This window comes from Lacerta agilis, chromosome 16, assembly GCF_009819535.1.
Source record: "Lacerta agilis isolate rLacAgi1 chromosome 16, rLacAgi1.pri, whole genome shotgun sequence".
In the NCBI taxonomy this organism is placed as follows: domain Eukaryota; kingdom Metazoa; phylum Chordata; class Lepidosauria; order Squamata; family Lacertidae; genus Lacerta; species Lacerta agilis.
The window spans coordinates 32,562,837-32,707,015 of record NC_046327.1 but is presented as its reverse complement, the minus strand read 5'-3'; the positions used below and the strand labels follow the sequence as shown (position 1 = coordinate 32,707,015).

General features: G+C 44.5%; 2 protein-coding genes across 2 annotated transcripts; both read right to left on the bottom strand.

Annotated features, from left to right (window-relative positions):
- Positions 1 to 57,427: 57,427 nt before the first annotated feature.
- Positions 57,428 to 70,043, bottom strand: TNFSF14 (TNF superfamily member 14). The gene is given in 5 exon segments (XM_033173627.1): positions 57,428 to 57,879; positions 60,663 to 60,707; positions 66,692 to 66,728; positions 69,701 to 69,961; positions 69,963 to 70,043. Coding segments are annotated over 5 exon segments (846 nt in total). The 3' UTR covers positions 57,428 to 57,457.
- Positions 70,044 to 77,382: 7,339 nt separating this feature from the next.
- On the bottom strand, positions 77,383 to 141,871 carry LOC117060850 (venom factor-like). The gene is made up of 40 exons (XM_033173416.1): positions 141,719 to 141,871; positions 137,108 to 137,300; positions 134,654 to 134,816; positions 133,835 to 133,905; positions 132,411 to 132,496; positions 131,708 to 131,790; positions 131,252 to 131,342; positions 128,098 to 128,200; positions 127,890 to 128,010; positions 127,185 to 127,300; positions 126,856 to 127,002; positions 124,136 to 124,348; positions 121,735 to 121,929; positions 119,722 to 119,883; positions 119,471 to 119,600; positions 118,867 to 118,938; positions 117,635 to 117,835; positions 116,871 to 116,982; positions 113,634 to 113,719; positions 113,349 to 113,488; positions 111,607 to 111,819; positions 108,488 to 108,554; positions 107,687 to 107,773; positions 106,220 to 106,423; positions 104,672 to 104,747; positions 101,910 to 102,072; positions 101,300 to 101,395; positions 98,524 to 98,674; positions 97,447 to 97,610; positions 95,776 to 95,934; positions 93,155 to 93,305; positions 91,079 to 91,133; positions 89,788 to 89,875; positions 88,581 to 88,670; positions 87,881 to 87,986; positions 86,218 to 86,307; positions 83,869 to 83,955; positions 82,537 to 82,620; positions 80,740 to 80,875; positions 77,383 to 77,670 (listed from the first exon to the last, which is right to left on the bottom strand). Exons 1-40 carry the CDS (start codon positions 141,787 to 141,789, stop codon positions 77,529 to 77,531), a joined length of 4,965 nt encoding a protein of 1,654 aa, XP_033029307.1. The 5' UTR covers positions 141,790 to 141,871; the 3' UTR covers positions 77,383 to 77,528.
- Between the last annotated feature and the right edge of the window lie 2,308 nt (positions 141,872 to 144,179).

The window sequence follows — 144,179 nt, the reverse complement described above, 5'->3', positions numbered from 1 at the left end:
GGGTGGACTGCGCATGTCCCCACATGCGCACTCCACCCGGGATGCACGCACGCCGTGATGTCACAGTGCATGCGTCGTGACGTCAGGGTACGCGCACACTAGGGAGCGGTGCCCCGCCCCCAGGGGGGTGCACCTGCATTTGCCGCCCTGGGCGGCAAAGTGGCTCCCTACGCCCCTGCCGCTTTATCACTACCCGAAGGAGTCTCAAAGCAGCTAACATTCTCCTTTCCCTTCCTCCCCCACAACAAACACTTTGTGAGGTGAGTGGGGCTGAGAGACTTCAAAGAAGTGTGACTAGCCCAAGGTCACCCAGCAGCTGCATGTGGAGGAGAGGAGATGCAAACCCAGTTCCCCAGATTATGAGTCTACCACTCTTAACTACTACACCACACACTGGCTCTCAGAGCTGAAAGCCGCTGCTAAAGAAGCAGAGCTGGTCTCGCAGGAAACAGGCGTAAGTGCAAGCCGTTGCTTAGAAACTGCTCTGTGCCTTCCCCACTGCAGGCACAACACATGCTGGTCTGGAACTCATTAGGTCCTTCTCCTCTTGGTTTGCTGAGAAAGTGGAATTGGCAGCCACTGAGGAAAGTAGAGAGAAGGGGAATGTCAAAAGGCAGTGATAGATGCCCCACCTCATAACTTGGCTTGGGACAGTTCCACAGCATGCCCATGGCTTTGTCGGGCAGGGTGGTTGCCAGACTCCCAAGGAGTTCTGTTATGTATTCAGTGGTCTGTGTTTGTGCTTCTTTGGATGAGACAGCCTCTGTCTCCGCCAGGGATGAGGAACCGGATGCCCTCCAGATCCGTGCTGGGCTACAACTCCCATCCTCTGTGACCATTGGCCATGCTGGCTGGAGTCGATGGGAGTTAAGAGGCCAACAACATCTGGAAGGACCCAGGATCCCTAATCCTGCATCTGGTCAGTAGTGGTGCAACCAGGAAGTGTTGAAGTGTGTGTGAGTATTGATAGCTACAGATAGGTAATAAGATATAGATGGATAAAATGAAAGAGCAATTGTAAAAATCTTTGTTTTAATTGTGCTTTGTTTAGTACGTCATAGAATCATAGAGTTGGAAGAGACCACAAGGGCCATCCAGTCCAACCCCCTGCCAAGCAGAAAACACCATCAACGCATTCCTGACAGATGGCTGTCAAGCCTCTGCTTGAAGACCTCCAAAGAAGGAGACTCCACCACACTCCTTGGCAGCAAATTCCACTGTCGAACAGCTCTTACTGTCAGGAAGTTCTTCCTAATGTTCTCTTCCAAATAGAGGACCAGTGTTATTGGCAATGCCAATGATCCGATCTAAGCTAGGCTTATTTTCTGGATTGGACCTCTTTGCACCCTCAGCCTTTCATCCAGTAAGAGACATAAATAGAAACACATTTCCATCAACATTTGCTCTTAGGTGAATCAAGGTGAGCATTACCCAAATCAGGAAAAAGTGTGGTATTCATTTAATATAAAGAATAGTTGTTAGTAAGTTAGGCCCATGGTTTTCAGAGTTTCTAGCTACCAATAACCCTTTCCTCGTGGTTTGCCTGATGCAGAACATGTACATTCTGAAACAACCTCTGGTGGGAAGAAAAGACAAGCAGTGATGGAGAAGTGGGCAACAGTTCAATGGTAGAGCACTTGAATCACACTCCTGTCGGGGTTTGGGTGCTGGAGCTCCTCGTGAACAAACTTGGACTGCTCATGCACGAGGTACCAGTAGCAGGGAAAGCGGCCAGCGTTCCGTGTGCTTGTGAGCACGGGCGCCGGCCAAGTCTCACAATCCGAAGGAAGCTGAGTAAGCCGGGTGATGACTCCGAAGGTGCATGAGTTCTTAATTGCCTTCTAACTAAAATATTGCCTCGAGAAATAGAGGATACCCTGAATCTGAATAGATAGATCAACTCAAGGAAATTAAAAAATTTACCTTAAACCTTTTACTCCCCCTTTCACCCCAAAGAAAGACAGACACCGGTTGTATCTTTAGTGGCTTCGGCAGAACCCGCGTAGGCTCGTCCCCTAAGCTAAGTTCTCCTAAGCTCAAAGTCCCTGCGCGCCCAATCTTCCGCGAGGCTAACTAAATAATACTAAAACCGAAATATCTTCCGCAAGCCTAGCCCTAGGCTAAACCTAAAAGAAACCTAACTAAAGCTAAACCGAATGATCTTCCGCGATCTAACTCTAACTAAAGGAAAAACCCATCCAACCCATCCAACCCGCTCCCAATACCCTTAAACTAAACTTGACTTCAACTAAAACCCAACTAAAACAAAAACGGAACGACGTGCCCAAGCGGGGAGCCTCAGCCTTTTATTAGGGAACAGATGTGACATCACGATCGATGCCTCAACCAATAAAACCACCGTTGCTGCCCTCCAAAAAGGCGGGAAGCAAGTTTAACGCTCATTAATAACTTTGAACATGACCGGGACTACAAAATAAAGGCGGATTAATCTCATTGGTGAACCAAACTATTCATTCTTACTTTCACTTTTGCTTTTGTGCGTAGTAATACCAAAAGTAGTTCCCGAAAACCTCATTAAACAAATAAATAAATGTGGATCCTATGGCGGATCCATGCAACGTATTCCGACACACTCCTTGGCAGCAAATTCCACTGTCGAACAGCTCTTACTGTCAGGAAGTTCTTCCTAATGTTTAGGTGGAATCTTCTTTCTTGTAGTTTGAATCCATTGCCCCATGTCCGCTTCTCTGGAGCAGCAGAAAACAACCTTTCTCCCTCCTCTATATGATATCCTTTTATATATTTGAACATGGCTATCATATCACCCCTTAACCTTCTCTTCTCCAGACTAAACATACCCAGCTCCCTAAGCTGTTCCTCATAAGGCATCATTTCCAGGCCTTTGACCATTTTGGTTGCCCTCCTCTGGACACGTTCCAGCTTGTCAGTATCCTTCTTGAACTGTGGTGCCCAGAACTGGACACAGTCCTCCAGGTGAGGTCTGACCAGAGCGGAATACAGTGGTGCTATTACTTCCCTTGATCTAGATGCTATACTCCTATTGGTGCAGCCCTGAATTGCATTGGCTTTTTTAGCTGCTGCATCACACTGTTGACTCATGCCAAGTTTATGGTCTACCAAGACTCCCAGATCCTTTTCACATGTACTGCTCTCAAGCCAGGTGTCACCCATCCTGTATTTGTGCCTTTCTTTCTTTCTTTTTTTTTGCCCAAGTGTAGTACTTTACATTTCTCCCTGTTAAAATTCATCTTGTTTGCTTTGGCCCAGTTCTCTAATCTGTTAAGGTCATTTTGAAGTCTGATCCTGTCCTCTGGGGTATTAGCCACCCCTCCCAATTTGGTGTCATCTGCAAATTTGATCAGGATGCCCTCAAGCCCATCATCCAAGTCATTGATGAAGATGTTGAATAAAACTGGGCCCAAGACAGAACCCTGTGGCACTCCACTAGTCACTTCTCTCCAGGATGAAGAGGAGCCATTGATGAGCACCCTTTGGGTTCGGTCAGTCAGCCAGTTACAAATCCACTGAATGGTAGCATTGTCTAGCCCGCATTTTACCAACTTCTTTACAAGAATATCATGGGGCACCTTGTCAAAGGCCTTGCTGAAATCAAGATAGGCTACACCCACAGCGTTCCCTTCATCTACCAGGCTTGAAATTCTGTCAAAAAATGAGATCAGATTGGTCTGACATGACTTGTTTTTCAGAAACCCATGCTGACTTTTAGTGATCACAGCCTTCCTTTCTAGGTGCTCACAGACCGTTTGCTTAATGATCTGCTCTAGAATCTTTCCTGGTATTGATGTCAGGCTGACTGAGCGGTAATTGTTTGGGTCCTCTCTTTCCCCCTTTTTTAAAATAGGGACAACATTTGCCCTCCTCCAGTCTGCTGGGACCTCGCCTGTTCTCCAGGAATTCTCAAAGAAGCCTACACAACACAACACAAAACACTGTTGCTGCAAGTAAGTGTTACGTTATTTGTTTTTTTATGTTATATTTTGGAAATGTACCTCCAATTTTCCCCCTTTAATTTTTTTTGGGGGGGCCCCCCAAGAGAGTGGGGCCCTAAACTATAGTTGTTTAGTTTATATGTAAATCCGACACTGAGAGTAACCAACATTTTACAAACAATGGGGCGGGGAGGGGGCGGAGAGAAGGAGCGAGAAAAGGAGAGAAACAAAATGCGAAAGAATCGTAGCATCGTAATCGTTGGGAGGAACCCTGAGGGTCCTCTCTAGTCCAACCCCCGACAACTAAACTAAACTAAACTAAACTAAACTAAACTAAACTAAACTAAACTAGTACCAAAAAGAAAAAAGTACCAAAAAGAAAAAACAGCACAAAGCTCTTTCACTCTTAATAGCTGAGGGAATTCCAGCAGGAACAGGTTTTCTCCCCGTCGCCTGCTGACAAGTTGTGCCTGCCCCTTTTCAGGGATGTCCCGTCCACAGCGCTGGGCGGAGCGGGCAGGCGCTTAAATAGAGCCGGGCGGGCAGGCGAGGGGATTGAGCGGCGGCTGGCGCGATGGATCTCTCCGGCGAGAGCGAGAGCAGTCGGCGCAGCGTGTGGCGCGCTTCCCTCGCCGTGCGGTGCGCTCTGCTGCTGGCCGTGTGCGCCCTGGTTGCCTCGCTGGCGGCGCTCGCCACGGTCCTGGCGGGTCGGGCGCAGGAGCCGCTGCGGGCGCTGCACTCGCCGACGCCACTGCCTTCTGGCTCTGAGAAATCGCAACATAGGAAGGTAACCTTAAGCTCATCTAGCCCAACCCCGTGCGATGCGGCCAGCGCCAAAACAAGCCTTTTCCCATTTCTGCTTCTCGGACGCCTCTAACGCCAGACTTCTCTTCTCTTTTTCAGAATTGTACTCGCCTCGTCTTTCAGATTGGCGACGATACCAGTAAGTATCCCTTCCCGGAACATGTGTGCTCACTTGGATTCCAGAAAGAAGGCCTTGTGGGATAGGGGTCACACACTGGGACTGTGTAGAAGGTGGTTCAAAATGCAGGGGCCAGGGATCTCTTTGGAGCGCATATAATAACCCCTGTTTTAGAACAGCTACGCTGGTTGCCAGTTTTGCTTCCAGGCTTCATGTATTCACATTAGTGTTTGAAGCCCTTAATTATTTGGGGCTCCAAACATCTGAAAGACTGCCTTCATTCCTACCAACCTTCTTAGCTATAAAGATCTGCAGAGGCAGATCTTGGTAGTTTTGCCACCCTCCGAAGTACAGAGAACCGCAGCCTGGGAGAGAGCTTTTTCTGTGGCAGCCCCTAAATGGTGGACTCCCACCACCCCACTGAGGGGTGCCTAGCACCTTCATCATACAGCACTGAATGTGCACATTGTACACTGCTGAATTTATACCATTCTGAAAACAAAACAAAAAATTCTTTCCAGTAGCACCTTAGAGACCAACTAAATTTGTTCTTGGTATGAGCTTTCATGTGCATGCACACTTCTTCAGATACACTGAAACAGAAGTCACCAGATCCTTAAATACAGTGAGGGAGTGGGGAGGGGTATTACTCAGAAGGGTGGTGGGAATGGGTGATCAGCTGATAGGTGTGGAAAACCTATTGAGGACTCTTAACGACTGCAATTAGTCTAAAAGGAAAAAGCAAAGGGTGAGATGGCTAAAGATAGCTTTGTTATGTATAATGAGATAAGAATCCAATGTCTTTGTTCAGACCAGGTCTCTCCATGGTTTTAAGTCCCACTCCCTCACTATATTTAAGGATCTGGTGACTTCTGTTTCAGTGTATCTGAAGAAGTGTGCATGCACACGAAAGCTCATACCAAGAACAAACTTAGTTGGTCTCTAAGGTGCTACTGGAAAGAATTTTTTGTTTTGTTTTGACTATGGCAGACCAACACAGCTACCCACCTGTAACTTATACCATTCTGGATACTGCATTCATGTAACTTGCCCAGGAAGCTTTGTACTGGTGTAATGGTTTATAAAGAATCTTATAAGTACAAGAAATAAGTCTTTTATGAGACTCCAAGGAAACTGGGGGGTGGCTCTGTTGGGGTCCTGCTGGGATGATGCAAAGGAACTGGTTGCTGTGGTGTGACAGATGTTCCCACTTGATTCCTCTCTTTCTACAGCACGCTTAAGGAACAGGCAACTGAACTGGTGGGATTGTAACGTTGACGGAACAATATGTAGCCCAATATTTGAATACAGTTCTTCAAGACTGGGAATTAAGTATGATGGCCTGTACAGCATCTATGCCCAGATGAATATTTCACACTGGTTTTCTAACATCAAAGAGAAGGTGGATATCAGCCTCATCATCCATGGCCATCGTGGTGGACACTCTTTCCGTATTCTGACCCTCCCGTTGAGTTACCCTGCTACAGCGCATACAAAGGAAACTGCAGTCACAGTTTTCATGGATGTCTTGTCTTATCAACTGAAAAAGAATGATAAACTTTCCGTGGAATTAATGGCAAGTAACTCATATGAGAGCTGGACCCTTAGTCCCAAGGGTAACTTTTTTGGTGTTTCCCAGGTTCCTGAGGAACCTATTTCAGAAGTAACTGGAATCAAATGCCGTTCTTCGGTGTGTGGAATGGAGAGGGATGCTCAAGAACTTTCAGACAACGCTTGAGACAATCCCTCTGGGTCAAAAATGACAGCTGTAATTGTGTGCAGGCTCATGCAGATTACAGGGTCTGGAGCGAACCAGGACCAGAACTTCAGTGGGAAACTTGACATTCAAGACTGTTCCAAGTGCTGCTGTGAAATGCATGGATCTGTGTGGCAACTGGGACAATGTGTGGATAATTGGCACATTTAGTGCCTTTGTTTCACTGTGGAGCAATCAATATGTGTGATTGGGAAGAAAAGTGGGCAAGCTTTGCTGCTAGTGCTGGTTTTGGGAATCTGCTCCTGAGAATGGAGTTGGACTTGCTGACCTTTGTAGATTCTGCACTAAGTAGCTAAAATCAAGTTGAATATGTGACAGATTTTGTTCAGGCAGCAATTCCGGAATAATATTATGCAACTCATGATATCTACACCAGCAGATGTGTGCCTGTCTTTCCCCCATCCTGACATTGCTGTCCAGAGTGACGTGTCTTTAGCTGTGGTTCCTGCATGGGGTTGGACTAGATGACCCTTGGGGGAACCCTTCCAGCTCTACAGTTCTGTGATTCTTCTCATTTGGAGGCTCCGACAGTCCTGGTTGCTTCTGGTGCTGGTCACTCAGTTTGTTGCATGCTGGCTTCTAGGATATCCCAAAGAAACCATTCCCTTTCCTTCTGCCTCAGACGGTATGGGTGGATCTCTGACAAGTTGCTCCTGAAAACACTATCAAAACCTTTATACATCCGTTTGATTGGGTGGCTGGCTCCACTCCCTCTGCTTAGTCTATGCCCAGCTTCCAAAGAGATGCTGAGGCTCACGAAGATAATTGCTGTCTGCATGTTAATGACTGCACTTTCTGTACCCAGCCCATTTTGCCCATTCCTTCCCAGTTATTTGCTTTCTCTTTCATCCTGCTAAACACCCAGAAAATATCTAGCACTAATTAATAGCCCAGATCCAGACTAGAAAATGGGTGGGGGGTGGGAAACATACCTAATTTATATTTTAACTTATTTATGTTTCTTGATATTGCGACAGTGTATTTTATTGACATATTTAATCTTTGTATTTTATTTTGAATTGTATTTAATATATGACAAAGTAGTTGCATACGCCAATATCGTAAGCATGCACCACCTGTAAGAGTGTATCTGGATATACCTCTGCAGTCTCGAGGGTCTGCTTTCCTGCCTTTCTATTTGCCCAATACTCTTTTCTCCAAAGCACCTCTGCTTACCAGTCTCCAGAGGCCACAAGCAACTAGATGTTTCAGGTAAGCAAGTACACAGAATTCCTCTCAAGCAGCTGAGCGGGCCGACAGAGGAGAGACAGATCATGCTGCCCCTCTTCTGCCAGTACCATGGTTTCTGTGCTACCATAGGCTATGGGAGGAGGGAGGAGAGTGGTTTTAGCTGGCTAGTTTAGAAAGAAAAATCACAACTATTGTGTGTGTGTGTGTGTGTTTTCAAGGATGAACATCCGCATCTCAGTTACATGAGTCAAATGTTCTGCCAGTTGTAATTCTGAGAAAACCCTGTTATTTTTTTTTTTTAAGGAAAATCTGTTGAAGGGATATGATCTGTCTAGATCCTTTATTAGGATCAAGGGTTGTAGCCTTGAGCAAAATGCACCAAGAATTTCGGGTCCCACAGCATCTAGAGGGACATAGGTTCCTCATTTCTCATTTCATCCTGTGAATTGCCCTGAGACCTGCAGGTATAGGGTGGTACACAAATTAAATAAATTAATAAAATTAACAAATTCCTGCACTTAACAGTCAGAGCCTGGCTTACATGCGGCATTTCATTTCTGCTGAGGTATGTTTGATGTTCCTGCTGTATATTTTGTTTTTTCAAAACAAAACAAAATAAAAAATTCCTTCCAGTAGCACCTTAGAGACCAACTAAGTTTGTTCTTGGTGTGAGCTTTCGTGTGCATGCACACTTCTTCAGATATTCTGTTTTTTGTTTTCCTTGAGCTGGTTCAAGTGTTTTTATTTCAGGTAGCTTTTTTTTTAAAGGGCCAGTTGGGCAGCCTTTTCTTTTCAATAGGATTTTCTTGCCTGTTTTAGTGCAATTCCTTTAAAAAAAAATTATTTAAAAAGAGGGCTATCTTTTTAATAGAAAAGTTAGCTGTGCCTTTTGTGAATACATAAATAAATGGTGAAGTTGAGAGCAGAGGTTCAAGGTGCTATTTTTAAAGCCCCTCATTTCTCTGAAACTGCATATCAAATAAACTCTGATTATTATTGTTATTGTTACCATTCAAATGTATATTAAGGAACACAGAGGAAAAGGTTGTATTTTTAAATTTTATTTATCCATTGGGTATTGAATAAATAAAAACTGGTTAATTTATCATTTTTGCCTATTTCTTTACATCTTTTATATTTTTCAAACATTGCTTAACATTTATTCATATCTTATACAATATTTTGGACTTCCATCAACCACGTCTAGAGATTTCCACTCTTCATAACTTAATCTTGTATTTCCATAATTTCACTATAACTTTAAATAATCTATAACAAATCATCATTTTCCTAAATTTCCTCTGTAATATTTCATATAGTCCTCCTTACACAATTTCTTGCAATCCTACTAGCGTAATCTGTTGTTTACACTTGTTATTCACCTTTTCTTTTCATCTTACATAGTTTTCTCAGTTTCATTGTTGTACCTATATATTTTCATTAATTTGGCTAGTATTTCATTCAGTAAATGACTGAATGACCATTTTGTGACAATACCTTTTGGACCAGTTGGTAATATTCAAAATTCCAGGTCACAAGTTTCCTGTAAAATCGCTAACACTAGATTTTGAACTAATGCTATTTCATAGCCACCCATTTCCCTTGGTATATCTAAAATATTAATGCAAATTTTTTTTGTGCCTGAGCAGTTCCACAATATGGCCACATTCTGACACAAGTATTCTGAAGACCACTGATTTCAATAATGCTTCTGAAGTTCATATGGTATTAAATCCAAAAGAAAAAACACACACAATGAGCAGGCGGTTTATTCTTCCCTCCCCCAAGCATACGGTGGAACTTATGTTCCATTAGCCCCATGGCCAGCTTTGATGGAAGCCAGTTCAGCAACATCTGGAGGGCCACTGGTTCCCCATCTCTGCACTAGAGGGACTATTCATGCACACATCGGCACAGATGTATGCATTCAAAGGGATGTAAGGCTCAGCAGAACTCTTCACCTTTTGCAAAATTTCACTGGGCCACTGCATGCTGTTTATGTCTAATAAGGCGGCACCAATCTCTTGAGTTCTCACACATGACATGAGTTCTCCCAAGTTGGGGAGGCTCATTTGACAACAGAAGAAATTTAGAAACCTGCGGAAGTTAAAATCTCATCAATTTAAAATCTCTGAATCAAATCCACGTGTAACTCGTTGGGAGATGTTGACATTTTTGTTTGTTACTGCTCATTTAGAAAAGGCTAACTGTCCATCGATTCACGCTGTGCGCAGGTGGGGTCCAAGAAATTGACACCAGAGGCAAGATGAGTCCTTCATCCTTTTACAACTCCTGGCATCCATTCATCTCCTGTAGGAGACGCAACAATCAGTCAAGGCAACGTCCCCAGACCAGCGGAAGCATCTGGGGAGACCTGTTGGGTTAGAGATGTTAATAATCACAATCTGAGATGCCAGCTTGCAAGGGCGATTTGGGCGCTTTGAAAATGTCCCTTGCGTGTATTCAGTTTTACAGAGTCCCTAATCTAAACCACTTTCCCCCTTACCAAGTGCTGACAGCAGCATTTCCTACACTCAACTCTTACTCAGTTTGATTACCCAAAACCATAGATCAAAACCTCAGTCTGTTTCACAATTAGTCTCTGCCCTCACCTCCTTCTTTTGCTTCACATATCATCTCAGTGCCAAGCTTAGGGCACTGGAAACCCTTGGGCAAGATGCCCAGAATGGGGACCCTTAAACTTTGAGATTACACAGGTGAGCAAATGAACAGCTGCTTCTCCTCCTGTTTGACAACCTTGCCAACTACACACTCCCTGGAGAAGGGAGAGTGAGGATGTGCTCACATTGCTGCCTTAGAGTACTGGTGAATTTGTTTTTGTATATATTTCACAGCGCTCCCCCCACCCCACCCCATCTGCTCAAATCCGCACGGCTTCATTAGTGTCAGATTCGGTCCTGTTAGTGTACACACCAGGAGGAACTGATGGGGTGAAGTTGTCTTCACCCTTTGCAAAGGTGTCCATACCTTGGCTAGAGATGAATTAAGGGGTGATATGCTAGCCATGTTCAAATATATAAAAGGATGTCATATAGAGGAGGGAGAAAGGTTGTTTTCTGCTGCTCCAGAGAAGCGGACACGGAGCAACGGATTCAAACTACAAGAAAGAAGATTCCACCTAAACATTAGGAAGAACTTCCTGACAGTAAGAGCTGCCAAGGAGTGTGGTGGAATCTCCTTCTTTGGAGGTCTTTAAGCGGAGGCTTGACAGCCACCTGCCAGGAATGCTTTGATGGTGTTTCCTGCTTGGCAGGGGGTTGGACTGCATGGCCCTTGTGGTCTCTTCCAACTCTATGATTCTATGATTCTATGAATTAGGAATGGCTTAAGGACTCCAGTTGATGTGAAGCTGGTTTAAGAAACAACACATCAAACAGTATTTCATAATGAGGTACAGTGTATGCATGCATTTTGGATAGCTCCCCGGGGGCATGGATTAAAAACCCCACACCAGAAATGCAGTGGGTACACAGTAAAAGGTAGTGTGAGCTCAGCCTGAGTCGGTGGCAGTGCCAGAAGAATTACCTCGCATTATCTAACAAAAATGAAACCCTCATCTAGTATTGTTTCTCATTACTCATCTGCTCTGTCATGTGTGGGCTGGATAAAGGATTAGACCTCAACCTATTTGCTGCAGCTGTAGCAGAATCTGCATCCTGCTAAGGCCTCAAATCAATACTTTGCTGCCAGTATTAAAGTCATGTTTGGCATAAACTGAATTTCTCATTGAACTTGGAAATAGATGAGAGCAGCTAGCAGATGCATGAGCTTTACCTGAAGAAGCAAGCAATTTCAGAGCAGCATCAGCACCCCTGTATTCCTGCCCTGATAGCACATTGCGGGGAAATGCTAAAATGAAAGAACCACAGAATTACCGGTAACAAAAATACAAGGCTGCTTCTATAAGTACTTACCTGGCTTTCTTAGATTCATTTAAAAAAAAAAAAAATTTATTGGTATTTCCACATAAACACAACAAATAAAGCCATACATTCTACATATAAAAACAATCGCAGCACACAATACAAATAACAATCGAATAAAAACTAATACATACCTCTCACCCTACAAAAACACAGGAACACACCAATCTACTTATTATAATCTTATTTCCAATCTTATTTGGAGGACTTCCTCCGTTTTCTCTTCTGCGTTCAATTCTAATTTACTTTAGTAACTTTGTAACTAATTTAACAATCATTCCCCATTATTCTTAATCTTCAAATAAAACATCTTATCTCTTACATCTTATTATCATCAAATAAAACATCACATTCCAAATCTTAACTTCTTATATCCTTTTTTTCTCTTAACTCAGTTAAACTGTTGCTAGGCTTTCTTAGATTCAATTCAATTCAATTCAACACCTTTATTGGCATATATAAGACAATAGAGTCATAAAAAGGCCATCCATATGCATTATATTTGCATTATATACAGTAAAAAGGGAATCCTCCTCAGCCTATTATGTAGACCAAACTGCCCCTGATTTAACTTCAAAGATCCTGGTCAGAAATTGTACCAAAGCTCTAGTGAGTGTTGGGGAGTCATCTCTCAAAAGGAACTGCACCTTGAGTTGTTTGTTAGGTGGGGCCTCAAGCCATAGAGAGGACATTATAAAATCAGCACGGAGGAAGTTAAAAAGAGGACAGTCCAGAATTATGTAGTCTAGAGAATCGGGTACATTCTGGTCACAGGTGCAGAGTCTGTTCTGGTAAGGAATGCCTCTGAGCCTTCCAGACAATACGGAGGACGCAAAGGCATTCAAACGGGCCAACATAAATACTCTACTACGGTGTAAAGGGGTCACTAAATTATAAAAATAATTGGGCATCGTTCCATGATGGGGTTGCAACCCTAAATGAGCAGGGGAGCATACCGGGGGCTGGAAGGGATGAAGTTTTTGAAATTCATTATCTAACAGCCTCTGCTTAATTAGTGCAAAAATGTGAGATTCTTAAAGACTTAATGCAAAGGAACCTTGACTGATGTTACAGGTAGGTAGCCGTGTTGGTCTGCCATAGTCAAAACAAAATAAAAAATAAAATAAAAAATCCTTCCAGTAGCACTTTAGAGACCAACTAAGGTGCTACTGGAAGGAATTTATTTTTAAATTATTTTGTCTTGACTGATGTGTTATGAATCAAGTGTTTGGAGCCGCTTTTGCGTTTATAAAGCCACCTGCTAGAAATAGCTATTTAAAAAAAAAAAAAGTGTGTGAAATGCTGCAATCTGTCACAGAAAATGGATGGTCAAGGTTGTATGTAGAGGAAGAAGAAGAAGAAGAGTTTGGATTTGATATCCCGCTTTATCACTACCCGAAGGAGTCTCAAAGCGGCTCACATTCTCCTTTCCCTTCCTCCCCCACAACAAACACTCTGTGAGGTGAGTGGGGCTGAGAGACTTCAGAGAAGTGTGACTAGCCCAAGGTCACCCAGCAGCTGCATGTGGAGGAGTGGGGATGCGAACCCGGTTCCCCAGATTACGAGTCCACCGCTCTTAACCACTACACCACACTGTAAGAGAGGTATGGCCAATATCATTATTCTAAGGACCACTCTATTCTCCAGAGTCCATTCAGTGGGGGCTAGGAAGTCTCAGTTCCCCCAAAGAATTTGGTGTCATTGGGCTACCGTTTTAGAGAACATATGTTCAGGCAAAGTGTTACACACAAACATATTACCGGTATGTCAAAAATCCAATAGAGAACAAGCACTGAAGTGTGAACATTGAAGAAGAATCTCTACACTGCAAAATCTTTTTGGTAGGAAGGCCAGAGGCTGGATAAAATGTGTTTGGGGGCTTCCTTCAGCCTGTCAGCCACCAGGTCGCAACAAATGTGCTATAAGGCCAAGACCCCCAGTACACTTGGCTGGTTTCATCCCTCAGTAAGATTATCCGGACATTTTGCTAATAAAGATAAAACAATGCATAGATAAAAATTATAATCAAGGCTGGATCTAGACACATCAGAAAAATGTTTCAGGAAAACGCGTTGTAAACTTCATAATGCGAAATCACATTGCTGAAAGACAAAACACTACAGCGCCACCTGGTTTTACTTAAAGCAGTTGGGGGGGCGTTTTGTTTTTTTTTAACTGATGTAGCTGAGTCCCAAGACAGACAGACAGAACAGATCAATGGGCATTTAAAAAAAGGATACTACCATCATAACAATCTATGGGGCGGGGGATATCTTAATGTCTCACATTGTGATCCTTGATGGCAAGCCCTATTGGACTCAGAGGAATTTACTTCTGAGTAAGCATTTACAGGAATGGGCTGCATATCTGAAAATGTGCACTCAGCAATATTTCTGAAGCATTTAACAGTAAAAGTATGGCATGGTTGCTTAATTGCCTTAGTATAATTCACAATAAATGCCTTTTGAAGGTTTGCCGCGTCAGTCATTACAGCAAGTCTGAGATGATCGCATGACGATTTGTTTCTTCATTTAGTGGCAACTGTTTGGAAAAAGCCGATGCGTTTGCTACTCTGCAGGTGCAAATTTGCACAGAGAGCGTGGAAGGATTGGGCCAGCGCTTCCATCCACTACAGTGGAAATTGATGCTTCAGTTTGCATCACTGCTGCCAACTCCCCGCTCACAAACAATAGGGAGGAAAGTCGGTGTAGCATAATGAAACTGAGAAAACCACATCCCTGTTGGGGATCATTTTGAAAAGCATCTTGGCTACCTTATCATTCAGCAGCTGCTGCTTTTTTCTCGTGCTCAGAAGCCTATTATTATTTCCTCTGCGTTGCTGCAGCCGGCAGTGATGCTTGGCTCGCATGTTAAAGGCCCTGAGCTGCCACCACACAGTGCAGCTCTCTGCCTAGCCACCGACTCTGTTTCCGTTCATCTCTGCATCTGTTTGTCCATTTGGAAAGTGAATTTCATTGTTTTTCCTTGCCGACCAAGGTGGAAGCTTGAGTCCGGTGTGTCCGTGGCTTGCATGATTGAAAGACGGAAATGAAAATTTAGAGTCTCCATTTTAAACATTCCAAGACTTACCCAGGGGGTGTCTTTATGATATATGGTTTATTTTCACATATAAAAAGGTAAAGGACCCCTGGACGGTTAAGTCCAGTCAAAGGCAACTATGGGGTGCAACGCTCATCTCGCTTTTCAGGCCGAGGGAGCCAGCGTTTGTCCACAGAAAGCTTTCCGGGCCACGTGGCCAGCATGACTAAACCGCTTCTGGTGCAACGGAACACCAGAAGGGAAACCAGAGTGCACAGAAACGCCGTTTACCTTCCCAGAAGCTGGGACAGAGCTACAGGAGCTCACTCTGTCGCGGGGATTCAAACCGCTGACCTTCTGATTGCCAAGCCCAAGAGGCTCAGTGGTTTAGACCACAGTGCCACCCGCGCCCCCCTGCATGATTGAAAACCGGAAATGAAAATTCAGAGTTTCCATTTTAAACATCCCAAGACTTACCCAGGATGTCTTTATGATATATGGTTTATTTCCACATATACAGTCATACCTCGTGTTGCGAACGCTTCGGGTTGCGTACTTTTAATGTTTTGTTGGAAGCCGCCCAGAGTGGCTGGGGAAACCCAGCCAGATGGGCAGGGTATAAATAAATTATTATTATTATTATTATTATTATTATTATTATTATTATTATTATTATTACTTTCGGGTTGCGTACTCCGCAAACCCGGAAGTAAAGATCGGCGCGCCGCACAGGCGCAGAGTGTTCTGCGCAGTTCGCGCATGAGCAAAATGGACGCTCGGGTTGCGTACTTTTCGGGGTGCGAACGGCACCCCGGAACGGATCAGGTACGTAACCCGAGGTACCACTGTATACCACCTGAGCCTACGACTGAGGGAGATCCCAGTATTAACACCCCAAGAGAGTTTTGCTTCTCCCATAGCCACAGCCTTGGATCCAGCAGAAATCAGGCATCGCTCTGCCTCCCAGCTGCCCAGTCTGCAGCCGCCAGCTTCCAGCTCACATAACTCAACTCTCAACTCTGGCCTTTGTCTTTCTAACTACCAGAGAGGGAGAGGGGGCTCACCCATTTGTAGTCTGCCACAGAGCCACTTCCTTTCTTACCTTAATGGCCCATACTTTGAGGGCCATTACCGCACTAAGAGACTCTTATTGCTGGAGGAGACTCTTGAGAGTCCCATGGACTGCAAGAAGATCAAACCTATCCATTCTCAAAGAAATCAGCCCTGAGTGCTCACTAGAAGGACAGATCCTGAAGTTGAGGCTCCAGTACTTTGGCCACCTCATGAGAAGAGAAGACTCCCTAGAAAAGACCCTGATGTTGGGAAAGATGGAGGGCACAAGGAGAAGGGGACGACAGAGGAGGAGATGGTTGGACAGTGTTCTTGAAGCTACCAACATGAGTCTGACCAAACTGCGAGAGGCAGTGAAGGATAGGGGTGCCTGGCGTGCTCTGGTCCATGGGGTCACGAAGAGTCGGACACGACTGAACGACTGAACAACAACAACAACAACAACCGCACTAAGAAGCTAGCCTGGCTGTTCCAGGCATTGATTCTGTGCTGCAGCCAGGAATTAGAAGGGAGCTCGGGCATGCAGGCTAACCCCCATCAAATTAAGAACAATATATTCAGCCACACACCCAATTCCTTGTCATGTCTCTGTAAATGCAGGAAAGGAAATGGAGAGAAGGGAAAAGGGAGAACCAAAAAACAAATATGCAATCTTTTAAGTTGTCAGTTATCAAATGCCCGGTGCCACAGCATGTTATCAAATGCTGTCAGATATTAAATAGAGTCCCAGAAGGCTGCTGCATACCAGTTGCATATAGAACCCCAAATACTGAAGTCAAATATCAGATACTCTGCAATATTTGGGAAATGGTCAGGGGGAAAAACCCCTTGAGTATATTTGACTTCAGAAAGCGTGTTCTCCTTCATAGAGAGCACGTGTTGCGGTTGGGGCCTAGCAAGACACCCTGCTAAAGTTGTGGGGAGGGATCTAATCTGTTAGCTAGAGTATTGATAGGGGCCGAGGCAGTTGTTGGGGAGATTAGTATGTTGCAAAATGTTGATGGACAGGTCAGGGGTATATATACTGGGCGTTCTTAGTAACTGCCCCTCTTTGCTGCGTGCATCGGATCTCCCACCCCCCCCCTTGGTATAGGCGTGCGCTTTGACCTTGCTATTGCCTGTCATGGGGTCGTCTGCTTTGACAGGGGCCTAGTAGGAATTTTCCCAATTGGCAGATTGGTTTTGGCCATTGGGCTTTCGCCTACTACATAGCAATTAGTCACAACTGTAAGGTTGGCGGTTAGGCATTGGTTATTTAATTGGATCGCGGGAGGGGAAGTGGTTGGCCGTGCCTGCCCCTCCATTGCTGCTGCTGCGCAGGGAATTCCGTTAAAGGAATCCAGGGGCTCTCCATGCTTGTCATCCCAGGTCATGGGTTTGGGCCACGCAAGGGCCCCTGGGAGCATTAAGGGAGAGGGAGGGTCTTGGTCGCCCCGTCCCCCAAATACTCTCCCCAAAGTGTTTTCCCTCTTGCTGTCTTCCACGAAGCGGTTGGAAGTCAGCCTGTCCCCTAGATGGGACATAGTCAAACCAATGCCTAAGCAACCACTCACATGGTGTAATTTAATAAAACGGTTGTGGCCAAATTTTTATGCCATTTAACCTTAACAAAATTTCTGTGTCTGGTGTGAGTTACTTGGGGGTGGACTTGAGGACCTCTACACGCAATTGAGAGAAGCGAATTTGGAAGTGACCTATTGGAAGCAAATCAATTTCCAGCTCCAATTTAGGTTTACCCCCTCGAGGTCAAACTAGATGTGATGGCAGCAGACACATTGGTCCTGCTTCTTGATAGGTCAATAGAGATGTCAATCTGTTGTGTGGCAGCTATGGGAAAAGGCCTATTTCATGCTAGGAACCATTTGGAAAGGAAGTGAAAGTGAAATCACTGATATCATAATGCCGTTGCACAAATCTATGATGCAACCACATGTGGATCGCCATGTACATTTCTGGTCACCTCACCTCAAAAAGGATATTGCAGAGTTAGCAAAGGTTTGGAAAAGGGGAACAAAAATGATGAAGGACTTTCCTATGAGGAAAGGTTACAGCACCTGGGGTTTTTTTAGATTAGAGGGAAAAAATAAGAAAAAGGTGATGTGATCGGAAGGTCGGCAGTTTGAATCTGCGTGATGGAGTGAGTTCCTGTTGCTCTGTCCCAGCTCCTGCCAACCTAGCAGTTCGAAAGCATACCAGTGCAAGTAGATAAATAGATACTGCTGCAGCTGGAAGGTAAATGGCGTTTCAGTGCACTCTGGTTTCTGTCACGGTGTCCTGTTGTGCCAGAAGCAGTTCAGTCATGCTGGCCACAGGACCTGGAAAGCTGTATGCGGACAAACACCGGTTCCCTCAACCTGAAAGCAAGATGAGTGCCGCAACACCATAGTCACCTTTGACTGGACTTAACCGTCCAGGGATCCTTTACCTTTACCTTTTCAGACAGAACTAGAAGTTTTTCTCCCTCTCTCATAACACCAGAGCTTGGTGTATACAAGGAAGTTGAAGGTTGGAAGATTCAGGCCAGACCAAAGAAAGAGTTTCTTCACAGAGTGCCTAGTGAAACTATGGAACTCACTGCTGCAGGAGGCACTGATGGACAGCAATTTGGTTGGCTTTAAAAGAAGATTAGACAAAATCATGGAGGACAAAGCTACTAGCCATGGTGACTGCCTTCACAGCCAGAGGTGCTAGATGTCTGAATTCCAGTTGCTGGAAACACAAGAGGGGAGACTGCTGTTGCCCTTGGGTCCTGTGTGCAGGCTTCCCAAGGGTGTCTGCTTGGTAACAGTGAGAATAAGAGGCTGCTGGACTAGATGGGCCATTGGTCTGATCCAGCAGAACTATCCACATGCCCTTATGAAAGGTGGGAATTACAAATGGTCGTCATAAATAATATTGCTACGGATTTGCTGCTGCCCTGACTTCCCTGGGTTGCAGGTGCCCAGATCCCCTCTAGATTATTGGGTGCCAGGGTTTGATAAGTGCTGTGAGCATTAAGATGATGGACATTGGGTCCTGCAGTGTAAAGAAAGAAGGCTCACCTTTTTCTGCACCAGGGCAGAGCCAGTGTGTGGTGTAGTGGTTAAGAGCGGTAGACTCGTAATCTGGGGAATCGGGTTCGCGTCTCCGCTCCTCCACATGCAGCTGCTGGGCGACCCTGGGCTAGTCACACTTCTCTGAAGTCTCTCAGCCCCACTCACCTCACAGAGTGTTTGTTGTGGAGGAGGAAGGGAAAGGAGAATGTTAGCCGCTTTGAGACTCCTTCGGGTAGTGATAAAGCGGGATATCAAATCCAAACTCTTCTTCTTCTTCTTCTTCTTCTTCTTCTTCTTCTTCTTCTTCTTCTTCTTCTTCTTCTTCTTCTTCTTCTTCAGAATATAAGCCGTTAAGGGGAACCAATGCTGGTGATGGCCAGTCCCCAACTCATCTGGGAAGCCATTCATAGGGCAAGCATGTGCAAGACAGGGAGGGTTGAGCTCCTCCTCCTCCAGATGTGTGTTGGTGGGCAAGGAAAGAAAAAGTTTAGGGTTTCAGCTTGGATGACAGTGGGCTGAACCAAAAACTCTAGTTTTTGCTGGTGTTTTCTATTTGGAGCTTATCTAGGGGGAGTCCCCCTACTTTCTGGTTTTAACCTGTTATAAAACAGTGTCATTATTTTGTCCCTATTTTGCCTTGCTGGGGATTTCACACACACACACACACACACACACACACACACACACACACACACACTTTTTTCAATGTGTTAATACGCACAGTCGTGCCCTGAAGTGTGTCAGGTTTCAGCCCCCTGTCTCTAAAAGTTAAGGCAGGCACACCTGCATAGTGGGCTGCTTCTGGACAAATAAATAGTCGTTCTTCTGCTGTAAGTTGCAAGTGGAATTGCAACGAACTTTCCACATGATCAGGGCTATTTCTGCAGGGCCACCTCGCTATATTTCGCCCAGGCTCTTGAGCGTGACAGAGCTGCTGTGGGTGGGGAAGGTCCCATTAATCTGAGCCACCCTTTGAAAAGAAAAGGGAGCTCAGATTAATGAGATCATTTTTAAAAAAATCATTTTTTGTGTGATTGCCTAACGCTACCCACAAAATGTGAAAAACAGAGGGTGGAGTCCATGTGACACTGTTTGTTAACTATTGTTCCGCCTGTACAAGCGTTTTGGCTTACCTGACTGAATGATCTCTTCTCCCACTGCAAACTTTTCTAGGGCTTCTCCAGGACAACCCCCAGCCCACCATTGATTAGCTGGGACTTGGGGGAAGAGAGGGAGGGAAATCTCTGGCCCCTACTGTTATGTAATAAATAATAATAATAATAAATTTTTATTTATACCCCGCCCTTCCCAGCCAAGAACCGGGCTCAGGACGGCTAACACTAATTAAAATCACAGTAAAAACATAAACACAATCAATTTAAAATAACAGATTAAAATACAAATTTAAAATTCAATATTAAAGCTGCAGTCTCATTTTCAAAATAACCCACCAATAAAAGAATAAAGCATAAATATTAAACAGAAACCAACCCAAAGGCCAGGTGGAAAGCTCCGTCTTGCAGGCCCTGCAGAAAGATGCCAAATCCCGCAGGGCTCTGGTCTCTTGTGATAGACTGTTCCACCAAGTCGGGGCCAATACTAAGAAGGCCCTGGCCCTAGTTGAGGCCAACCTAGCATCTTTGTTGCTCGGGACCTCCAAGAGATTATTATTTGAGGACCTTAAGGTCCTACACGGGACATACCATGTATTCAGTGGTCCCGTGTTTGCCTGAGCTTGAGTCTGGACTAAGAATTCTGAGCCTCTGTGTTCTGATTCAATACATGAGATCCAATCACAGAACATTTCAGGATTTGGGCCTCTGCCATTGGCCCTTAAACTCTGAGTCATGATTCGGAGCTTGGAAGTTTAGACAGCCAATCACGTTGGGAGTGGGAGTGGCCCAGGCCTGCAGAAATGTATACAGTGATACCTCTAGATGCGAACAGGATCAGTTCCGGAGGCCCGCTCACCTCCTGAGCAGTCCGCAACCTGCAGCGCCGCTTCTGCGCACGCATGATTCAGCGCTTCTGCGCATGCGCGTGACATCACTGTGTACATCTGCGCATGCGTGACCCACCAAACCCGGAAGTAATCCGTTCCGGTACTTCTGGGTTCGGCACGTTCGTAACCCGCGCCATTCGCATCCCACAGCGATCGTGACACAAGGTACGACTGTATAAGCAGTTGCTTTGTCCCTGTTGTCCAGTTCTGTTAGTTCAACAAAAGTTATTGCTGTTATCACTGTGTCTTCCCTCGTGAGAACCCACCGAAACTTCACCTACTAGCACAGCTCCTTAGTTAAATCCAGTCCGGAATGTTTAATGTTTGCTTTGGATCAGAACTGCAGGTTGCAACTTCATGTAGGAGCGGGGGGAAAGATTGGATAGTGCCTAAAAAGTGTTTTTGGTTTTGGTTTTTAAAAATCAGCATTTCACTTAAGCACTATTTTTATTTTGTCAAAATTTTAGTATTAGAAATACGCAGCCAGCAATGTGTTTTAGCACCAATGAAAACATCAATTTTCTTTTTTATGCCCGCCATAAAGGTTCTAGTGAATCTGTGCTGGGTCATGATAAGTTCATTCCCCGCTTTGTCACTGCCCATATCAAAACCATGCCTCTTCAAAAAGATGGACGTGAAGAACTAAGAGCATTTACATCTGTTGAGAATCGTACTGCTCCTCCATCCTTCTCTTACCTACAATTTTTTTAAAAAAATACAAATAAACAGCGGGAGATCATGGGAGGATTACAAATGGATGAAGATATCATATGGGCTATGGTGGTGGTGAGATTATGTGCAGGAGGTTTTTTTAGTGCCTTGTGTTTCTGTGGGGGGGGAAAATCCATTTCATCAATCCATTAGTAACAATGAATAGATGCTTATTGCAAATACAATATTAAGCAAGCTTGGCAGCTTTGTTGTCAAGAATAAACAAGCAGAATTTTTTTTTTTAAACAAAATTTTATTAGCATTTTCATAATATAACACAAACCCAACCCCACACCTACAAATACAAAAACAAATACAAATACACATAAAGTCAGGATTTTTCTTCTTGCTTATATACCTTAGACAAAAAAAAAATTTCTAGTTCTGAATCTTGACATTTGACTTCCCCCGCCTTTTCACCTTCGGTTTTAATTCAATATACTATTTCCTTAACAACTTTTTTCTATAAAAAGATTTAACTTTACTTAAAAAAAGAAAACATACTTATCTCAATCTTTGCATTATAACCTAAATCATAACCAAATATTCTTATAGCTAAACTTATTTCTTCTGTCCTTTATCATGCTGCTTTTAACTTAAAATTCAATATCTCCTTGCTTAATTAAAATAAACTTGTAATTAACAGACTTCACACTCCGATTTCGGATACCATGGCAGACCATTTAAATTATACATCTAGTACTTCAACCCACTCCCCCTCTATCCATTGTCTTTTCCTGTCTTTCTCCACAGCCAAATCTCCCTTTGTCTTCCTCTGAGTGTCCACAGATCCAGGCAACGTCCACAACAAACCCAGCATCGAGCCTCAGGGCATTCCTCATCTCCAATCTGGGCTCCTCCGATTTTTTTCCTCCTTCTTCTTGTAAAAATCTTAATTCCATGTCCCTTGCCCCCGAGCTGCCACCTCGGGGTCTGGATATTGTAAATTTTCTCGTTTCAAGTTCCTTTTCCTGTCGGGTTCGCCCAGCCATTTCAGACCATTCTCCAAGCGCCCCTCCCAGCTCTTTGCCAAGGCTTGATTCCATTGTGTAAAACTTTTGAAAGGCCTCCTCTGTGGAAAGTACATCCTTTTTATGAATAATTCCACTCAAGACCTGTAGTTTCCGATTAAGCAATTCCATCTGCAAGATAGTGAGCATTTCCTCATCCCTTAAATCAGAGTTCGATGCCAGCGCAATCACAAAGTCCAGCATTTTAAGAGAGAGGGTGAGTATCAGATTTCAGTTCCTGTCTCTTCCTTCCTTTGTTTCAATTTTTTCCCACGACAAACCAAGTCGCCGCCATTTCTCCGAAGCCGGAGTATAAAGACCAAAACTTCAGACGGAGATATTTTTTCCCCAGTTAACCCCCGAAAACTGAGTCAACAGACTCAGTTTTCAAATTCCAAGTACTTTCTATTGATTGTTGTAGCAGCAGTCACTTAAAGGGTTAATCTCTTTCCCCACTCGAAGGGAGGGAGGCGGGCTGCCTTTCTTCTTTCCCCCAGAGCGTTCCAGGAATACAAAGAGTCAATCAATTACTCACAGCCTCTGGGTTCTTATCAGCTCCTTAATGACAGGTAGAACTTAGACGCTCATCACAGGCTTTGCCGCCGCATTTCCATCCCGGTTGGGGCATGTCCCCTATAGCCCGGCTCCGTCGTCCCTTCACCCCCACTCCCCCTTTACAGGGGGCGCGGGGGAAGGGTTCGGAGCCACAACGGGCACAGCCGGGGAGCCCAGGGTACGGGACGCTCTTCCCGCACCCCAACCGGAGCCCCGCTATGCGGCTGCAGGGCTCCTGACCCCCGGGATGAACTGGGTGCTTCGCAGCCGAAGCAACCCACGACCACCCATAATGGCGTCCGCCGCCGGAAGCCATAAACAAGCAGAATAAGCATGCTAAATCAGATCATTGTCTCTAGAGCAGTGCTCTTCAACCTTGGGTCCCCAGATGTTGTTGGACTCCAATACCCATAATCCCCAGTCAGCTTAGCCAATGGTCAGGGATGATTGGAGTTGTAGTCCACCAACATCTGGGGACCCAAGGTTGAAGAACGCTGGTCTAGAGCACCAGGAAAATGTTCCAATGTAAATTGAAAACTTACTAGTGCATTATTTGCATTTTTAAAAAAATTGAGATTGTTTTCCAGTTCAAAATTTTCCAGGGGGAAAAGCTCCCAAACAGAATTACTCTATGTGGACTGAAAGATGCATAGCGTGGCAGTTCCATAAGAACTGACAGAAAAGATCAATGTATCACTTCTGCTCCGTCGCCCCCAAACTCAGATGGTGAATGCCAACAGGATTGTAGCCAAAATGGGGCTGCTGAAAAACTGGAGTGAGAGATCAGTGTGCTCAGATTGCCCAGTGCCTGTAGCACTCCATCATAATATCCAGGCAGAGATACCTTGCAAGGGAGGTAAGCAAATCTGGGGGGAAATCCTGCCTTGGTTAACACTGTGACCACCCATCTCCCTTTCTGGAAAGGTGTTGAGAACTATCCTCTAAAACAGGCATGTCCAACAGGTTGGTCGCGATCTACTGGTTGATCGTGGGGCACCCTTGGTCGATCCTGACTGATCTCTCAAAAACAAACAAACAAACAACACCTCAACAAGTTTGGCTTCTCCAAGAAAGCTCAATAACTTTGGTCAATCCAGTGGGGAGATCACTGCCAGTTTTTTCATAGTGGGAGTAGATCGCAGTCTCTCGGGAGTTGGACATGCCTGCTCCAAAACACGTGGATTTAAACTTTAGCAACCTGTCGCTCAAAAGTATAAATAAATTATTTTATTTATTTACTGTTATTTATTGAATTTATACGCCACCCTATACCCGGAGGTCTCAGGATGGTTCACAGGACACAATCAAAATATAAAACCACAAAATATATAATTAAAATAAAAACAACAACCCAATAACACCCCCCCAAAAAAACCCACATTTTAAAAGGGCATAGGAACCCCAGGAAACAATGGCTTCAGGTTATGTAATAAAGAAATGAAGAAAGATGAGCTCTTCATTTAACTAATTTGTTTAAATACTTGACAATCTGTTGTAAACTGGTTATTTTTCAGTACAGTACTTCACTGGAAACGGGTGGGGAATTGGCTTGGTATTTGCGGTGGGGGATTTCGGTAAAGATTTTCAATCATTCTGATGGGTTTTTTTTCCTTCCGAGACATTCCCAGATTCATAAGTGGCCAAATGCCAACAAGAACGACAACAACAACAACAGGATGAACTAATCTGATCAAAAACAGGTGCAGAGATAGGCGTGTTTTCCCCCCAGCGCAGTGATTCCGTTTGGCATATGTGCATATGTGCGCTTCTCTCGTCTACTTGATAGATGTATGGAAAGCATTTGGCAAACAAAACATATAACAAAACTCAAAACATCAAACATATGGAAGATAGTCAGTGCAAGGTTATAAACGATTCACAGACTGAATTAGAAGAAAACTTCTCCCAAGAGGTTTTCCTAAGCATGGCTCCCTGAGCAGTTTTCTGTTTAGCTGCCACTTTCCCCCAGAAAACCCGCTCTTTAGCACTGAATCAGAGCAAACATCAGCCCACTGAAAACCTAATTGATATCTGCTCCAATTCTGCACATGTTTTGGATTACCGTGAGTAACATCCGAAATGCCACCTTGGCCTCAAGCAAAATAGTGGCGACTAGAATGAAATGCATCCGGCATTCTGGCACTGTCAGTCAGAACTGGCCATGTGAGGACTGCAGGCTCGCTGCCTCTAAATGCCCACCACGGACTCCGTTATATGGCTTCAGCAGCCAGTTGGATTTTCTGGGGCCATCTTATGAGGAGTGAGAATAGCTCTGCTAAATCCCAGTTCCTGAGAGCTCGCTTCCCTGATGGCCCAACCCTTTGGTTTGCGTGGATGGGGCATTCACCAGGACAGAAGAGGCTTTGCTGTTTCTCCATCTAAATCTAGGATGCACTCAAGGGTTGTCTGTTGTGCATCCGAGTTCAGTCCATCCTGCCAGAAAGCCACTTAGGTTGTTGTTGTTGTTCAGTCGTTCAGTCGTGTCCGACTCTTCGTGACCCCATGGACCAGAGCACACCAGGCACCCCTATCCTCCACTGCCTCCTGCAGTTTGGCCAAACTCATGCTAGTCGCTTCAAGAACACTGTCCAACCATCTCATCCTCTGTCATCCCCTTCTCCTTGTGCCCTCCATCTTTCCCAACATCAGGGTCTTTTCCAGGGAGTCTTCTCTTCTCATGAGGTGGCCAAAGTACTGGAGCCTCAACTTCAGGATCTGTCCTTCCAGTGAGCACTCAGGGCTGATTTCTTTAAGGATGGATAAGTTTGATCTTCTTGCAGTCCATGGGACTCTCAAGAGTCTCCTCCAGCACCATAATTCAAAAGCATCAATTCTTCGGCGACCAGCCTTCTTTATGGTCCAGCTCTCACTTCCATACATTACTACTGGGAAAATCATAGCTTTAACTATACAGACCTTTGTCGGCAAGGTGATGTCTCTTAGGTACGAAGAGGCTAAATCCTTATTGTTATTATTATTTATTGAATTTATATAGCACCCTGTACCCAGAGGTCTCAGGGCGATTCACAGAAAAGATCACAATATATAAAATCAACATAAAAACAATAACACAACAACAGTAGCTTTGGTGTTCATCATTTGGCAGTGTGTATGTGTATCAGACTGGTCTGACTTGTCTCTTCTTTTCTGCTGCTCTGGTTTCCACCAGCAGGCAATATATTTAGTCTCTGGTCGCGTCGAAGAAGAGAAAGAGGATGTGGAGAGGCCAGCGACTTTCAACCGGTCCCTTCTTAGCATTAGACACCCACTGAGTTTAGGAAAAGAAAAAGCACTGAGGTTTTTCTTTCCCAGCACGTGGTGTGGTGCGAAATTATTATTATTGCATCACAGGTACACAGACTGGGGGAAAGAAAAAACGCCTACATTAATAATTATAAAGTAGTTTGTGGAGAAAGGAGAACAACAGTCTCTGAGAGAGATGAATTATTCTCCCGTAAAATTTCCTTAGCATTCAATGACAAAGAGAACAATATGGATATCAAACATTTGGGCATTTGAAGACCCTCATATATATTTTACAGAGGGCTAGCCACAGAGCAGGTGGCGCTGTGGGTTAAACCAAAGAGCCTAGGGCTTGCTGATCAGAAGGTTGGCTGTTTGAATCCCCACGACGGGGTGAGCTCCATTGCTCGGTCCCAGCTCCTGCCCACCTAGCAGTTCGAAAGCACATCAAAGTGCAAGTAGATAAATAGGTACCGCTCCGGCGGGAAGGTAAACGGCGTTTCCGTGCGCTGCTCTGGTTCACCAGAAACGGCTTTGTCATGCTGGCCACATGACCCGAAAGCTGTACGCCGGCTCCCTCGGCCAGTAAAGCAAGATGAGCGCCACAACCCCAGAGTCATCCGTGACTGGACCCAATGGTCAGGGCTCCGTTTACCTTTACCTAGCCATGCCAGCCTCATAAACATGCACACACTCACAAAGACAAGCATATTTATTGTAGCATGTGAAGCGAAAGGAAAGTCCAATGCTGTAAAGAAAAGTATTGCATAGGAACCTGGAATGTAAGAACCATGAACCTTGGTAAGCTGGATGTGGTAAAAAATGAGATGGCAAGAATAAACATTGACATCCTAGGCATCAGTGAACTAAAATGGACAGGAATGGGCGAATTCAGTTCGGATGACTATCATATCTACTACTGTGGGCAGGAATCCCGTAAAAGAAATGGAGTGGCCCTCATAGTCAACAAAAGAGTGGCGAAAGCTGTACTGGGATGCAACTTCAAAAATGATAGAATGATCTCGATACGAATCCAAGGCAGTCCTTTTAACATCACAGTAATCCAAGTTTATGCACCAACTACCAGTGCTGAAGAAACTGAAATTGATCAATTCTATGAAGACTTACAGCACCTTATAGAAATGACACCAAAGAAGGATGTTCTTCTCATTATAGGGGATTGGAATGCTAAAGTAGGAAGTCAAGAGATAAAAGGAACAACTGGCAAGTTTGGCCTTGGAGATCAAAATGAAGCAGGGCAAAGGCTAATAGAGTTCTGTCAAGAGAACAAGCTGGTCATCACAAACACTCTTTTCCAACAACACAAGAGACGACTCTACACATGGACATCACCAGATGGGCAACATCGAAATCAGATTGATTATATTCTCTGCAGCCAAAGATGGAGAAGCTCTATACACTCAGCAAAAACAAGACCTGGAGCTGACTGTGGCTCAGATCATCAGCTTCTTATAGCAAAATTCCAGCTTAAACTGAAGAAAGTAGGAAAAACCACTGGGCCAGTAAGATTCAATCTAAATCAAATTCCTTATGAATACACAGTTGAAGTGAAGAACAGGTTCAAGGATTTAGATTTGGTGGATAGAGTACCTGAAGAACTGTGGATGGAGGCTCGTAACATTATACAGGAGACAGCAACGAAAACTATCCCAATGAAAAAGAAATGCAAGAAAGCAAAGTGGCTGACCAATGAGGCCTTACAAATAGCGGGGGAGAGAAGACAAGCAAAATGCGAAGGAGATCGTGAAAGATACAGGAAATTGAATGCAGATTTCCAAAGAATAGCAAGGAGAGACAAGAGGGCCTTTCTAAACGAGCAATGCAAAGAAATAGAGGAAAATAACAGAATGGGAAAAACCAGAGATTTATTCAAGAAAATTGGAGATATGAAAGGAACATTTCATACAAAGATTACCACAATCAAGGACAAAAGTGGAAAGGACCTAACAGAAGCAGAAGACATCAAGAAGAGGTGGCAAGAATACACAGAGGAATTATACCAGAAAGATATGGAGGTCTCATACACCCCAGGAAATGTAGTTGCTGACCTTGAGCCAGACATCCTGTAGAGTGAAGTCAAATGGGCCTTAGAAAGCCTTGCTAACAACAAGGCCAGTGGAAGTGATGATATTCCAGCTGAACTATTTAAAATTTTAAAAGAGGATGCTGTTAAGGTGCTGCACTCAATATGCCAGCAAGTTTGGAAAACTCAGCAGTGGCCAGAGGATTGGAGAAGATCAGTCTACATCCCAATCCCAAAGAAGGGCAGTGCCAAAGAATGCTCCAACTACCGCACAATTGCACTCATTTCACACGCTAGCAAGGTTATGCTTAAAATTCTACAAGGCAGGCTTAAGCAGTATGTGGACCGAGAACTCCCAGAAGTGCAAGCTGGATTTCGAAGAGGCAGAGGAACCAGAGACCAAATTGCAAACATGCGCTGGATTATGGAGAAAGCCAGAGAGTTCCAGAAAAACATCTACTTCTGCTTCATTGATTATGCAAAAGCATTTGACTGTGTCGACCACAGCAAACTATGGCAAGTTCTTAAAGAAATGGGAGTGCCGGATCACCTCATTTGTCTCCTGAGAAATCTCTATGTGGGACAAGAAGCTACAGTTAGAACTGGATATGGAACAACTGATTGGTTCAAAATTGGGAAAGGAGTACGACAAGGCTGTATATTGTCTCCCTGCTTATTTAACTTATATGCAGAATACATCATGCGAAAGGCTGGACTGGATGAATCCCCAACTGGAATTAAGATTGCCGGAAAAAATATCAACAACCTCAGATATGCTGATGATACTACCTTGATGGCAGAAAGTGAGGAAGAATTGAAGAACCTTTTAATGAGGGTGAAAGAAGAGAGCGCAAAATATGGTCTGAAGCTCAACATCAAAAAAACTAAGATCATGGCCACTGGTCCCATCACCTCCTGGCAAATAGAAGGGGAAGAAATGGAGGCAGTGAGAGATTTCACTTTCTTGGGTTCCATGATCACTGCAGATGGTGACAGCAGTCATGAAATCAGAAGACGCCTGCTTCTTGGGAGAAAAGCAATGACAAACCTAGACAGCATCTTAAAAAGCAAAGACATCACCTTGCCGACAAAAGTCCGTATAGTTAAAGCTATGGTTTTCCCAGTAGTAATGTACGGAAGTGAGAGCTGGACCATAAAGAAGGCTGATCGCCGTAGAATTGATGCTTTTGAATTATGGTGCTGGAGGAGACTCTTGAGAGTCCCGTGGACTGCAAGAAGATCAAACCTATCCATTCTCAAAGAAATCAGCCCTGAGTACTCACTAGAAGGACAGATCCTGAAGTTGAGGCTCCAGTACTTTGGCCACCTCATGAGAAGAGAAGAATCCCTAGAAAAGACCCTGATGTTGGGAAAGATGGAGGGCACAAGGAGAAGGGGACGACAGAGGATGAGATGGTTGGACAGTGTTCTTGAAGCTACTAACATGAGTTTGGCCAAACTGCGAGAGGCAGTGAAGGATAGGCGTGCCTGGCGTACTCTGGTCCATGGGGTCACGAAGAGTCGGACACGACTGAACGACTGAACAACAACAACCCACTTCATCTGGTGCATAAATTGCTCTCCCCAGGTAGCAGGGGTGTGTGTGTTTGTGTGTGTGTGTGTGTGTGTGTGTATGTTTGAAGCACCACAAGTTTATTTTATGAATATTTGTATTTAAGCATTCGGGAGGAGTGATTTGTAAAATGAAACTTTCCTGTTATAGGAATTCTAAGATCTTACATATATAAAATAAATGTTCATAAATGTACAAGGCAAACACATACATAAGTATAAAAACCACGTGTCTGAAATAGTTGTTGTTGTTCAGTTGTTCAGTCGTGTCCGACTCTTAGTGACCCCATGGACCAGAGCACGCCAGGCACGCCTATCCTTCACTGCCTCTCGCAGTTTGGCCAAACTCATGTTAGTAGCTTCGAGAACACTGTCCAACCATCTCATCCTCTGTCGTCCCCTTCTCCTTGTGCCCTCCATCTTTCCCAACACCAGGGTCTTTTCTAGGGAGTCTTCTCTTCTCATGAGGTGGCCAAAGTACTGGAGCCTCAACTTCAGGATCTGTCCTTCCAGTGAGCACTCAGGGCTGATTTCCTTCAGAATGGATAGGTTTGATCTTCTTGCAGTCCATGGGACTCTCAAGAGTCTCCTCCAGCACCATAATTCAAAAGCATCAATTCTTCGGCGATTCTCCTGTCTGAAATAGTACAGGAGAACAATCCTAAAGCCATTTTGACTCTCCCAAATTGACCTCAAATATTTCTCTGCAAGGAGGAAGGAAATGGGAAAAGCTTTCCAATTGTCTGTGGACTGTAGGGGCTTACACCTCCCTTTTCAAATACAGTCTGGCAAGTATCTGTTAAGCTGAGCAAACTATCAATATGCGTAAGAGATTCAGGAACTAAGTATTTACCATCTCAAAGGAATGGCCAAGCTACCCAGATAAGGCAATCAGATAAGGCATAATCAGGTATCCTGGCGGACAGGAGAGAAGCAACACACAAAAATTTCTGCTGGGGACCACCTCTTTCTGTGATGTATGTATGATGTTTTGGAGAGGGGGGTCCTTGAGCTACAGGGTTGGCAAATTCAAATGTCTGTATAAGAGCTTGCACACCAAGTAGGGGACCCTGTTGCAACAGCTTTAATAAAGATCAGGCTTACTAGCTGCTTTGCTTCTCAATATTCTCTGGTTGGCCTCTGTTATTTTCTCCTACCGAAAGAGAACCTACCTAAGGAATCTATAAGGGCTCTTGGATACCCAATAAGGGATAAAGGAGCAGTTTATTTCCTTATAACACTGTTCTCCCATAACTGTTTAGATAGGGTTTTGGACCCAGTAAATGCAATTTCAGCCCGAGGGGAAATCCGTTTGCACTGGCGGAGGAAGAAGAGGGTGGGGGGGGGAGCGCACCGCCCCTGCACCAAGATCCTGGCGGGGTGCCATCGCGGCTACCCCCCCACCCCGCAGGCTGAGCGCCACGCCCTCAAGACGTGCGCCAGCCATGCCACCGCCTGCTCTCCGCCCCCGGTGCTGGAGCAAGGAGCTCCGCCACTGTCTGTTTGGAGTGGATTCCTTAGCCTCGGGTTACCTATCGGTGCCAAACTCCTATGGCTGCTGTTACAGGTAGGTAGCCGTGTTGGTTTGCCATAGTCAAAACAAAATAAAATATAAAATTCCTTCCAGTAGCACCTTAGAGACCAACTAAGTTTGTTCTTGGCATGAGCTTTCGTGTGCATGCACACTTCTTCAGATACACTGAAACGGAAGTCACCAGACCCTTAAATATAGTGAGGGAGTGGGGAGGGGTATTACTCAGAAGGGTGGTGGGAATGGGTGATCAGCTGATAGGTGTGGAAAACCTGTTGAGGACTGTTAACAACTGCAATTGGTCCTATGGCTGCTGTGCAGCTAAGAGCCCCTCTAGTGTCTCCTTGCAGAATTGCACTTAAAATAAACTGCTGGTTTCACATGAATCCCACCACAAATTATCAGTGTGGATGTTGTACTTACTGCTTATGATTTAGCTCTTGGGCAAGGCATGTTAGCCACAAGGAAGGAAGGAAAGGAGGAATTGGTTCCAATAGTGATGCTCACAATACATTGCACTAAACATGCAAACACATCTGTGCCACAATGTAAAAGTGAATCACTTTATGGCGGCTGTGCTACTTTTGTTTTGCAAATTCAATTCAGTGGTACCTTGGTTCTCAAATGCCTTGATACTCAAAGGCCTTGGTTTTTTCCCCCAGACGTTTAACGGTCCGTTGATACCTGCACTCACCACTTTATTACTTAACCGCTGCCACCAACCAGTTTGTCTGGTATTTACTTCACTCAGTTCAGTCAAGGAGAATATTGGAACAAAACTGTTTTATTTGAAGTTTAGTACATACGCATGTGGTTTCTGAATAAAGAGTACTTTCTTGGTTGTGTTCTTGTTAACAACAGTGCCCAACGATTTCTCCCACCCCTGTTCCTACTCCTTCCCTTGCCACCCTTCTACCAGGCACTCAATACCCACAACAAGCCCCTAGCTAAAGACCAACAACAAGCCTAAAGACTAAAGAACCAAAGACCCAACGACCAAAGAACTAAGAACCCAAGACCTAAAGAAGCCCTTTCCTTCCCCGGGAGGGGTTTATATAGCCCACATAACTCCGCCCCCCAAGGTTCTTACTGGTTATTCCCTTTTAACACCTTCTATGCCAATCCGAAGTTTGGGTGAACGCCACATACCTTCCCCCTTTAGAAAGTTTGATTCAGGAGGGTTCACTTTGCCAAGTGACCTCCTGATCAACTGTCAGTTGCAATACATGAACATACCTCCTTATTCATGGGTGTCCACCCCCCAAAACAACATATATACACTTTTACTAAGGTTTTCCAGTAGTTCACTCTTCTTCAATTTCCGGTCTCCTGGATAGGGCATCGGCGACGATGTTAAGGGAACCTTTTACGCTTTTGATGGTGAAATTAAAATCCTGTAGTAACAAAGCCCAGCGCATTAACTTACTGTTGCCTTTCATAGTTCGAAGCCAAATCAATGGAGAATGGTCTGTGCATAGGGTAAAGGCTCGGCCCCAGAGGTACGGTTTTAGTTTCTGCAGAGCCCATACTATTGCCAGGCACTCTTTCTCAATTGTAGATAAGTGCTTCTCCCTCGGTAACAGTTTCTTGCTGATGTAAGCGATAGGATGGTGGTTTCCTTCCGGCCCCGGCTGACATAAGACGGCCCCGATTCCTACGTTGGATGCATCCGTAAACACCGTAAACTCTTGCCTGTAGTCTGGTGCTGCCAAAATCGGTCCTGTTGTCAAAGCATTTTTCAAACTGTCAAAAGACTGCTGACAGTCCGGCGTCCACTTCACATGGTCAGGCTCTTTTTTTCGTGTTAGGTTGGATAATGGTGTGGCTATGTCACTAAAATTTGGGATAAATTTTCTGTAATATCCCACTAATCCCAGAAATGCTCGCACTTTTCTTTTCGAGGTTGGGGTAGGCCACGTAGAAATGGCTTCTACCTTTGAGGTTAATGGTTTTATTTCCCCACCTCCAATCATGTGACCTAAGTATGGAATTGTTATGCCTCCTATTTGACACTTACTGGCTTTAATAGTTAACCCAGCATCTTTGAGCCTCTGCAGCACTAATTTTAAGTGAGTTTTGTGTTCTTCCCATGTCATACTAAAGATAGCTATATCATCTAAATATGCCACTGTGAAGTCACTTAATCCTTTTAAGGTCTTGTCCATTAATCGTTGGAAAGTGGCAGGTGCGTTTTTCAAGCCAAAAGCCATGACCTGAAATTCATAAAGTCCTAAAGGACTCCTGAAGGCAGTTTTTTCTCTGTCCCGAGGGTTCATTTTTATTTGGTAGTACCCCTTTGTGAGATCTAGACTGGTGATGTAGTGGCAACGCCCGATGGTTTCAATTAAGTCATCCAACCGCGGCATTGGATAGGCATCAGCCTTTGTAATATAATTCAGTTTTCGAAAGTCCAGACAAAAACGAATTGTGCCATCTGGTTTATCTAAAAGTATGATGGGAGCTGCCCATGGACTTTCGGATGGTATAATTATACCTGCCTTTAACATTTCTTTCACCTCTTTACTAACTTTCTCTACATAATTCCCTGTGATTCTATATGGATTCAACGCAATAGGTTTAGCGTCCCCCGTGTCGATTCTGTGTTCTACCCCCTTAGCCAATCCCGGTCTATTACTAAATAATGGCGCAAATTCTTGTAAAATTTTGGTCACTTCCTCTTGTTGTGTCTGGTTTAATTTTTTGGCTAATTTGACTTCAGACACTCTGCTTTGAATTTCTCCCCCCTCCCAGCAGGGTATTTCTGGTTCGTGGGGGTCCTCTCTAAGTGCGTACAAAGTCCACCCCTCTGATTTAAAGTAGGGTTTAATCATATTGACATGTACCACCTTCCGTCCTTCCCCATGTTGAATTATATAATTGACTTCATTCATTTTTGCTATGATTTTGTAGGGTCCCTCCCATGTTAGCTGAAGTTTATTTCCTTTTACTGGTCTTAGCAATAGAACTTCGCTTCCAGGGTCAAATGTTCGGACCCTAGCCGTTTTATCATACCAAGCTTTCTGCTTGGTTTGTGCCTCTTTGAGATTCTCCCCGGCTAACTCTATTGATCTTTGAAGAGTGTTTTGAAGATTAAATAAGTATTCCACCACTGTATCTGGGTTTTGATCTGGTTGTCCCTCCCAGTTCATACGTAGTAAATCCAAAGGCCCTTTCACCTTTCTCCCTAATAATAATTCAAACGGGCTAAATCCAGTACTTGTCTGAGGAACATCTCTATAGGCATATAGCAAATGTTGGAGTTTCTCATCCCAATCATTTGGATTTTCAGCCACATATGCTTTGATCATACGCATAAGTGTTCCGTTAAATCTTTCTACCAGGCCATTGGTTTGAGGATGATAAGAACTGGAGGTCAAGTGTTTAATCCCACACACTTCCCAAAGGCGTTTCATTAACCTGGAAGTGAAAGTCGAACCTAAATCCGTCACCAGTTCCCTGGCGAATCCTAATCTACACATATAGCTAATTAAAGCATTTGCCACTGTTTCTGTTTCAATATTCCGTAATGGCACCGCCTCCGGATACCGTGTTGCAAAATCTAGAATTGTGAGGATAAACCTATGGCCCCGCCTGCTGGCTTTTGGTAATGGACCTATCAAGTCCACTGCTAGCCGTTGGAATGGGTGGGTGATAACTGGTAAAGGGCATAATTTGGCTTTGGTCTTATCCTGACCATGGCCCCGCCTCTGGCAAGTGTCACATGTCTGACAATATTGCTTAATCTGCTTCCCCATCCCGGGCCAGTAAAAATTTCGGGCAACCCTCTTTTTTGTGCTATTAATCCCCATGTGAGCGCCAAACACACTGCTGTGTGCGGTTTGCAAGATCTTGCCCCTATATTCAGTCGGAACCACCAATTGTTGCTGTATCTCACCTCCACCCCTTGCTGGGTTGATAAGAACTTCTCTATATAATAAGCCTTGGTCCAACTTAAATTGTTCTGGGCTCTCAGGAGTTAAGGTTTTATTTACCTCTGCCGCCTCAAAATAGGGTTTTAATTCTAAATCCTCCTTTTGTTTTTCCATAAAGCTTGAGGCTTGACTATTAGTCAGGGGAAATAAAGAAGCGTCTCTTGTTTCCATAGACACCCTTCCCCCCAGCTGCTCTCCTTCCTTAGTGGTTACAGCAACTGTATCACTTTGTTCAGGCCTGGGCAACAATAACTTCCCTTGTGCTCTGGTGACTATAAAAGCACTCCGCACATGTTCTACTAAATCCCAACCAATAAGAACTGCGGTGGGAATCTCTTCAGAGATCGCTACTTCCCACTGCCCTGACCAACTCTTATATCCAATTTTAACTTTTGCCATCGGTAGTACCTCAGGTTGTTTGGAAATTCCCTTTATTCTTATAGTCTTCCCGGGAATGATGGCCTCCGATTTTACTATATCGGGGTGAAGGATTGTGATTTGTGAGCCAGTATCCTTCAGCCCACGGTATTTGTTTCCCTCTACCCAAATGTTTTCCCCAGCACTTTGTAATAAGTGTTCATCATATAGGATGGTATAACAATGTAGCACCTTGGCCTCAGCTACCTCATTAGGCCCTTGCTCAACTGTATTCCAGTTGGTTGCCATGACAACCGAGTCAGTTGGGCCCTGCTCTACAGCCTGGACACAAAATGTCTTCTTTGTAGTTGTGGGACTTTTTATTTTCTCTTTTCCTTGCCAACATTCATCCCTCCGATGACCTTTTTTCCCACATTTCCAGCAAAAGATTTCAGGAGGATCTGTCTTGTTGGGTTTATTAACTTTTCCCTCAGCACTCCCTGATTGTAGGGATATCTTTTCATGGGGCCCCTTCTCTGAGGAGTAATTCCCCTTATTGGAGTCTGAGGTAAATTTTCCTCGATTTTGTTCAGTTTTATTTTTATGGTTCTCCCAATTCCTCCCCCCATATCTGGGTCCATCATACACATAGTCTCGGATTTCATTAATTTCATCTCCTAACCGTGCAGCTGCTGCAATGCTTGTGGGGTGTCTTTCTTTTATTAAGTATTTTAAATGACCATTGATGGATTCATAAAACTGTTCCAGTGCTATTACTTCTTTAATTTTTTCCACTGAGTCTGCACCTTCTTGTTCTATCCATTTATTAAGGAAATTTGAAATTTTGGCCCCCAATTGGGCAAAAGTCTCCCCACGCACTTTGGTCACACTCCTAAACTTCCTCCTCAATTGCTCTGAAGTGATCCCAAATCTGGTATAAACTAGCTGCTTGAATGCCTCAAAATCCTTAGCTTGCACCTCACTCATTTGTGAATAAATTTCCACTAAAGGACCACTAATTCTAGCCCTCAGAATTAACATTTTATCTTCCTCCTTAACTTGAAAGTCCCTACACGCCCGTTCGAACGAAATGATGAAAGCTTCTGGGCTATCTTTATCCTTATATTCTGGGAAACGTTTTAAATCTACTTTCACAGGTGTTTGCCCATTGGTGTTGTTACTGTTATTCTGATTTTCCCTTGCAGTCACATCCAATCTTCTCATTTCTAATTGAAACTGCATTTCTTTTTCCCTCATTCGCTCCTCTTTCTCTGCTTTTAATTTAATTTCCATCTCTCTCAATTTATATTCCTGCTCTAGTTTCCACTTTTCAAAACTCTCAGAGATTTTAGGACTCTCTCCCGCAGGTGTGGTTTCAATAGAGCCTGGTTCCCCTTGCAGGTCCCCATTTTCCTCTTCAGCACTTTCTATAGGTGATTCCCTCACCGGGTTCTTAGTCTTTTTGGGTGGCATTTTCTTAAAAATAGGAGTTCAAACAGTCTATTAAAGAAAAGAACGTTTTTCTCTGTCTGTTTTCTGGGCTAGGTTCTCCAAGACTATGGTCTCAAAGTCACGCCTAAGGTTCTTTCTCTAACCTTTTCCAGCGTACTTTGCCCCGACCACAACTTAAACCTTTCTGCCAGAATAACTTTTGAGATCACCAGTTCTTAATTCTTTCTCAGCCTCACGGTGATCAAGAGTCTCCACAATTACACCCTAGGACGGGATAATATCCTTTCCAGATTTATCCTCTCCCCCTTCCAGGTGTATTGCTCCTCTCTTTCCAGTCACTGGACTTTTTGATCCCACCGCTGAGCCACCACTTGTGGCGGTTCGCTCAACCTGCACAGGTCCCCCAGACGTTTAACGGTCCGTTGATACCTGCACTCACCACTTTATTACTTAACCGCTGCCACCAACCAGTTTGTCTGGTATTTACTTCACTCAGTTCAGTCAAGGAGAATATTGGAACAAAACTGTTTTATTTGAAGTTTAGTACATACGCATGTGGTTTCTGAATAAAGAGTACTTTCTTGGTTGTGTTCTTGTTAACAACAGTGCCCAACGATTTCTCCCACCCCTGTTCCTACTCCTTCCCTTGCCACCCTTCTACCAGGCACTCAATACCCACAACAAGCCCCTAGCTAAAGACCAACAACAAGCCTAAAGACTAAAGAACCAAAGACCCAACGACCAAAGAACTAAGAACCCAAGACCTAAAGAAGCCCTTTCCTTCCCCGGGAGGGGTTTATATAGCCCACATAACTCCGCCCCCCAAGGTTCTTACTGGTTATTCCCTTTTAACACCTTCTATGCCAATCCGAAGTTTGGGTGAACGCCACACCTTGGTTCTCAAATGCCTTGATACTCAAAGGCCTTGGTTTTTCAAACACCGAAAACCCGGAAGTAAGTGTTCCGGTTTTCGAATGTTTTTCGGAAGCTGAACGTCCAATGCGGCTGTCACCAATTGTTTCTGGGGTGCCTGCACCAATCAGAAGCTGTGCCTTGGTTTTCAAACATTTCAGAAGTCAAACAGACTTCCAGAATGGATTAAGTTTGGTGCTTTTGTTTTTGCTATTTATTTTGCATTTCTGTTTTGAGGCTTTTTCAGTTAATTTGTGTTTGTGACTGTGCGGAACCCAGTTCAGCTACTGATTGATTGACTGTGTGACTGTGGAAATGGATAAAAGCCCCCCATCCAAACAATGACTATCATCAGTGCAGGTAAGAAAAAATAAAAATTTAAATTTTTAATCATCTACAATGCTGTCTTATTTATTTTATAGTACAGTACATTGATTATTGCTTTCATTTTATGAATCAGTGGTCTCGTTAGATAGTAAAATTCATGTTAAATTGCTCCTTTAAGGGTTGTTTTTAAAAGTCTGGAATGGACTAATCCGTTTTGCATTACTTTCTTGGTTTTGGAATGCTTTGGTTTTGGAACAGACTTCCGGAACTGATTAAGTTTGAGAACCAAGGTACCACTGTATTTAGCTTCGAGTTGGAGAAAACCTGAACCCACCTGGATCATTTTGTGGAGACCACAGTGTAGGCCTACCGAGCCATCACGTAAGGGTTAAAGCCACCTAACTGCCACTTTGCCACTTCGTAATCTGGGGAACCGGGTTCGCGTCTCCGCTCTTCCACATGCAGCTGCTGGGTGACCTTGGGCTAGTCACACTTCTTTGAAGACTCTCAGCCCCACTCACCTCACAAAGTGTTTGTTGTGGGGGAGGAAGGGAAAGGAGAATGTTGGCCGCTTTGAGACTCCTTCGGGTAGTGAAAAGCGGGATATCAAATCCAAACTCTTCTTCTTCTTCTAAGTGGCATTCGCTGCTTTTGAGTGGACAGCAAAAAGTCTCAGACTGGCCCTATGTGAGGGGTGGCAGAATGGGGACAGGTAGTGTTAGCTGACAAACTGACCCCATCCGCCCAAAATGCTGATGTTGACCACGGCATGCCTGAGGACACAGCCTTTGGTCATAACATGTTAAACATGGGGCTGCCTTTAAAAAGTGACCAGGAACTCCAACAGACCCTCCAAATGTCCTGATTTTCCAGGGACAGTCCCAGATTTACAGAAGCAGTCCTAGTTTCTGACTTGAACCCAGAATGACCCGCTTTTCCTTAGGTAAAGGTAAAGGACCCCTGACAGTTAAGTCCAGTCGCAAACGACTCTGGGGTTGCGGCGCTCATCTCGCTTTACAGGCCGAGGGAGCCGGCGTTTGTCCGCTCCACAGACAGTTTTCCGGGTCACATGGCTAGCATGACTAAGCCGCTTCCGGTGCAACAGAACACTGACACCAGAACAGCGCACGGGAACACCGCTTACTTTTCCGCCCGAGTGGTACTTATTTATGTATTTGCACTGGTGCGCTTTCGAACTGCTAGGTTGGCAGGAACTGGGACCGAGCAACGGGAGCTCACCCCGTCGCAGAGATTCGAACTGCTGACTTTCTGATTGGCAAGCCCAAGGCTCAGTGGTTTAGACCACAGTACCACCCGCATCCCTATTTTCATCAGAGAAATGTTGGAGGGTATGGAGTTATCCGACCCTCGAGCCATCGGAAGGCAGCCCTGTATAGGGAAGTTTTCTAATGTTTAATGTTTTATTTATTTTTTTAGAATATGTTGAAATCCACCCAGAGTGGCTGGGGCAACCCAGTTAGATGGGCAGGGTATAAATAGTAAAATAATAATAATAATAATAGAATAGGACATCCCTATTTTCATCAGAGAAATGTTGGAGGGTATGCTCAAGTACATTCAAAATGCAGTGACCAGACTGCTAAGCAACAGGGTGGATAAAAATCAATGATTTTTTAATAAATAAATAAATAAATAAAAATTAGGATTTTTTTTTTATTTAAATCGGATTTTTTTTATTTAAATCGGATTTTTTAAAATAAAATGCTTTTTGGTGAAAATATATTACCATCCAAAGGTTATTCAATCATGAAATAAAGATTAGTTTTTTAATTATGTAGAATAAGGCTGTATATGTTTAATTTTTTTGGTAAATAAATTCCATTAATCCATTCACAATGTCATTTATGCTCTTCCAGAGGTTTTTGTGTGATTATTGGGCAGTTTCTTTGCCTACAAGATATTATCAGAGATTCTTGGTTTACTTTTGCAGTTCTCAAAACTGAATTTGACTCAGCAGAGATCACATGCCTCTTCTTCACAGCAAAAATGTTATAACATGAACAGAGTTGAGAAAAAGACCTTAATCCTATTGTTCTACAAACCTATGAATACAGAATCAACCCCTTCAGAGTTTCAAGAAGTTCAGTGAATAGAATAGAAACAATATTTTTCTGATTGTTTGGAGTGGAATGGATCTAATAAATCTATTTAAATTGTTATTATTAAGGTAATGATTATTTTTCTCCTTCCTAAGTACAACAGAAAAGTTGTCCAAGTATGAATGATTAACCTATTAAACTGGGGATAAAAAAACTAATATGAAAAGTTCTTATTCTAAAAATCTTCATCTACTTGCATATTAAAGTTATACCAGCAAGAATTAGTCTTTATGTAGAAAACTGTGATTTAAATCAAGCCTTACTGACTAGTGATTTAAATCGTGATTTAAATCAATTTGATTTAAATCAAATATACCCTGCTAAGCAATAAGGTAAAAGGTAAAAAAAATATGTAAAAGCAATAACCCTCCTGGGTCAGTTCCATCTTGTTCAACCTCCTCTTGCCCACAGCTCCCACCCTGATGCTTCCAGGAAGTCCTCAAATAGAGCATTAAGGCAATAGCTTACCCCGTCCCCCAGATACTTCTCCCCAACAGATGTTACCGTTATTTAATGGCTTACTGCCATTGATGCTGGAGATTTCATACAGTTCTCGGGACACTTAGCCATGAGTCATGGATCCAGGAATCTGTCTAATCCGCTTTTAAAGGCATCTAAGCTGATGGCCCTCCTTCATGGATCAATGCCTTGTCGTGACGAAGGGGCTTGAATAACTCAGGGAAGGTATGAGCTATGCCATGCAGGGCCACCCAAGATGGACAGGTCATAGCGGAGAGTTTAGACTAAATGTCATCCACCAAGAATGGTTGATTAAATTGGTGGAATTCATGAATTTGGCTAAGATGACGGCAGCAATTCGAAATATATCAAAACAAAGATCTAAGGCTGAGTGGAAATATGTGGAAGATTATCTGAAAAAAGAAGTTATAAAGAACGGATTTGGTGATTTGCTTAGATTGAGATATATGTGGGGTGATTTATATTAAAATGTGAGCTATTTATTTAGTTATATATTTTTCAATTATTGTATAAGGTATAGCAAGTTTTGTTTTATTGTTAAAGGAAGTGATATACAGACAATTGGAAGTCAATTTTTAATTGTTATTTATAATTTTTTGCTTTTTTCCGTGTGTTTTGTTTTTTCATATGTTATTTTTTTGTGGATTACTATGTCTAGATTATATGCCTTTTGGGTTTTTTTGTTCTTTTGTTTCTATTGGTTGATTTGATATGGTTGTATTTTATAAGTTTGAAATTAAATAAAGCTATTTTTAAAAAAATATGTCATCCACCTGGAGGAGGAACCGGCAAGCCACTCCAGTATCCCTGCCAAGAAAACTCCATGGACAAAGACAACAGCCTGGCGTGCTCTGGCCCATGGGGTCACGAAGAGTCGGACATGACTGAACGACTGAACAACAACAACCAAGCTGATGGCCACCACTGTATCATGCAGGAGTGAACCCCACAAATTATCTGCTATTTGAAGAAACACTTTTGTTTGTCTGTGGTAAGTCAGCTGCCAGTCAATGATGTCGATGGCCATGTGTTCTGCTCTCAGTACTGAAGACCTTTCGTTGTTGTTGTTCCAGGATGATTTCAATCGAATACAATCGTACCTTGGAAGTCGAACAGAATCCATTCTGTTATGTATGCGATGACAGCGGCAAGAACGTTGTATGCCCAGGGATGGAAAGAAGAAAGAACCCCATTGAAAGAAGAATGGATATTGAAACTGATGGATTATGCCGAAATGGTGAAATTGACCGGGAAGTTTAAAAACCAAGGGGACAATAAATTTTTAAAAGGATGGATTAGCTTTATAGAATATATGAAAGAGCACTGCAAACATCTAAAAACGTTAGCATGATAGCACTTGTAATATAATTTGACAAAGGATATTAAAAAGGAAATTTAATAGTTTGGATTAAGGTATTTAGATGCAGAAAATAGAAGAAATAATTATTGGAAACCGGGGAGAGGGGTGGGGTGGGGAGTCCGGGGGTTGGAAGGACCCCCATAAAGATACTGAGATTGTTTGTGGACTAATGCAAATGATAATGTATGTAAAAACTTTTAAAATAAAATTTATTTAAAAAGAACAGGATCCATTCTGGAAGTCCCTTCGACTTCCAAAATGTTCGGGAACCAAAGCATGGCTTCTGGTTGGCTGCAGGAAGTTCCTACAGCCAATTGGAAGCCCCATTGGACGTTTGGCTTCCAAAAATAGTTCGCAAAAAGAAACACTTCTGGGGGTGCGGAGTTCGGGAGCCAAAACGTTCGACTTGCAAGGCATTCGGGATCCAAGGTACGACTGTACTTGTTTTATGGTTTTATTCGATTTTTACCTTTTCTGCTAACCCAGCTCCCCGATGACAATGGGAAAACAGGGAGAAAAAGGGAGACTGAAAAGGAGGCAGGAGAGAAATTGTCGCCATTAGTGTGGATGAAGAGGATGTCAGGGACTGGCTGGATGAGGAAGAGCAGTGGGCGCTGCCTTCCCAAGAACACACCTCCCCCAAGGGAGGACACAGAAGGCGACCGCTTAGAACCTGGATTCTGGTGGTGGGACACTGAGGAGCAGTCTGGGGAAGGAACGAGTTGGGAGGTGCTAGAAGCAGAGGGATTGAGTGACTGAGGAGGGTCCAAAGAAGGAGGACTTTCCAGCACTGGTGAACGAAGCCGCTTGGCCACCCGGAGCGGCAAACCCAGGGGTACCCCCCGGAATGGGGCGTTGCTCCATAGCACGCTGTCCCGCCAAGGGGCAGGGTTCTTTTGGAGTCTGGATCCAGTGAACACACCAATGGAAGAAGAACAAATATGCTTTTATTTCTAGATACAATCAACAGCAGACAAATGTAGCATACCTGATAAAAGCCCAAGCACAATCTCCCCTTCTGCCGCCCGGGGCCCCAAAGGAGCGGCGAGAGAGACCCCTCACGCCAGGAAACCCACAGCACCCGGTACCTGGCGAAGCCCAATCGGTCCCCTCCATTCCTTCGTCTATATAGTTAACTTAATAGGTTTGATTGATTCCACCTGGCTATCAGGTACCATTCCCGACTGGTCAGGCACCTGGGTGTGGCTTGGCTAAGATAATTGGCAGCTGAAGGTGTTCACAACTAATTGTATCTTCCTCACCAGCAACTTATTACAGCTGGACATCTTCCTTTCGGCAGGTACCATAGATGCATTACTTTGCTAATTTCAAGACTGAGGATGGAAAAGGGAGGAGGATATGCAACCTGACTCCTCGTGATTACAAAGATCTTCCGCGAGTTTCCACTACACGCGCATGCACAGCGCCACTCCGTATGACACATGCGTTGTATGGAGCAGCACTGCGCATGCGCGCTACGGAGTGGCTCCCCGGCAAACCCCGCGAGCAAGCCTGATGGAGCCTCTCTCTCTCTTTTTTTTAAAGAATTTATTGGTTTTTCCATAACAAACAACACTCCAACACCTTCACCAACATTAACCCCAACACTTACCCACCACTATGACTAAACACATACAAATACACCAACGATTCTTCTTCTTGTTCGAAAAATAAATAAATTCTTGTTCGAATCATCATTATTGACTTCCCCTGCTTTCTCTCCTTCGGCTCCTATTCCAAATTTTACTTTAATAACTTCATATCTCTGAAATTAAATTCATTTAAAAATTCAAAACTAAACATTCTTCTTAAAATCTTGTTTTTTAGTTTACAATAATATTTCACTTCTTATCTTGGATAAAATCAAATCATATTGTAACTTAATATAACTAATAACGAAACTTCATATCTTAACATATTATTCTTCATCTCTAAACATATTGTTATCATATCTTAACATATTATTCTTCATATCTTAACATATTATTCTAAAATCAAATCATATCCAACATCTTCTTTCCCTTAAACTGCTGCTAATAAAAGAAAAACAAAATATCCCTTTTATAGTCCAAAAACTTAAAAGAAACTTGACACACCGGCTTCAGGATACCAATACAGTTCATCCTATCCCACTTCTAACCATTTTCCCTTTCCATCTTACGTCGGAACCACTCCTCAAATTGTCCTCTTTTCTTATGCATCCACAGATCCAGACACAGTTCACAGCAATCCTTGCATAGAGCATCAGGGTACCCAGTTCTTCACCTTCCGGCTTCTCCATTTCGACATTCCATTCTTCTTTTATTTGTAAACTTAATAGTTTTTTCGCCATTACTTCCAAGCTCTCACCCCAGAAGTTGGATATATATAACCTCCTCGTCCTGGGTCTGCCACCCTCACAGGACTTTTCTTGTTCTTCTCGGAGATGCCAAGCCATTTTACTCTGTTCTTCCATAATCCCCTTCAGCTCTTTGCCAAGGCTCTCTTCAATTGCAGCCATATCCTGAAAAGTCTCCTCTGTGGGTAGTACTTTTCCTGCCATATCCCGGTTCAACAACACCAGTTTCTGGTTAAGCAGTTCCAACCTCAAAAAATAATCCTTTGTTCATCAATCCAGAGTCCAAGACCAGCTCAAAAACGAAACCCAGCATGGCTGAAGTGGGCATAGGTGTCAGATTTCAATGTTTTTCTAACTTAGTGCCAGTACATTTCCACTTAATCTCAAACCTTCGCAGCCATTTTTCCTGGAGCCAGGGCGCAAGGACTGTAATTTCAAAAAGATATATTCTCCACCGTTTTACCCCCTAAAGGGAGATCTAAACAGTCTCACTTGTCAAAAATCAAAACATTGAAACCATCACTGTAACAGCAGTCTGTCAAAACAGTTATTTTCTTTCCACCGAGGGGAGGGAAACAGGCTTCCTTTCCGTAATGCTTCCCGGGTCGTTAAATGTCAAAAATAAGTCCAATCCGATACTCACGACCACCGGGCTTCCTTTTTTTAACTTCTGCAGGGAGAACGATGTCGCTCACCGCGAGCGGCGGCCGCCGCTTCGCCGTCCCGGTTGGGGCGTTTCCCCTATAGCCCGGCTCCGTAGTCCCTTCACCCCCACTCCCCCCTTACAGGGGGAATGGGGGAAGGGTTTGGAGCCATAATGGGCCCGCCGGGGAGCCCGAGGCGCGGGACGCTCTTCCCGCACCTCACCGGAGCCCCGCTTTGCGGTAGCGGGACTCCAACCCCCGGGACGGCCTGGGTCGCCTCGCTGCCGAGGCAACCCATGACCGCCCGCGATGGCGTCGCCGCCGGAAGTCCTGATGGAGCCTCTCAAGGCTGCTTCCTAGTATTTTAAACTTGTTTGCTGGAGGACTTTCAAAAGTCAATCTCAAGACCAGAATCATCATCGTGGCAACTGTAGATCTCTGGCTTACCTGCTGTGAACTCAGGACTAGTTCCATGATTTCTATAATATCCTCACCTGCTCTGCTAGGAGACAACAGGCCCAGCTTTGTGACAGGAAAGTACCACTTCAGATTGCCGGCGGAAGCTCACATGAGGAAATGTTCCTCCAGAGGAAAGAAGTTCACTGCAAATAGAAAACCAGCTTGTCAGGAAAAAGCTTAGGCTAAAACTGCACTGTCTCTGATACACACATTCTTTTGCAGGGGGGGGGGTGGTGGCAGGGATATTACTTATTTTTTTATTTGGAAGGAACATTAAGTTATATGAACCTGCACCTGTAGCATCAAACAATATAGCCCAGATTCAACTTGATCATCTCATTTATTTCATTTTATTTGGTCACGGGAATGATTCGCAGGAATATTCTGGTGACCCCCCCCAAAAAAAAAACACCTCATGAGGAACGTGACTGACCCATCTTTGCTTAGTGGAACTTCCCAGCTGCTATAAATCAAGAAAAGAATCCATCTTTAGCAAATCCCATGACAAAGAAGAGGAACAAAGTTTTCTGTGCTCAAACCGCACCGTTTCTTTTTCTTTCCTAAACTCAGTGGGTGTATGATGGTGAAAGGAGACGGACTGAAAGTTAGTGGTTTCCCCCACATCCTCTTGCTCTTCTTTGCTGTGACCACTAAAGACGAAATCTATCACCTGCTGGTGGAAACTGGAGCAGCAGCCCCCAAATTCGGAGAGGGAAACTTGTCTCGCATTGCAAAGGATTCCAGGATGCAGTCTTGGTTTCGGTGACTAGTTTCTGCCCTGGCTTGCTGTCCGCTGCAAACTATGAGCTGTAATGGCTGAAGAGATCTTTCACGATGGTTTGTTCTGCTCAGGCTAGCAGGGATGTGAGCCCCAGGACCTACTGGTGGCTTTTATACCCTTGCTCCCCCTCCAGTCTAAGCTCCAGGTGAAGAACGGACCCTTAGCATTACGATGCCTGTTGTTTGGACCTCCAGCTCCAAATCCTTGGACTCAGCTGTCTCCGCTGGGAGAAGCAGTTCAGCAGCAATAGCAGAAATGTCCTCCACCTCTGCTCTCTAAGTAGAATCCATATTGGAAAGATCTATCTTTCTCTAACAGTGAACTCGGTTGCTGTGTACTGGCAGGACTGTAACCAAACAGGAGCCTGTGAAACAAGAAGTTGCTGTCAGTAGGCTCAGAAGAAGCTCAGTATTTACAGGAGTACAGTGGTACCTCGGGTTATGAACTTAATTCGTTCCGGAAGTCCGTTCTTGACCCAAAGCCGTTCTAAACCTGAGGCACGCTTTCGCTAATGGGGCCTCCTGCTGCCGCTGCGCCACCGGCACGTGATTTCCATTCTCATCACTACTTCTGGGTTAGCGGAGTTTGTAACCCGAAGCGTTTGTAACCCGAGGTGTTTGTAACCCGAGGTACCACTGTACCAAGAAATGGTTAGAAGAAGAAGAAAAACTAAGGGGGCAAACTCTCTCCCCAAAAAACACTGCTTAGGGAAGACTGAGGGTTTACCCACATTTCCTCTTGCCCCCCTGCTTTTCCGCATAGAAAATAGCTCTTTAGCACTCAATCGGAGCAAACAGCAATCAGTTTTCCCGCAGATTGCTGTTTGTTCCGATTTAAAGCTAAAGAGCAGGCTTTTCCTGGGGAAATTGCTCAGACCTGTGCAAGGCACAGGACAAGTGGAAGTATGGGCAAGCCCTGGGTGTGCTAAGTAGCAACAGAATACTGGATCTGCGCTGGACAGGAAACAAAGCAAGAAAGAAGGGAATAGAGTGAGAGCCAGTGTGGTGTAGTGGTTAAGAGCGGTAGACTTGTAATCTGGGGAACCGGGTTGGTGTCTCCATTCCTCCACATGCAGCTGCTGGGTGACCTTGGGCTAGTCACACTTCTCTGAAGTCTCTCAGCCCTACTCACCTCACAGAGTGTTTGTTGTGGGGGAGGAAGGGAAAGGAGAATGTTAGCCGCTTTGAGACTCCTTCGGGTAGTGAAAAGCGGGATATCAAATCCAAATCCAATAGAGTGACTTTGCAGGCGGCATAGCTAGCTAGCATGAACCTTTCACAGGAGCACTCAGCTAGGAAAACTGATCATTTGCTGAACGTCATGCATAATCTTCAGTCCCTGCAAGTCAGTTTGAGATTCCTCTTTGAGATAATCTAGTTTAGGTTAGTTAGAGAGTAATGTGTTCATGTGGCACATGGCTGCTGTTTGTATGTGCATGCGCAGTTGTGAACAGTACAGTGGGGTTCTGCAACTCGCATGGCCAGACCTCGCCACCCTCACCCCCCACCTTCCAGTAAGCAGCATCCATGTGACTGACTGAGGGCCAGGTGAGCAGTAGCACCTGCCTCCCCCCATGTGCTGCATGTTTGTGAGTGACCACTGCCTTCTCTGGACAACTCCTCCTTTGGTTTTGACTCCAACCATGTGGCTCCTGGATGGTTAGCTGCAGGGAAATGTTGTCCTTGATCTGAAAAAAAATGGTTCTCCAGCCTTGTATGGAGAGGAGACAGTGCCTGAATGTCTTTGTTGTTGTTGTTGTTGTTGTTGTTGTTGTTGTTGTTGTTGTTGTTGTTGTTGAGTCATTTAGCCATGTCCGACTCTTCGTGACCCCATGGACCAGAGCACGCCAGGCACCCCTATCCTCCACTGCCTCCTGCAGTTTGGCCAAACTCATGCCAGTCGCTTCGAGAACACTGTCCAACCATCTCATCCTCTGTTGTCCCCTTCTCCTTGTGCCCTCAGTCTTTCCCAACATCAGGGTCTTTTCCAGGGAGTCTTCTCTTCTCATGAGGTGGCCAAAGTCTTGGAGCCTCAGCTTCAGGATCTGTCCTTCCAGTGAGCACTCAGGGCCGATTTCCTTCCGAATGGATAGGTTTGATCTTGCAGTCCATGGGACTCTCAAGAGTCTCCTCCAGCACCATAATTCAAAAGCATCAATTCTTCATCGATCAGCCTTCTTTATGGTCCAGCTCTCACTTCCATACATCACTAATGGGAACACCATAGCTTTAACTATATGGACCTTTGTCGGCAAGGTGATGTCTCTGCTTTTTAAGATGCTGTCTAGGTTTGTCATCGCTTTTCTCCCAAGAAGCATTTGTGGATATTTTGTGGGAAAGGGACAGGGGTAAATTTGGCCATGGTGAAACCCTGATATGGGTTGCCATATCTCCAATAGCTGTTGTGCTGTTTTTGTTTTTTGTTTTTGTTTTGCCACAAGTTGCTGAGTATTGAGTTGAGGTTTTTTTTGGGGGGGGAACCAAAGTTGTGGAGCTTTTTTAGTAAAAACTACAAGAATTTTTGAGTTCTGGAGCTTTTTCTACAGCGCAATTTAGCCCCAGTTTTCGCCATTTCCGCCATTTCCGGATGACCCTTTGGATCCCTTCCAACTCTATGATTCCAATATTTTTAGGCCATAAGCAATCCTGTGCATGTCTACTCAGAAGTTGGTCTTGCGGAATTCAGTTGGACTTGCTCCCATGCATGCAGGTAAATGTGTTTAGGGTTGCGGCCTTAACTTACAACCCCTAAGCAAATTTCCTTGGAAGTGGGTCCCATGGAGTTAAAGGGGGCTTGCCGATCAGAAGGTCGGCGGTTCGAATCCCTGCGACGGGGTGAGCTCCCGTTGCTCAGTCCCAACTCCTGCCAACCTAGCAGTTCAAGAGCATGTCAAAGTGCAAGTAGATAAATAGGTACCACTCTGGCAGGAAGGTAAATGGTGTTTCCATGCGCTGCTCTGGTTTCGCCAGAAGCAGCTTAGTCATGCTGGCCACATGACCTGGAAAAACTGTTGCAGACGAATGTCGGCTCCCTCAGCCAGTAAAGCGAGATGAGTGACGCAACCCCAGAGTCGTTCGCGACCGGACTTAACTGTCAGGGGGTCCAGATAAGGATTTCATCCCTGGTCACTTTCCAGGATAACTGAAAATGTTCATGAATAGCACCCCTTGTTTAACTCAACCCTGGTTGTCACTCTGAGTTAAGTTGGTGTCAGGCACACTTATGGTTTGTGGCTGTTCCTGCTGCATGCGACTCTGAGCAAACATCATGCAAACTCTGACCTACATTCAGGTTTGCTAATAGCACCGTTTGCAGTGGGCAATGACAAAAACTCACTCCTCTCTGAAATGCTCAGGTTCCCAAACCTCCAAATGAATCAAGCGTAAAGTAATACACGCAGGAAAGGGCAGCAAAGTCTCAGAGACAACTTAATTTTGACCCGGCATGCTGCAGCTGGGATAAGGGCAAATTCCATGCTAGGGACCATGCTCTATTCTGCCTTGGTCAGACCCCATCTGGAAGACTGTGTCCTGCTCTGTGCACCATAGTTTAAGAAGGATATTGACAAGCTCAAACATGTGCAGAGGAGGGCGACCAAGATGATCAAGGGCCTGGAAACCAAGCCTTATGAGGAATAGTTGAAGGAGCTGGGTATGTTTAGCCTGAAAAAGAGGAGACTGAGAGAAGATATTGTTACAAAAGTTGGACAGGGCACCCCTTCTCACAATCTGTCATACTGTGGCCAGTTTCCAGGGGGTTCTAGGTGCTTACCCACGGTCTGTGTTCCTTTGAGAATCAAGACACAGTGGAGATTGTTGTAGCTTTAAGAAATACAAATTATTCACATATTTACACCTGAGTTTGGATTAAAAACATTATTTATGATTTTCTATTTTATACATTTCAATAATTTCACAATCATCTTAACATTTCAAAACTCGACTTCCTTCCCCCTCTTTCTGCAGTTCCTTAAATTTATTTTTTTATATTTTCTGCATATTCAAAATTAACTTTACTTAAACATTCATTCATCTACTTTAAATGCATACTCTTTTTTTGGGCAAATAACATTCTTTCCACTGTAGTCGCATACATGAATAAATTTCTATATAGTTTAGGTAGTTCTGTCCCTATAATTCCCAAAAGGAAAACTCCCCCCCCCCAATGTTATTTTAAACATCTTTTCCAATTCATTATATATCATTTCCCAGTAAGCTCTGAGGTTGGATTGAGGGAACTGCGGCATGGTCATCTAAGGGGTTTATTCCCCACAGCAGTGTAGTGTTGGAGTCCAAGGCATTGCTCCCAAACTGTCTTCAGCCAGCCTGTCTTCCCCCTATTTTCCTGCCACCTCATACCCAGTTACCATTTCAGGGATTATGCTCAGGAGGGCTGCACTGCGGAGGAATGTTGGGAGCCACCCCCTCCTCCTCATCCCGAATCTTCCCAGGAGCAGGAGGACAGCATAGATTTGGAACAGTGGTTTGCAAAGGGGCATAGTTCAGAAGGCAGAAGCTGGGAAATACTGAATGGGGAACAGCTAGCAGAAGAAACACCAGAAGAGAGAGAGAGTTTACAGATTCACAGTCTCTTGATAGTATTCACACACACCCTTCTCCAAAGTCTCTGGATAGTATTCACACACCCCTTCTCCACTCTGGGTGGCTTCCAACATATATAAAAACATAAGAAAACATTAAACATTAAAAAACCTTCCTTATACAGAATTGCCTTCTGCCAGCTCAGGGGTCAGATAACTCCATACCTTCCAGCATTCCTCCGATGAAAATAGGGACATCCTAAGGAAAAGCAGGATCAAATCAGAAACCGGGATGGCTTCTCTAAATCAGGGACATCCCTGGAAAATAGGGACAGTTGGAGGGTCTGTGAACTATCTAGTCTGTAGGACTGACAATCTAATTTTGACTCAAAATAGACAAGATTTTGTGGGAAGTTTTCTTGGGGGGAAGGTTGTCCTCTTGCCCTTAATATGAAAAAATACGATATGCAGCTGTTAACGCTTCAAGGGAGCAGGCAGAGCAGCTGCTGTATATAGATTTGGTAGGAATCGGAAAGGAAGAATAAATGAGCATGGAGGACTGATGGGGACTTTTCTATCTCTCTCTAAATTACACAAAGATTAGAAAATTGCTTCAGAAACCTCTTTCCCCAACACATGGATGCACATGGTAGTAATTAGTGCTTCATTCCCCTAATATATATATATATTCTCAGCAGGCTGATGATGTGGGGATTACTTGGCCATCAAAGTAAACTTTGTGGGTTTACTCAGAGCTAGGGTTGCCAGGTGTCCACTATTTGAGTGGACAGTCCACTTTTTTCACATTGTGTTCACTATTCCCCCCCCCTCAAAATAGTGGACTTTTTTATTCAAAAGCTTTATGATGAAATGGTATTTTAATACATGTTAAAATGTTTGTAAGAAAATATATAATTTAATTTAATTTAACCCCCCCCCCGCACTTGTCCACTATTTTTTGGAAGCAGACCTGGCAACCCTATTGAGGATTGGAGAAAACTGGTAAATTATTTGAAGAAAAATACACAATTAAGTACGTTAGTAGGATTACAGAAGGCTTTGTAGTAAAGAATAAATATTATTGTATGATGAAATAAGCAATGATTATGTTAGTTATGCATATCAAAGCAATAATATATGGAATAAATATAAAAACAAAGAGGGAAATTTTTGGAAACCATATGGAAGGCTTGAGGGAAGTCCTGGCCTAGAGAGGTCAAAATGCAGAATGTTCAATAAGCAATGAATTGTAAATATATTGTATGTTTTGTAAAACTGAATAAAAAAGACTATGAATTTTTTAAAAAAATTTAATTTAACCCCCCCCCCCCGCTTGTCCACTATTTTTTGGAAGCAGACCTGCCAACCCTACTCAGAGCTCTTGGATGAGGCCTCTGGCTCTGATATGACAAGGGGAGATTGACATTGACAAAAGGGAGTGAAAACAGCCTGTGATATGGAGGAGAATTGGGCTGCAGGTGAAAAAAATAAACAAGATTAGGAGAGCTTTCCCAAATGAGTAAAATATATACGAAAGTGAGAAAAGCATCTCTGTTACCACTGGAAACAAAAATTGAGACTTTAACAACCTAGATCTCAGATTTTTCTCAGATGGCGAATGAGGCCCTAAATGTAAGCCCAAGTGATCAGTCAGAGAGACAACTCCTGCAAATGGCAGCTGATGTTCTGGAACTGAGATGGGAAGATTTTCCTGAGAATTCCCACTTGAGAAGTCTTCTGGAGAAAGTAGAGGGAGAGGCTACGTCCCAATTCATTGCAGGTTGGTTAGCCACTTTGAATTTAGGCGTCTCCTCACCGCTGTAGGGCTCATAGGGTCTTGGGTTCAACAGGCAACATAGGAGATGCTCCCAGGGATAGAGTGCTTAAGTCTGAATGCTACCAACAAAAAGAACTGATTTTTAAGGCATCACACAACTGGCAGGAGCTAAAATATGGCAAAACTACTCTGCATGTTTTCCAAGATATTTGTCCGGAGACTCTGGGTAAAGGGTGTGCTTGATGCCTATACAGCAGCAGTGAAGGCAGTTGGATTCCCTTACTAGTGAGGATTCCCATTTAAATGAATAGGGCAGGATAATGGCAAATCTGAGACAGCAAGTGACAACAGGCAGCCACATCAGCTGCCCCCATGGATCCTGCTGCTCAAGGTGGTCGCTTCACCTTGCCTCACCCAGACCTGCTTGTGAACCTGCACCAATATCGACTACTAAGAACTGTCAATCTCTTCTTCTTCCAGGGGTCTCTGCAGCGTCACAGTAAGTCATGCTACAGCTGAGGTTGCCTTCTACCACATGTCTCCATGCTTCTGGTGGTGCTGCTTCAGTGCTACAGATGCCTAATTTCAGCACAGCTTCCAAGAATGCAAGCAGCTCTTCACCTACCCGGCAGCCCCCGCTTGAAGCATCTCCAGCCGAGTGTTACAGTCCACAGGAAATCCTCTTCGTGATGCTAACAAGCCCCCTCCAGTGCGGTTTGGCTGAAAGGAAGCCTGCACGAGGCACAGCATGAGCTGGGGTGTTAGCATCTGAGGTATCTAGAGCTTTCTGTGCCGCAGAGTTTCGTACGACTCCTCAAGTGACCCAAATGCTCCTTTCTCCTTTCTATACAACCCGTAGTTTTACAGATGCCCCACAAAGCCCTTACTGTTTATTGAGTGTCAATAACAATGCAATACAGACAGCAGTAAGCCACACACCCCTTTGCCCTCCTCGCTGACTCAACTAGTACAGCATGCAAGCTTCCTTTGGGCATTGAGTCTGGGCAAGTGAGGGCAAAAAGTGTTTAGCTAGCCATGCCCCCACTGCGTTGGCAAATTGGGAGGATGCAGAAGTAGGGATGATAAAATGGAAATGTCGGATGAAAATGAATGTTGTTGTTGTTGTTGTTGATGATGATGATGTTAATTGAATTTATATACCACCCTATACCTGGGGGTCTCAGGGCGGTTCACAGAAAAGATCACAATATATAGAAACAATAACCCAATAACACCCCCACCCCAAAAGAGCCACATTTTAAAAGGGTATAGTATGTCAATCAGGTCAACCAAAGCCCTGGCTAAAAAGGAACGTTTTTGCTGGACACCTAAAGGTGTATAATGAAGGCACCAGGCGAACTTCCCTGGGGAGAGCATTCCACAGACGGGGAGCCACTGCAGAGAAGGTCCCGTTCTTGTGTTCCCACCCTATGCACCTCTCGAGTAATGCAAGGAATGGAAGCCGCTGTCTGAACAGTTTGCTGTTTCTCTTGGAATATGAGGCATTCGGGCAGCTCTCTGCTCACCTGTAGCTGCTGCAAGCATCGTAGCCGGGCTTCAATCACCTCGCATGCAACGGCAAGTGTGGTGCTGCCCTCTGGCAACTGTGACAAACAGACAGTCTTCTTTCTGACTTTGAAGACGCAGAAGTGGGCAGAGCTCCCCCCCCCATATTTGCGCAGCGGTCCCTGCCGCCTCCCTAATTCCACAGATGGGAGAAGGTTGGGGGTTATCTGCAGGGCCGTCTGAAGCATATCCGGCGCCGTGGTTCAAAGATCCCCCCGGCATCCCCCCAGCAACTCCAAAACAAGGGAGGGGGCAGTCAAGCAGGAAAACATGCTGGCGGAATACTCTCCCGCATCGGGGCGCCCGAGAAGGCAGCCCGGGAAGGCTGTGTGCCGCCTTTCGCCAGGAATCAGGAGGAGGACAACGACCAACAGCAGGGCCGTCTTTAGCAGATGCAGAGGCTAGGGAAGGAAGCTGTGTGCAGCTTCCATCCTAAGCCTCTGCGGGGATCGCTCTCCTCCTGCGGAAGCTTGGGAAGGAAGCTGCACGCTCGCCAGCCATATAGTTGGCGGGGCGCAGCCGGCGGGCGTGCAGGGAAAGGGGAGGCTGCCAGCAAAGCGGTGCAGCTCCCCCACTCGTTAGGGCGCCCCTGAGAGGCCGGCACCCTGGCGCAATGCACCACTAACACCAATGGGAAAGACGGCTCTGGTTATCTGGCAACTGTGCAGCCAAGGTTCCCAGAGAAAATGGCCAAGCAGGGCTGAAATGACAATCCTCCCCCCCCCCCCTAACATGATTGCTTTTTCAAGAGCAGAAAAGGCAAGAGGAGTGTGTGCTTTATGGCACTGCTTGTAATAATAATAATAATAATAATAATAATAATAATAATAATAATAATAATAATAATAATTTTATTTGTATCCCACCCTCCCCGGCTGAGGCCGGGCTCAGAGCAGCTAACATCATAAAAACAACACAATATGCATAAAAACAGACATCAATTAATTAAAATACATCTTAAAATTAATTTGAGCAAGATAAAATCTCAATTATCAGTTTGGAATTGAGGAGTGGTTAATACTTGCCAGGACCAACTATTTCCACTGATCGTACAAGGACCTGTGAGCGGGTTGGGGGCCTCCTTCGGGCTTGTTTTATGCAAAGGAAAGTAAGTAAAACTGCATCCTGCCCAAAGGCCTGGCGGAACAGCTCCGTCTTGCAGGACCTGCGGAAAGATGTCAAGTCCCACACTCAGGGGGACCCAACTCAGGGCATCCACTCCCTGCCCACCTTTCTCTTGGAAAAATCCAGTGTGGTCTGGGTGGAGACATGCTCAAGGGGAAAGAGGATGGGGCACTAGCTACATCTGGGGAGCTTTGCCAGCAATGAAGACACGCTAAAAACACACACACACACACACACCAGGGCACGGACTTTGAGGCTCCAGCGCAGGAACTCATTTTGCCAGCAGTTCTTCAGACTTCCACCTATAAGATTCAGTAGAAGCAGTTCCCCTAACCTGCTCTGCTACAGGAGTCAGGCAAGGCCTCTCCCCAAGGACGGATTTAGGTTTGATGAGGCCCTAGGCTACTGAAGGTAATGGGGCCCTTTATATGTCCAGCTGTCCTTTGTCAACAACAAAGGGTTGCTGTTTTTTGTGTCGAATATATGCTATATGGTCATTTATGGACCTGATAGGTACCTAAAGCCATTTGCACATAACAAAATAGGTATTTTATCAAAGTAATTGTTGAACTGAAATACATTTTATTTGTTTTTTATCTTATATTTTGGATATTTTTCCCTTTTGATTTTTTGGGGGTGCCCCACGAGAGTGGCGCCCTAGGCTATAGCTTGTTTAGCTTATATGTAAATCCGGCACTGCCTCTCCCAGTTGGAGACAAACCAACCACCCAGACTAAGCTGCAGTTGGGTGTTACTTGTTGCCGATACAACACTCAAAACGTGCTCCATCACCGCATGCAGCTGTCCACCCTGGACCCTCCTTTCCACGGAACTTTTTTCTCCCCGACCTTGCCTATCTTTTCATCACCTGACAGGGCTTGTAAATCCCTCTTGTTTTGAACCAGAACCCTTGTTCTACCTTCCTACCCCGTGAGCCATCTTCCATTCGCTGCCTTGTGGGAAGATTTCCAGGAGAGAGGGAGGAAGGCAGGTGGAGTCAATGCTTAGCACCTGTTCCTATTCCAGTTGTATTACAGGCCATGTACCACCAGTGGTCCTGTGGGAGCGATTCCAAGAGAGAGGGGGAGGCAGGCAGGGAAGTCATGGGGGTCTCTGTGTCGGCTTAAATGTGCCCCTCTGACAAAACCCGTCCTGTAGGAAGGATCCCAATGGCTTGGTATGTTTTTGATATTGTCCGTTGCTACTTTAGGTAAAGGTAAAGGGACCACTGACCATTAGATCCAGTCATGTCCGACTCTGGGGTTGCGGTGCTCATCGCGCGTTACTGGCCGAGGGAGCCGGCATACAGCTTCCGGGTCACGTGGCCAGCATGACTAAGCCGCTTCTGGTGAACCAGAGCAGCGCATGGAACGCCGTTTACATTCCCGCTGGAGCAGTACCTATTTATCTACTTGACGTGCTTTCGAACTGCTAGGTGGGCAGGAGCTGGGACCGAGCAACGGGAGCTCACCCCGTCGCGGGGATTCGAACCGCCGACCTTCTGATCAGCAAGCCCTAGGCTCTGTGGTTTAACCCACAGCGCCACCCGCGTCCCCCATTGCTACTTTATTATGGCATTTATGGAAGTTTCCGCCTAATCAGAATAGCTATGATATAATAGCAATAACGACAACAACGACAATCGGGTACCGGCAATTTTACACATTACATTCCACCTCTCCAGATGCAAATCCTTCCAACGCAGCTCTCAGATCATGAAGGCTCCAAAATATGACCTTGAATCGTCCTTGACCCACACCAGCTGTGGCTGAGACACCTTGATGAACACCTCATTCTTTTCCTCCAGCTGCACCATTCCAGCAAGGAAGCTGTTATGCCTCCAATCTTTGCTGTTCTTCCAGTTGCAGTAAGGAATGCTGTTGGTTAACAGCACCATGGCATCAGGATACTGAGAAGTCCTCTTGTAAACGGTGTGAGTGACAAACTGGCTGTTCTGTTGCATGTCTGGGCAGTTTGAATGCCCCAAGTAGAGCTTGGAATAGATGTAATAGTGTCCAGGTTTTGTGCAAATCAGGGAACCACCACTGTAGTTCATGTCCTGTAGGAAGGCCAAGCCATTCGTGGGTTCCCACTGCAGAGATCCGTTTGGAGCCACAGTGACGGAGGAACCTGCAAAACACAGCACCCTGTATCTTCATTTGTGGTGGAGGTCGGGGTAAAAAAAAACAGATCCTGTCCCTTTCAACAGTGAAATGATAATGGGATCAAACTAGGCCTGGGGGAGAACTTCATTCGGTTCATGTTTTAATGCAAACCTATCAAGTCCACACTTTCCAAGCCAAGAAGCGAAGCAAACACAGCTCTCCTTCAAAATTTACCCAGATTTTACAATGCAGCTCTCCAGAGTAAACACAAGATGCATATTTTTGCGAAGAGGGCACACAAGAATGCATACAGGTGAAACTCAAAAAATTAGAATATCGTGGAAAAGTCCATTTATGTAAGCAATTGTTTTCATTAGCCAATGAAGTTTAATATACAGTATGAGATAGACTCATGACATGCAAAGCGAGATATGTCAAGCCTTTATTTGTTATAATTGCAATGATTATGGTGTCCAGCTGATGAAAACCCCAAAGTTGAAATTGTTAATTTGGGGTTCTCATCAGCTGTACGCCATAATCATCACAAATATAACAAATAAAGGCTTGACATATCTCGCTTTGCACGTCATGAGTCTATGTCATATATTAGTTTCACCTTTTAAGTTGAATTACTGAAAGAAATGAACCTTTCCTCAATATTCTAATTTTTCAAGTTTCACCTGTATATTGTTGAAAATAACATACAACAGTGCATTCTCCGGGGGGGGGGGGTGCTTGCAAAAATGCATATACTAGACAAAATTTCATGGAAAAATGCATACGTGAAGAGAAATGCACATGAGGATGTTACAAATTCTCATGGGGACATTTATTTTAAAATTGCAGAAATTTTCTGCCATGGGGCAGAGCAGACCCAATGTAAGACTAGACAAATGCAAAACCGAGAGAAACTGAAAGGGGCAGTCTCACCCACCCCTAAATCAAACCTAAAAATTATGGTTGGAATACTCATCCACCCCGCCTCCCTGGATACCTTCTAGCTGGGGGGGCCAAGGTTTAAGAAAGAGTAGGACCATGATACAGTCCAGGTTCCCTTCTACACACCTGGCTGCCTTGCAGGCCATGAAGTCCTGAGCTGCCTTGGAATCATGATCCATGCAGGGGCGTAGCAAGGGGGGGCGTAGGGGGTGGTCCGCCCCATGTTCCATAATGGAGGGGGTGACAAATTATCAAGGAACAATTACTGCCATATTAGGGCGGTTCATTAAAAACTTTTTTTTTGAAAATGCCTGCTCCAAAGGTCTTATTTTACTATACTAGGGATTATATAGCTATATATGACATTTCATGCATATCGGTTAATAGCTTGACCCTCCTCCACCAAAATAGCTGTTTACTTGGCTGTTTTCCTATGTCGTGAAGGCTGAAATTTCAGTTCAGTGGAGCACTTACTGTTCCCAACCCTAACTCTCTGGAAAGCCATAAAATTAGACTTCAATTTGATTTTGAGATGTTTTTAGGAGGTAATTTAATTATTGTTTGATTTTATGCTAATGTTATATATCTGATATTAGCCACACTGAGCCTGACTTCGGCCAGGGAGGGTGGGATATAAAGAAAAGTTTATTATTATTATTATTATTATTATTATTATTATTATTATTATTATTATTAGTTATTATTCCTTTGTAAGAAAATATGAAATAACATAAAACCATTTTTTGCAGGGGGGAAATCAATGGGGGGGGGGACAAGAAATTTTTCATACCGGGTACCACCTGACCTTCCTACGCCTCTGGGGGGGTGACATTTTTTTTATATTATTTTTTTGCCCCTGGGTACCAATTTACCTTGCTACGCCCCTGGATCCATGGCACTGACATGGAAATCTCCAGGAGAATCTCAATGCCATGTCCGTCAGCTCAGGCAGGAAGACTGCTGGGCAGCGAGGTGGGCAGTACATTAACAGGATCCCTAATCTGCCCCGCTTGCCCAAAGCTGATGGTTATTCTCCCACTGCCTTGCTGGCCATTGGTTCTGCCATTGAGAGCCAGTGTGGTGTAGTGGTTAAGAGCGGTAGACTCGTAATCTGGGGAACCGGGTTCGCGTCTCCCCTCCTCCACATGCAGCTGCTGGGTGACCTTGGGCTAGTCACACTTCTCTGAAGTCTCTCAGCCCCACTCACCTCACAGAGTGTTTGTTGTGGGGGAGGAAGGGAAAGGAGAAGGTTAGCCGCTTTGAGACTCCTTCGGGTAGTGATAAAGCGGGATATCAAATCCAAATTCTTCTTCTTCTGATCATAGCTGTCAACCTTTTTTTATTGCATTGGGAAACAGCCATAACTGTCAATCTTCCCTTTTTTGCAGTGGGAAACGGCACTGGAATAAAGGAATTTCCCACAAAAAAAGGGAAAGTTGACAGCTATGGTTCTGATCCACCATCTTGTATGCAGTGCTAGACATCCGAGCTGAGTGATGGTGGATGGCAATTGGTGGCAGCAATGGCAACACTAGGTTGAAGGGAGCAGCAGTGGAAGCCCATTGGTGACAGGGCTCCAGGTTGAGGACCCAGTGGCACCATGGTGAAGGCCCACTCAAGCCTGCCAGTGCTCCTGGTTCTATTAGGCAAATTATAACCCTTCTCATTTGTGCTCACTAGTCTGTACCCACCTCACAGGCCTGACTATGGGCTCCAGGTGGCCTGGCCCAGCTGCAAGGTTATCTACTCTAAACCATTACACCCTGCACCCCTCCAGTCAACTGGCTCTGGATCGTGCCCACGGCACTCAGGCTCTTGGAAAAGCTTGGCAAATGGTATAAATTGAATTCACTTAGAGAGTTTTCTTACCTAGTGTCAGATGAGCAGCTGGCTTTTCAATGGTAGGTTTGTGACCTGTGAAAACGAATGAGGCAAAAATGAGTTTTGCTAGTTCCTTTTGTCTGCAGGTAGCTGTGCGTAGCAGAGGCACTAGCGAAGCAACTGCTCTGAGCAGCAGGTAACCATGACCAGGGATTCGTAAGTGCTGCAATTCTGTGGGAGTGAGGAACAAGTACGGAAATGTACTGCTGGGTGCAAAGAATCACAGACGATCCTTTGGTGGGGATTCTAAAAGCACAAATCTAGCGCTTAGGGATGCAAAGAAATGCTTGAAAGTGTGTGGGCAGCGCTGGCTAAAATCTCAAAACCCTAAAAGGTTGCTGGGGGGCTTGCATAACTTTTTGTTCTTCTCTATGGCAAAGCCAGAATAAATGACACAGAAGAGTGAACACTGCAGAACAGATTATGCAACACTTGAAAAAACTATGCACATTCGCCCAGTTTACGTAAGTGATACAGGCACCAGGATCCTACTGGGTACATGCGGCACAAAAAATTTAAAAGGTTGTCACATCATTAAAAAGACAAAATTTTATTTCGTTATTGTCACCATCTCAAGCTGTTGGGCTTCCCTGTAGCCAGCAATGAGCCAGGCGTGTGTGGTGTGGCATGAGAGCAAGGGCATATTTGACCTCCTTGAGGCAGGCAGCTGCCACGCTAGCAGACCAGTTTCTGCAGCCGCTCCCTTGCTGCTCACCATTTCACTTGCCTGTTTAGTCACTCCCTCCCTCCAGTCCAGACCCAGTTCTGCCAGCAGGGACATGGGAGTTTGGAGAGGGTTCTCTGCCCCTTGTGCCATGGGACATGCCCTGGGTGGCCAAATGGCAGAAAAACAAAGGCACAGTAGATTCCAGGCATGGAGAGTCTGGAGGGGAAAGTGCTTCCCATTATATAGCAGACAAGTCTTAACTTTGATTGCCTCTTAGATGCTTGGTGAAGACGTTCCACTTTCAACAAGCCTTTGAAGTAGAGATTGATACCCCAGTTGGTATCTGCAGGGCCGGCCCTATGATGAGGCAGTTGCCTCAGGTGGCACATGCCGAGGTGCAGGGAGGGGCCAAACTGTGAATGCCATGTACTCTAGCCCTCAAGTGCTGTGAAGGATGCTATCCTTACACTAGTGTTGGACTAAGATTCAACTACCAGTCCAGTTGGTTTCTGTATGTGCCAGGAAAACAGCATCTTGTCCTTCGCCTCAGGCAGCAAAATGCCTCTTGTCAACCTTGGGTATCTGTATTGGCTATTGGCTTTGAAACTGTTTTTATATTTGCAATTCCTTTTTGTTCTTTTTAATTGTTTTATGGGTGATTGTTTTATATGTGCCATTGGTGTGTGTGTGTGTGTGTGTGTGGGTGGGTGGGTGGGTGGGTGTGTGTGAGAGAGAGAGAGAGAGAGAGAGAGAGAGAGAGAGAGAGAGAGAGAGAGAGGAATTATTTGTACAACTTCAGTGGGACATGTGCAGAAAATTTCCCAGTGGCTTGCATTCTTGGAATCAGACCTTGTCTGTCTCATCCATTCTGCTGCTCTTAAAGGAAGTAACACACCATCTGTCATCAGAAAAGGTTCCCTCACAAAGCCACATGTCAGGCACGATCACGCAGTGAAAAAGATGGATACTCAGTATAGCTCTGTGCTATTTGCAGTTGAGATGAATTGGGTGCTTTCTTGCTCTAAAGTGTTAGCTAGTGTGGTTTTCATTCTAAAAGACATTTCCTGGTTTCCATTTGATATATAGACATCCACACGCACCTAGAGCCACTGACCCACAAGATTCCTCCGTGCCTATAGACGATGGCAATTAATTCTACTAATGCATTGTGCAATATTTCCTTACCACACGGAAGGGTTGATGCAGCATGTAACCAGAGGAAGTGATGTGTAGTCTGAGGGGGTGGGGAATGGAGGGTGGTGTAGGCGTCATTAAAAGGAACAGCCCAAGGTTTGGGGTTGTTTTTTTTCTTAGAGGAACAAAACGTTGCTACTCCCTTGTGTCTAATCATAGAATTGTAGAGTTGGACGGGGCCCTGAGTGTCATCGAGTCCAACCCCCTGAAATGCAGGGATCTCAACTAAACCATCCATGACGGATGGCTATCTAACCTCTGCTTAAAAACCTCCAAGGAAGGAGAGTCCACCACTTTCTGAAGGAGTGAGAAGCATAGTAATGGCATATTACACCATCCAGAATTGACTAGGGCTTCATACACACACCATACGGTTAAAACACACTTAAAGCACACACACACCCCGCGCAACGAATCCTGTGGCTTGTTAGGAGTGCTGGGAACGGTTGCTCTGTAAGGGGTAAACTACAGCTCCCAGGAGTCTTTAAATGTATGTATGGTGTGCGCACAGCCAAATATACTATTTTCTTATTTTCATTTGTTTACATTCCTCCCTTTCGCAACTGGGGCAATGCTGTAGGCAGCCAGTGGATATCGGAAGGTTCTCAGTGGAACACTTGAGGAGATGCTAAGCTAAGCTAAGCTTCTCCTATGCACCTCCTCCAAAAGTGGGTCCCTAGGAATTTGGAAGTCGCCCACTTTGCTCCAGTTGGCCCTGATCACCAGATATCTTTACTCTCAGAAGAGTTCTATATAGCCCCCTACCCAGTGGGGCTTCTGTACTCAGGGCTAACCCAAGTCATCTTGCTGCTTGAGGCAAAGAACAAGATGGCACCTGCTCTGTTCCACAAACAGAGTGGCAATTGAATCTTTCTTCTACACTTGTGATAATATAGCACCTTCCTCCACACCTTGGAGTGGTCCTGAAGAGACTGTGTAGCATTTACAGTTCTACCCTCCAACACCTCGGTGGATGTTGCCACACCTGCAAAGGAAGAAATGACTCTTTCCTTTGAAGTTGAGTTACCTGGCATTAAGGTGACATCAGGTGATGGATAAGTCAGTGGCCCTACGGTGGTGGTGGGAGTTCAAGATCCAGCCCACCAGTCAGATCCTGTTCCTCAGCCTGTGCTTGCCTCTGGTTTCAGACAGGTCAGGCAAGGCCAGCAACCTTTCCTTTGAACTCAAGCCAGGCAGTAAAGAGAGAGGCCTGCTGAATGTGGGGCTTTCATCAGCACTGACTAAAAACTTCACATTCAGGAGGGAAAGGCTATGGGGTACTCAAAACTCCCAAATGCAGCTGAACTGAGCGGATGGCAGAATATGTTGGTTCCACTTGGGAACTCCCAAAGTGTAGGGCAGATGTCTTGGGGTTTTGGACCTCACGGGCCAAACAGAAACTTTGTTGAGCTTAGTTTGGCCCATGGGATGAAGGATCGCCCTGCTTGAGAGGACCACTCACCTTTGGTGGTGGGCGGCATTGCAGCCAGGCCTCCTGGCCCTGGCCATGATCCGGCTCGGGGCCAGGGGATTGACACCACATCATGCCAACTCCAGCCGCGTCACCCCCACCCAGCCAATCTATGCCGGCGGGGGGCATGGCCACAGGTGTTTTAAACCACGGACCGCCGGGGGCTTCCCTCTCTTGCCTCCTCGCCGGACCTCCCAACCCACCCACCCTCTTTTCAAGCTTTGGTTTGACACGACCTTGCTATGGACAAATGTCGGCCACCTTATTGTTGGGGCTGGGTAGGAATTTTTCCACTTGGCAAATTGGCACCTGCCATTTGGTTTTCGCCGACCTTGTAGCAATCATCACAACTTTGTAAGGTTAGGCATTGGTTAAGCCTTTGTTTAATGGAGGGGAGGTTGTAGCCTCCGCCTGCCCCTCCTCGATAAGGGTATCCTGTTAAAGGGATCCGGGGGTGTGGATCCTGTCCACAACGCCAATGGGGATCCCTCGGAGTGCCCCTATCTGATGTAAGTCATAGGGCTCCCCCTTCTGGTGGTTTACCCTTAGTTCCACTCCCTGCAGACGGACAGGAGTCAAGATGTAGCCTGGTTTCACCCAATGCCTAAGCCAAACCAAGTGCATCTGTAACCAATAAAGTTGTGGCCTGTTTTAGCCCATAATCCTAAATACTTGTGTCTGTGTGTTATTAATGAATTGGGAACTGCAGGGCACAGGGCCTTGGTACGCAAGAGGTTTGCAAAGCCAAACATCCATCTCAGGTGCAAAACAATCAAGGGGAAAGACCCCCACAAATGCTCAGGTGCTTTATCGAAGGGCCCACAACCTATCACTAAGGAAGCTACCTCACACTTTTAATTTATTCAGGTTATTTGTTGTTTTATTCAGGTTTATTTATTTTAACATATGTTAGGGACCAGGTTTTTAAAGGGGAATGTTGTGATTTGCCAGGGAAATTCAATGTTTGACATTTGTTTAGGTTGTATGTAGTTTCATTTGGACTTGTGGCCCTCTAATGTGAGCTGGAACACTGTCAAAGTCTGATGGTACAAATAAACAAATCTGAATCTTACATTTCCTCATGTGAGAGGAACCTCTGCATGACCACACAACAGTTTTAGAATCCAACACTATTTATAGCTGGGATTAAATGTGTATTGTGGTTTCAGTTAGTCGAAAGCAGGGAATGAAGCACCTGTGGACACTTCCAAGTTTCAATGTTTCCTTCATCTTGATTTACAGACCTTGATACACACACCAAGACTACATTTATCTGTGGCTATAATTAAGCTATTGCAATTAATTCCACAAATGGGTTATGCAACATTCCCTTATAGTATGGAAGGGGTAAAATCAGGGCCGGATTCAGGTTTGATGAGGCCCTAAGCTACTGAAGGTAATGGCGCCCTTTATATGTCCAGCTGACCTTTGTCAACAACAAATTGTCACAGTTTTTTGTGTTTAATATATGCTATATGGTCATCGATGGACCTAATAGGTACCTAAAGCCATTTCCACATAACAAAATATGTATTTTATCAAAGTAATTGTTGAACTGAAATACAATTAAGAAGAAGTATATTAATAGTGAAATACAATTAAGAAGAAGTATATTAATAGTGAAATACAATTAAGAAGAAGTATATTTGGGGGGGGGTGGCAAGAGAGTGGGGCCCTAAGCTACAGCTTGTTTCGCTTATACGTAAATCTGGCACTGTGTAAAATAGCATATACAGTAATCAAAGAAAGTACAGTAGTGACTGAGGGGAGAGGGAATGTTAGCAGGTACCCATGGGTTGTTGTTGTTGTTTTGCTACCCTAGTGAACTGCTAGTGAACAAGGTCAGTTGAATCTTATTTAGTTTCTTTTTGTTGCAAAATTACACTAAAAGAGAAAGGAAGGAAGGAAATAATGGAAAGGAACTGGTAATCTGAATCTGAATCACATACACTGCAAATCTGAATCTGAACAAAATCAGATAAGGGACAATTCGGCATTCTTTTCTCTGCCTCACCAAGCAGAGATGCAGTAAAATGGGTTACACTTGCAAATTAGCATTGGAAATTAATTTTGTTGCATGGAAATTACTTGTGAGCAGGGATGAGGGAGGAGTGTATTTGGTCCCACTTTTCACAGCACACCATGTTGCAGTTGCCTGAGGATTGGAATGCAACTCCCAGTTGAATTAAACACTTCCTCAGATTTTGCAATGTGGTTTCAGTTTGGAAAAGCACAAACAAGATACATGTTTTACATTTAAGTTGCCTATTTTATGAATGAGTGCTTTGCAAAGCATTTAGAAGTACACATTTTGAGAGGGGTATATCTTAATTTTGAGAACTGCATGTTTTATATTTGAGAAGTAGTATTTTGTGTAAAAAGTGTATCAAAAAGTGTACAACATAATTGCACACTTATTGTGCGTTTTACAAAATCAGCTCAAAATGAGCTAGAATAGGCCTATGTTTGAGTGCCAGTTTGACTGAAATGGGACAGAATTAGTTGCTGATCTCATATCTACTTGTGAGAAGACACTATGGTATCATCATGACCATGGGGAAAGGATTTGCCGCATAATATGCCGCTATACTGCGTGAAACTTTTAATTCCATTCCTAGCTAACTGCAGAAAAGCAATGCCTCAGGAGCACTAAAAGGCTCTAGATAAAGGGCAAGACAAACTTACCTTGTACAAATTTCTCATAGGTTGCATCTGCATCTCCCTTTAAAAAAGGAAAAAAATATAATCCAGAAGTCAATTCCCAGTCAAGCTGTGTGAAAAAGCATCCCACCCACGTCAGAACAACTATAGTGATGACAGGTCCCATCTCCGAAATATTTTTCACGGAATTCTCCCTGTTTTTCGTCAATATACAGGAAACCAATGCTAGATAGACATAGTAAGCTGATGAATCACAATTTGGACCCCACATCGTCCTACCTTCTCCTACTGCTTCTCTAACATACACTCGGAATCTATTAAAAAATAATAATAATTCGGGAGTGGCTGTTCTTCAGTTTCTGTGAAAAGCCTGTTATATCAACATATATGAATGTAGGGCCACTTCAGATATTGCAGACATCCTTCCTGGAAAACATGTCAGGCATGAAAAACAGCTGAAACCGCAGATGGATCATCTTGAAGAAATTACGCTGCCTGAGGCCAACAACAAGATGGTGCCGCCACCCCACCCCCCAATTAAAGAGCCGCCATACCTCTTTGGACAGTTATGGCTTCCCTCAAATAATTCTGGGAGCTGTGAAGGGTGCTAAGAGTTGCTAGGAGACCCCCATTCTCCTCCTGTGGCTAGAGTTCCCTGTGAAGAGGGATTGATGGTTTAAATCACAGTGGGAATTGTAGCTCTGTGATGGGAATGCACGTCTCCTAAGAACTCTCAACCCCCGTAACAAACTACAGCTCCCAGAATTCTTGGGGGTAGCCATGACTGCTCAAAGTGGTGCCATTGTGCTTTAAATGTATGGTGTGAATGTGGCCTAGCTTAGGGGGTCATACAAAGTTCTGCTCATTCCTTGTGCCTCAGTATCTACCGCCTGAGGCAGCAACCTCATTCTGCCTCATGCCAGGTATGACCCTGATTACACCTATGGGAATTTTGCTTCATGTGCATCCAGTCTATATGCACTTAGAAGCTAGGGGCAAGTTGCAGGTTTCTAGGATGTAAATGTCACATATGATAATCCACCAGTGGCATTCAATTTTCCTATATGTGTTCCATGCCAGAACCTCATAATGCTCCAAGTAGCATTTCGATCTGAAATGCACACCCTAAAGTAACCAAGGCAGATTATCATTTTGTAGTTACCGTATTTTCCAGCGTATAAGATGACTGGGCATATAAGACGACCCCAACTTTCCCAGTTAAAATATAGAGTTTGAGATATACTCGACCGCAGATTCTCCACCCGGCGTATAAGGCGACTCCCGACTTTTGAGAAGATTTTCTTGGATTCAAAAGTAGTCTTATACGCCAGTAGTTGGAAAAAGGTTTTGGGTTTTTGTTCTGTCGCTGAAATGCTTTTCAGATTAGCAGCTTTTCTAACTCAGATCTGACTGCTAGTGAATTAACAACATTGTTAGTATATTTATTTTAGTGGATACAATACAGCCCAGTCTCACTCACCCAAGGGGAAGAGAGAATTCTGGCACCAGAGGTCTCCATGTGGCTCAAATAAAGCTCAATTTACAACATCCCTCATTGCCACAGGTATTAGTTGCTTCCCTGTTTCCAGAGAATTTAGTATACCAAAATAAGCACAATAACATCTTTCCTATGACCAACATTTTGAAGGCGTACTCACCACACCACCCCCTTTCAGTACAATTTTATGATACATAATCTTTGTGGCAGTAGCACAAATCATTTGAATAAATAGGTTAGATGTGTGATATATTAAAAGGCACTAAAATCATTTCCATAGGCGACCAGCTACAGTTGCCACTAAAGCCAGCTCAGGAGGGCAGTGATGTTGGGCCTTTGTCAGGGCCCCAGACAAATAAGGGGCACAACTGCTGCAACAGCTGTGCCATTCTCTCTTGGCACAGAGCACCCAAGCACATCAGATGAAGTGTGAGAGAAGTATTAGTTTCCACACTCCATGTACATCCCCATGTCTTCTAAGTAAAGAGATCCCCTTGTCTTTCTGCATAAGGTATCGTTAAAGGAAGGAAGGTCCATATACTATTGAGTCTGGTAAGCTGGAAGAAAGTGAAATTCATTTTTAAGAGCAGCGGCATGTTCTTAAATGAAACCACAATCAACTTTAAAGTCCAGATCCTTCAGATGAACTGGTCTGAGGTCCAGCTGGTTATTTATACTGCATCTATAGCTACAAACTTGCTGTTGTGTGCAATGCAAAGCATTCCAGATCTTAAAAGCTAACTTTTGCATTGTCTCATAGAAATTGTTCCTGTAAAACCTAATTGCACCCATAGTACCTGAGCATGTATCCTCTCTCTCTCTCTCTCTCTCTTACACACACACACACACACACACACACACACCACACAATGCACTGAACTCAAAATACATAATTCACACAAACAAAAGAGCATAGGAATAGCAATACTGGATCACACCAAAGGATAATCTAGTCCCGCAATCCGAAGCCTGAGGAAACTCCACAAGCAGGACATGAGTACAACAGCATGCTGCCGCTGTTGTTCCCCAGTACACAGAGGCATTTTGTATATGTCATTTCATAATTCTACATAAAGCCTGGGCTGACTCTACATACACAAGATCCTCACAAGGTATCTTTACATTGCTCTGTGTCAATTTTTGCCATGTGTTTATTCATAAGCCTGTTCCATCTCATTTCTGGATTAATTGGCATATCTTTTAAAGATGGAATCTGAGAACTGTATCACAAAACTCAGGGAAGAGAAAAATCCGAAGCATAATTTACATTCTGATTTCTCCAGGAGGTGGTGAATTGGGTCAGTCCTTAAAATGTCACCCAGACAAAATTCTCTACCATCTCTAATCCTAACCAATGAGAAACAAACAAACAAACAAACAAACTACATCTAACCCCCCTCCAATGCACAAGTCCTGGCATCCTTGCAGCTTCTATTCATTCTTACTACAGTATTTAACACCTACACCCAGGGCAACCCTCCACGTTTTGCTTCCCACTCCCCATCGCCCCTTGCTCTCTGTGCACTTGATATGACCTGTGATGTGGCTTTGTCCAGTTCCTTGCGGAAGCAGAGAAGGAAATAAGCTTCTATGGCTAGACCAGCCAACGCCAGCAGCACCAGGATTCCCAGCAGCAGCTGGCCATATGGCCGTTTCTTCTGGGTCTTCTGCACGGGTGGCACAAAGGGGGCATCCCTCTGTGGCACATCCACGACAAAAACAGATGGGCAGCCTACTCTGTCTTCCATAACTCTTGTCTCTCAATAGATTGGCAGCAGGATGGTTGTGGCACAAGGGTTGTGTTGTGTTGCCGAGCAGATAGGCTTGTTGCTTCTCTGTGGCCCGAGTTATGTACATGAGAGAGTGCAACGCCCACATCCCTGGAGAGGAAACCACAATCTTACCCAACTGGCCTCTACACACTAGGTTTCTACGCTTGCTTTGGTGGGCTGGGACTTCCTCGAGGGAAGCCACTCCCCTCCTGGTCCTTTCCTGAGTGGGTGTACACAACTTTCTGTTTGATCACCCACACATATTGCCATGGAGGGGGAAGGGGAACGGTGCAGGGAGGCTGGCCCCCATTCTTCCCCCAGTCAGGAGCTTTACCTGTTCAAACTGCCACCCGTCAGTGGGAACTGAGTTCATGACCATGGACAGAGAAGCATTTTTGACTTGCAGGTAAGTGAAAGGTGGGGTTCCTATCAGGCATTTTAGGGAACAAAAAGTGCTCATTTTTCAAATACTCCTTTTGCCCTGGAAACACTTGGGTGGCATCTGGGGTATCTGCCAACTGTGATTTTGGTTTCTGCAGAAATTATAAATATCTAGAGACTTCCTGGAAGTGGCCCTTTCTGCCTACAGTGATGTTTCTGTATGTGCACCCAACTTCCCTGTCTCTCCTTATGGTCTCTCATGGAAGAGGAAGATCAGGTTAGCTTTCCAACATAATAATCTGGTTTGGGCTTCAGATTGAAAGACTCACTCCAGACGGGTGTGGGAGATTCCCTCTGTCCTTTTTGTGTGCTTCAGTGGGCGGTATGGGATATCCCCTTGTCCTTTTCCAGACTTCTGCATTTTATAAAAAATAAACCAAACCGAAACACTGGTTCAGAAGAGCAGAATTGTGCTTGAGGGGGAAAAGCATTTTTGCTCACTTGTTTGTTTGGTTAAAGGAAAAGAATAAGAAATCTGGCCAGAATAACTCTGAGAGGGATAGAAAAGGGTGGATAGAGAAGAGGGGCACGAAGGTATTTTGAAAGCGTAATTTGGGTTCTTTTTTAAACAAACAAACAAGCATGGCATGCACACTCCCTGCATCCTCTCTCATTGGCTTTCTCATCCTCTACCATGAGGGGAACTTCCCTCACTTTCAAGAGAGCCACTCCACCCTTCAGAAATTCCAGAACAGCAAACCATTGTTTAAGTCTTGTTGTAGTGCACAGTGCTGTCATATACATCTTCCTGCATAAAATAAATACAGGTGAAACTCGAAAAATTAGAATCTCGTGGAGAGGTTCATTTCTTTCAGTAATTCAACTTAAAAGGTGAAACTAATATATGAGATAGACTCATGACATGCAAAGCGAGATATGTCAAGCCTTTATTTGTTATAATTGTGATGATTATGGCGTACAGATGATGAGAACCCCAAATTAACAATTTCGACTTTGGGGTTTTCATCAGCTGTACGCCATAATCATCACAATTATAACAAATAAAGGCTTGACATATCTCGCTTTGCATGTCATGAGTCTATCTCATATATTAAACTTCATTGGCTAATGAAAACAATTGCTTACATAAATGGACTTTTCCACGATATTCTAATTTTTTGAGTTTCACCTGTATGTGGGAAGTCCTGATCAATATTAATGTGATTGGTATTCCTTTCATGGTTACGATTAAACACGTGAGGGGAACCGACTGTATTGATGTGTGTCTAGAATCCTCTTCAGATATTGAAATCACTTGAATGGAGCCAGGCTAGGTCTGCTCCCCTCAATCTTTATTTTGTTGCCCGCAACTGGTTGTGTGAGAAAAACAGAGCATCTCTTGTTTCTGTGGAGGCTCCCCATGTTCTAAAACCAGAAACCAGGAAAGAGGGGTATGAGAGTTTTTTTGGGGGGTTGCCTCACATGGTCACCCTCTGCAATTTGAGGGTGGCAGTAATAAAGGTTGGTGGCTGAAAGCCCTAAAACAAAACCAAAAAGGGGGGGGGGGCTCCCAGACATGGAGCTTTAAATTGCAGACCAGACTGTGCCTGGAAAGAGCAGAGGAAAGTTAAGTGTGGATAAACTCAAAGAGGGGCCATAGCATGGAGAAAGTGAATAGAGATAAGTTGTTCTCCCTCACTCATGAAGCAAGAACCAGTGGTGACCCAATGAAGTTTAAGGTTGGAAGAAAGTACTTCTTCAGACAGGAGCACATGATTTAACTATGGAATTTGCTTCCACCAGGTGTAGTCCATGGCATGGCTTTAAAGGGGGTTAGATATATTCATGGAGGATCAGTCAGGAGTCCAGGTTCCCAGCTTGATAACACAGTAAGCGTAGGTAATTAAAAAGGAGGATTTGTTGCAAAAACAAACAGATAGCTCCGGACGGCTCTAACAAAGCCTCCGGCATCATTACTCAAGATGACCCTTCTGAGGATTTCTTCCTCTGTCTACAGAATACATTGAACATTCGCACCTTACGTCCCTTGTTTTGCTTCCTGTCTAACAGCCCTCCCATTCGCCGACTGTGTGGACTTATTGGATCAGCTGCAACTTCTTCCTGTTCTGAGAGGCTGTCTCTGAGTCTATTTGCTCGTGTTTGTGCTTCCGGCGAGCTTTGGCTGTGTTCTAGCCTGCTCCCAGTTACTGCCTTATCAACTTGCACAGCAAGGTCAGGAAGAGCCGAAGGCTGCAGCTGCCGGCTCTCCCCTGTCTGACTAACATCTAAGCCTCTCTGTTCCTGGCTGCTGTTGGCTGCAAACTTTTGCTTGGAGCTGGCTCATTTCTGACAATCAATGGCCCACTAGCCACAACGGCTGAGTATTACTTCCAGTCTCAGAGGTGGAGTAGATGGCATTAGGTCTGATCCAGGGAGCTCTTCTTAGGGAGAGAGAGAGAGAGAGAGAGAGAGAGAGAGAGAGAGAATCAGAACATCATCATGCTCCAAAGATTGAAGGAACTCCACATGTGATGTTAACAATCAATGAGCAGATGGGACCTTGTGGCAGAAGTAGACCCTCCAAGTGTCCCTGTTTTCCAGGGACAGTCCCAATTACAAAGTAGATAAGCTTGCAGTTAAAAATGCATGAAACAGACAGCTACTGAAGCCCATAAGCTTCAGAATTCATGCTGCAATAGAGTGAGGGGCCAGCACAACAAGTAAATTTGGACCTGTGGGTTACCATCCCAAAAAAGTTTGGCAACCGTTCATATGTATTATATTACAGCCCCCAAAGGACTGATAGGACATAGACACTCACTGTTTTTTGTTTTAATACAATCTTTATTAAACATATTTCACAAAATTATACAGCAATATATGATATACTATATTACAATTTGCATCCCGTCCTATACAGCAAAAAAATAAAAATACAAGAAACTTATTTTTTAATGTATTTATTAAGTTTTTTTTTACAAACAACAACAATCAATACAAACAAACCAATACTAGACAATACAACCATAAAAACACAGAAAATAAAGACAAAATTACATTAAAAACAAAAAACTTATACTATCCCTAATTTTTAATCTTTGGCTCTATCAATTCTGTCTCCAACTTGGATTTTTCTAACTGAAAACCAAGTTTTCTATCTGACTTAAATATCTCATTAATCTGATGATATGGCAACCAGTTCGTAACATGTCCTTTCAATTGTTCATATGATTTCAATTTTAAACATTGTCCTTCTTGTATCAAAATGTCACTATATTTCGACCATTGTCTATCCATATTTGCTCTTTTGTGGGCTTTTGCTTCTAACGGTGACAACCATCTGGGCGTTTTCTTTTCTAACAAATCTTTATACTTCATCCATACTTTAAAAAGGGACTTCCTAATTATGTGTGTTTTAAAACCTTTGTGGACCTTGCTATTATCATAACAAAGATATCCAAACACATTATCATGTCCTTCCAAATCTAATACATCTGCATTTTCTAACGTAAACCAGTCTTTCAACCAACAAAAGGCGGCAGCCTCATAATAGATCCTTAAGTCTGGCAGGGAAAATCCACCTCTTTCCTTTGAGTCAGTTAAAATTTTATACTTAATTCTTGGTTTCTTTCCCTGCCAGATAAATTTCGACAAATCCTTTTGCCACCTTTTGAAACAATCCATCTTATCAATGACTGGCAATGATTGGAATAAAAATAACATTTTCGGCAATACATTCATCTTTGCTACTGAAATTCTGCCTGATATAGATAATTTTAAATTTGTCCAAATTTCTAAATCTCTTTTAATCTCCTTCCCAAAAAAAAAATATACAAGAAATTTAAAAAGGCCTAAAGTAGACTTCCAATTGTTCTAAAACCCCCCACTAAATTACACTTGTTATATTTTACACAGTATCATATTATTATATTATTTTCTTAAGTCTTTTGGAAACAAACAAACAAACAAATAGAAAAAAGAGAAATTAAATAGAAGCATTACCGGTAAATTTACATATATTATCTATACATTGCAAGACTCATTCAAGATCTGCCAGGAGCTTTTTGCTGTCACAGTAATTTTTCAGATATTCCTTGAATATAATCCATTTCCTGATTTACTTTTTGTGTCAAATACCCTCTTACCCTCCCTGTCATTTTTGCCATTCGCAGATATTCTAACAGTTTAACTTGCCATTCTGATTTTGTAGGTATAATTTCATTTTTCCAATACGTTGCAATTAAAATTCTGGCTGCGGACATAGACATTCGCTGTTAGGTGGTAGCGCGCAAAGCATGTTACGTTCCGGAAAGTTGGGAGAGCTATTGATTGCAGTTTCCTGGAAGGAAATTTTCCATTTTATAATTAGTATTTGCTCAAATATCTCTGCTGATCAACAGTTGCTTTCCGCTGGTCTTGAGGTCTGGTGGGTGAGACTTGATTCATACTGGTAGCCACAATGTGGGGGCTTTTTGGAACGGAATTACATGTGAAGCTGGGGTGTGGGTGTGGGTGAGAGGGCCCAACGCGCTCAGGGACCTTCCAGACAGCTTGCCCCTGCCCTGTTATTTAGGGAGGAGGACCATGTGGCGGAATAATGCCTGCTGATGGTTCAGGTTCATCATGGGTTAACCTATCACTCCCATTTTAGGTAGGTGTTCCCTGGGAGGTGGAGCTAGTTGGCATTCTAAAAGGAGGGGGAACAACCTTGAAAGGCAGTTGGGGGTTTGGCAGTTGGGGGTGGAGGATTAGAGAGAGTAAATGCGAGGTTAGGCTTTGGGGAATGGGAGGAAAGGTCATTACCATTGCTAAAGGGATGCAGGAAATGTTATAACAAAGCTGAATTACATGAGAAGAAGATTTGTACCAGTAATAACCCGAGATATCCATGTTTTCAAGTTACCTAATAAAGTTAAATGTGCTTAAACGTTCGTTGACTCTGGCAGTGTATCAGTACCTTAAGAGGTGTGACTAAGAGGAGAGAACAAAGCTTTCCTGGGGAAGAGGAAACTGTTTGCTTATTCTCCTGTCATACAGAGGGCTGGACAGTGAAGCCAAGTGTGCCACTTATTTGCCTAAAGGGGAGGCAAACTGCAGTAGTTGGGAACCCTGGTAGGGAGATCCCATAGGTGGCAAAAGGTTTTCAACCGTAGAGCCCTGAGGTACCCCAGAGACAACTCCCATATGAACACTGAAGGATTCATCCTAGTTGTCAGTGAAACCTAGGGAGAGTCACTGTTGGGGAAGTATTGAAGGTGAGGGAATAGGATCCCTCACAGAGTGAAAAAAGCTTATTCTTATGAGTTGATGTTTTTAAACATCTTCAAAGCCACTCCAGAAGGACGACCTGTCCAAAAAAGAAGTTTCAACATGTAGGGAGCGCTGCTGACACACAACCCACAGTGGCTCCTGCCTGCTCTGGAAATTTCTGCAGTGTATCCCACAGAGGATCCCTTTCCTCCCTGCAGAAGAAATTAACATTGGTACTTATTGTGATAATTTCCTTCTCTGTAGGGAAGGAAAGTGGGTATCTGCCTGAATTTAGTGGTTTACTTAGCAGCCAACTAAAACTACTTTTTAGTTCTGAACGTGTTTAACGTTTTGCTTGAACGCGGATTGAATCTGGGAGGGGGTTGCCCAACCCACTTGGATAACCCTCTCAAAAGTTTTCAAGCAGAAAAGTGGGAAGGAGAGAACAACACCAAGCCTCAGCCTTCAAGGTCATCGGCTGTCTCTCTTTCAGAAAGCCAGGGCTAAGCCCGTAAGCTCCAAATCAAGCATTTCCACTTCAAGAAAACGTTGTTCGTTTGCCCCCAAAGGGCTGCGAACCTCTTGGGGGTTCCTTTGACAGATGCTGTAGTTTTTCAGACTGTAGTCCAAAGATAAAGGGACGAGGTTTTGAAACATCCAGACAATGAGGAATAGGACTTGTCACTCCCAGGTGCCTTGTTTGTTGATCATTCATTCTGATTTGTGGCACAGGGAGATTACATGACATTGTGTCAAGCGAGTGCTCTCCGACTCTTCCAGTGCAGTTCTCCATAACCCTTATTGCAAGAAGTCTGAGATTTTGAGAAACAGGTTAGATATGCAAGAACTGCATATCAGCTTTAACTGGGCAACCTGAATTTGCCAGCATGGGATTGAATCTCATATGAAAAAGAGGATTGAAGTCTCTACCCCCCCCCCCCGGCAAAAGGAGGGCCTCTCTTCCTTTCCCCTCTCCAACAAATCAGGGACTAGTGCAACAATCTGCAATGCCCTCCCTATATATATATGTGTGCCTCTCACCCCCCTGAGCCTGCAAATATACAAACAAGAATATCAATGGTGCTTCCAGATCATTCACTGGTCCTTTTAAGTAGTAATAAGCTGTAACCAAAGTCCCATGGACTGCAAAAAGATCAAACTTATCCATCCTTAAAGAAATCAGCCCTGAGTGCTCACTGGAAGGGCAGATCCTGAAGCTGAGGCTCTAATACTTTGGCCACCTCATGAGAAGACTCCCTGGAAAAGACCCTGATGTTGGGAAAGATGGAGGGCACAAGGAGAAGAGGACGACAGAGGATGAGATGGTTGGACAGTGTTCTCGAAGCGACTGGCATGAGTTTGGCCAAACTGCGGGAGGCAGTGGAGGATAGGGGTGCCTGGCGTGCTCTGGTCCATGGGGTCACGAAGAGTCGGACATGACTAAACGACTGAACAACAACACAAGCCTAAGGATACTGAAACCATGCCATGTATTCTTTCCTTGTGCCCTGTTTTGGACCATATGATTGCCAGATATGCATCTGGAGTCAGTATCTTTATGTCATATGGACATATCCTGTATATTTGTATTGTTAAAACATCTCTCAGTTTGATTGTTTTCATTTTTGATTACCCATGGGTTTTAGCAAATAACGTTTGACTGATAGATGGACTGACTCCCCTGTGCTAAATTTTAGACTGCTCTTCCCCTGCCCTCTGTAAAGGGTCACTCGCACTGATGGCACTATAGAAACAAATACTGAAAAAGCCTTAACAACCTGAGGTTGTATGAAAATAATCAACCAGACCCAACAGTAAGAAATCGGTTCTTTATTTTCAATATAAACAATTTGAAGAGGAACTTGGAGAGCAAAAAGAACTTCAGGAGGGAAGGTGTCTTTGATGTCCTGACTCAAACGCATCTCATGGGAATCATTTGCTGCCGCCGATGCCTCTGCCATTAGACCTGGCAGCCCAAAATCATCAGTGAGTTGGAAAACTCAGTGAAGTCATTGCACAAGTCCTGGAATTCTTCATCCTGGCATTCGTCATCATTTGGCCACCTCTCGATCCAGGTGTCCTTGCTAATGAGGTAGTTGACCCTGGAAAGGGGAGAAGGAAAGCTTTGAATCTTTGCTCCACAGGCAAACCGGCTGGCCCAAGTGCTGCAGGTGAATCTAAAGACATCGTACATTAGCAGGCAGAGGCGGCAAAATAGGAAGGCGCTGCCCGCCTGAAATATACTCGGAGTCAAGTGTGAATTTCATGCTCTTTATTCAGCTCATAGTAGTGAGGAATGCAGTTCCCCCAAAACGTTTGCTTTATATACACTATTTACACAATGGGCCCCACGTGATTGGCTAATTCCGGGATACTCCTGTATGCCAATCGGAGTGCGGATTCACTTCCACCTGGAGTTGGATTGGGTGGCTCCTGCGGACCAATCAGACTGCTGCAATCTCAATCCTATTGTTCTGGGACCAATCAGACTGCTGCAATCTCAATCCTATTGTTCTAGGACCAATCAGACTGCTGCATTTTGGATCCTATTCAACTCAGTACATAACACCGCCCCTGAAGACTTGCTTACCTGGGTCATGCAGCTACAGCTTCCAGGAAGATCTCACAAGAGCCCCAGAAGATTACAAGGAGGCCTCCAGAGGCCTTGCACGACCTTCCAGAGACCCCAGTAAGCAAGGATCTCTCGACGTGATCTTGTGGGGGCTCTCACAAGATCTCACTGGAACCCAGAAGCTGCCACAGCTCCTTCTCCTCGCTGCCCCTTATATTTCACTGTCTGAAGCAGCTGCCTCAGTCTGCCTCATGGATGGGCCGGCCCTGTCAGCAGGCATGTTCAATGGCCTTAACACCTCTTGCGATCTTACATAGGTACAGCACAAAAGGAAAAAGACCCTTCTAATGGAATCATAGCCAAGATGGGCCTTTTAGTCACGGGGACCAAATTTCAGGCTTGTTCTAACTAAGGCAACTGTAGCTTCCAACCAATAAACATTTCCATTTCCATTAGAGGGCTGAAACCCAGGAACAGTCTCCAAGAAGATGCAGGTTGAGAGAGGAAATTTTAGAATACAAACAGCTTTACGCCTGAATTTTGCAGATGCAGTGGTGCTACACTGGTGCGTCCCAAAGCAAACATGTGAAGTGGCAGGTGCATGTTCTTACAGTGTACATATATCCAGAGAAACCTGCAACAGTCGGTCAAGTCTACCTGGTATGTAATGTTAAGGTAGGAACAACTATTTGCAATTCACACTTCATGCTTTTGCAAAGGTGTAAATAATAATTTAGGTGATAGGGATAAAGTAAAAGGTAAAGGTAAAAGACCCCTGGACAGTTTAAGTCCAGTTGAATTCGACTATGGGGTGCAACGCTCATCTCCGCTTTCAGGCCAAGGGAGCCGGCTTTTGTCCACAGACAGCTTTCTGGGTCATGTGGCCAGCATGACTAAACTGCTTCTGGCGCAACGGAACACCGTGACGAAAACCAGAGCGCATGGAAACGCCCTTTACCTTCCCATCACAGCAGTACCTGTTTATCTACTTGCACTTCGACGTGCTTTCGAACTGCTAGGTTGGCAGGAGCTGGGACAGAGCGATGGGAGCTCACTCCGTCAAGGGGATTTGAACCACCAACCTTCTGATCAGCAAGCCCAAGTGGCTCAGTGGCCACAGCACCACCAGCGTCCTAATTAGGAGATGGGGATATGGGACCTGAGGCCCCTGGGAGAAGACACAGCTCCTGAGTGTCAAATAAGCCAGTGTTTTTCAACCACTGTTCCGCGGCACACTAGTGTGCCGCGAGATGTTGCCTGGTGTGCCGTGGGAAAAATTGAAAAATTCAAAAGAATTACTTTATATATAGTCAATATAGGCACAGAGTTAATTTTTTTAACATTTTCTAATGGTGGTGTGCCTCGTGATTTTTTTCCTGAAACAAGTGTGCCTTTGCCCAAAAAAGGTTGAAAAACACTGAAATAAGCAATGTAATGAGGGAGCACATGGGTGAAAGCTTTCTGTATTTCCAGATATCTAGCGAGACGGCGTGGAAGCAACCATGATGAGGGTGTGAATACAAGTCTGGTATATATAAAGGGTTCTTAGCAGCAGCATGGCTAAAGTGACTTCAGCAATCCCATCTACCGTATTTTTCGCTCCATAGGGTGCACTGGACCACAGGGCGCACCTCGTTTTTAGAGGAGGAAACAAGAAAAAAAATATTTTTCTGGTTTTCCTCCTCTAAAAGCCCTGTTTTTTTGAGGATCAGCTAAAAGTTTTGCAGCTTTTTTTGCAAAGGGAAAAGCTTTGTTTTTTTGAGGATCAGCTAAACGTTTTGCAGCTTTTTTGCAAAGGGAGAAGCCCTGGTTTTTGAAGATCAGCTAAAAGTTTTGCAGCTTTTTTGCAAAGGGAAAAGCCCTGGTTTTTGAGGATCAGCTAAAAGTTTTGTAGCTTTTTTTGCAAAGGGAAAAGCCCTGGGTTTTTTGAGGATCAGCTAAAAGTTTTGCAGCTTTTTTTTGCAAAGGGGGAAAAGCAAAGAGGAAAAGCCCCATTTTTATGGGGTTGAACTCACATTTCTGCAGCTTCTAAAGGAAAGGGAGCCTTTTCTACAGTTTCCAGACAGATAATCTAAATCAGCTAGTCACATGTTGCTGGGGAAACAAACAACCTCCCTCTGCAGCACATTCAACAATGGAGGCCTGGGCAAGAGGGCGAGGCTGAAAGGGAGCCGGTACTCTTATCTCTCTCCCGATCTCTTGCTGATCAGCTGCTGAGCGGGGTCATTTCAACACCCCCTTTTCTCTTTGTAAAAAGCATAATCCTCTTTTGGCCCCTGGGAAATTCAGCTCCAGGGACCACCATTTGCTCCATAAGACGCACAGATATTCCCCCTTAATTTTAGGAGGAAAAAAGTGCCTCTTATGGAGCGAAAAATACGGTATGTACCAAGAAAACGTCAGTTGTGATCACAAAGAGTTATCTATGAAAGTGCCCCCCCCAAGCCCCCCCTTTATCTTGTTTGTTTCATTGGTTGATTTCTGTTTTTAAATGTTGCAGTGTAACTGTTACTGAATCTTCAGCTCTTAGGCACTCTGTGGACCTGATGGTAGAGAAGCAGGCTATGCATATAATGAATAAATGAAATTAAATACATACTCAGTTTTGGTATGCCACATGTCAGTGCTGAGACCCCAGATCAGATACTCCTTGTTCACCTGCAGATGCAGGGATTCCTTGCACCTCTTGTGGCTGATAAACTTGCGGGGCTTGAGTTGTGGATTTGCATCACTCCCTGAAGGAACCAGACAGGACATGGAGAAATATTTGAATCAGGTCCATGAGCAGAAATTGGATCCAATGAATGAATCAAATTTGCATAGTCAGAAACAATATGCAAACCACTATCTTTCAGATTCTCACATATCTGGCTTGGGGGGCAAGATCCACTGGAATGAGCAACGCAGCATGCAGTGGGATCTCCTTTAGCATGAAATCCCCAACCCTGGCTCAGCCAAAGATATGCTGACATAGCTCGCTATTGTTGGCTCAAGTGGGGCTCGGTCAGCTGAGCTAAAGTTGACTGAGCTGACACAGGTGTAAGTCCAAAAAAGGGGCATTCCGGAGGTGTGCCAAAGGTGGGACCAGACAGGCTGGATCTCAAGTCTGTTCAGCTCAGCCTGAACCTGGAAACCTGGGGCAGAATACTAGTTTAAAGGCTTGTTTTCCCTGTGCTGGGCTCAGGCAGAGCAACTTCAACAACCTCCCTGCTGAACAGAATTCTGATCTGGTGTAACTTTACTCCAGCTTAACTTATACTAGCTTGCTTTATACTAGTTTCTTATGCATAGAATTTGTCTCTTAATCCTTTATTAAATCATCAGGGAAGAAAATATATGACAGTCTTTAAGCTGAACAAGTTGGTCACAGTAAATGCTGCATGCAAAACACATTTCAGTTAATAGCTCACCACATTTTCTTAATGCTAAGAACTTCAAAGAAGGGAACAAAAGTAAACATGCCAATATTTCTTTTCATTTTTTAAGGAAGAAAAAAGAGTGTGTGTTTTTGTAACCAATGTAACATGCATAAGCAACGTAAGTTTTCCTAACCTAAGTGCCTCCAACTTGGTTCCTAAAATTTATTGTCATTTCACCAAATGAAAAAAACAAAAGCATCAGAACAATAAATGATCATTCATCTGTTCTCCAAAAGGGTTTTTGGTAGCTAGAAACTCTGAAAACCACAGGCCTAACTTACTAACAACTATTATTTATATTAAATGAATACCACACTTTTTCCTGATACTGGATGAAAGGCTGAGGGTGCAAAGAGGTCCAATCCAGAAAATAAGCCTAGCTTAGATCAGATCATTGGCATTGCCAATAACACTGGTCCTCTATTTGGAAGAGGAAAGTAGGGGACTAGAGTTACTCTTCTCTGCTTTTCTATAAATGATTTTTTTTAAAAAAAAATTTAAACACTTTGCTCTACAACGACAGATTCTCATGGTTTGCCTGATGCAGAACATGTACATTCTGAAACAACCTCTGGTGGGAAGAAAAGACAAGCAGTGATGGAGAAGTGGGCACAGTTCAATGGTAGAGCACTTGCTTTGAGTGCATAGTCCAATCTAGGCAGATCTGGGAGAGACACCCCCCCACACACACACACACCTGAAACCCTGCAGAGCTGCTGCCAGTCAGTGTAGACAATATTGAACTAGATGGGCCAATGGTCCATAGAACCATTGGCCCATCTAGTTCCTATTGTTCCTAGTGCTGGGCATGGCATCTTTCAGGGAAGCTTCTGAGGAGACCCAGGGTTGCCTGTCGGACTGACTGAAAATCAGTGGCCTAGAGACTTAAAGTGAGATTTTTCATCAATACTTATTTGAAGTAAATGTTGCTACTTTTGGATCCACGGCAAGTTTCCCTTCAGGGTGCAAATTCTTACCTGACTTAATGATTTCCAGAACTTCCATAATATAGTTGTGATAATCGCCTTCATCTTCTACTAGAATCAGCTTGGTCTTGTACACTTAAAAACAAAGACAGAGAAAGGTTTTTAATAAAGATGGCTGCATGTTTCCCTCATATATGCCTTAACCTTGCTAGTGAGCTTGCATGACTCTGCATAATTTGTATGATTCCCCACCTAAAAAAAAATCTTAACTCCAAACAACAACAACAACAACAATAATAATATATTTATACCCTGCTCATCAGGCTGGGTTTCCCGAACCACTCTGGGTGGGTCCCAGCAGAATATTAAAAACACGATAAAACATCAGACATTAAAAACTTCCCTAAACAGGGCTGCCTTCACATGTCTTCTAAAAGTCAGATAGTTGTTTATTTCCTTGACATCTGATGGGAGGGCATTCCACAGGGCAGGTGCCACCACCGAGAAGGCCCTCTGCCTGGTTCCCTGTGACCTCACATCTCACAGGGAGGGAACCGCCAGAAGGCCCTCGGCGCTGGACCTCAGTGTCCGGGCAGAATGATGGGGGTGGAGACTGCAGGAGTTGCCAGAAGGAGGCTTACAAGGCACCATCCAACCGTCTTAGGGACCCCACTCCGGATTTGTGTATGGTTTACTCCTTAGCCTTTCTTCTCCTGAAGAGATCCCACAAGATAGCAGAGTTTTCCTTCTCTGAGATGGGTTACCTTCCCAGGTTGAAGGTAACTTGCCCTTCAGTTCCCTCTACAGCACGTGCAAAAACCATCTTCTTGACTACTCTCTCTACTCTGACTACATAGCCTACTCTGAAGTAATCCCACTGCGCTCAGTAGGTTTTACTCCCAGGTAAGTGGGTACAGATTTGAAGGAGAAATTCTTGAATTTAACTTCTCCCTTTGCTGTGCAACTCTCTATACATGGCTACACAGAAGTAATCCCTATTGAGTTCACTAAGACTCGTAACAAGTGGGTACAGGATTTGAATCTCCTAATAATCTTTAAAAATCTTAAATAAATAATAGGTCGTGATGCAGTCATAATTTCAGCACCCTTAAAGCCCACATGCTTCAATAAGAAAAACAGGTATGCTTTTAATTCTTCAACTGAAACCTATGAGGACTTTGAAGCAGAGGGGGCTGACCTCCAGATGTTGCTCAACTACAACTCCCATCATTCCTGAACTTTGGCCCTACAGACTCACGGGAGTGATAGCTCAGCCACTTCATTAGCCATATCACTCCACAATGTCCAGGGTTCTGCAGATGCAGCTGCTATTAACATCAAAGCACAGCCATTGCCTCATTTAGGAGAGTAAACTTCAGTTACCATAATCCACTCCTGGCTTGCAGGCTTCTGCAATTCGTAGCTGCAGATCCACCGGTTTCGTTGCCGTGTTGTAAATGGTGCAAGTTTCTTTGGGAGAAGAGCAGAGAGAGAAAATGAATGAAGAGATAGGAGATTTCCCTAGAAGTCCCCAGTTGTTTCTGGGAGTATTGTTAAACGGATGTGATCATTGTGGCTGCCAGGTGTTCAAATTAGGGCTGGGCTCCAACAGCAGCCCTAACAATTATTAACCACTGCGATCATCTTTAGTCATGAGTCTACCCCAGGAGATTTTAAGGCACTGCAGAGAGAATTAATAGTGAGGGGACATCACCTCTTTGATTGCAAATGGTGGCTCTGCTCACCTACCCACCAACCCCGTTTCCGGTGCCATCAGTGCCGGATTTACGTATAAGCTAAACAAGCTATAGCTTAGGGCCCCACTTCTTGGGGACCCCCAAAAAAATTAAAGGGAAAAAGAACTGGATGTACATTTCCAAAATATAAGATTAAAAGCAAATAAAATAAAACCTACATACAGCAACATTATTTTGTGTTGTGTAGGCTCCAATGATGTAAGTAACGGGTCCCCAATCATTTTAAGTTAGAGCTTAATAATAATTTCACTATTAATATACTTCTTCTTAATTGTATTTCACTATTAATATACTTCTTCATTGTATTTCAGTTCAACAATTACTTTGATAAAATACATATTTTTGTTATGTGCAAATGGCTATTAGGTCCATAAATTGCCATATAGCATGTATTCAACACACACACAAAAAAAACAGCGACAATTTGTTGTTGACAAAGGACAGCTGGACATATAAAGGGCCCCATTACCTTCAGTAGCTTAGGGCCTCATCAAACCTAAATCCGGCCCTGAGTGCCATCACCCCACAGCTGACTAGCTCCCCCTCCCTTTACAACTGACCCAAACCCCACCTCACCCACCTCTCCCTTCACAGCAGTGGCAGACTTTGGGCTCCCAAATTTCAGTGGAGTCCTGTGCACCGCTAAAATCTGGCACCCCCTGCTTGCCATACCCCATTCTACAGCATTGTTTTGGCGCTCCCTGCAGTGCGGCAAACAGTGCAACCGCAATGGTCACATCACTCTAAAACCACCTCTGCTCACCCAAACATCCCATCATGGCTCGTCCCACCCTCTCCTCTAATAGCTTGCCCCAAACTGCTCCCCTCCTTCCGCAGCCCTGTCCAAGCGTCTCCCTCATCCTTCACAGCTCATCCTACCTTTTAAAGGTGGGCATGCGCTTCTGAGAGCGGTTTTTTGAAACACCAGCCCTCCTCCGTCAAACCTTGCCGCAGTCACATTTTACAGGCCGCAGCAGGTGTTTCTCCCCTGAGCCGCCAGCCACCCATGCTTCCCATTCGCCTGACTGCCATCGTACTGGAGTTGGAGCAGCTGCCTGTTATCATCCACTCCAACTGCACCCTGATGACAGCCCTACAATTTTATGTATATATATAACTGTGAGGCTAGTTCCAGTTACAGGTAGGTAGCCGTGCCTGTCTGCCATAGTCAAAACAAAACAAAATAAAAAAAATCCTTCCAGTAGCACCTTAGAGACCAACTAAGTTTGTTCTTGGTATGAGCTTTCATGTGCATGCACACTTCTTCAGATACACACGAAATCGTGCATGCACATGAAAGCTCATACCAAGAACAAACTTAGTTGGTCTCTAAGGTGCTACTGGAAGGATTTTTTGTTTTGTTTTTTGTTTTGTGAGGCTAGTGACGTCTTTGCCTGTTAAAAAGAATTTTCAGCTTTGAAAAATCCCTCTTTTACATTTATCAAACAAAAGTTTAAAATGGAACTTTTTGACACCTTCTTGCCACTGAAATTAGTGAGATGGTATGTAGAGACTTGAAGTTAATTATAGCAGTGAAAAAGAATATATTCAATATTATTGCGGCATTTCACTGTATTTTAGATTATTTTTATTGTGCATTACCTGTTAGTATTATAAATATACTGTACATTGAAATATATGTTTGGTAAATGTAAAAGAAAGGAACCCGCCACTCCCTCCAGCTGAAAAATTTGCTATTTTTCATCTGATAATATAAAGTGCTAGAGCTCAAACCAAGTCCAAACCCATCATTAGTGATTTTGCCAAACCTTGTAAAGACCTGGTTCTTTTAATAGCAACCCCATCCCTCACTATGGCACCTTAGATCATGGATACACCCTAGATTAATTCCTGTAATTCAGAAACCACAAATGTCTACAGGACCTTTGTTTCCATGCTGACCAACCTTCCCCGCATCCCCAGAGCTGTGTTTGGGTGACTGGAAGCAGCATCTCTGCTTTGCAGCCTGCCTTACCTTCTGCACACCGGCAAACATCGCCATGGCATATCTTATCGAGGAGGCCACTGCCTTTGGAGGGATGGTAGAACTTGGTGCATTGCTCATCTGAAAGGAGGAATGAAAAGAGAGGCCCTTACTTCCACACTGACACGCCTGTGCGGCTCACCGATTTAATTCCCTGGTGGGGGGTTGATTCCAAAAGGAAAGCCTTAGGAAAGGCACAGAGCAGGAGTGGGTGACCCATTTCTCCCAAACGGAATATCAGTGAAACATCACCCTGACTTAATGCAGGGAAACCCATCAAGAGGGCTTTTTTGGAACGGTCACTACTTGGAAAGGAGAGAGTAGTACCCCAGCATTCCCTTCAAGTTCTGTACTCTATTCTTCAGGTAACGGTCTGAGGCTGGAAGTGTATTTTACTGCACAAATTGACCTATGCACAAATGCTCAGGCTCCTCAGTAAAGAAGGGCCTCTGATTTCCTGTGCTTAAGCATGGGCTAGGGAACCGCAGATATAATTCAGAAGTCACATGAAAAAATGTGGTTTATTGTTCTTTCTGACAATCGCATTGCAGGGGAGACTGTGGGCAAATATTTTCAGCAGATGTCGATCTGAGTTTGGTGGAGCCACCGGTGCTCAGTTAAAAGGGCTTGGCAGACCAGGTCGAGCCTGTGGGTAGCCAGCTCACCCTCCCTGGCCCTATAACACCGCAAGAGACCTTAAAGAGAGAGCAGGTATCCCGTCAAGCAGGTCAGCTCTTTGGCATGGCAAAATACCTTGGGACTGGCCCATCCTGCCCAAGAAGCCACCAAAAAAATCCACCCTTGCATGCTGCAGCAAAGCTGATTAGGACAATTGCTCACATTTCTATAGTATTCTGTCTTTCCTACGTGCACACACACCCTGGGTGGGTTAGTGCTAGAGCAGAGGAAACCAGGAGCCAGGCCACCCTGGTTTTGTTCACTGCCCTTGGAAGAAAATTATATCTGGCTGCTTAGAGCAGGGATGTCTTAGGGCTGGATGTTGCCGAGCTAAATGCTGCTTGTGGGTTTCTGCTCTCTTGTCATTACCTTTCTTCTTCTTACTTACTTCCTGGTTTATTTATTTCATAAAATTTATACACCACTTGTTTTGTAAAACAAAAACCAAAAAAAACCCCAACAACACCAAAGTAGTTTACAGAAAGATAAGATCGGGGTGGGGGGTGGGGAGATAAAAATTAAAACATACCAGAAGTTAAACTACTACAGTAAAACATATTTTCTAAGCATCTGGGTTGGCTTGACGAAACCAGAATGTTCTCAGCAGGCACCAAAAAGAACACAGTGAAGGCACCTGCTTGATATCAAGAGGCAGGGAGTCCCAAAGTGTAGGTGCGGCCGCACCAAATGGTCAGGTTTTGTCATTGCCTTTTGATGTTTTTGTGTGATATATTGCTCAGTTCTGCATTCATAAAATGGGGCCAAAAATACTTTCAGAAAAGTTATGTGCATGCTATTTGGTCAATACACCTATCTGGCTGGGTCCACGGGGAGAGTTGTAAGAGAATACAGCTTGCATTTTATGTCCTCAAGTTCACCAGAGCCCCAAGTCCCCGTTTTACACAAAGCTGTAGGGATCAGGCCCTAAGATACACAACTGAGGACAGCTTTCAGCTTACGCTGCGGTTGCTATTACCTAGATTATAATAGCTGTACACCTTGACAGATCCTGGCTGAATGAGACCAGCTTCAAAATACTTGTAAGCTTTAAATTGCAAACATTCATCGTCTTCATGAGAAACCTAGGATGGGAAGAGAAAAGAAAGAGCAAGTCTTTGTGTGCCAGTTTTCCACCAGAGAAGATAATCCATACAAGCTCCATATGTTCATGATTCCTGAACCCTAAGACTGTGCACCTAAACTGAACCTGAGAGTGCTCCTATAATTTTAAGAGTTGTGTGTAGAAAAGAAAAAAAACTACCAACTGTAGCTTCCTCCTGCACTACACAGCTCTAAGATAGGAAAAGCCACATAGTGAAATTCTTAGTTCTAAGCTATTCTTAAAAGATATGCAATGGCCTTTACTTTGGGCTGGGAAGACCTGTGTTTAAGGCTTGCCTGAACCAGGAAGTTTATTAGGCACCCTGAAGCAAATCATTTACCTCATGATTCAAAATACAGAATGGTAACACCTTCTCAAATTACATGGGGACTAGTGTGTATACCCATGAAGATAAAATGCTTCTCGCGCCAGCTCAAGAAAATAAAATAAAAATCCTGTAGAATGTATACACATAACCCACCCTCTAACTCACAGATACACACCAGCGCTAGTCTAGCTATGGTTACCTTAAGTTATGCCAGTTATTCCCAGAAACTCTCCTACAAGTATTTACCTTGTCCAGATAGATGATGAGGTTCCCTCTTTCAGACATGGCGTCGTTGATGTCAAACTTGGAGATGTATCTGTCGACTCCCTCAGAAAGCTGAACACAGAATGAGAACAATTGGCATCATTGGCAACAGGAGTTTCAGGTGACACAAGCAGGCATCCCCTCAGGGGTACAGCTGACCCTGCATTTCATCTAGAGGGAATTTGGAGGTGCCAGGCTCAATATACCGTAATTTTCTGTCTATTAGACGCCCCCATATATGACTTCCCCCTATTTTGGGGGACTCAATTTTAAGAAAATGAGGGGTGATGGCCTTGGCCCAAAGTTGCTGAGCCTCTCCCCCTACGCAGCTGCAGGCGGGAAACACTCCCTAGATCATTTCCCGCGCGCAACAGCATCGAGGGAAGTTGCGCTCTAGCTAGCCAGCCAGCCGGCTGTTTGGCTGGAGGGCACCTTCCCCCATGCTGCTGCGCACGGGAAACGATCCAAGGAGTGATTCCCATGTACAACAGCGTCGGGGAAAGCTGCACGCCGTCAGACAGCACCCCCAGATCGCTCCCCGTGCACAGTGGCATCAGGAGAAGCTGCACACCAGTGCCCCCAGATCGCTCACCGCATGCAGCGGCATCTCTCCCCCCCCCCCCGCATCATGCCACTATCCGTGTATTGGACGACCCGAGTTTTTTTTGACATTTTTGTGTCAAAAAACCTCATCCAGTACATGGAAAAATACGGTATGTATCTGAGGGATTTCAAGAGAGGTAGGATGAATTTTCATACGGTTAGAGAAATTTGTTAGGGAAATTCCACAGAATCCTCAGTCATTTCTCCCAAGGCAGGAGGAATGTTGAAATTCCTGCATGGAACAGAATCCCACGAGAGGTGGTGGACTCTCCTTCCTTGGAGGTTTTTAAGTAGAGGTTGGATGGCCATCTGTCATAGATGCTCTAACTGAAATTTCTGCATTGCAGGAGGTTGGACTAGATGACCCTTGGGTCCCCTCCAGTTCTATGATCCTCTGTTGCACCCAGCCCAGTAAGCTGCTGCCTCATAGCAGGAGAACTGGTGGCACATTTATGATAAACCCTAATCCATTCTCCCTGTGGATCTAATTTCAAGTTTTTATGCTGACCGCAGTGGATTTTCTAGTGCAATATTCTCAAAGAACAACTGAAGCAGTCATCTCTAGTGCCAAGGAAAGCTCACCTACCCTCTTAAGATCTTCAGTGTCAGGTGAAAAGCCAGTAAGCATGGAGACATCAATGATTGACATTGCAGCATCGGCCTTTCCAAGATACCTAGAATGAGGGACAGGGAAAATGACGCCAGAATGGATTTCATTGCCATTAACAATAGCATTAACATCAGAATTAACAATAACAATTTAAAACAATACGTCAACCAGCATGCTAAAGCTGATTGCAATCACAGAACGGGCAGCAGAAGTGAAAATATAGCATTGCTGTCAACTTCATCTGGACAAAAAGGAGTGCCTCTCCTTCCCATCTAAATGAAAATAATGTAAAGGCAAAGTGTGCCTCGCAAGGCCATTCTGTGGGCCACTGTATGTGAACCTCACTCCACCAAGCAGGCTTTCTCTGCAGATCTTAACAAACAGGCAGGCTGGCATGGGAGGAGGTGTTCTTTCTGTTATTTGGGGCAAAAGTCATTGAACACTTTGTGTGGTGTAGTGGTTAAGAGTGGTAGTCTCGTAATCTGGTGAACCGGGTTCGCATCTCCGCTCCTCCACATGCAGCTGCTGGGTGACCTTGGGCTAGTCACACTTCTCTGAAGTCTCTCAGCCCCACTCACCTCACAGAGTGTTTGTTGTGGGGGAGGAAGGGAAAGGAGAATGTTAGCTGCTTTGAGACTCCTTCGGGTAGTGATAAAGCGGGATATCAAATCCGAACTCTTCTTTTTTAAAAAAAAAAAAAAAATTTGGACAGCTTGCTTGATGCACAGTGGTTATGTAGGTGTGCAATACAAACTGCAAAACCACAACTGAGCAACCTACCGTGGCTTAAAATCTCGATTGTTTAGCTATTTCAATAGACTCTCTAGTGTTCAAAATTGGAATCATTCGTTTATCTTGTGTTCCTTTTGCTTGCTGAGGGCTTATCCATGCTTTCCTTTTGCCCCACACTTTCCAGACACAGGCCAATGCTTCAAAGCTCCGTGTCCAAGTGTTCCCTCCCCGGAGTTTTGTGGTTTTGCTCCAATTCAGTGGTAAAAGTGGGTTTTTGCGGGGAAATCTCCAGTGGGGGGGGGGGAGAGCACTCGGATACAAAGCTATGAAGTTCAAACCATGCCTGGAAAGCATGAAGGAAAGGTAACTGCAGATAAGCCCAGAGACTATGGTGCAGTCAACCACCCTACAAATCCCAATCCTGAAACCAGAGAAGCCTTTGGTTGTTAAGCAACAATTTCTGCTTCTCCCAGTTGTTGCTTCGAATGTTCAGTGATGGTGACCCACATCTATCTTGAAAGCCCCAAATGCTCACCTGGCGCAGATGTTGATCTTGACTGCTCCCTTGGCTCCCTTTTCCTGCCCTTTAACTTGTAATTGGGGGGGGGGGAAGCACAAAGAATTAGTCACTTTGTGGAAATTCCTTGCTGTTAGGTGTTTCAAAAAAAGAGTAACAGGCTTGATTGTCCAACTAAGATCCATACTTGCCATTGCTGGCCTATCCACTAATAGGCCTCTTCCCAAAGAATGTCATGGCCATGACTGGGGATGTGGGGCTCTCCAGATGTTGTTGGACCACAACCCTTCATCCCTGACCACTTGCCATGCTGCCTGCGGCTGATGAGACTTGGAGTCCAACAACTTCTCTGCTCTAAAGCTTGCTTCCAGTATCACAACTGGGCTGGGGTCAGGGAAAAGGAGTTGGGCCAAATGAGTGCAATGAGGGGAGGGGAAGGAGGGGGGTCCATGCAGCTTCCTTTGCCCACACATCCCTACTGATTTTAACATCAGACCCACCCTTCCCAGACAAGTGATTAGACAAACATTTGCTGCTGTCACATGTAGCTTGGCCCTTGCGATTGCTGTTCACCTTGGACATTTTGACACCTGAAGTCTGCAGTGCTCTCTTCCCTGGAGGTGCTTTGTGATGTTGTTTATAGCAGGCATATCCAACAGGTAGATTGTGATCTACCGGTAGATCACCGGACGTCTGTGGTAGATCCACCGGTAGATCAGTGGCTCCCCCCAAAGAAGCTGAAAAACTTTGGTTCCCCTAAAAAAAGCTCAGCATCTTTGCCCTGCACCCCTAAAATGACCCGAACCACCAAAAATAGGGCTTTCCTTCTTTAAAAAAAGCTCAGTGTTGCTTTCCTCTTCCATAAAGCTCAACAACTTTGACCTGAACCCCTAAAAAGGGGGTAGATCACTGCCAGTTTTTAACTCTGTGAGTAGATCGCTGTCTCTTGGAAGTTGGCCACTCCTGGTTTATAGCATGTGTTATAGAGTGGGATCTGGAGGACTTGTTCAAAGTTCAGTACCACCAGAGTGAGTGGTATTGAACAAGCCAAGCAGTGTTTCAGTTCTGACTGGCAGATTATACAGATTATACGATTCATCACTGTTTGAATTCTTTTTTTGTTTTGTTCTCCCTAATATTTTTTAAAAGATACAACTATTTAAAGGATTGTTCTTGGGTAAATCTTGCACTATCCCTCCTTCTGGCATTGTCTCGCCTTCCTTTTCCAAGCCCTTTTGCCTTTTTTTCTTCTCTCTACACCCTGGCCTAGTTTTCAGGTGGGGTTTTTCCCCCCACCATTCTACCCATATTCACCTGGTTAATTTTATACGAATTTCTTTCAGCAGTAGATAAACAAGCAAGACCACTCTTTGTACAGGTACACCTGGAGTACCATGCCCAGTTCAGGGTCCCGTAGTTCAAGGAGGATATTGACAAGCTAGAATGTGTGTAGAGGAGGGCGAACAAGATGACCAGGGGTCTGGAAACCATGCCTTATGAGGAACGGTTGAAGGAGCTGGGTATGTTTAGCCTAAAGAAAAGGATGATCTGATAGCCATCTTCAAGTATTTGAAGTGCTGCCACATGGAAGTGTGCAGAGGAGAGCGAACAAGATGGCCAGGGGTCTGGAAACCATGCCTTATGAGGAACGGTTGAAGGAGCTGGGTATGTTTAGCCTAAAGAAAAGGATGATCTGATAGCCATCTTCAAGTATTTGAAGTGCTGCCACATGGAAGACCGAGCAAGCTTGTTTTCTCCTGCTCTGGAAGGTTTCAAATTACAATGAAGGGAATTCTGACTAAAAATTACGAAAAACTTTCTGATGGTGATAGCTGTTTGACAGCGTAATGGACTACCTCAGAAGGTGGTGGATTCTCCTTCAATCGAGGTTTCTAAAGAGAGGTTGGTATCTGTCATAGATTCTTTAGCTGTGATTCCTGCATTGCGGGGGGTTAAACTAAATGACCCTTGTGGTCCCTTTCCAACTCTACAATTCTATTATTCTACTGGTTTCAGAAAACAACCGCCTAGGTCATCACTCTTCTAGGAAGCACATGTAGTTCTAGAAAATCTAAACCCACCCCTCAAACTTACGCAGTGGGACATCTTCAACAGAAACTCGCAGAGAAAAATTCTTGCACTGCTCTGCCTCCTCCCGTATCTTTGCATTATACACTGTCACAACAGTCATAGTTGCTTTTCCCGTGCCGGTTGCTTTCACAGTGAAATCTTGATTGAGCTTGGTCTAAAGAAACAAAGAGGGTTAGTATACTTTTGGATTGTGTTCTCTACTGACTGACGTCATTTTACTGATTATTATTACTGTTTTATTTTTTCTGTTGTAGTGTGGCTTGAACTAGAGGTAAAGGTAAAGGTAAAGGGACCCCTGACCATTAGGTCCAGTCGTGTCCGACTCTGGGGTTGTGGCGCTCATCTTGCGTTACTGGCCGAGAGAGCTGGCGTACAGCTTCCGGGTCATGTGGCCAGCATGACTAAGCCGCTTCTGGTGAATCAGAGCAACGCATGGAAATGCCGTTTACCTTCCCACCGGAGCGGTACCTATTTATCTACTTGCACTTTGACGTGCTTTCGAACTGCTAGGTGGGCAGGAGCTGGGACCGAGCAATGGGAGCTCACCCCATCGCAGGGATTCAAACCGCCGACCTTCTGATCAGCAAGCCCTAGGCTCTGTGGTTTAACCCACAGCGCCACCTGGGTCCTAGAGGCAGGATACAAATAAATAAACATTTAATGTGTATGCGTGGCAGTCAGCATGCAGGAAAAGAAGTTGATATAGAGAAGGACACGATGTATGTTCTGAGGACACAATGTATTCCCAGTGCACAACCCATTAAAATGAAAGCAAACTACTCTGCACAACTCACAATTATTATTTTAAATATTGTAATAAATAAAAAAGACGGAATAGGTAGGTTTAGCTAGCAGCAATGGAAATCAAACTCTAAAAACTTAGACAGTGAGATCTGAAGAGCTAGCTATATCTGCTCTAAATTTCAAGCCAGCCCGTACTCTGTTTTGGGTTCATTTTACTAACAATGCTCTTGAATCACCAATCGGCGGACAGATATGTGATATTCTTTCCCAGACTGAGTTCAGAGGAAGCACATCCTCTAGACTGTAGCTGAAACAACTGCACACAGTGCTGATACACTGGCCTTTGCAATGATTACAAAGCCTACTCATGGCATTCAGAGCAGTTTGTTTTTTTAAATGAATAATAAAAAAGTCGCAAGCAAATCTTAATCTGACAAACTTGCAAAATTCCTGGAAAAAATAACTTTTTAAAAAGTGGACAGCCCACCTGAAGCATGGAGAGTAGAAGCAAAGAGGTAATCAGCACCATATCTGCAGGAAGTATGTGTGTCATTTGAGGGGCAAAACGTTAGGGAACCTGAACTCTCAAGTATTGTTAGGCATTTGTGGGTGCCAGACTCCCCTAAATTCCTGGGTCCAGTAGGTGTTAGAATTTAATCAGGGCTTGGGAGGTTAAAGTGGATGCCAGATGCCTAATGCCTGGACCCAGATTTTTCCGTGTTCAGGCGATTGCCTGGGAGATGGGCCATTAAGAGGGCAAAGGAAAGGTAATGAGCCATTAATGTGCCTGATGGGAATTGGGTGGAGCCCCTCCTGCAGCTCTGATATAGAAGAACAAAAACCAGAGTTTAAAATTGCGAGTTTGGCTGTGGTGTGATTTGGAGGGGGGGAGTTGCAGGCTGGTAAAGGCAGCAAGCTGGAGAGAGGGTCAGAGCACTATGGGAGAAACAAGTCCCTCTTGTAGTGCTAATGCCGTGTAAATATATATGTGTAAATAAAGTATACATCATAAAGACACTACAGTCTCTGCTGTGCCTCATTTCCAAAAAGAATCATGGAGCCTGGGTGAGTGCCTGGAACCCCTGGAATTTCACATCACTCAGAGAATGGGGTGACATGCCACAATATAAAAAACACACACACAGCAGCCCCTTTTTGCAGATGGACCACAGATGCACCCTCCCAGCTAAGGAATTTGGGGAATTATTGCTCTGAGTCTGTACTTTTTAATAGCTGGGATTGAGTCTGGGCTTATCCACACTTAACTTTTGCCAGGCACAGGTTTGCACTTAAAAGTTGTGTGTCTGAGCGGTTTGGTTTGGTTTGCCCTTTCCCTGTGAAAATCCACTCTTCCAGGGCTCAGCTGGAGCAAACGTTAATCTGGTTTTTTTGCAGATTGCTGTTTGTTCCTATTGAGCGTTAAAGAGCAGGTTTTGGGAAAGCTTCAAAGCAACAAAAAGGAGTGGGGAACTTGGACACAGAGCTTTAAAGTGCGTACTGTGGAAAGAGCAGAGGAAAAGTAAGTGTATAAGCCAGGCTTCCTCAACCTCAGCCCTCCAGATGTTTTTGGCCTACAACTCCCATGATCCCTAGCTAGCAGGACCAGTGGTCAGGGATGATGGAAATTGTAGTCTCAAAACATCTGAAGGGCTGAGGTTGAGGAAGCCTGGTATAAGCCCTCAGTTATGGTGTTGGGCAGTGGTCGCTTCAAAGTGACAGTAGTTTACTGAGGTATTTCATATGGTTTTGTTTCATTGAGCATTATGTTGCAAGGTGCGTTAGAAATCTAACCACGGAGTAATAAACAAAATGTTCATGGCTGGCATCCGTCTTGTCTTGAGAGACAATGGAAGTAAATGGAAGTAAAAACAATGCTGTACCTCTGTTGACCGGGTAACAAGGGCATTCGCATACTCAATCCTGACAGTAAATGGATTTTGACGTTCTGGCAGTTTAATAGAAACATCCAAGTTCAGGTCCTTATGGGTAGGGACGTCAATCTCATACTGGGCAAGAGCTTGGAATACCATGATGGTTGCCTGAAATGGGAGGAAGAAGATGAGAGTTTAGTGAGTTCAGCTTGCGGTGCCCACCTAGACATAGAGGAAATGACAGTTTGCTAATGGAGGTTACCAGGAAACTGGAGCACACTCAGGGACAAATCTTTCAATTTTGGTCTCTCTCAAGTTTCTCACTTCCCCAAACTTAAATTCAGTTCTTCACATTTCCACAGCAACTAGCAAGTTGGTGAAAATTTCTCCTAATTGACAGATTTTTGTGTTTTGAAACATTTTTACAAATAGGTTCTCCTAATATATAGTGTGTTTTTATGTATTATTTTTACTAAAATATGCATTCCTGCCCACTTTCCCCTAATATATTAATTTTTGTACACAGAGTGGAATTCAGTGACGCTCTAAGTGACTACACAGAACCAGTGCTGTCAAGTATCCCGTTTTCCCCGGGATTCTCCCTTATTTCAAGCAGTTTCCCGCTGCTCTCCCTTATTTTTTATTTCCCTTAAATTTCCCGTTTTTAATGGAAGCAGCTCCTCCCCTGCTGGCCAGGGACTGGGTGGGAAGACCTCGCCTACTTGGAGAGAAAAGCCTCAGCCCTCAAAGCAAGTGGGAGCCATTTCCCGTGCTTACAGGGGGGTGTATTCCTCCCCCTGCATCAGCCCCTATCCGTTGCCGCCGAGCCCCTCAGCCGGCCAATAGGGTTAGCTGGTGGGCGGAGCCTGGCTGCCTTTGAGCAGCTGCTGCTTCCTGTCCTGTTTTGATGGGATAGGTGAGACTGCTGATCCCTTATTTTCAAATCCGAAACTTGACAGCTATGCACAGAACCATTTGTACTCGCATAATGGGACTCCCCCCATTGTTCACTTTCCTTGTTCCTAGAAAGCACAGGTATGAGCAGTCTTTCCCTTGCCCCAGTCCTTTCCCAGGGAAAACCTGCTCTTTAGTGCTAAATCAGAGCAAATAGGCAGGGAATTGTTTTGTATTCTGCAGGTAAAGGTAAAAAGGTAAAGGACCCCTGGGTGGTTAAGTCCACTCAAAGGCAACTTTAGGGTATGGCGCTCATTTCGCTTTCAGGCTGAGGGAGCCGGTGTTTGTCCACAGACAGCTTTCCGGGTTGTGTGGCCAGCATGACTAAACAGCTTCTGGCACAACAGGACACAGTGACAAGTGCCAAAGCGCACAGAAATGCCATTTACCTTTCCACCGCAGTGGTACCTATTTATCTACTTGCACTGCTAGGTTGGCAGGAGCTGGGAGAGAGCAACAGGACCTCACCCCATTGTGCAGATTCGAACCGCTGACCTTCTGATCAGCAAGCCCAAGAGGCCCAGTGGTTTAGACCACAGCTCCACCCGCGTCCCTTTTATTCTGCAGGTAAAGCATTCTATCATAAGAGCCCCCACCAGCAAAAAGTGGTATAGCCTAGACCAGGCTGGGCACTCAGAACTAGATGCTAACACAGGCTACAGTTCAGTTTTTAAGCAGTCCAACTGCTGTTGACAGCAGCAGAAGGAGAATAAAGCAAACCATCACCTGGGTTTGTCCATACGTCCCTCCATAATAATTCTGCTCCGTCAGCCATTTGACTATGGGACCAGCACCATCAAATTTCTTCATTTTCAGCAAGGCCAGCAGAGCATAGGATGTGCCTTCAATGTTGTAGGTGCGAGCATTATGTTCCTCCCAGCGATTCTTACCTATATATCAGCAATGAAACAGATCCTCATTAAACAGATCCCGGTGGGCGGGTGAGCTCAATGTCCTAAGGATCCGCCCAATTCCCATCACTTTCCATTAAGAGATGATCAATGTACTACATAATACATTATAAGTTAAAAACTGCCTGTCACTTGCCTGCAAGCGCCCTCCCCACCCACCAGCCATTGGCCAAGCTGCTGTGATGCTATGGTATGTTTACGAACAAATTTACAACAGCTATAGAAGAGGAGTAATCAGTCACAGAATTCTGAAAACCAGTGCAAGAAACAAAACATCTGTTTGTCATAGAATGGTATAATTGGAAGGGATCCCAAGTGTCATCCAGACCACCCCCCTTGTTTGAAAGGAAGAAGCCAGCAACAATTAAAAGACAGCCCTGAGGCACATCCACACAGGCACAAATACCCACATCCACACGGCATTTCAGCCATTCTTTTTCAGGCTTCACACACTGATTCCATGAACTGGGACTCAAACATCGCTTCTGCCCCTCACCTGCTCAAGCATCCCCTTCCAACAAGGAAAGCAAATGCCAAAAGTCCCTTTCCCCTCCACTGTTGTATTTGGCTTCATTTGGCACCCACAACCACCGTGGGGCCTTTCCTTCCTTGCTGCTCTGCAGACACAGCCTTTCCATTTCTCCCCAACAGCAGAAGGAACAAGGCAGCCAGGAGGGAGAGGGAAGGGTGCATGGAAGCAGGATATACTCCCTTGTTACTCTGGAAAGCATTCCTAGTTCACGCAGGACAGCCGCATACAGGCTGCTTTTGGCCTGGCTGGTACCACTGTCCTCCTTCCTAGAAGTCTTCCAAGATGCTCCTTACATGAACAGCTCGTCTTCAAAACCTGACCATGTTTCTTCTTGCATTGAGTGTGCTGCCGCAAACGTACCTTTTGATGCTGCCATGAGTACCCTGTCATCATCAAGCCTTCCTGCCAGGGCTAAAGCATAAGCCGTGAGGGCCACGGTGTAAGGTCTTTGCAACATCTCATATTGTCTTAATAAATACTCAGAAGCTTTGGTGATGCTGCTCTCTAGAATCTGGATGAGGAGAAGAGAAGAGAAGAGAAGAGAAGTAGATATGTTAGGAGTGTTTGGGGGAGCAAACACAGTGTTATGTGTTCCTGTGCTTCTGAGTAGTGAGAGGTTCCAGGGGAAGCATTACTGAGATCAGTATCCTTTGGTTTAGAAATATACAAGCAAAGCATAATGGGAACAAATGGGCACTCCTACAGCAGGCAGCTGATCCTCAGAGACCAGCTTATGCAGCTATCTCAGCCATAATCTTGCTCGTTTATAAATTAATACCCCAACATTCCAATTTCAAAACCTATAGAAATGCCCAAGACAACTTCCATAAGTGAAAGCCAATTAAGTCACATTTAACCAGATGTAAAACACACAATTGAATTATGGTGCTGGAGGAGACTCTTGAGAGTCCCATGGACTGCAAAAAGATCAAACTTATCCATTCTTAAAGAAATCAGCCCTGAGTGCTCACTGGAAGGACAGATCCTGAAGTTGAGGCTCCAGTACTTTGGCCACCTCATGAGAAGAGAAGACTCCCTAGAAAAGACCCTGATGTTGGGAAAGATGGAGGGCACAAGGAGAAGGGGACGACAGAGGACGAGATGGTTGGACAGTGTTCTCAAAGCTACCAACATGAGTTTGACCAAACTGCGGGAGGCAGTGGAGGATAGGGGTGCCTGGCGTGCTCTGGTCCATGGGGTCACGAAGAATCGGACATGACTGAATGACTGAACAACAACAACAACAACAACAACAACAAAAACACACATACACAAATATCTGCAGGTATCATAATTGTATGGAGCTTTGGGCTTGGAGAAAGGTGAGGCCAAAATGCCCTCTCCTCTCTCACAACCTTATTTGTGGCTGATGAAATATGGAGCGGTCCATTGGGGAGAGAGGACTGGAGTTGCCACTGCCTCCCAGAGTCAAAGGAGGGGGGGGTTAATTCCTGCTGCAAAAGTGGTCATACAGTGGAGATAAAGATTCTTATCTGGAATGATGCTAAATTCTGAAGGGAAGTGAGGAGTTCCATCACCAAAACTAAACAGAAAACCACGCTGCCACCTGCAGTTAGAAACACACATACACACTGAACCTATTTGGCGATTTTCACCACCACCATCACCAAGCAGCAGCCTGTGTCACTGTCACTGCAGGTTACCTGGATGGAGTTCAGGTAGGGAGGTGACGGGATCTGGCCTGCCACCGGCTCACTGGTGGAAGCACAGGATTGGCTCGAGTGGCATGCCTGAGCAATCTCAACCTCGCTGCTGCCCTGCCTAACCCCATCCAGCTAAACTGCAGTGATACTGGAGTTGGAAAGATGGTTCTACCTCATCATATTGGCTGCTTATCTTATTGACCACTACATCACTGCAAGTGGTCTCCAATTTCTGCTCTCCTTTCAGCTCCCCATCCCCTAAACTGTGAGCTAGCACTACAGAGGGGGGAAAGAGTGATTATGCAACTCACTAAAAGGCACCCAAAGCCTTACTGAAATGAAGGTATGACGCAGCACAGCCATAGCAAAAAGTGGACAATGTGAGAAAGAGCTGAGAATGTGATTATGTTGTAAAAGAGTATTGGGAAATGATATATAATAAATTGGAAAAAAAATGTTTAAAAGTACCTTTCCAAAGAAAAACCCCAGAGTCATTTGTGTTGGGGATGATTCAGAGGGAACTTTCCACATGTCAAAAATGACTATTTATGTATGCTACTACTGTGGCCCATGTTTTGTTAGCCCAAAAATGGAAAACAAGCAAGGTCCCAACTAAAGAAGAATGGCAACTTAAACTGATGGAATATGCGCAGCTTGCAGATTTAATTTATGGATTAAGAAGAAGAAGAAGAGGAAGAAGAGTTTGGATTTGATATCCCACTTTTCACTACCCGAAGGAGTCTCAAAGCGGCTAACATTCTCCTTTCCCTTCCTCCCCCACAACAAACACTCTGTGAGGTGAGTGGGGCTGAGAGACTTCAAAGAAGTGTGACTAGCCCAAGGTCACCCAGCAGCTGCATGTGGAGGAGCGGAGACGCGAACCCGGTTCCCCAGATAACGAGTCTACCGCTCTTAACCACTACACCACACTGTCAGGGGTCAGCAACCTTTTTCAGCCGTGAGCCGGTCCACCGTCCCTCAGACCATGTGGTGGGCCGGACTATATTTTGGGGAGAAAAAATGAACAAATTCCTATGCCCCACAAATAACCCAGAGATGCATTTTAAATAAAAGGACACATTCTTCTCATGTAAAAACACGCTGATTCCCGGGCCGTCCACAGGCCAGATTGAGAAGGCGATTGGGCCACATCCAGCCCACAGGCCTTAGGTTGCCTACCCCTGGATTAAGAGAACAAGAGAAATGTACGTTTAAAGAAGATTGGAAAATGTTTACTAAATATATGGGTGAAAATTGTGTTGATTTAAAAACGCTGGTAGCATTAAGATAAATTCAACAGTGTAAATCAGTTTTGATGGATGTAACGATGGATTAACGCATGGTTTAGTTCATATAAAATATGCAGGGATGTATGGTATGCAAAATGAACCATGGAAAGAGAAGAAGGGAAGTCATTGATTTACAAGGTGACCATATCTTATAATGTCTCTTGCCACTTCAGGGGTACTTACATTGACTTGATCCTTGCAGATGTCTTTGGACTCCAGCAATGCAATCAGGACGAAAGCAGTTAATGACGCATCTGGTTCAGCGCCCTTATAACCTCCCTGGAAGGAAGCAGAGGGGGGTGGGCAAGAACAATTGGATGTGTTTGGCTCACACAAACAGATCTCCCACCAAAAACATAGCTCAGAAGTACAGGCAGTTGGGGAGTGGTGTGGAGGCAAGGGAAGCAAGCCTGAACATATCAGAATTTTGACAAGCTTAGAAAATTAAGAGCCCAAAGGATTTTAAAAGACATATATGTCTTCCCCTTTCCCCCATCTTTTGCAGATTGCATATCCCATGGGAAGCTATTTGCCTTGGTGGTTTGCACAACGATAACACTACAGGGAAGTAACGTAGCGGCAGTGGTAAGTAGGAATGTGTCTCACCACCATGTCCTCTTTGTGAACCCCTCTATAAAGAACCTGGCCTGCAGGAAACTGTCATCGGACAAAAGGCTTGAGGGACTACCTGCCTGTAATACAGTACAGTCTATTAACTGATTCTTCTGAATTAGGAACCAGAAAATACATGGATTTGTTATCAGAAAGGACAAGCAGCAGAAAGAAAGCATACCACCATCTCTCCATGGACCACAGGGGCGTCCTCATGAAAAATTCCATCTGGTTTCTGCCTCTCCAGAATTAGCCACTTCACACCTCCACAGACCACTTCGCTGTTAATAGTGTTTACAATTTTGGAAGCCATGGCAAAGACCTTTACAACGTACGCTGTTAGCCTGCAAAGAATATGATGCCTCAGTTCAACCATCTGAACATGAACGGCATAGAGCCTTTTAGCACTGTAAAGACTAACAAATGCATTGTGGCACAAACTTTTGTGAATTAGAGTCTACTTCGTCAGATGCAGGGTGTCCTATCCTGCAGTGTAAGTTTAAATACACATGGTGTTTGTGTGTGGGGGGGGGTATTGTAAACAGTGAGGTCAAAAGGAAATGAAACGCATAAAATCCAGACTGTAATAATTACATTACTATTTTAGTTTTAAAGGGGTTGTTGATAACACAGAGATCCAATCTGCTCTAGGAAAATAGGAGTAGTTATTTCTTAAAACATTTCTAGACCACCTTCCAGATGTCATCTTGACATAATATAGAATGATTTAAAAATAACCATCCAACATTCAGATCACGGCACAGAATAAAATGCAGCTGACCCAGAACAGAATTAAAAATATAAATATATAATAACATCATGGAATTAAGCAAATGTGTGGTTTTAATAGACACTGAAAGGCTGTTCCATTCATGTGAGGACTTGCCAAAACTCAGAGGAAAAGTAGTTCTGGAATTAGCAGACCACCACAGAGAGAGCCCTGCCCCTGGTTCCTGCTAACTGAGGTTATCCTAATCCCAAATTAAGACCAAAACTCTCAACCTGACCCAGAAACTTACTGACAGCCAATGCTAAGAGTAAGGTCCATATTGTAAGGTCCATCAAGTAAGACAACCCTTCTGAGTAGCCTAGGTGCTGCATTTTTCACTAGCTGCAGCTCTGGACCAGCATTAAGAGCAGCCCCACACAGAGCGCATTACAGCAGTCCAACCTTGAAGTTACCAATCCTTGAGTCACAGTGGCATGGCTGTCCCTGCACAAGTACGGATGCAGCTGTTGTGCTAGCCAAAGTTGGTAAAAGGTGCGCTTAGCCACGGTTTCCGGTGACAAAGATGGGTGAATGAGCGCCCCTGAGCTGTGTGCTTTGTGAAGGCAGGGAGTGCAGCCCTATCTAGAACAGGCATATTGTCCCATTCCATTGTCCCATTAAGATTTGGAACCAGCTTATTGGCCATCTTCCAGCCTAGGGCTGCATCTAGGCACTGGTTCAGAGCTTGGACAGCCACTCCTGATTCAGATGTAACAGAGAAATATAGTTCTGCATCATCATCATCGTCACCCGATACTGCACCCCATTCTCCTAATGACCACTCCCTATGGCTTCATATATATGTTAAATGTAACATTCATAGAATCATAGAATCATAGTGTTGGAAGGGATCCCAAGGGTCATCTAGTTTCCTGCAGCGCAGGGATCCCAGCTCCTAACTGCATCCAGAAGTTAAAAATAGTGACTGTCCCTAGAGTGTTGCAAAAATTTCTGAGATAATGTACATGAAATGCTTCTAATACTCAGAAATGCTACATAAATGCTAAGTTATTGCCATCCTCGAGTCCACAATGGCGCTGTGTTTATATCACATTGCCAATAAATGATCAGCTCTGATTGCACCGCACCTCATGACTGGCCTTAAAAAAGAGAAAGAAAAAGTATTTCAGTGGAAAGGAGTGAGTTTAATTGTGATGCTATCAGACCCTTCTAAAAAAAAAAACACATGGATTTTTAAAATTTGTGAGTAATTTGTGGGGTATTCCACAATGCTTTTTAGCTCCTTTCCACTGTATTTTTATCTGTTGATTTCTGTTGGCCCATTTCCCATTTTTGGTGATTTGCTTTTTTAAGGATTTCTACATTAATATTTGTACACATTTTGGTGAGAACTCTGCCTAGCATGTGCTTTTTGCAAGCCATTTCCCCTGGATAGGATGCATCTTTGTAAGTAGCACCCTAACACAATTCATCGTTACATGCACTTTTAACCAAGTTTCTTTTTTTACTCATTCCTTGGTTGGGGAACAGTAGCAAAATTTGGAAAAGCATGAAGAGCTTTCGTTTCAACACATATCGGAATGGGAAGTGAAAATTTGGTAGGTTCACATTAAAGTTCAAACTAGACAAATGTGTCCCCCACCTCTAGCATTGGGGCAGGGCTTTGGAACACTGAATAGATGGAAATCTGGGTGCTGTATTAGGTACAGTGGTACCTCGCAAGACGAATGCCTTGCACAACGAAAAACTCGCTGGACGAAAGGCATTCGCTAATGAAAGGGTGATTTGCAAGACGAATTTTTCTATGGTCGTGCTTCGCAAGATGAAAATTTCAATGCATTCCTATGGGAATTAAATTCCTATGCATTCCTATGCATTCCTATGGTCGTGCTTTGCAAGACGAATTTTTCGCAATACGAAACGATTCGCAGAACGAATTAATTTCGTCTTGCGAGGCACTTTGGTCTGCAATATTTGATTGTTCCAATGGTAGCGAGCAGCGAGACAAAAAAAACGGCACAGCTGGTGGAAAGGGAATTGGCATTTTGGACAAATCATTCCAAAAGGAGTGAAGAGAAGGAAAAGGTGAAGAGTTAGCTAGTGGGAGCAAGAGAATGAAAATATTAGAAAGTCAATAGTATGCAAGGGGGAGGAGCTGTTGCAAAGCCCACTGGTGATCTGAAAGTATACTGCCATACGAGTACAGCCCTTACCAAGTGCTAGCCTTGCGGTCTTTAAAAGCAGCATAGGAGTGATCTGGTTTCTTGTACACCATCTGCTGGCCGTAACCTAGTAAGAGAGGAGAAACAGAACTCTGTAATGCTGCTCCAGCTGCTTAGAGGGGTCACCAAACTTTTTCAGCAGGGGGCCGGTCCACTGTCCCTCAGACCCTTTGGTGGGCCGGACTATATTTTTTTTGGGGGGGATGAACGAATTCCTATGCCCCACAAATAACCCAGAGATGCATCTATATATAAAAAAATGTAAAAGGTGGATGTTTGTTTGCGATTGCCTTGCTCCGTAACCGCTTGACCGATTCCATTCAAATTTGGACACAATGTTCCATGGCCATATGGGAGTGATGATATGTAGTTACATTGTACAAACAGCACACCTTTGACAGGTAAAAACGTCATTTTGTGCAAAAAAATATAGCGCCCTCCAGTGGACGTCAAAGACCACAGGCTGTGATATATTTCAGAGCTTACAGGGTTAAAACTGCTCTGATCACATGACGTGCTGTTTTTGTTCTGTTCTTCCTGCTCTGCTCTGCCGGGAGTTAGCCATGCCTTCGCTTTCTCCCGGGTCATTTGTGCTGTAAATAATAAAACTTCTAGATAAGGAAGAGGCCGGCTCCTGAGAGATGTATTGCTGCAGCTCCTTTACACACAGACCACCTTCCTGCTATGTGAGTGGGGGTGGTGGTCAGGCAGCCCAGGAGGAGAGAGGAGAGGGAGGCTTCTCAGAGGAAAGCCGCGCACAAACTAAAGAGAGAGAGAGAGTCCGTGACAAGAGAGGACAGGGAGGGGGGAAAGGGAAAAGAAAAAACATCAGGTGACGGAGAAGTCTCAGGGCTGTTTCCACAAAATGAGCCACAGCAACGCGTGGCCGGGTCTACTAGTTTTAAATAAAAGGACACATTCTACTCATGTAAAAACACGCTGATTCCCAGACTGTCCGCGGGCCAGATTTAGAAGGCGATTGGGCCGAATCTGGCCCCCGGGCCTTAGTTTGCCTACCCATGGCTTAGACCAGTTGTGTCCAAACTTTTTTCAAAGAGGGCCAGATTTGACGGAGTGAAGGGCCAACCAAAGTTGTTGACCTTTTGTTTAGGATTGCAGTTGTTGAGGTTTTCTATGATGGACTTTGGACACGCCTGGCTTAGATGAATGCATCCAGACAGGCAACTGGCACTCGCCCTGCACAGAAAGAAACTTTGCTCCATCCCCCTTCTATTTAATCGCTGCACTGCCTCATCTGCTCTTCCTTTGCACATGCCTTTTTCCTTGTGTCCTTTTCAGCTTTCCCTTCTGGTCTCTTTGTAGCTTCTGCAGAACACCAGTTGAGGAACAGGGTTGCTTGGCCCCATCAAGATCTTAACAGAGAGCAGAACAGGCACCGCCACTATGAGGCATAGGCAGTTCTTGATCTAGGAGGGTCCTGAACTCAGTGTTTCTATGGATGAACAACTCAAGAAGCCATGGACAGACCTGTGCACAAGCTGGAGGAAGAACAGCTCTGGAGACACCCGATTGTCTTACCTTTCTCGATCTGATTGATTGCATCAGAGCGGCGATCCACCCCAAGCTTCTCCCACTGCCCTGTGATGTCAAGGTAGTGCGTGGCAATAACCGATGGCGTCATGGTGATCATGTTCTGCTCCCCACAGCCAGAGGGCGTTACAATGAGGTGGTTCAGTTTGGTCCCATCAATTGAGTCTTCAATAATCTGAGCCACGGGGTCTCCTGGCCACAAAAAGAACAGCAGCAAATATGTGAACCCAAGCATGCAGAAAGACAGCCGGGACGTGTAGGGGTTGCAATCTTAGCCTAGCTAGATCCTAAGCACAGACAGCTCATGCCTCCTTCTTCCAGCTAGTTTTCTTCTCTGTCACCCTTGTCCCTTTGCATCAGGAGCTTGGTACAGTTAGCTTCCAGGACTAATTCAAGGGCTATTCCTTTGAACGCCTTTAAACTTTGGAATGGCAGATGAAGTTAATGGACTTTATGGAGCTCGCGGAACTGACCGCGAGAATCCGAGACCAGAGGGAGGAGAAGGTGTCGCAGGATTGGAAGAAATTCAAGGACTATTTACTTAAATGTGTAAAACTGAATATTTGAGCAGAATTAGCTAGTAGAATCGGCTTTAGCTTGCTTATGTTAGATAAAATTGTGCAGAAGAAGTTTAGTTGTATGTTATAAAAGTTTAAGAGTATTTAAAGATATTGAGTTGAAGTAAGCAATTATATTTGTTTAACTAATCCAAAGTTTATTGAGAGATATGGTAAAGGTATATAGAAAAAGATACAAAGCTACCCAATTATATATTAGTTTTGAATGCAGTGGAGGGAACGGGGGAAGTCTTAATGTATGTAAAGAAGATAGAAAATAGAAGATGATTGAGATAGGTGTATGTTTAGGTATGTATATGTGCTTTTTCTTATGTTTATTGTTTGTTATTGTTATTGTTATTGTTATTGTTATTGTTTATTGTTTATTGTTTATTGTGTATTTTTGTATTGTTTCTTTGTTTATATATGGAAAATAATAAAATCTTTTCAAAAAAAAAATAAACTTTGGTCCACCTCCCACACACACTGGGATCAGCAGAGGAGGCCCTGCCTGCTGTATGGATCAATTCAGGCACCGAGGGTATTTCTCATACCGGTGGGCTGCTGGCAAAGATAGAGCAGGGTGGGGTTGTGATCATCCTCAGTCCTACAAGCCTAATGTTCTGCATGTTAAAATACAGTGGAACCCCGGGTTACGCACGTGATCCGTTCCGGGTCGCGGTGCGTAATGCAGGCGTGCGTAACTCGAACGCACGTTTAAAAAAAAACCCCGAAACCCGGAAGTCGCGTGATTTGAGCGCTTCTGCGCATGCGCAAAGTGCACAGAAGCGTTCTGTGCATCCGGTGGTTGCACACGCTCTGGGGCGGGAGTGCGTATCCCGAACGTACACAACACGGAGCGTACGCAACACGAGGTATGACTGTAACTGGTTCTTGCCTTTTAGAGTAATTTTGGTCTCAGGCTCTGTGCCGGGAACGATATCACTTAAATCTTTGGCTTGGACCTGTTGTTCCTGGACTCCATCTGAAGAAAGGGAGGAAAAGGAGGAAAATTACGAGACAGAAACATTAGTTGCTTTTTGCAGTGGGGAGCCAATTGCATCTGTGGAGGCTCCCCATGTGATCAGGAATCCTCATCTTCCCATGTTCCCTCTTATTGTTTCCAAGAACTAGATTGGTTGATCTGTTTGTGCATGTGCAGTTATTAACACTCAATGGTTGACCCCCTCGAAGAGCATTCCTTCACCTAGAGGAATATGTGACCAGATACTGTAACCCCTAGGTTGCTATGACAGGATTCAAGCTTTTTGATTAACAAACAGCAGATACAGTATAAGGAATTTTTGGATCTAAAGTCAATTCTGTTTTCTTGTTTTAATAAACTGGGCAATTGCCCATCATAGTAATACTCATTCTGGGTCCCAGGGTGTTCAGTGTGGCTTGTATGCTCTTTGGAAAAGTTACTAGTTTTGGTTAAGCTATTACAAATATAAGTTTTTTAAATACATTGGCACTAACTTGAAACTTTAAGAGTTGGGTTAAAATGAAAGTAAAAAAAAATGTTTAGAAATGTTAATGAATAAAAATTTATTTAAGAAGGGGAAAACAGGGGAGTAAGCAGCAGCAGAAAAATATACAATTTAAGGTAAGTCTAGGATTGACTTGGGTTCCAGTCAATCCAGTTTTCCAAGGATGAAGAAAGAGAAGGAAAAGGGAAGCCCTGAAGAATGAGTGTTACCGCTGTTCCCTTGCGTAGTTGGATTCAGCTCAATGGTGTCCACAAGTTTTCTCTGCACCCCTTCAGGCTGGGACAAGAAGAAAGAACATTACTGAACATGGCAGCAAAGAGCAATTCAAAATGGCAGCAGGACAGGGCAAACATAAGCATCAGATCTAGCGTCTGTTGCAAATGCAGTATGACTCAGTCACATGTTTGTGCCTGGATATAACACAGGAAGAGGTTCAGGTCAGCCCCAGAAATCCACAGTAGCTAAGGCATTGTAGAAATCCTGAGTTGGGGTCAATGGTCCCTCATCCATAGGCAGCACCAACCTGTCCTTAATGGTGCTTTGCCACCACAGCTGGATAGCCACAGATTCCATTCCATCAACTCTTATGTCAGCCCTGATGTCCTAGGAAGCCCACCTGTGTCCTAGCAAGCTGGCAGAGTCCACCAGGAGAAGGGAGAGCTCTTTTCAGACCCTGAGGTACTTGTGAAAAGCATCCTCCTCTATGGCAGTAATCTAAATTTAGGAAATCCAAATGGCACACCCTGCAAAACACCCACCCATACACCAATTAACAGTGCATTCGGTGCAGCAGAATTTCGTCCTGAGCAAACCCCACAGAAAGTCATGGGGTCGGCATTGTTTTGCAAACATTTTCCCACCCCTAGCTTTTCAAGTGGAGCGTGATCCCAGTGGGGTGCCATCGTGGCTGCTCCCCTGCACACGCTGGGTGCCAAACCCCTGCAGGTGGTGTGCCCCGTCCCTGGGACACACATCAGCCCCGCCCCCGCCTGCTCTCCGCCCCCCTGGTGCCGGAGCATGAAACTCCGCCACTGGTTGCAGTTATCAATTAAATACCCTGAATAGCTAAGGTTGTTCCCATTTATTTTCTTAATTAAGTTTATATACCACCACAAAGGCTCAGAGTACAGTAAAAACTGTCTTAAGTATGCAGTGTCCAAGTACAGTGCACACATTCTGGGCTTATCCAGGTCTCAAAACGTGCCTCATAGGTAGCCTGTCCCCTGTGTTTTTAGGGTATGAACCATACTCAGTGCTACCGGTATTTTTCTAGAAAAAGAGGTGCCGGATCTCGCCATGACCGCCTCCCTTGTTCTCTTAAAATGGCAATGGCGCCCGCCTGAGAGAACTGTGTTCCAGTGAGTTCTGGGTTTAAAAAAAAAGCCCTACATACAATGTTTACACTTTCCTACTGAAATTTCGGTTTTCCCAGAGCTAAGGCCTGCCACCGATAGCAGTGCAAAAAGGTTTTCTAAAGCAATTATATTCCACTGTGCCATGCAATGTGCATTTGGCATATCATAGCTTTTGGATTATATCAGGTTTCCGGGCTTTCATGCCCCCACCTCCTTGTCAGTGCCCACCACGATTCCACATAGTGCTTGCCCCATCCCATTTCATTTTTCATGTTGCTACTCTTCATTCCCAGGTGCAACTTACTCTCCTCTCTGGGTAGATTTACCTGGAAGGAAGCCCCTTTGCACTTAGTGATGCCTACTTCTGAGCTATACATGGAAACAACGTTTAGTCAAAGTGCAGCAGTAATCAAATGATGCCAGGGAAATTCGGAGGGGGGGGGAGAGAAGCAAGCAGATCACATGTGTTGTGTGTGTGTGTGTGTGTTTTGCTGGAAGCAGTGACAGAACAGAGTGTCTCCAGGTTTATGGGCTGATGACAAAGGTTCCATGGGCAGTGAGGTGAGTGTGTTAAATTAGCGGCATGGCACTAAAAAAATAAAATAAAGCTAATAACAGAATGTGACAACGCTGAGGAAGTAGCATTGATGTGGAATTACGGAGGGCTACAATGAACAAAAACAGGATTTCTCTCCAAAATATCCAGTTAAACTTAAACTGCCCCATCCAAAGTTAGCAAAATCTGCCGTACTTCCTTGGATTGAAAAAGAAAAATGCAGATGTGCCCTCATGTGGTCAACTGACAGATGGCAGGCATTGGGAAATACCGGTAGGTGATGGCTTGAATGTACTGCCTAGAATTGAAGAAGCTCATAGGCTCATGCAGTATGGTACAAACCAGAGTTCTACTGAATTTCCATGGTGTTCAGATACTTTTGTAAAGGTGCAAAAAAAGTCTGTAATCACCATCTAGGTAAAGGTAAAGGGACCCCTGACCGTTAGGTCCAGTCGCAGACGACTCTGGGGTTGCGGCGCTCATCTCGCATTACTGGCCGAGGGAGCCAGAGTACAGCTTCCGGGTCATGTGGCCAGCATGACTAAGCCGCTTCTGGTGAACCAGAGCAGCACACAGAAAATTTATCTACTTGCACTTTGACGTGCTTTCGAACTGCTAGGTGGGCAGGAGCTGGGACTGAGCAACGGGAGCTCACCCTGGCGCAGGGATTCGAACCACTGACCTTCTGATCAGCAAGCCCTAGGCTCTGTGGTTTAACCCACAGCGCCACCCGCATCCCATAATCACCATCTATGTTTCCCCAATTATTTTCACATGGAAACAATGCCTTATGAGGAACGGCTTAGGGAGCTGGGTATGTTTAGCCTGGAGAAGAGAAGGTTAAGGGGTGATATGATGATAGCCATGTTCAAATATATAAAAGGATGTCATATAGAGGAGGGTGAAAGGTTGTTTTCTGCTGCTCCAGAGAAGCGGACACGGGGCAATGGATTCAAACTACAAGAAAGAAGATTCCACCTAAACATTAGGAAGAACTTCCTGACAGTAAGAGCTGTTCAACAGTGGAATTTGCTACCAAGGAGTGTGGTGGAGTCTCCTTCTTTGGAGGTCTTTAAGCAGAGGCTTGACAGCCATCTTTCAGGAATGCTTTGGTGGTGTTTCCTGCTTGGCAGGGGGTTGGACTGGGTGGCCCTTGGGGTCTCTTCCAACTCTATGATTCTATGATTCTATGTTTAAAGCCATTGTTTCCCATCCTACTGCCTCCCTAAGATGATCCCTGTTGGCTCAGTCCACAGGCCCATTTAGTCCGAGTAGCCAAACAGATGCATATGGAAGTGTGCAAGGAGGACATGAACACAACAGCACTCGCCCCACTTGTGATTCTCAGCAGCTGGTGTTCAGAAGCATAGTGCCTCTGTCTCTTTATCGCCAAGGAGGATCTGGACATGTTACATACCACAACTTTCAGCTTCTTCCTCACACCATCAGACACAAACTGTCCCCAGACAGCTGCTTTGACCTCGATGTCATGCAGTCCCAGATGCAGCGGAACAACCACAAATGGCACCGCCCTGGAGGACTGGCCTTTAATAGTGAGCAATTGTCGGTATCTTTCCTTGACAGTAGAGGCGCTGCAGAAGGCTGGGTTGTGTATCAGCTCCACCCGCACCTGAGGAGAAAGAGGAAGGGCGGTGATCGATTACTAGGCCCATTGCCAAGGCAGTGTTTCCTCTTGGATCACTTCTGTGTCTCCTTTGCTTTCCACTTAGTAAACCATATTGTTTTCATTATAGGTTCTTTTGTTGTACCATGAATCACAAGAAATATCTGAAGAAGTGTGAATGCACACGAAAGCTCATACCAATAACAAACTTAGTTGGTCTCTAAGGTGCTACTGGAAGGAATATTTTTTATTTTTTATCATGAACACAACATTTGTAAAAGGTAAAGGTAAAGGACCCCTGGATGGTTAAGTCCCCTGGACGGTTAAATCCAGTCAAAGGCGACTATGGGGTTGCGGTGCTCATCTCACTTTCAGGTCGAGGGAGCCGGCGTTTGTCCACAGACAGCTTTCTGGGTCATGTGGCCAACATGACTAAACCACTTCTGGCACAATGGAGCACCGTGACGGAAACCAGAGCACACAGAAACACCGTTTACCTTCCCGCTGCTGCGGTGCCTATTTATCTACTTGCACTGGGATGCTTTCGAACTGCTAGTTTAGGGAAACTTTTAATGTTTAATAGATTATTGTATTTTAACATTCTGTTGTAAGCCGCCCAGAGTGGCTGGGGAAACCCAGGGCGGGGTATAAATAATAAATTACTACTACTACTACTACTACTACTACTACTAGTTTGGCAGGAGCTGGGACAGAGCAACGGGAGCTCACTCCATCATGGGGATTCGAACCACCGACCTTCTGATTGGCAAGCCCAAGAGGCTCAGTGGTTTAGACCACAGCGCCACCCACATCTTCTCTACCATGTTTGTACCACCACTTTGCAGCTGGTGATACAAACACACACGCCGCCAAACTGAATGCTGGATCAGAAAGTGAGTCAGTCCTCTTAGGTTTTGCCAGGAGTGCTGCCTGATGTACAAACACAGACACACTGCATAAGTGTGATTATGCCTAAGCGCTCATCTTACTTTTTACATTTTTAACCTTTAGGGATTGGCAGGAAGTGGGATAGTGTATGCACTATTAACATCCTCACCACTGGAGGAGGAAGAATGGGCTTTTCCACATTTCGTGCTTAAAGCTAGCAAGACCTTTTACTTCAGTTCATATTCTATAGGATCTTAACTGACTTCATCAAATGCTTGGGAGAATAAAGTAGGAAAAAGAAGAAGTTACAGAACAGGCTCTGATTGGAAATGAATCAGTGTGACCGCCCTGAAATCTTTGCAGGCACAAACAGTACTTTTTAACATATGACTGCCATGATAGCATCATGAACACAAATCAGGACTGTACAATAAAAAAGAACATTTAGATGGGGCGCTAACACAAATATCAGAAGTAGTACAAACTTACCTATTTAGAGTATATCTAAGCCTCTTTTCACCAAGAACCCAAGAGGGGATAACAGTGTAAAAATAAACACACAATACACCACAAAACGAACTGCATAAAACAAAACAAAAGATAAAACCCTCACTATCAAATAACCCTGTTGAAAGCTAATCACTTACTTTGATATCTTCATTCCTATAGTTGTAGAGAATAGCTCGGATCTCCACCTGTTCATTCCTCACTACTGAATAGGGTAGCCGTAGATCGATGAAGAAGTCCTTCCTGACGGTTATCTCGTAAGGGTCAGCCACGCAGATACCTGCAAGGAGGGCCAATGGGAAAGGAAGGAGGTTGAAAATCAAAAGAAGCTGAACAACACCTACCTAAGGTGTCTACTGAGGTGGACATAGCCTGCTTTCATCTCCCCAGCCCCTGTCTTCCACCTGCTGTCAAGAATTCCTCACCTTTTGTGTTTGAAACGCTCACGGCTACCACCTCCCAAGTCGTGATGGAATCCTTCAGGAAAACAGACACGGTCTTGGATGAGACCCTAGATTCAGAGACAAAGGTGCCATGTCATATTTGTGTGCAGCTGAAGACTAAGATGGGAACAAGAACACAGGAAGCTGCCTGGGCAGCCGCAGGGGCACACACCACCCTGTGGGACGGGGGACGGCTGCGTCCTTCTCAGGTGCCCTCCAGCTGGAGGGCAGCTGGAAGGGACACAGTGACTCAGTTGCCCTGTGATCCCAGGGGCTTTTAACCAGCAAGCAGAAGCTAGGGATGGGCAAATCGGCCAATTTCAGTATCTCTCAGTTGCCCACATTTCCACACCATTCTTTGTTGTTGGTGCTTTTAAGTCACCATAAAAACTCATCAGCATTTTACTGCAAACTTATCCTAATATACACATTTTTGCAACCAATTTTCCCTCATAAAGGGATTTTTATGCATACTGCACCTAGCATGTGCGCATCGTATTCACATTACTTGTTTAGAGAACTGCAATGCACAATTTGGAGAAGTGTGAATTGCTAGGGATGGCTGTTCTTTGCTTTCCATATTGTTTCAGGAAGTGTGAATTAGGGAGGGTTGCCATACATCTGGGAATCCCCAGACATGTCCTCTTTGGGGGGGGGGGTCCTACATAACCATTTGGGGGGGGAATTTTAAAGGAAACGTCCTGGATTTGGATTTTTATTTATTTATTTATTTATTTATTTAACAGAATTTATTGACATTTTCATAATATAACAAAAACCCAACCCCACACCTACAAATACCAAAACAAATACAAATACACATAATGTCAGGATTCTTCTTCTTATCTATATACCTTACAAAAAAAAAAAATTCTAGTTCTGAATCTTGACGTTTGACTTCCCCCGCCTATACACCTTCGGTTTTTAATCAATATACTATTTCCTTAACAACTTTTCTCTATAAAAAAATTTAACTTTACTTAAAAAGAAAAAACACAATTGTCTTAGTCTTTGCATTATAACCTAAATCTTGACCAAATATTCTTATAGCTAAACTTATTTCTTCTATCCTTTATCATGCTGCTTTTAACTTAAAATTCAATATCTCCTTACTTATTTAAAATAAACTTGTAATTAACAGACTTCACACTCCGATTTCGGATACCGTGGCAGACCATTCAGATTATACATTTAATACTTCAACCCACTCCCCCTCTGTCCATTGTCTTTTTCTGTCTTTCACCAGGACCGGATCTCCAATTATCTTCTTCTGGATGTCCACAGATCCAGGCTGCATTCACAACAAACCTTGCATCGAGCTTCAGGATATTCATCCCCTCTATTCTGGGTTTCTCCGTTTCTTTGTGCCATACTTCTTCTTCTTGTAGAAATCTTAATTCTATGTCCCTTGCCCCCGAGCTGCCACCTCGGAGTCTGGATATTGTAAATCTTCCCGTTCCAGGGCTGCCACCCCCAGAAACCGGCCCCCCTTCCATTCGGAGTTGCCCAGCCATCTCAGACCATCCTTCAAACACCTCTCCCAGCTCTTTGCAAAAGTTTGTTTCCATTGTGTAGAACTTTTGAAAAGCCTCTTCTGTGGAAAATAAGTTCTTTCCATTTATAATTCCACTCAAGGCTTGTAGTTTTCGATTAAGCAGTTCCAGTTGAAAGACAGTGAGCATTTCCTCATCCTCCAAATCAGAATTCAATGCCAGCGCGAGCGCAAAGTCCAGCATCTTGGGGGGGAGGATGGGTATCAAGTTTCAGTTCCTGTCTCTTCCTTCCTTTGTTTCAGCTTTTTCCCACGAAAGTCCAAGTCGCCGCCATTTCTCCGATGCCGGAGTATAAAGACCAAAACTTCAAATGGAGATATTTTTTCCCCAGTTAACCCCCAAAGGGAAATCTCAACAGTCTCAGTTTTCAATTTCCAGATACTTTCTATCAATTATTGTGGCAGCAGTCACTTAAAGGGTTAATTCCTTTCATCCGCCGAAGGGAGGGAGGCGGGCTGCCTTTCTTCTTTCCCCCAGATCGTTCCAGAGATACAAAGAGTCAATCAATTACTCACCGCCTCTGGGTTCTTTACACTCACTAAAGACAGGTAGAACTTAGACGCTCATCACAGGCTTTGTCGCCGCATTTACATCCCGGTTGGGGCATGTCCCCTATAGCCCGGCTCCGTCGTCCCTTCACCCCCACTCCCCCTTTACAGGGGGAGCGGGGGAAGGGTTCGGAGCCACAACGGGCACAGCCGGGGAGCCCAGGGAGCGGGACGCTCTTCCCGCACCCCAACCGGAGCCCCGCTTTGCGGTAGCGGGGCTCCTAACCCCCGGGATGGACTGGGTGCTTCGCAGCCGAAGCAGCCCACGACCACCCGCAATGGCGTCAGCCGCCGGAATGGATTTGGATTTTTTTTTTTTAAATTTCTTGTGTGTGGTTCTGGTGTGATTGCCCTAAAAAAAAGATGAACAACTTTTTTTTGTCTGAATTATTACCTCTTGAAATATGGCAACCCTAAATTAGGCAGGTTTTAATTTGAAACTGAACCAAATTTCTTCCCCACACCTAACTGAAACCCACCCTTTCCAAAGCTTGGTGTCCAGACTAGCAGGCAAGAGCTCAGGTGCAACACTTTCGGCAACCTCCCTTCCCTTTCATGTAGTCAGGTAGGAGGGGCAGACAGTTTCTGCCCTCAGAACTGAGCAAACATTTTCACACTTCTATGGGAAGTGAAGAATAAACCTTTGCTCCACTCGGGGTCTTTTCTTTTCATTTCTAGGGTGAGGAACCTGGAAGCAGAGACATCTCTAGAGGCAAGGCTAATTCCCCATCCATGCTTGCATTGTGTGAGACAGGCAAATTTGCCTCAAAAGCAGAGCAATTAAATTTTGCATCATCCTTGCTCTTGCTCTTTGATAAACTGAAAGCTGAATTTACATGATGCGTTTACATCAGCTTTATCCCACCTTAGCCCTTATAGCATTCTCTAAAGGATCCTGGGAACTGGTGATTATCCTTTTCAAGATTCCTAGTCTTTGGGAAGAAGGAATTGTTTTCAAACTAGATATACAGCACAATCCTGTACATGTCTACCCAGAAGCAATTCCCATTGTGCTAAATGGAATTGACTTCCTGTAAGGGAGTATAGGATTGCTGCCTATGTCTATAGAGCAGACAGTGTTCTCCAAAGGAGAATGCAACCATAAAAAAACTTTATACCCTTGATCGTTAGGAGGTGCAGTCAGTATTTCTGTTTGCCACAACCAGCTCTCTGGAAACTCAGTCCTAGAAACAATCTCTTCGTCCGATAAGAACTCATCTTCAAAGTCACCTGGGAAAACAGGAGACACAGATTTATCTATGGTAAAGGTAACGGTAAAGGCGATGGGGTTGCGGCGCTCATCTCGCTTCCAGGGCGAGGGAGCCGCCGTTTGTCCGTAGACAGCTTTCCAGGTCATGTGGCCAGCATGATTAAACCACTTCTGGTGCAACAGAACACCGGGACGGAAACCAGAGTACACGGAAAAATCATTTACCTTCTCACCACAGCAGTACCTATTTATCTACTTGCACTGGTGTTACCTATTTATCTACTTGCACTGGTGTGCTTTCGAACTGCTAGATTGGCAGGAGCTGGGACAGAGCAATGGGAGCTCACTCCATTGCGGAGATTCGAAGCACCGACCTTCCGATCGGCAAGCCCAAGAGGCTCAGTGGTTTAGACCACAGTGCCACCCGCGTCCCTATGCAATCAAGCTATGACAACTTGATTACTGTGATGTCTCTTGAAGAGGTGACAAAAATGGACCCAGAACTTGAATTCTGGTGGGCGCAGGTGGGTTAGCTCAACACTGCCCAGGTCTCAGTACTGCAAGCCAGATTGGCACCCTCGTAGGAAAGGATTTCGCTGCTCGCTAACCAAGTTGTCCATCTCCCAAATATTGCGCCCCTAAATTTTTATTCTTCACAAAAATTCTACTTGCTTCTCGCCAACTGCAGTTCTTCTTCCCGCCTGTTTGCATCCTTTATGGTTCTGATGTAGCGGCAACATTCCAGGAAGACATTCTGGCACTCATTCTGATCCACAATGTATTGTGCCCGCTTCTCACAGCTGTGGCCCATGGGGTTGTCGTGCATTCCATCTTCACAGCACTTTCTTAGCACCCGATCCTGATATTGGCCGGCTGCAACATGCAAACATCATGAAATATCAAAGAATGTCTGTTCTCCACACCAATGTTGTTCTACTACTCATAACAGGAGTCAGAAGAAAGCTAAAACACAGATAAATGCTATGAATGAGCTACTAAATTACCACGTCCTATTCTGGTCTGCTTCCAGGGAGATATGAAATGTGCTTTGAATTTTTGCTAGTTTTTATAGATTGCCATTTTATGATACTGCTTTATTGTTTACATCAGGACCCTTGGCAGGCTAATTCCCTTCCCTTCTTTTCCACAACCTCTTTCTCTCAACTCAACTCCAACAGCCTCCCAATTTCCATAAGTCCTGAATGTTACTACGTATATGTCCTTAATAGGCCATCTTGCAGGTAGGAATTAAAACTTGCATTTCCTTTTCAAGTGCCAACTAATATACTTCTACACACCTAGGGAGACCCCCCCAAGAAAGCAGAAATTACTACCATTGAGGTGTGTGTGCTGCCCAATTCATTTCCAAACCAATGGGCAGTAGACTGCTTAGTGTGATACTAGAGAGAATGAGAGTCAGGCCACTGGTCCAGCGCTGTCAACTCTGACTGGCAGCTCCTCTTCATGGTCTTTCCCAGCCTTACTGAGATATTTTTAAACTGGGGTTACTGGGGATTGAGCCTGATTCCTTCCGCACGCAGAGTGTGTACTCCTTCACTACACAATGAGGTCCTCCACAATCATTTCTACAGGAGAACTTGGCGTTTCCTCCTGTTGTTGATACTGAGGTATAATGAGATACTTGCTTAATAGACATTGATCTTTCTCTGTCAGACACTAGTCTGTTCCCTGAGAGAGCAAGAACTGGAAGCCACCGCAAAGGGAGAAGAAAATCCACCCACAGTGGGAACCATGCATGAGTATCAACAATCAATCCCCATTGCTAAAGCTGAACAGACGCAATATTCTTCCACTCTTGTGCCCATCAGATGTTATCTTTTCAATCTGGCTCAAATTATTTTGATATCACGGGGCAAATGGAGCCTTTGCCATGCATCACTTACCTTTACTTGCTTTAGATTCAATGAGCTGTACAGAGCGGCGTCGGCGTCTTGCAGGCTGAGGGCACTTTGGATCTGGAGTAGAAAAGGGAGGAACAAAAATGAATTGTTTGGAACTGAAATAAGCTGTTAGTGCCGTTGGATTCTAATTCCTATGGAGACTGACTTTATGCATGTTTACATAAAAGTGGTTCCCACTGAGTCCAATGGCGCTTACTCCCATGTAAGGCTTAACTACATGTTACACATGTGACAATGAACTCCTGATAGCTGCCATTTCTCATTAAGAGATCTTACAGAGGGTGCAATGTGGAGTATTGCTGATTGTCCTGATTGTTGAAGCTGTTTCTTAGCAGTCTTTTGAGATTCGTCACGTGTATTTGCATATCACACAGCGGGGGGTAGTGGGACAGTTCAGTCCAAGAACCTACACACACACACACACACACACACACACACACACACCGCCTGGCATCCTGGGGCATAATCTTCAGATAATGCCATGCTAGCGCTTGAGCCAGAAGAGCCCTTCTCTTAGGTGAAAGGTCTTTCTCACACTGGAACTCCTTTGCTATCTCACCGGCACCAACACCCTCCCCAATAATACCTGATCTCTGTTGCGTGGAAAGCTTATTGCTGGTCACCAGGGCAAGTCCAGCATCTTCAAACACACCCAGATTGTTCCTGCCACTGCCGGCTGTACATCCAATGTCACTCTTTTCCACTGAGTCCCATATCTGGTATGGAGGAGGCACAGAGTGATAGAAAAAAAATTAATGTATATGCCCAGCATGTTTCCAGTTGTAGGGGGAAGATCAAAATCCCAGTGCTCCCATCCCAAGGAATTTCTTGCCTCACCTTCGTTTGGGTAAGCTTGTGCTTCCTGTTTAGCACATAGACGCCTTTGTCCACAGCCACAAGACCAACCCGAGCATTTGGATCGCCTTCCAGTTTGATTTTCATTTGCGTTCCTGGCTGGTGAATCCGGTTGTCTGCCTCAGTTGCACCTTTCACAACCAGCTGTTTGGACAAAGACAACCAGGTGGTTTAGTTGCATACATATCCATTCAGATATTCATTCCCATTTCCATCTGGGATTTTCCGCTCAGCTGCAATTATAGTATATTTTGCACAAATCTGTGTTCTGTTTTGTATTCTGCTGATGTGGAAATATACATAAAGGTAAAGGTAAAGGGAACCCTGACCATCAGGTCCAGTCGCGTCCGACTCTGGGGTTGTGGCGCTCATCTCGCTCTATAGGCCGAGGGAGCCAGCGTTTGTCCACAGACAGCTTCCAGGTCATGTGGCCAGCATGACTAAGCTGCTTCTGGCGAACCAGAGCAGCGCACAGAAACGCCCTTTACCTTCCCACTGGAGCGGTCCCTATTTATCTACTTGCACTTTGACGTGCTTTTGAACTGCTGGGACCGAGGAACTGGAGCTCACCCCGTGGGACCGAGGAACTGGAGCTCACCCCGTGGCAGGGATTCGAACCACCGACCTTCTGATCAGCAAGCCCTAGGCTCTGTGGTTTAACCCCCAACGCCACCTATTTCATATGTAGTACACAATGAACGTGCATATCTCGGTCATCAACAGTTATTTACAAATCAATTACATTCCCTGCACATCCCCAAATAAATGAATTCCCTAAAGGAATAGGCCTTTTAGTATTTTCCAACAACAAGAGCCTTGCACACCACAGACAAAGCTTATTTGGTGGCTATGGGCCCAATCGCAAAGCCATATATGGCTGCAAACCTTACTCCAACTTAAGTGAGGCTAGGATTGCAGCCACTCTTGCTACCTGGGTTCCAGAGTTCAGTATAAACTTGTCATTCTGCCTCATTTCCCTTGCCCAGGCATTGGGGAGGGACAGTTAAGTAATAAGTCAAGAAAACTTGGGGTGCCTCTTTGCTACTTCTGCCCCAGGGTCAGGCCTGACTCGGGGGTGCAACTGAGGCCGGCTGGCAACATTGGGCTGCTGCATTAGAAAGCTGCTTCTGCAGCTCCACTGTGTGCCAGAGACAGGCCCTGAAGGCCCGACTTGGGTACAGCTTCCCTCCCCACAGCTCTAGCCTTGATGAAGGAGCCAGTCTTGGGGGCGCCTCATTGAGCCCCCTCAAAAAATGTGCCCAGTGCCACAGCCCCACCAACCAACCACGCTACGCCACTGCTTCCTCTATCTCTCTCTCTTCTTTTCGCCCCTGGATTAATGTTTTAGTTTGGGCCAAAAAAGATATTTGACAATAATCTATAGTTCATTTATTTGATGTAGTGTAATTAGCCTGCTATCCAATTATTTTTTACATAATGAATTAATGATTTTAAATCTTGTCAGGCTAAATTTTTAGAACATATTTCAGATTGTATTTCTGATCGATTCTATGTTTTAATATGTGTGCTGGTCACTGACCGTAATAAAATTTTGATATTTGATTTGATTTGACAATAATCTTTGTATTTTTCTTTATAAACTCTAATAAAATTTACGTTTCTAAAAAGAGAACTCCCTCACAAAATTCAAGAAATGCTCATTTCCAAGGATTAGCTGCATTTTAGTTCTCCTATCGTGTTAGGAAGTGCAAATTCAGTAAGTTTGCATTAAAATAAGAACTGAATTCATCTCCCTTCTCTAGTGTCAGGTTATTTACAAGTTATTAAAGGTTATTTACAAGTTATTAAAGGTGAATATATTAGGCTCTACTCATTTTGCAACCAGAAACGAAACAGTTTTGTGGGGGGAACTCTCAATTCATATGCTCTGAAAAGCTTTGAGTAGGGGAAGAGTTCCTTTACACCTTTGGCATGGCTGTAGGAAGAGGAAGGCTTGCACTGATGTTGTAGGAATCCCTGAGAAGAGTGACCTACCGTTCCCATGCAGGTATCCTTTACATCCACCCAGACGGAGTCGGCCACAATCTCATTGTTCCCCAGTTGGTAGTAAGCCACAATCCGGAAGGAAGGGATGAGATCCGGGGTGATGGGCAAGGACATGGTCACCAGATTTTGTCCTGCGGCTTTGGGCTGCCTTCCAACCCTGAACACCTTCCCCTTAGTCAAGATCTGATGGTTGAAGAAGCCATTATTGTTTAACATGGAGGGAGTTAAGAAGCACTGATTTGTTTGAACAATGTGATGCTGCCATGGAGAATCTCTGCGCAACAAGAAGTGTCATACAAATGTTTTTCTCCTCCTCGTACAGAACTGTGACATGGAAGAGTTTACTTATTTTTGTGGGCTCCGTATAAGTGCCATAATAACATGAAACAGTCCTCAACCCACAAAGGGCCGATGAACCCTGCTTTTCCTTTATTCATTTATTTTCAAATTTCTGTTACAGATTTTCCACAATCATACATTAACCAATACTTTTTTTTAATTGATTTTCATGACGACGTTAACAACATACATACCAAAACAAACCCCACCAACGATCAAACGTACAAACACACAAACTTATAATAAGATACATTATTTTTGTAGTCTTCATTATATGTTCTTCACAAATAAACTCAAAGTTTGCATAGACAAATAAAGATATATAATAATAATATATATTCTAATATTATCAAATTTCTTTTAACCGTTCCTTTCAAGAAAAGGAACCAGGTTACTAACTTTATATATATATAGCTGACTTCCCTATGCCACTCTCCGCCAGCAATATTTCAGTCTAAAAAAAAGCTATATAGACATTGACACTTCTTCTATTAGGCTGGTTTACATGTATTCATTTTAGAAGAGTTAATCCAACGAATACTCCATGTAAGTGTATCACATTCATTTTTAGCAACATTTGTTTTGAATAACTTCCATCTATTCTTTAGTGACTTTGTTTTGTTTTGTTTTGTTTTGTTTACATTGATCGTTGACTTCCCTTCCCCCGCTCAACATGGTTCATTTTAGTTATCAATTACTACTGAATATTCTAATTACTCCAATTTTTCTTTTTTTCTCATTATTTCTCTACTTAATTTATACTGCTGAATTTACTCCAAACCCGTTAATGCCTTAACCTGCTTACAACAATTCTTCAGATATACTACAAACACTTTCTAATCTTCCTTAAAACTCTTTCTTCCTGGACTCTTATTAGTTAAAGGTAAAGGTAAAGGGACCCCTGACCATTAGGTCCAGTCATGTCCGACTCTGGGGTTGCGGTGCTCATCTCGCGTTACTGGCCGAGGGAGCCGGCATACAGCTTCCGGGTCATGTGGCCAGCATGACTAAGCCACTGCTGGCGAACCAGAACAGCGCACGGAAACTTATTAGTTAAGGCTTGCTAATTCTACAGTACATACTCCACAAATTTCAGCTGTCACTTCTCCCTCATTGGTACTGTTCCCTCCCTCCATTTCTGAGCATATATCATTCAGGCTGCCATAGTTGCATAGAGAAACAAGTTCTTTTGAACTCTGGGTACACCTGACCCTATTATTCCTAAAATAAAGGCTTCTGGTCTTTTTACAAAACACCTTTTTTACAATGCCCCCCATTTCATTATATATCACCTCCAGGGGCGTAGCAAGGGGGCGGGTCACCCCGGGTTCCACAATGGATGGGGTGACAAATTATTAAGGAACAAATTTTTTTTGAAATTTTTTTAATGCCTGCTCTGAAGGTCTTATCTTACTATACTAGGAATTATATAGCTATATAAGAAATTTCATGCATATCGGTTAATATCTTGACCCTCCTCCACCAAAATAGCTGTTTACTTGGCTGTTTTCCTATGTCGTGAAGGCTGAAATTTCAGTTCAGTGGCGCACTTACTGTTCCCAACCCTAACCCTGTGGAAAGCCATCTAATTAGACTTTAATTTGATTTTGAGATGTTTTTAGGAGGTAATTTAATGATTGTTTGATTTTATACCAATGTTAAGTATCTGATGTTAGCCACCCTGAGCCCGGCTTCGGCCAGGGAGGGTGGGATATAAATAAAAGGGTTTTTTATTATTACTTGTTATTATTCCTTTGTAAGAAAATATGAAATAACGTAAAACCATTTTTGCGGGGGGGGGGGGAATCAATGGGGGGGTTGACAAGAAATTTTCTGCACCGTGTACCACCTGACCTTCCTATGCCTCTGGGGGGGTTGACAATTTTTTTTTGCCCCCGGGTACCAATTTACCTTGCTACGCCCCTGATCACCTCCCTGTTTTTCCATGACTAGGCACATGGCTGAAGACTTCCCTCCCTCACCAACACCTTCACTATTAACAGGTGTATAGAGACTTGGCCCTCAGGCTTCCATTCTGCCCAGTACTTACCATATAGGTGAAATATTGGATCTGATTCAGTACTTGTTGGTTGTTGCTCTTCACGTTGAAATTGATAGGCAAGTTGTCTCCAGCCTTGAGCTCCGTAGCTGTGACTGCCAAATGGAGAAAGTTTCCGGATCCTCCTTGGGTCTGGTACGCTGTAGCTATCATGGTCTTGGTTGCCTGACGTTCCTCTAAAAGTTGGGGATCTTTGGTTTTTACCTACAGAAAATTGAAAGGGTTGATCAGATCTCAGACATGAATCTATTAGTCCTTTTAAAACCCAACATTGTGAGAGAAGGTCCACATGGAGCACAGTTGAGTATTTATTTATTTATTTATTTGTTTATTATATTAATATTTATATCCTGTCCAGGGTGGCAATGTCCAAGTGGGGAGAAACTGGATAGAATCTTGGGCCTATGAAGATCTATGAAACACCTCTGTTACATAACCTGTATCTTCATAAATACCGTATTTTTCATGCCATAAGATACCTGAACATAAGACACACCTAGTTTTTAAGAGGAGGAAAGGGGGAAAGCCCTGTTTTTTTGAGGATCAGCTCAAAATGGTGCAGCTTTTTTTGCAAAGGGGAAAGCCCTGCTTTTTTGAGGATCAGCTGAAAGTGGTGCAGCTTTTTTTGCAAAGAGGAAAAGCCCCAATTTTATGGGGTTCAACTCACAGTTCTGCAGCTTCTAGTCCTACAGCCATTTCTACAGTTTCCAGACAGATAATCTAATCAGCCAGTCACATGTCGCTGGGGAAACAAACAGCCTCCCTCTGCATTCAACAATGGAGGCCTGGGCAAGGGGGCGGGGCTGGAAAGGGAGCCTTATCTCTCTCCACGATCACTTGCTGAACAGTTGTTCAGCAGCTTCCTTTCAACACCCCCTTCTCTCTTTGTAAAAAAAAAAAAAAAGAACACGGTCTGCTTTTGGCCCCTAGGCAATTTGGCTCCAGGGACTATGCATTCGCTCCATAAGACGCACAGACATTTCCTCTTACTTTTTAGGAGGGAAAAAGTGTGTCTTATGTAGCAAAAAATACGGTAACTCCACTTTAATATGAATATTTGAAGTAACTGAAATTCAGGACACCCTTCCTCAAACATAGGATGTAGCAGTTGTGGAGAAATTATATATATATATATATATATATATATATATATATATATATATATATATATATATATATATATATATATATATATATATATATCACTGCGTTCCCAGCTACCAGGCCCCACACAAGCTCAGGTCCAGCACTGTGCCTGGCATCAATGGGTCAGAATGGTGGGTCTTTTCAGTACCTCAGGATAAAAATAGAACAGTGTGGTCTCTCAACCCTATTCAGACCAATGAAGTTTCACATTATAGGCTCCTTTAAAGCACAAGTTATCTTGGCTCTTGGGAGAAAGCCATCTTAAGTAACTTGTGAACTCCAGTCTGCAGTGTGAATGATGGCTGAACAACATGTCAAAGTGGCAGGTGAGATGGAATTGGTGAACTGCCATCAAAAGAAACAAGAAAATTAGAATATAGCGCTGTGGGTTAAACCACAGAGTCTAGGGCTTGCTGATCAGAAGGTCGGCGGTTCAAATCCCTGCCACGGGGTGAGCTCCCATTGCTCGGTCCCAGCTCCTGCCCACCTAGCAGTTCGAAAGCACATCAAAGTGCAAGTAGATAAATAGGGACCGCTCCAGCGGGAAGGTAAACGGCGTTTCCGTGCGCTGCTCTGGTTCGCCAGAAGCGGCTTTGTCATGCTGGCCACATGACCCGGAAGCTGTCTGCGGACAAACGCCGGCTCCCTTGGCCTATAGAGCGAGATGAGCGCCGCAACCCCAGAGTCGGACACGACTGGACCTGATGGTCAGGGGTCCCTTTACCTTTACCTTTTAACGTTGAAGTGTAAACACTGCTACTGAAGCACCGATAAACCAAGTCAGACTGTTGGTCTCAAGGGGAACATAAGAACCACCTGCTGAATCAAGTCCACCATTTAATCCACAATCCTGTTCACACAGTGGCCAATAAGATGCCTGTCGGAAGTTCACAAGTACCGGTAGGTAAAAGTAAAGGACCCCTGGATGGTTAAGTCCAGTCAAAGGTGGCTATGGGGTTGCGGCGCTCATCTCACTTTTCACGCTGAGGGAGCTGGCTTTTGTCCACAAACAGCTTTCCGGGTCATGTGGCCAGCATGACTAAAACACTTCTGGCGCAATGGAACACCATGACAAAAGCCAGAGCGCCCAGAAATGCCACTTACCTTCCCACCACAGTGGTACCTATTTATCTACTTGCACTGCTGTGCTTTCAAACTGCTAGGTTGGCAGGAGCTGGGACAGAGCAACGGGAGCTCACCCTGTCACGGGGATTCGAACCGCCGACCTACAGATCGGCAAGCCCAAGAGGCTTGGTGGTTTAGACCACAGCGCCACCCACGTAAGACTCAAACACAAGAGCACTCTCTCCTGGAGTTTCCAGCAACTGGTATTCAGAAGCATATAGCCTTTGACTACGGAAACAGAGCATATCCTTCAAAAATGGACTGAAAGTGGGACCTCTATGCAAAGCATGTTCTCTCCCACTGAGCTACAGATCCCCACTCCCTAAAAAAAATCATAATTCAGTTGCTTTGGTTTTGTGTGCGGAAGATACACACAGTAACTGCCTATAGCACAATTCATGCATTTGAAGGGAAATTGGCATGGCCTCGGGGGGACTCACTGTGATTCTCAGGTCTTGGCTGTTTGCTGGGGTGTTCAGGATCAGCTTGGCCGTCCCATCATTCTGGGTGGTTCCATCAGCTGCAATTGGCTCTGTCACAACAGGTACACGGGAAGCTGGGGAGCCGTCAGGATTGGTGACAAACACCTAAGCAATTGAGAAGAGGTGAGTGAGTGTGAGATGCAGCCGCCTCTGCAGAGCCAACACCACTTTTCCCAAGACATCCATGGATTTAACAAATTTCCCACAGCTCCTTATGTTCGCCAATGTGGATTTCTAAGAGCCTGGGACTGGGCCACGAGAGGAAGAGAGATTCAGGTGAACATTACCATCAGTTCAAAGGGCATCCCCGGCTTGAAGTACTTGGGAGTTTTCGTGAAGTGGATCTGATAGGGCGATGTCACAAGGCTGATGCCAGATCGCTCAGTCACCACCATGTCACTGCCTGCAGAAAGGAGAAGAGGGGACACAGAGAAGAAATGAAGCCAAGCGGGGAGAGAAAAATCTTCACAATGTTTCAGAGCCAGGCTCTCAGCATTTGCTCCAAATGGAATAGCTCCGGTACACAAGTGGCTTTCAAACATCCTGTCCTCCAGGTGATCCTTTACACACCTGCCTGACTGCCAAAGAATCCCTGTGCGTCCGATTGGCCATAGGATGCTTGCCAAAGAACAGGTCAGCCCCTCCATACATAATGCTCCATGTACTGGTAGTAGGGTTACCACCTGTCCTGTATAATATAGGGTTTTTTTCGCCTGCCTCGTAGGAAGGGATTGCTAACTTGGCTGGAGAAACTATATATATCTATATATAGGGTGCCTACTTTCTGCATGGACTGGTTGCGTGGCAATATGTGCAAATGGCTTTAGATACCTATTAGGTCGATAAATTATCATATAGCATATATTCAACACGAAAAACAGCAACAATTTGTTGTTGACAAAGGACAGCTGGACATACGAAGGGCCCCATTACCTTCAGTAGCTTAGGGCCTCATCAAACAGAAATCCGGCCCTGTTTGCATCATAGCTCACCTGACTCAGTCATCACTGTCACAGAGACATAGAGGGAGTGCCCAACCAGCTCATTGAGGTTGCGAAATCGCTTCTGTAGCATTTCTCTTGTCAGCACAGCTTCTCCTTCCCCTTCTGTAATCTGAAAAGAAAGGGAAACAAGAGTGTAACCAAAGTGGTACATATGCATATGCGCACAACAGGACACACCCACAGGCACCTATCTTACTTCAATTCTCTTGAGTGAATCTGGAATACTCTGTTTGACATCATCTGTTTTCACTCCAAAGAGGACAAAGGCCACACCCTCCACATCCTTTCCATACAGAAACCTAAAAGAACAAAAATAAATTGCAAGGGTCAATTTACAGAGGACATGGCTATCAACAGCTACTAGCCATGAAAGCTGTGTTCTACCTCTACTTTCAGAGGCAGTATGAAGATGACTACCAGTTGCAAGGAATCACAACAGGGGAGAGTGCTCTTGGGTGATTCTGTAGTGACCAATGTAACATTAAGCTTTTTTACTTAACGTTTTGTGTTTTAGCTGATATTATTTAACTTCAATTAACATTACAGTCATACCTTGGATCCCAAATGCCTTTGTACTGGGTACTGGGTACATTTTGGCTCCCAAACACAGCAAACCCGGAAGGGAGTGTTCCGGTTTGCCAACGTTCTTTGGAACCCGAACATCCGACAGGGCTTCCATGGCTTCTGATTGGCTGCAGGAACTTCCTGCATCCAATCAGAAGCCGCGCTTTGGCTTCCAAACGTTTTGGAAGTCGGACAGATTTCCAGAATGGATTCTGTTCGACTTCCAAGTACAACTGTATACTGTTTTGATAACTGCCCTGATCTTCCCTACAAAAAAATTAAAAAAATCACTGACAGTTTAGATCAGGGGTCTCCAAACGAAGGCCCGGGGGCCGGATGCAGCCCATCGCCTTCTAAATGTGGCCCGTGGACGATCTGGGAATCAGCGTGTTTTTACATGAGTAGAATGTGTCCTTTTATTTAAAATGCATCTCTGGGTTATTTGTGGGGCCTGCCTGGTGTTTTTACATGAGTAGAATGTGTCCTTTTATTTAAAATGCATCTCTGGGTTATTTGTGGGGCATAGGAATTTGTTCATATTTTTTTTCAAAATGTAGTCCGGCCCCCCACAAGGTCTGACGGACAGTGGACTACCCCCCTGTTCTGGAGCTCTGGTTGAATCCCGAGGTTTCCGCAACTGGAGGTGCCACTTTTGTGCATGCGCCCAGCACGATACAGCACTTCTGCGCATGCTCGAGTGGCGAAACCCGGAAGAATGCTTCCGGGTTTGCCGCTTTCGCAACCCGAAGTTTACGTTACCCGAGGGTAACATAAGCCGAGGTTCCACTGTAATTGCATTTAAAAGCTGAGACAAATGTAACAGTTTTGCAGACTCCAGAATTTCTCTGTAACTTGAATGTTCAGCTCAGTCACAGGACCAGGCAACCTAGGCTTCTTTCCCCTCTTCCGGGCTATGTCGCTCACACCCTGGTGGTGTTACATCAATCACAATGCATGTAAAACACATTTCTGTTAATACCACATTTCCTTAACGCTAAGAAGAGAATCAAGTTAAAACATACTGAATTTCATTTTCATTTGTTGGGACAGGTGGAGTATGTGTTTTTTTGTGACAAATGTAAGACACCCAACATACATTTTATTGTCCTAAGTTCATCTGCTTTTCTTCCTAACAAAATTTCTGGTTAGTTCACCAAATGAGAAAGCAAAACTATCAATATCAATCTCAATGCCGTTAACCTATTATCTTATTTTCTTGGGGAAATTAAAGATCTGTTTTTGACGTCAAATGGGGGTATGTGTATGAGGGAGCTGAGGACTGTGAAAAGCAGGAGACAGGTGCCAGAACCATAGGCAGATGTACGTTTAGATAAATTAAAGGAACTGCAATTGCTTATTATTATTATTATTATTATTATTATTATTATTATTATTATTATTATCATTATGTTGCAGTGATATTATATGTCTTATGTGTGGTTATTCTGATGCAGTGGTACCTCCGGTTGCAAACAGGATCCATTCCGGAGCTCCGGCACATCCCAAAGTGTCCGCAACCAAAGGTGCCTGTTCTGCGCATGTGCACGGTGCCATAGAGTGCTTCTGCTCATGCGCGAACGCACAGAGCGCTTCCGGGTTTGCCGCATTAGCAACCCGAAGTTTACGTATCCAGAGGGATACGGAGGCAGAGGTACGACTGTACTGTACTTAGAATGTTGTTTTTTGTACGTACCACTTTGAATACAGGTTTACCTGTGGAAAACATAGTCTATTTATAACAGCAATGACAAGAACAACAATGAGATCAACTTGGGAAAGGGGAAGGGTTCGATTCCCTTACCTATCTGCCTCTTATGATGTTTTAATAGAATTTCCTACTTCTTTCCTTTACAGTCGTACCTCGGGTTAAGAACACTCCAGGTTACGTACTTTTCGGGTTACGAACTCCAGTAACCCGGAAGCGCAACCCGGAGCGAGCGTGGATGCGCAGAAGCGTTCTGCGCAGTTCGCGCATGCGCGGATGCGTTCACGCAGCGCAAACCGCTACTTCCGGGTTTTTCACGTGCTTGTTCGGGTTGCGTACTTTTCGGGTTACGAACTGTAACCCGGAACCAATTACGTACGCCACCCGGTGTACCACTGTATAAAAGAATGAGATTTGTGCACGAACAAATGTGTCTGTCCCTCTCATATCTTTTTTTGTCCTAAGGGACAAACTACATGTGACACTACACACATTGCTTATAGCTGCGACCCCGTGAATCTTTTAAAAATTGTAAATAGCAGTTCCTGGGCAGCCTGATCAGGACAGGCTCCACGGAGGGTATTGATAAGGTTTTTACTCTTATCCTTTATCCTGGGATCCCAACAGATCTTTCCTCTCCCCTCTCCAGCTGTTCTAAAGTCTAAGAGGGAAGTTCCTAGTGAGATAAAAACAACTGGATTGGGCCCCCCAGTGGCTGCTATTCACATAGCAACCCAACTACCCAACTGCTATTCACATAGCAACCCAATTATAACTCCCTTTTAGCCAAGCAAATCTACTGAAAGACAGCTATTGATTGTTACAATCTGGAATAATAAGTTTCAAGATAGTATAAAATCGTATATTTTCTTTTCTGTAATATAATGAAAACATGATCTTATTCTCTCCCCCTTTATAATATCTTCTCTTTTGCTTCTTTGTATTTTGCATTCTAATATTTCTAAACGTTTAAAATGTTCCAAATAAACACGTTTAAAATCATACTGTGAATTCTTGTTTTTCTGGACGTGGTAATTTTATTTTACCTCGTCTTTACCTCCCCACAGTTGCAGACACCCACCTTGCAGTGATAGACACTCTGAAATCCCTGTTGCTATCAATGTAATAAAACTTCTCCGATGGCTCCACTATTACTTCAAAGCTTGGCAGTACTAGAGGGAAAAATAGGGGAAGAACATATAAACATTCATGGAAAGATGAGAATATATAAGCGTAGTGTGCTTCAGTGCCGCCAATTTCAATAGTATGAGCAATTCCAAGTGTCATGGTGGAAGACCAATGGGAGTATTCCCTGGGAAACAGTCAATGGGAGCAATTCAACAATCCCTCTCAGTGCACTGTTCTGGGGGTTCTCGCGACCCCTTCACAAGCCAACCACAGGAGCAGGTAGACGGGGTAAACCCAGCAGGGCTTTCACTGGCAAGATTCATCTGTGGAATCCAACCCAAGGGATTAAAGAGGAAGCAGTGCCTGTGATGGGCCAGGAAAAGTGTTAAGCAGAGATGGTCGTCCTTACCATATTCCTTGACGTCAAATTGCGTGCTGAAGGTCTCCTGTGGGGAGTCTTGATACTTGGCCACAACCTTCCAGGTCCCCAAACTAAAGAAGGAAAAGGAAGGAATCTTCACTGCTTCTGCTTTGTCAACTCGTGATATTAAAGGTGAAATAAGAATGGGCTGCAGGGCCTCTTCTCGCCATGGGTGAGGATATGGTCTATGTTCTTTGATGCTCATCCCCCCCCCCCCCGATGGTGGTCGGAATTAAAATGGTGCCTACAGTCCTCTCTGGAGGCCAACAGAGAAACGCACCATGGCTGACGGAGGGGGATGGTTCTGATAGAGTGGAGGGCTCAGCCTTGCCAAAGTGCCAATGCGCTCTATGTGGGGCTACCTTTGAAGGTGACCTGGAAACTACAACTAATCCAGAATGCGGCAGCTAGACTGGTGACTGGGAGTGGCTGCTGAGACCACATAACACTGGTCTTGAAAGACCTACATTGGCTCCCAGTACGGGAGCCAATGTAGGTCTTTCAAGACCTGGTTGTGAATGGTAAGTATATACTAATATTGATGACAGCTTGGAGTGTTCCTTCTTTCATATGAAACCCCCCAAAGAAGGATAAAGGGCACTTTGCACATTAATGAGCTTCCTTCTTAGGTTGCTGTTTCAGCTCACTTTCTGTATAAATAAGCTGCATGATAGTATTCATGGTCAAATACCTGACAATCTCAGGTAAGTTGTAAGGCTGGATGTTTGTTGAAGTGGGGCTGATGGAACGCTGGCTGACAATAATGCCATCTGGTGTCTGTGAAGGAGAAAAACATGTTTCAAGGGCTGCTGAAGGAATGAAAAATGATTGCACTCAGTATTCGTAATGTGGAAAACCAAATTCTCTAGATAATTAGAGACTTGGTTCTAGACTGCCAAGTCCTTGATCTCGGCTTAGCCACACAGCTTCCAGGATGGCTTTGGCCTAAACTGTAGTAAAGATGGTTGATTTAATCAATTGGTTTAGGAGATTCACACACTGCTTTTTGAGGAACTCCTCCACAGAGTGGCTTTCCGTATTTAAAAATACAAATCTTTGAAAACACAAAACAATAAGAAATAATACATTTAAGAGTCGCCAGCCTTGCCTCAATTAGCTATGCTTGTAGTACAAGAGATGGGGCCAACCTAATCTCTACAGCAATCATGTTCCAGCACTGCTGAAAAACAATACAGGGCCGTCCCATGAGCATAGCTGTCAACCCTCCCTGCTGTTCCCCACTGCTATATACATAGCTGTCTACTCTCCCTACTGTTTCCCAATGCTATAATAAGGGAATTTCCCGCAAAAAGGGGGGAAAGGTTGACAGTTATGCCCATGAGGCAAGGTGAGGTGATTACCTCAGGAGGCAGGATCTATAGGACCAGCCAATCCAGTCTCCAAGGAATGCATTGCCTGCTGCCACAGAGGCAGCTACAGCTGTGGGATGCTCCTTGGAGGCCAGATCTAACCCTGTACAGTGACCTCTTGGCAAATAGGACTTTACCCTTATTCCCATTGTAAATCTTTCTTTTCTCCCCCTAGTTTCTGACGCAGCTCTTCTCTCAACATTTCTTCCCTGGCGGAGGGGCACCATTTTGTGGTTCACCTCAGGCGCCAAAATGTCTTCTGCCAGACCTGCTATTGTGTGTGCGCTCACCACACCAGTCCAATTGCCTTTACTAGAAAACACTGAAGCAGGCACTCTGAACTAGCTCTTAAGATACAGGCAGGAGGACAGAAGAGGATAACCCCATCGTGCCACTTTGGGCTCCTTAAAGGAGGAGCAGAAGAAATAAATGGTTGTGTGACTGAGAGGAAAAAAGTAAACAGACTAATGCCCCCCCCCCATCCCAGTATAGTTCTTTTCCCAAGGTCTTTGTGAGAGAGTTTCCCATGATACCACTGCTGGGATGAGCCAGCACTGCCAAGGTTTGGAATGTCATTTAAGGAGTTGTGAAAAATGCCCATGCAATATGATTCCTAAGAAAAGCTACATCGAATATGGCCATCACTCTTTCTGCGAAATCGCCACAGAACGTTTAGTGAAGCACCGACTGCAATTTCAGGTGGCCAGTGCTGTACTAAACACACACACAAATATGTGCCTCTCACCTCAAACTCAACAATCACAGGCTTATCCAAAAGCTCCATGTTGTGGCCCACAGAAAAGACACGGTAGCGCACTGAGAAATAAAAGAGAGGTATTTGAGTTGGAAAAGAAACAGAAAGAAAACATGAACTGCATCCATCCTACACATTTGGTCTGAGTGTATGTGTGTGCGCGCGCACTCTCACATCCGTATTTTGAGATGTACAAAACTTTCAGGTTCCCCCCCCCTTATTGTTTAAGATTAAAAAATACCAGAAAATAAATCCATTTCTGGTAGCGGACTATGGCATGGTGAAGGTGCACCGCTCACCTGACCTCGCTCTGGCTGAGTCACTGCCGCATAGCAGCAGAGAGAGGGATGTGCAAAGCCAATCCAGTGCTCCTTCTGGTAGTCTGCACTGTGTCAGCCTCTCCTCTCCTCCTCTTTAGGACAGTATGCAGCTACAACTCAGCTGGAGGGGAGGTCAGGTGAGTGCCACAGTCCCAACAAGCTGCCTGTTACTCTCACATCCCATGTTGTGCACATCAATTTGCTTTGTCCCACGGTTGCTTCTTGCAGGAGAGAGGCTGCTGGTTCTTTAAAGAATACAAAAACCTACAATACCTGAGTGGTGATACACAGAACTTTTTCAGACCAACTTTAGTTGTCAGGTGTGTGTGGTGGGGGTGTTAATATTTGTCTAGTTCTAGTTGCAACTAGGGATGCATCTAATAATAGTAAAGATCTGAAACATAAATCAAAGGCTGATCCCAAGCTGGTTATCCACTCTATACCCCCTTACTGTGGTCCCAGATAAGGTGGGGCTAGCAGAAGGTATCACCTGCAGATCCAGGGGTGTAGATGGTTTTATCTGTCTGAACGAAGAGATATCCACTGTGGAAGGAGACCAGAACCGTCTTCTCCAATGTGAACTGAGGACAGGCGGCCTGGACAACCACATACTGGTTTAGCTTAGAATCCTTCTTCAGGTCTTTGGCAGGAACCTGCGTGAGGGAATCAGGAAAACTTGTTTAGGTCAAAGGGCTGGAGGGGGGCAGAATAGAATGCCCTGACCTCCTTGCCCTGCAGCTAAACTCATTCAAATGTTTAGCTCTCCTGTTTGCTTGACACTTTGTTATGTGGGATGTACCTTGGGTTAAGAACTTAATTCGTTCTGGAGGTCCATCCTTAACCTGAAACTGTTCTTAACTTGAGGTACCACTTTGGCTAATGGGGCATCCCACTGCTGCGGCACTGCCGTGGCGCAATTTCTGTTCTCATCCTGAAGCAAAGTTCTTAACCTGAGGTACTATTTCTGGGTTAGCGGAGTCTGTAACCTGAAGCGTCTGTAACCCGAGGTACCACTGTAAACCATTGGTACAGTCAAAGGCAACATTCCCTATTTCCCTAGAGCGGCCACATGCAGGGGAACATCCAGTCAGTGTAACTTCCTGTTCCACTGGTCTGGAGCTTTCACCTCCTGCATGTGACCTGGGAGATGGCCATGGCTCTGGCTGACTCCACAAAAGAGCCATGCAGACATTTTCTCAGTTTGTCTTGTCTCTTATTGCTCTCTTGATGATCTTTTGCTGCCATGCTGCTCTCCTACAGTCATTTTGTTATCTAAATGTAATGTTGCTGTCCGCTGGCTCTCAGCCAGCAGCACATGAGTTCAGTCTCCATGAGATAAACTCACAGTTTCTTTGTGTAACTACCAAGTAAAGTCTGCCTTTCAGGGATCAAATCGTGAACTGAAATGTGAGTAAACTTTTTGTTACTTTAATACTCAGAAAGACTATTGTGTCTTTATCCTTTTAAGAGGGATTAAAGGGGACACCAGGAAATACTCTTAACTAAGAGATTCAAGCAAATCAGCAAGCTAGCTTCCAGCTATATTGAGGGGAATCTGCTCTGCTACATCACTTACTAGCGTGAGTGAAGGAAGGATAATACTTATTCAATATATCCTTCCCTACTATCCTTAACATTCCCACATGTCACTGGGTCAGAGACACCCTGTCAGCTGCAGCTTCCTCTACCTTGTACTTACATAAGTAATTTCAATGCATTTCAGTGGAAGGGACATGCCAAAAACAACAGCTTAATTATTTACAAAACGTTTACGCACTAAAAAAATACCACAATAGTGAATACCGGTACTTCTCGTATGATTGCATGATATTCATTCCTGACCTCGGACAAACGTGAAAATAGTGGGAATTTCTGCTCCCATTTCTGTGTCTGACAGAATTCTGTAACATCCCTAAGCTCAGCCCAATTGAAGAGTAACTCCTTTCTCTGACAAGGTAAATGCAGATCATTCAGCAAACAGTTGGCACAGCTTCAAATATGGCTGCTAACTGGCAAGTAAAACTGAAGTGTGCAAGAGCGCACACTAAGGAGCGCATAAATAAGCTGGATGACCTTAAGAAAATAAGTTGTTACTATAATTTATGATTCAGGTGATTCCCAGAGCATGTGAAGGATGGCAGCTCGGGGTGGTTCTTGTATGACAGGCTCACTGAACACTTCAAATAAATGACTGTGGACGTGCTGACAACAGAGTTTGTCCATCGTCTGACATTCTCTTCTGCTCTTAATGCAAACAAGCCAAGAGACGTGGCTGCACACTTCATTAACTCCAGACTAAAGAGACAATACATAAACTTGCCAAAGGCACTTTAAAAATAGAATTCAGATATTTCAGGTTCCCTCAGCTGAAACCATAAGGCAGAGCCAAACTGTGACTAATCATAGAAGAAGGCCTGAAGTATGTATTCATAAAAGACCAAGATGCATGCTGCTCACCCTGCAGATCAAGGCACAAAGGTGGGTGAGACTGGTTTCTATCTGGGTTGTCAACCCTAACATTTTTCAGGCCGAATTTACTGCTGACCCTCCCAGAAAGCAGATACTGAAATATGACCACTGCATACGATCACACAAATCCTCACAAATATATTTTACTAACCTCTAAAGCTGGTCAGGGAGCTCTCACCATCTGGATCTTCTGATGTGTTATATTCAGGTCTGATCAGACAGCATTGTGCTTTCTTTAAATTTCCCCTCATTGGGCTTGATAGCACAGATGATTCGCCCTTCCCTTACCCCTCTCGGAGTTTCTCTTTTTATATGCGAACCCGCCCACCCCAAATGTAACGGACAAACTGCACAATCATATGCATGCCCCACTGCGTTCAATGCGACTTGCTCCTAGGTTGAGTGTGCAAAAGTCTGGAGCTGGATTTTTGCACATACACTATGGCACCGTCCCTAACCATTGCTCTGCACCCACCTTTATGGCTGGCGTCACCATCATGCCATTTGCTGGGTTCATGGGAACTTTGACCATATACAAAATGTTTTTCTTCTGTGGGAAGTCATGGACAGAGACGGTGACCTCTGTGTCAAAGTTGCTTCCATGAGCCTCCACCACAATCGTCTCATCGGTCTCTACTCGCAGGACACTTGGGGTGATGAGGGAGTGGCTACAGAGGAGAAAAAGTTCATTGCAGTGAGTCTGTTTGTTGCATCTAAATACCTTACCACAGCTCCTCCATGCTGCACTTGCCGACTCCTCTTGCTTTGGAAAATTCAAGAAACAAATAGTTTAAGAGGCCCTCACTTATAGGCAAAGGGGGTCATCACACTGTCAAGATTCTGAATCCCACCCCCAAACCTCCAAAGCCACGGTCCAGTCTTTGTCCTGTCACCTAGTATCAATACATTTCCAGTGACAGAGAGGCTTCCATTCATCTTCTCTGCTTAAAGGGTAAAGGGTTAGGTCCAGTTGCGGACGACTCTGGGGTTGCGGTGCTCATCTCACTTTACTGGCCGAGGGAGCCGGCGTACAGCTTCCGGGTCATGTGGCCAGCATGGCTAAGCCACTGCTGGCGAACCAGAGCAGCACACGGAAACGCCGTTTACCTTCCCGCCGGAGTGGTACCTATTTATCTACTTGCACTTTGACGTGCTTTCAAACTGCTAGGTGGGCAGGAGCAGGGACCGAGCAATGGGAGCTCACCCCGTCACGGGGATTCGAACCACCAACCTTCTGATCAGCAAGCCCTAGGCTCTGTGGTTTAACCCACAGCACCACCCGCGTCCCTTAGCCAGTCATAAAAACCACTAGCAGAAGATCCCTCCTCTGTCCCCATCAAGAGAAAACAGTTCAAGAAAGAATAAGGAGGAAGGATTTTTTGTGCAGTCACATTTCTTGATGGAGGTAAGAATGAGGAAAGGGGTTTTTCTTTTGTTATATTGTTTTTGCTTTTGTTTAGGGTGAGAAAACTGCATAATGGAAGTTCATACAGCAGCCCAGTTTTTCTTCCTTTGCTTAGGTGGTTGTGATAAACGGTGGCATGTGGGGGAAATGAGAGAATTCTGGAGGCTTCTGTTGAAATTGCAAACTGTCCTGTGTGCAGGTCCAGAGATAAGATCTTTGGGCCAGCGCCTGGGAGTCCTGGCTTCAAAACCTCACACAGCCATGAAGCTCATATTACACTGGGGTAATTGCTGCAGTTTTATATTGGTGAATGATATATGTTGCCTGCAATCCTCTGTCCACTTGCATTGAGTTGGAAAACAAGCCACAGTGGCTGAATTAGTATTACAGCAAAATTGCTCACAACAGAAGAGGATGCTGCCCATGTGACCTCCTAGGCATGTAGGGTATATTATGTCTTTTAAAGATTCCAAGGAATCAGGGGTGCCAACTTCAATAAAATACTGGGGGGGGGGGGAGTGGGAGGCAAGTAAGTCCCAGCCCACATAATTGATCACAAGACACAGCACACACCTCACTTGAATGGCAATGCCCATCAACTGGGGTGGGGGATGGGGATGGCAGTGGAACCTTGGTCCCTAGGAGTTGGCTCCTATGCAAGGAAGTCTGTAGGGCCCTCGTCAATCATTACTTTCTAACCTCAGCCATAATGTGAAGTGAACATCTGACTTCCTCCTATGAGATCACACCACAATTTGTCCCGGAATCTGGATGTCATTCAATGCGTAAGTCCTGACATTAGATATTGCAAAACAAAATAAAAAATAAAATAAAAATTCCTTCCAGTAGCACCTTAGAGACCAACTAAGTTTGTTCTTGGTATGAGCTTTCGTGTGCATGCACTCATACCAAGAACAAACTTAGTTGGTCTCTAAGGTGCTACTGGAAGGAATTTTTTATTTATTTTTTATTTTGTTTTGACTATTGCAGACCAACACGGCTACCTACCTGTAATTAGATATTGCACTTTGCTTTTTCCTCTTACGTTTGTGATTTGTAATCACCAATAGGGAACTGGTTACTACTTACTAGCACTCTGGATAATGCTGCTGTTTTAGCTGATTGTATACGATGCATATTTTATTGTTTTATGTTTCGTAAATTGCTTTGAGAAGGTTTTGCATGGTATAAAAAAAATAAGGTTGCGGTCCCTTCATGAAATCCCCGACTCCTTCCAATGTTAGCCAAACATAAGAAGGTCAGCAAAAAAGGGGAATGGGTCTGGCTCCCTGATGTGTGTGCTCTCGTGTACCTTTTTTTTTTTTTTTTAAGAATTAGAGGTTGGGTTCCCATTCAGGTCTAAGGCAACAAAAAGATTTTAGGTTTGGATTCAATTCTACTTCACTTTCAAGAAACTCTCTCTAAACCAATAAATTTGAGTTCAGGTCAGGTTCAGTGACTTTTTGGTTGTAACTTTCCCCTTTTTGGCTGTACAGTGGTACCACGGGTTAAGAACTTAATTCGTTCCGGAGGTCTGTTCTTAACTTGAAACTGTTCTTAACCTGAAGCACCACTTTAGCTAATGGGACCTCCCTCTGCCGCTGCACCGCCAGAGCACGATTTCTGTTGTTATCCTGAAGCAAAGTTCTTAACCTGAAGTGTTATTTCTGGGTTAGCGGAGTCTGTAACCTGAAGCGTATGTAACCTGAAGCATATGTAACCCGAGGTACCACTGTACTAACTTTTGATTTATGCCTGCTGAGGACATTTCCACATTTACTGCATACCCTCCCCACATCCCATCACAGCCGACACAGAGTGATGGCATCTGACAAAAGTCAGCTCGCCTAACTGAGGAGTTGATCACATGTGGCATCAACGACATGTAGCAGAATTATAGGATTGCAGAGTTGCAAAGGGACCACAAGGCTCATCTAGCCCAAGAACCCTGCAATGTAGCGATGCAGGAATCTTTTTGCCCAATGAAAGGCTTGAACCCCCAACCGTCAGATTAAGGGTCTCATTCTCTATCATAGGGTGTCAGTGTCCAAGGACACTTCTCTGTTTGGAGGGCTTTTGGAGGACAACCCTCTATTATTTGAATGAGTTTTCTATACAAAGAGCTATCTGGTCAAAGTTTGACTTAATGATAATGAACCTAACAAGGGAGAGCAAGGACTTTGCAAATACTGCCCATCAACAGCATAGTAAACAGGCACACAGGTCACCTGGTCACACTTTCCTCTCCCACCTTATGGTGAGAAGTATTTTATTCCTATATAAATTGTAGTTGTTCAGTCGTTCAGTCGTGTCCAACTCTTCGTGACCCCATGGACGAGAGCATGCCAGGCACCCCTATCCTTCACTGCCTCTCGCAGTTTGGCCAAACTCATGTTAGTCGCTTCGAGAACACTGTCCAACCATCTCATCCTCTGTCGTCCCCTTCTCCTTGTGCCCTCCATCTTTCCCAACATCAGGGTCTTTTCCAGGGAGTCTTCTCTTCTCATGAGGTGGCCAAAGTACTGGAGCCTCAACTTCAGGATCTGTCCTTCTAGTGAGCACTCAAGGCTGATTTCTTTGAGAATGGATAGGTTTGATCTTCTTGCAGTCCATGGGACTCTCAAGAGTCTCCTCCAGCACCATAATTCAAAAGCATCAATTCTTCAGCGATCAGCCTTCTTTATGGTCCAGCTCTCACTTCCGTACATTACTACTGGGAAAACCATAGCTTTAACTAAACGGACCTTTGTCGGGTAAATTGTAGTAACTATTGCTAAAGGTGCATCTCTATATAGACAGAAGCATATACAGATTTTATGAAAAAATCTGTGTCCTCTTTTAAGGTGATGTGTTTTCTCTTTTTTGATTGTGCGTAAATGCAGGACTGGTCCTATCATTAGGCAGAGTGAAGTGGCCATCTCTGATGGCAGGGGGCGAGTGCCAGTGGCAAAATGTTGGAGGACGGAGCTGTGTCTTGGTAATTAGTCATTCTGCACCACAACTGACTAGCATTCCAACACATGTACCCGCAACAGAACAAACACACATGTAATTGTCAGACATACCATGAAGCCTAAATCAGGATGGCTAAATGGAAACTTCATGCTCGGAGGTGATCAGAAACTGGAGACGAGCAACAGGGCAGGGCTGTTGCCTTCATGCCCTGATGGAGAGCTTTCCAAAGGTGGGCCACTCCAGGGAGGCAAAATGCGAGATGAGCTGGGCCCAAAGACACAGTTTGCTAAAGCAGGATTCTTCTGTCCTTCCGTGGCTTCTACACTTCTTGTACAAAGAACGTTTCTGCATGTCAGAAATTCAGAGCCGGCCCTGCCAACAGGCAGTGAAGTGGCTTGCTTCAGGTAGCAGACTTAGTAGTATGGTTGGAAGCAGCCAGCTCAGGATTATTTTAAGTGATATTTCCATCACTATGGTGGTGAGGGGCTTGAGAGAGATATTTGGATTTTCTGCTGCAGGCATTCCACACACACACACCCAAAAAAACTCTTCGCACTACATCTGAAGCGATTTTAAATCACCCCTAGAAGGAACAGATTCCTGAATTTGATGGATGTCCTCAGCACATAAGAGAAAGCGGCAGGAAATGCTTCCCTGTGCAGAAAACCCCCCTTGCTTAAGGAATGCGGTGCTGCTGTGAACTGCTGACACCTGACTTGTACTTACAGTTGGCCGTGAGAAGAAGTCGTGAAAGAGACCAAGAGGACAACCACCAGGTAGAGCGCTGTCCCCTCCATGGTGATCTGGAGGAACAGGAGAGGCAGGTTACCGTCTCAGTATTTATCCTCTGAGCCCCTGTCCAAGCCCTTTTGCAATCTCTCCGTGTTTAATCAGTAAATGGGGAGGAGTTTGAGCAACCTGGGAATTTCAAAATTAGCAAAGCTGTCAAAAATGGCAATGATTTGTCTTTTCCCTCCCCATTTTTTAACAGCAACAGCTAAACTGTATGTTTGTGCAATCTGCTCTTGATAATCTTGGTGGGGGTTGGCATATTATGCAAACATGATCTGGGGCCAATCCTAGGTTCAAAAGGCTGACTGAAAACTTTCTCTTTCTGACACACACACACACACACACACACACACACACACACACACTGAAGAGTCCAGTCCTGGGGCTCAGCTTCCCAACCAGTATCTATCCCCTAAGAAGGAAGCCTTCCACGGTCAATAGCAACAAGAGGTCTTTCCAACTGCTTTGAATTTCTTGGCATCCTGCCTTGAGGCACTTGTATTATACGAGCCCTATGCAATTTTTTTTTTACACACAATTATTTACTTATCTACCTGGGAGAGACTGTGAGTGGGCCTTGGACTCACCCATTGCATCCCCTCTCCTCCCCCACTTATCCCACTACTGGTAAGGAGAAAAGTTAAGGTGTGGGGAAGGGACAACAGGTCTACCAGATCATCATCATCACCATTGTACCCCGTCCATCAGACTGGGTTGCCCCAGCCACTCTGGGTGCATACCCTCCAACATACCTCCAAAGAAAACAAGGACTTCCCATACCATAATGATAATTTTACTATTTATACCCCACACATCTTTCTGGGTTGCCCAGCCATTCTGGCCAGCTTCCAACATATATAAAAACATAAGAAAACATTAAACAAAAAATTAAAAAAAAACTTCCCTATACAGGATTGCCTTCAGACAGCTCAGGGGGTCAGATAACTCCATACCCTCCAACATTTCTCCAATGGAAATAGGGGCGTCTTAAGGAAAAGTGGGACATTCTGGGATCAAATCAGAAACCAGGATGGCTTCTCTAAATCAGGGTCTGTGGGTGGCTTCCAACAAATATAAAAGCATAATGAAACATCAAGCATTTAAAACAGGCATCCCCAAACTTGGCTCTCCAGATGTTTTGGGACTACAATTCCCATCATCCCTGACCACTGGACCTGTTAGCTAGGGATGATGGGACTTGTAGTCCCAAAAACAACTGGCGAGCTGAGTTTGGGGATGCCTGATTTAAAACTTCCCTATACATGGCTGCTTTCAGATGTCTTCTGAAAGTCATATAGTTGTTTATCTCCTTGACATCTGACAGGTGGATGTCCCACAGGGTAGGTGCCACTACCCAGAAGGCCCTCTGTCTGGTGACTTCACTTCTCGCTGTGAGGGAACTGCCAGGAGGCCCTCGGAGCTGGAATACATTAAACCACACAAAAATAGATTATGCCATTTCAGTAACTCATCTACAGATATCAACATATAACAACATGGTAAGCGACTTCTGTTTCTCTAAGGTCAGTCCTATATGACACAGAACAATCTTTCCCCGTCAATATGAACAAAACATTTACTTAAAGGAGAGTTGTCACTAATCCCAGCAACAAGGGGCTCAAGATATCAGATCCTCAGATGTTCGTGCAGAGGGCATTCCAACAAAAAGTGTACCATGTCCTCTACCTTGAAGACAATGTCTAGTCACCCCACTGGAAATTTTTGAGAGACCACTTACACACAGCTGTAGAGGTGGCAATCTCTTTAAAAGGGTTTACTCGTACATGGCCAGGGAATATTCTGCTTTTAATTTTAATTTTTTTAAAAAAGATGGGGTTTATAGTTTGCTCACCATGGAAACTCTAGGGAGTTGGAGGTGCAGTATGTAAAGTTATTAAATAAATAACCCAGAAGGGAGTGCACAAATGTCCTGCAAGTCCAAAGTGAGTCCCCAAATTGCCCCTAAATGCAATCCCATATGGAAAACCATGTCTGCAAAGAGCCATGGTTAGGGAACAATTTGGGTGGGGGTGGGGGATCTCCAAAAATCCCATGTACATCCATTTCCTTAAAAGTGCAAATGGGAACTGCATAATCATAATTTGTGGGTGGTCAGGTGTGTTTTTCAAACACATTTTGGCCATTCTGCTGAAGTTCACAGGTGGAAGACTTGCAGCTGGCTCTTTGCAAGTTACAAAGACCAGCATCTTGTGGCATGCTCTGACTGCTTCTTTATGCCTTTCCTTAAGAACGTTTTGCAGGCAAAAGGAATACATGGAATGGGTTATGATGACTCTTAGCAGATAAAGTTCCTAGATAAAAAAGATGTAAAAAAAACAGCAATTTATAAATTATCCATGCAAATCAATCGAGAGTTAATCAGGAAATTCTAGTC

Excerpts from the sequence above, each read along its gene's own strand:
- LOC117060850 (XM_033173416.1), bottom strand. The coding sequence starts at position 141,789 with ATGGAGGGGACAGCGCTCTACCTGGTGGTTGTCCTCTTGGTCTCTTTC. Across the intron at positions 113,720-116,870 it reads GCACCTCCTAACGATCAAGG|GGTCTCATCCAAGACCGTGT; the intron begins GTATAAAGTTTT and ends CTCTGAATCTAG. Across the intron at positions 80,876-82,536 it reads TCTGGAAATCATTAAGTCAG|GGAGTGATGCAAATCCACAA; the intron begins GTAAGAATTTGC and ends TGGTTCCTTCAG.